The 142,875-nt window shown below is 41.7% G+C and overlaps 8 protein-coding genes across 18 annotated transcripts; 5 read left to right on the top strand and 3 right to left on the bottom strand.

The window, feature by feature from the left end:
• Positions 1-2,062: 2,062 nt before the first annotated feature.
• Positions 2,063-9,242, bottom strand: hpxa (hemopexin a). The gene is made up of 11 exons (XM_082507678.1): positions 9,153-9,242; positions 6,130-6,266; positions 5,523-5,557; positions 5,337-5,414; positions 4,711-4,868; positions 3,989-4,142; positions 3,640-3,852; positions 3,360-3,455; positions 3,075-3,202; positions 2,840-2,987; positions 2,063-2,611 (listed from the first exon to the last, which is right to left on the bottom strand). Exons 2-11 carry the CDS (start codon positions 6,183-6,185, stop codon positions 2,382-2,384), a joined length of 1,296 nt encoding a protein of 431 aa, XP_082363804.1. The 5' UTR covers positions 6,186-6,266; positions 9,153-9,242; the 3' UTR covers positions 2,063-2,381.
• Positions 9,243-9,510: 268 nt separating this feature from the next.
• LOC309691220 (uncharacterized protein) lies at positions 9,511-11,475 on the top strand (the record flags this gene model as incomplete). The annotated part of the gene is made up of 2 exons (XM_082508813.1): positions 9,511-11,008; positions 11,144-11,475. The coding sequence occupies 2 exons, from the start codon at positions 9,511-9,513 to the stop codon at positions 11,473-11,475; spliced, it is 1,830 nt and encodes a 609-aa protein (XP_082364939.1).
• A 10,847-nt stretch (positions 11,476-22,322) lies between these two features.
• ankrd50l (ankyrin repeat domain 50-like) lies at positions 22,323-37,677 on the top strand. 10 transcript variants are annotated; one of them, XR_014271833.1, is made up of 8 exons: positions 22,329-22,413; positions 22,524-22,767; positions 25,300-25,375; positions 26,479-27,133; positions 31,710-31,927; positions 32,810-36,374; positions 36,642-36,800; positions 36,897-37,677. XR_014271833.1 is itself a non-coding variant. In XM_082508423.1 (7 exons), the coding sequence occupies exons 4-6, from the start codon at positions 26,685-26,687 to the stop codon at positions 36,361-36,363; spliced, it is 4,221 nt and encodes a 1,406-aa protein (XP_082364549.1). In that variant the 5' UTR covers positions 22,329-22,413; positions 22,524-22,767; positions 25,300-25,375; positions 26,479-26,684; the 3' UTR covers positions 36,364-36,374; positions 36,897-37,677. The 10 variants fall into 10 exon arrangements, 8 of the variants coding, with proteins under 8 accessions (XP_082364551.1, XP_082364549.1, XP_082364553.1 ...); XR_014271834.1 differs by having other exon boundaries at positions 36,642-36,776; XM_082508423.1 differs by lacking the exon at positions 36,642-36,800.
• A 4,783-nt stretch (positions 37,678-42,460) lies between these two features.
• On the bottom strand, positions 42,461-57,920 carry LOC309691450 (uncharacterized protein). Of its 2 annotated transcripts, none has more exons than XM_082509097.1 (3): positions 57,878-57,920; positions 44,662-46,617; positions 42,461-44,563 (listed from the first exon to the last, which is right to left on the bottom strand). In XM_082509097.1, the coding sequence occupies exons 2-3, from the start codon at positions 46,576-46,578 to the stop codon at positions 43,820-43,822; spliced, it is 2,661 nt and encodes an 886-aa protein (XP_082365223.1). In that variant the 5' UTR covers positions 46,579-46,617; positions 57,878-57,920; the 3' UTR covers positions 42,461-43,819. The 2 variants fall into 2 exon arrangements, with proteins under 2 accessions (XP_082365223.1, XP_082365224.1); XM_082509098.1 differs by lacking the exon at positions 57,878-57,920 and adding an exon at positions 50,404-51,396.
• fhip1b (FHF complex subunit HOOK interacting protein 1B) lies at positions 53,402-80,904 on the bottom strand. The gene is made up of 12 exons (XM_082509095.1): positions 80,556-80,904; positions 69,381-69,846; positions 66,779-67,183; positions 65,684-65,914; positions 63,548-63,793; positions 63,208-63,375; positions 62,263-62,342; positions 61,626-61,795; positions 59,920-61,308; positions 59,372-59,550; positions 58,697-58,859; positions 53,402-58,185 (listed from the first exon to the last, which is right to left on the bottom strand). Exons 2-12 carry the CDS (start codon positions 69,507-69,509, stop codon positions 57,881-57,883), a joined length of 3,465 nt encoding a protein of 1,154 aa, XP_082365221.1. The 5' UTR covers positions 69,510-69,846; positions 80,556-80,904; the 3' UTR covers positions 53,402-57,880.
• Positions 80,905-81,766: 862 nt separating this feature from the next.
• On the top strand, positions 81,767-86,997 carry cnga4 (cyclic nucleotide gated channel subunit alpha 4; the record flags this gene model as incomplete). Its single annotated transcript, XM_082509099.1, is given in 8 exon segments — positions 81,767-81,918; positions 82,295-82,396; positions 82,501-82,607; positions 82,878-83,461; positions 83,576-83,821; positions 84,055-84,220; positions 86,129-86,881; positions 86,884-86,997. Coding segments are annotated over 8 exon segments (2,148 nt in total). The 3' UTR covers positions 86,922-86,997.
• A 601-nt stretch (positions 86,998-87,598) lies between these two features.
• On the top strand, positions 87,599-109,372 carry trappc10 (trafficking protein particle complex subunit 10). Its single transcript, XM_082508782.1, has 23 exons — positions 87,599-87,788; positions 92,492-92,573; positions 93,577-93,712; positions 97,201-97,400; positions 98,162-98,357; positions 98,479-98,590; positions 98,730-98,977; positions 99,088-99,234; positions 100,673-100,787; positions 101,094-101,170; positions 101,375-101,466; positions 101,965-102,105; positions 102,522-102,631; positions 102,739-103,271; positions 103,360-103,501; positions 103,837-103,995; positions 104,314-104,543; positions 104,981-105,085; positions 105,219-105,338; positions 105,686-105,850; positions 106,081-106,261; positions 106,732-106,926; positions 107,551-109,372. The coding sequence occupies exons 1-23, from the start codon at positions 87,728-87,730 to the stop codon at positions 107,796-107,798; spliced, it is 3,795 nt and encodes a 1,264-aa protein (XP_082364908.1). The 5' UTR covers positions 87,599-87,727; the 3' UTR covers positions 107,799-109,372.
• Positions 109,373-112,001: 2,629 nt separating this feature from the next.
• On the top strand, positions 112,002-114,416 carry LOC309690361 (protein DVR-1-like). Its single transcript, XM_082507406.1, has 2 exons — positions 112,002-112,526; positions 113,298-114,416. The coding sequence occupies exons 1-2, from the start codon at positions 112,250-112,252 to the stop codon at positions 114,149-114,151; spliced, it is 1,131 nt and encodes a 376-aa protein (XP_082363532.1). The 5' UTR covers positions 112,002-112,249; the 3' UTR covers positions 114,152-114,416.
• Positions 114,417-142,875: the final 28,459 nt, after the last annotated feature.

The raw sequence follows: 142,875 nt of genomic DNA on the forward strand, positions 1-142,875 counted from the left end.
AGACTCCAACCCCAGTCATGAACCTGACATCATCCCATTGCCTCAGTTTAGAGGTGTGTGATGCACAGGTCATTAAGGACGGGAGAAGCAACACCAAACTTCTAAGTGTATGTATAAATAATTCATGGTTCACACTCTAACTTTAGCTCTATGTCCTGTTTAATCAGTAAAGTGTTGTTGATGCTATTTTATGTGATTTGCAGAGTAAGAGCAATATTTGCTAGGATGATAGCTTACATGAGTCTTATACATGGGATGTTGCTTGTTGCAGCCTGTCTTTGCTGCCATCTTCAGCACTGATGTCATGATATGTCTGCACACATTGCAGCGGTGGATTGCTAGGGTAAAGTGGATATGACACTGGTGACAGGCCACCCACTGGCAGACACTCTGCTATACCGAGTAAGAAACTCAGCGTTCAAAATGTGGCCATCACATGTAAAGATATGCCTCACTTTTTAATGTGGGGCTGATACATATGATAGCTTTTAAAGAAAAAGCAAACTGAAGACTGATATTAGTAAATTCCCAAAATAATCACAAGTCACTGTGATGCCTTGATGTCATTCCTGATTCTCATCAGTGACAGCTCCACACTAACCTTGAACTCAAATGTTTTGTAGGCAAGCAAAAAGTAATTTTTTTGGAAAAAATGTAAATAAAGTTTTTTTTTATAGTGTGTTTTTTGTCACTTGACTATTATGACTTGGAAGAACCTTTTTTTCAAATGTGACATGTGACATATTGTGATGCCTACAATGAGGGTCACTATCAACGGAGACGTACCGTAGACCTTTTCTGGGGGGTTTTCGCTGCTGAATGTGCACAGTTACTTAAAATGAATAATTAGGTTTTGCTCTAACATATTATAACATTTTAGTCTTGTGCGGGGCCCTGAGGTGTACATGTGAACTGCTGCTACTTCCATAATAATAATATGTGATAATAGTATGCAGCCACACAGCTTTGATAGTATATCACAAGACAAATGTACTAAAAGTATATGTGTTTACAAAAGTTTTAGTTGTTTTTTTTAAATAGGTCAGCATTCACATATTTGAAAAACTCTAGTCTTTGTTTATATTTTAAATTGAACAGATCTGAAGAAATCCTGGCAGATTTGGTGTCGGGGCATTGAACACTGTAAAATGGAACCAGTTGCAGATACTTGAAAGTTAAAGGAATTTAGTTCTTACCATTTCGCAAAGACATGCACTGAATATTTTTACTGCTCACTGTTTATTCACCAGGTAGAAAACATCAGGTTTCTGTCAACCAAATGTTGTGTTTTTTTCCAGCTGCAGCTGGTTCGTGGGAGTTCACAAGCACAGGAACACCAAAGCTTCCTGTGGATAATTCACATCTCATCTATGTGTGCCTCACAGGAATAAGATGATTTAACACCTGCTCTGACTTATCTGTACTGCTCTGTTTGCAAGAAACAAAAGCAGAGTTACAGAAAAGGCAAAGACAGAAGTATTGTTCTCATTCTATCGTCATAAAGTAGCAGATCAACCAAGTGGAACTCTTCTGCCCTCTGCTGGTAAAAGGTCGGAAAGTCTCCTTGTTTTGCCTCTGGAAAAACTGTTCGCAAAACAGCTTCTCAGATGTATAAAAGCACTAATAAATATTATCTTTAGACTTCTTTCTCAGCCCCTTATCACTGAGTCTATGCCACCTGTCTATAGGGCAGGAGCAGGATGCACTCCAGACAGGTTGCCACTCCATTGCAATCAATCAGCATAGGCCCACTTGAAAAAAGTCTAGTTAAAATGTACTGTAGTAAGTTATAAAAGAAAATGCAGTTACATGTTATAAGTAACATGTAATTTCTTTTTAAATGCTACAGGTATAGTCTACTCATATTCATGGTATATGTGTTGTTTGTTTGTACTGTACAGAAAGTATTTTCTTTCTTGGATATTCAGAAAGTGAACTATGTAGGAAAAACTCTCTATCCTTGCAAGTGTAGTATCAGAGTACGTGGACCTGCCCGAGAAGCATCCTGGAAACTTATTAACACATCACAGAAATAAATCATCACTGTTTCACCTTCTTGGTTGTTGCCACTTTGCTTTATTCACAACAGCACTGTACAAAACGAATCACAGAAAAACATCTGCCTTCTTGGTAGCACACTTTGCGTGGAGGACCACAGAGCTTTAGCATGAAAAGTAACAACCCTCTAAATGAATTAAAGAAGGCTACTACTAAGACATGGAAGGGAAACAATGGGTATGAAATACTGCATCAGCTGTAAGTGCTCTTAGTCAAAAGCTTAGCAACTTGTCATGTGGCGCCTCTTGTCTGAAGTCGTTGGTGCTTTTGTTTCTCCATATTTCACTGTGTTGTATGCGATGTCCTGCACAACCCATTCAGTCCTAGTGATCACAGCCAAACAGCTCCAGAGACACTTTGTGCTGCTCAGGCAGGGACCTGGCAGTAGAAAGCAGTTTGGTGCTATCAAAGTGGTAGAAGTGATTTCCTATGATCACCTTAACTCCTCCGGGACCGCACATGGCAGTATCGACTCTCTTGAAGGGTCCGATTGGACGCTCGTTTCCTGCCTTACGTGGGGTGACTTTCAGTTCCACATCATGCATCTGATTACCTGATGGAAAAAAGGCAGAACGATATGGTAAGATATCTATCTAAAAGTCTTAGTTCTTTGTAAATATAATTGTGACCATTTTCAAGTAAGTGCTAAATGACTTATTGTGTCATCTAAGTGATCAAATAACACTACATGATGTAACTACATCATGTAGTTCAAAGCAGTCCTAGAAGTGATACAGGGATAATCAATACTTGCTTTCTGTATTTCTGCCTGTGTTTATACCTTTGATAATGTGAGCAATGTGATGGTCCTCACAGACGAATGCAGCATCAATGGGACCCTCAATGCCCAGCTCCTCCGTCACAGGTTTGGGGTAACCATCGAGGTGGATGTGGGGCTCACCGACTCGGTAAACATACAAATTGTTATTCTTGGGAGAAAAGAGAAACAGAAAACATGGTAAATATGGTGTGCAGAGTTAATGACAGGATCAGAAATGTGCTTCCAGGTGCTTTACCTTGATCAAGTAAAGGTGATTTTCATAAGAGAAAGCGGCGTCCACCTCACTGTGCAGCTCCTTGAAATCATTCTCGATGGTGTCAGAGGTCAGTGTGTCATTGTCATCTTTACGGAGGTAATGGTGGCCTGTGACATAAGAGAATAAATCAAGCTCTGATGAACGCTGGGTGTACAGCCAAACCTCAGACCCAGCCCTGATCATAATGCCGTCACTTCAGTACAGTGATTTAGATGTTGGAACAACATATAAATGTATATGATGTGTTCTGATGTCAGATCTCACCTCTGAAGGCATAAATGTTTCCAGCGTCGTCTGATGTGATGGCATCCAGGTGAACACGGCTGCATCGCTCTCTCTCCACATGGTCGCTGTCAGGACCTGAACAAAAAAAAAATAACAACAACAAAAAAAGTGTATTTTTGTTAAAAATACAAAACATAACTTTGGTCTAGAAAATTACAGTCCCGGAACATCGACAGCACAGAAACGGTATTTAAATCTACAGCTGTGTCAAATTTGAAGTCATATCTGATCACATTGCTCACTTTGCTTTTTAACTTACTGAACTTGGAGCATCTCATGAAGTAGTCGCGGGCCTCTTTGGGGTATTTGCCGTGCACTTCGCCAGTCTTTGGATCAAATTTGGAGAACATGTGCCCGTGGAAGCAATAGTAGTGCTCCATGAAGCGGAAAGCCGATGTGCAGTTTGGCATGGACTTGAACTCTTTCTCTTCTACAGCCTTGCTTTTAAGATCGTAGTGGTAGATTTCGTCCCCTTCAGGGGAAAAAAAGACGCGTGTTTTAAAGTTTTTCCTCGGGTAGCTTTTTTTTTGGAAATAGTGAAAAATGTTCTTGGTCTCATAGGAATAATAACCACAGTTTTCTCACAGTCAGTGAAAACTTTTATTTACCTTTGAAGAAGATAACGGAGTCGTTGGCGCACTCTGGGTGAGGACATTCCACAGCAGCATCCAGATCGTTGGGGATTCCAGGGAAGACTTCAGAGATATCCTTGGGGTAGCCAGCCTCCAGCTTGTGCTTGTAAAAGCTGAACACCTTGTTGTCCTATGTTTAAAAAAAACACAAGTAAGATTCAACTGACAAGTTGTTAGGCTTTTGCAGTCAAATCAGGAGAATCTCACTTTGTATCGCTTTCAGAAAGCAGTAATGCAGACAAAATTTATTTTGCAAAGGCTTCACATTTACAGCAGTTTTCAACCCCAAAGTTTGGGCAGTTGTGGAATGTTGATAAATTTTAATCATCATCACACTTGAACAGCTATAATTACTCATGAGAATGCAAAAAGAAACTGAGAAAGGTATTTGTGGTGCACACCAGTCCAGACATGTCAGATGGCATGATGGAGACTATTTTGCACAGATATGAGTGCAGGTGTGCTTTGCACACAAAATGTTTGAAAGCCACTGGCCTACATCATACCTGTTTTCTAGTCACACTATTCTGCCAGCTCAACTGCAAGGACAGCTGTTGTCTCCCTCTCTCCACTCTAGTCTTGCTATCCATCTTGCTTTGTGTTGTAATTCCTATTGGATTATTTAAACTGTTTCCTTCTCTGGATGTTTGCCTGTTGCCAAACTCTGTTATGATCAATAACACAATAAAAAGCCATACCAAGAAGAAGAACATGCGGTCGTGGTCGTCGGGGTTGTCTTCAAAGTGCATGTGGAAAGCAGCGTCCACATGGCCCAGGTGATGATGGTCGTCCAACTCAGCGAAACTCTCATTGGAGAGCTCGGCAAGGCCGTGGAAGCCCTTGTATAAATGGTCACCTGACAGAACATATACGGGACACAGTCATTAAATAGAGCCAATCACACTTTTTATGCATGCTGCAGTTCATACTCCATTAGAGCTCTATGATGATCAAACACATTTTAAAAGTATGACATATTCCCAGGTCATAACTTTCCCTCATGCAGTAAATGGCCTGTATTTGTATAGCGCTTTACTTAGTCCCCAAGGACCCCAAAGCACTTTACACATCCAGTCATCCACACACTGGTGATGGCAGCTACATTGTAGCCACAGCCACCCTGGGGCGCACTGACAGAGGCGAGGCTGCCGGACACTGGTGCCACCAGTAAGTAACGGGTGAAGAGTCTTGCCCAAGGACACAACGACCGAGACTGTCGGAACTCGAACCGGCAACCTTGCGATTACAAGACGAATTGCCAACTCTTGAGCCACGATCGCTCAGTGTCAAAATGCCTGCTCATGACTCCTCTATAGATTCTTACCCTTGAAAAAGTATGGGATTCCCTCTTCATTCACTGCAACAGCATCCATCTCAAGACCTTTACAGCGGTCAAGGTCATCTGCAGAATATCAGGTGAAAGTGAGAAGAAGGCTCATAATATAGAACATGACAGCAGTTGTGTTGAGAAATGTCTGTGAATTTAAAAGAATAAAATCTTTCAACTCACAATCATGTTCATGTGGTGGATGACCTCCTCCTTGCCTGGTTTTACCAGCAGAGAAAAGGCATGTTATCACTTTAAGCAATTTCACTCAAAACTTAGGCTCGGACTTTTAGTTTTACAAAATTGTTAAAGGGAAAACGCACGTGAGAGGAGTTTTCAGTCTTCATCTAGTTTTTTACTCAAGCTATACTGTATGAAGCCACAATGTCATGTTGTGTGATATCCAGAGAAAATAATGAGATCATGTGGGGTTAAAACAATTCAAATTGGTGTAGCATACTTACGAAAATATCACTACAATGCTTTTATTATCATAATTTCTTGTCTTATTTTTTCCTGTATCAACGCTGCTTAACTCAGGAAGTATAAAAAGTGACTTTAGCTAAATTAAAGTGTTGCTTTAGATCTGTAATCATGTCTGCATTTAGCACAAACAACAAAAAAAGTTATCTGGAAACATTTTAGATATGCAGCAAAGACACAACATGATGTCCCCTGTAACTCATTACATTAGTATTGAGTTTTAATGAAAAAAATTAAACAAGTGGCATTAAAAAACATTCAAACTGTCTGGGTTTTATCTCTTCATTAGAAGTGCAAGTCCACTTACGAGTGAGCCCATCCCAGGGCTAGGGTAAGCAACAGGATGCAGGAAAGCAGCTTCATGATGAGGATTCCTCTGAGACCAGATAGGCCTGGAGAGCTGAGCCAAAGGTACCCCTGCAACTGCTGCTGCGTTCTTTTATACTGTAGCCCAGTTTAAAAGGTCACATCACAATGGGTACCAGAGGAGGAGGGGACAATGTGCACAACCAGTAGCTTTATCAAAAGACGCCCACAATATTTGATGAGTCCCCAGAGCTGTGCCCCCACAGACCTCCACCTCTGACTTGTCTTTGTTCAAACCACCTACCAGGAAAAGTCCTGGTGCAACAGAGATTCATAGAATTTGATGGGTTACCCCTTTTATTTTTTGGGCACAGAAGTCTAATCACGTATATATCTTATGTCATCATGCTACAGCACTGAATAAAAAGCAGACTTGTGCAATCATCACTTTTGAGAATATGAATGTGGGTGAATATTCCACAGCATTAAAACCTACATGCACACCAGTGCATACCTAATGTCATATTTATGCAAGATTACTGTTTTCCAGAGAAAGGCTCGTCGATACCTGTAGATCATTTGATGTGACAAAAAGTGTACAAAAGCATCTCAATTTATTGATGTGCATAACTGAACCACTTTACTCATCACATGCAACAAATATCTTTTCAGAATATTCCAGAAGTCTGCCTGAGCTGGATCTGCAGGCCAGACCAGGTCCAGCTACCTGAGAGGTTACTAACCCACTACCCCCACTAAATTAAACAAAAACTGCTGACTGCAGTGTTTCACAATCCTTGGACTAAGTGTTGTATAATGTTTGTAAAGTGAACATTAACAGAAGAAGTAGGATGGCCTCAGTGTAGGTAATACTTATCAGTAAAAATTGTTCCCTTTGTGTGGGCTCTATGTACAGCACGTACATAGAGCCCACACAAAGGGAACAGGCAGCACGCCTTCTATTCCATTTTTAATAACTTGTCCTGTGCTTCCTATTTGTTGCAAATATGCTATTAAATGCACAAACAAAAGATTCACTAAAGCTCATGGGAGATGAAGTCAATAAATGCTGCCAAAGAAGTCACCGTAAGATTTTTAAAAAGGAAGATAATATCAGTCTCATTGTATATGATGTTATACTTTTTCAAATGTGCATTATGGTGTTTAAATGATGTATAAACAAAACCTAATTTAAGGTTATGAAATGTTAGTAATGCTGATTTTTTTCTACTGCAGGAGTGCTGTTTGTTTGTTTTTCATGTGATGGAAAATTTTCAGGTTTGAAGTGAGAAGAGAGAAGAGGATGCAAAGTTTCCATAAACCATGACCGTGAACGCTTTGGTGTTCTTTAACTTTTTTTTAGCTAAAGAGTTTTACACAGTTTTATCAGACTGCTGTTCTGAGTCTGTGTTATTCAGTGCTGAAAAGGTGACAGGAGACAGGTGTGTGAAACTCACTCTGCGCAGTTAAATTCCAACGATGACTGACAAACTTGTCTGTGAACATTGTTTCATTGCATCTACAAGTCAAGCCGTGGCAGATCAGCTTATCTCAGGGGCAGCCCTCATCAACTGACTGCTCTGCTGATGTCCTTCTGTACATCCAATTGGCACATTTCTGAGAACTGCCAGCCACTTTGCAACCCACTTATGCTTTCGCTCCTCCTTTCCTGCTGTTCTTCAGTGGCACATCTGTCGTCATGCATCCATGCTCTGTTTGCGTTGGTTTCTTGTTGCTGCTTTCTCTTATCATGTATGCAAATGGGAGGAAAGTAGTGCACAAGAAAAGAGCTAAACTGCCAAACACAAACCCCAAAACTGCAAGGATGTGTCAAATGTAAACAGAAAAACAGAATGCAATGGTTTACAAATCTCATAAAGCCATATTTTATTTATAGAAAATACCTTCAATCTTTAAAATGAATATGACAGAATCTGAAGAACTTGAATGTACCACAAAGTCGCATAACCTCTTCTGTTGTCAGCACTCCAGGGAACATCTGGGAACTAAGGATACCAGCTGCTGGACTTTTGGGAGATGATTGTCCCTTTTTCTGTCCTTACAGGACTCTAGCTGCTTAACATTTTCAGATCCTTCTTTGTCATGTTTTTCATTTCATGATGCTCCAAAATTTGGCCTTGTCCCTCATGCAGAGAGATCTCTAGACTCTCTCAATCTTTGATATTATGTATTGCAGATGAAGACACATTCAAAGTCTTTGCAATTTTAAGGTGAAAGATATTTTTTCTGAAATTGTGCAACAGGTTTGAAATGCAGTGCTTTGCAAGTCTGTGAACCTCTGCCCACCTTTGCTTCTGAGAAACTCTGCCTGTCTAAGATGCTTCTCAAATAGACACACAGACAATGCAGACCTCTTGCCTGTTATTAAAAAAATTTGAATGATAGAAAAAAAAATCACTTGTGTGATATATTGCTTGGGTTTGCATGGATTCCAATCAGTATGATGAGAATTAAAAAGTACCGTAACCTAGATGCACACATCACCTCAGAAACCTGAACTTGTGGGCCTATGTGTGGCCCTCACACGCAAAGATAAGCTTTGTCATCCCACATCTTCTATTTGTTTAGGAATGTCAATAAGAATAAAGGCCGATGATCCGAGCGCAGTCGAGTTTAGTCATCAACAGAAATATCACAAATACACCAGATACACAATCCCTACACTTAAGGAGTAAAAAACAAACAAAAAACATCCTCTTTGTCACGGTTCTGGGTCCGTCGGACCCAGTAGTTTGAGTTTTATTATGTTTTGGTTTTAGTTTGCATCAGGGATTGTTTTCTTGTTCTCTTGTAGTGTTGATTATGATGATGTTTATTATTTGAGTTTCATGTTTCTGTGGTGTTTAGGATTTGTTCTTCAGTTGTGTCTGCTTAGTATTTGTCTAGCTCCATGTGCCATTTTCTGTCTGTCTCTCTATGTCGAGTTTGTGTCTTAGTGTGATGGTTGCTTGTTCCTGTTTTATTGTGATGGTCTGCGTCTCATGTGAGTGTGTTCAGTTTTACCTTTGTCTCGTCTTGTTGATTATTCCCAGCTGTGTCTACCACCTGTGTGTAATTCCCCTGTGATTCTCTGTGTATTTAAGTCATGTCTGCCGTCATTGTAGTTGCTGGTCCGTCTGTGTATTCCACCCTGTGTCATCTGTGTGTTTCCCTGCTGTCAACCGCTAAGTGTTTCTGCTCATGTTCAGGTTCGTGTTCTGTAGTTAGTTTGTTCCCAGTCTAGTTAGTCATAGCTCCCTTTGCCGTTTGTATTTACTTTCATGCTCAATAAACCACCTTCACGACTGCCTGCGTTTGGATCCTCCTTCATTGCCTCCACACGGCTCACCTCACTCGCCGTGACAGTACGGACCAGCCAGATATGGATCCAGCGGCATTCACCCCACCCACGGAGCTTCGGGACCTCATCACGAACTCCGCTTCACAAATAATCAACCTGTGGCTAGAGCATGAGGGAGAAGCATTCCTCCACGTTCTGGAAGCCAGACTGCAACAGCTGCTCACGGATTATCCCTGGCTATTGGACTCACTACACCCACTCGCGCAAGACTTCATCCTTCACGAACTTCACCTACACCCACCAGCCGCTATCGCTTCCCAACCCAGCCGGACGCCGGAGGTTTTGCCCGGCCCGCCGGAGGTTTTGCCCGGCCCGCCGGAGGTTTTGCCCGGCCCGCCGGAGGTTTTGCCCGGCCCGCCGGAGGTTTTGCCCGGCCCGCCGGAGGTTTTGCCCGGGAGGAAGCGACGATCGCGCCGTTGGCGCGTCGCCCCACAGCTGGAGAATAGGACTTCAGAACTGCCGGCTGTGGTGAGTGGAAAAGACGCTCTGTCTGTTTCACCAGTTCATATGACTGTTTATACCGGGGCTGTGTTCGTTGAGTCAGCTGCTCAGCCGGTAGCTCGGTTAGCTTCCCAGCAGTCGCTAACTCAGTCAGCCACTCACTCATCACCTCCATCACAGTCACAGTCAGACCCAGTAGACACCATGTTACAGTCCATAGCCCAGTCAATAGCTCAGTTGGCAAGAGAGTCATCAGCCTTATCAGTTCAGCCAGCCACTCCACCACCTGTTACTACTTTGCTACCTGTAGCTCAGTTGCCACCAGTTCAGCAGCCTGTCCACTCATTTACCCAGCCTTTATCCTCACAGCCTCATTACAAGCAGGGAACACACTCCACACAAACTTTTGCTGGTTCATTTAAGCTGGCCATCTCAGAGGCAGTTGCTCCCTCTAGGGCCTCCCCAGAGGCTGGGTGTCAGTCACCAGCCAACTCTGGACCCCTAGAGGTCAAGACACCAGCACCAGCAGCCTCACCGGAGAACTCACCTGAACAGTCTCGGCTCTCAGCACCCCCTGAGAGCTCAAGTGAGTTCACCCGTCCGCCTCAGTCCTCTGCTGAGTGTATTGGGGAACACTTCCAGCCCTCTGAGGACTGTATCCCACTGTTGCTGCCTGAGTCTAGCCACGGTGCTGCTCAGTCCCAGCCAGTGTCCACACTGGCAGAGGTCTCCGTACCTGCTGCTTCAGAGACTGCTTTCCCTGGAGGGCCTGAGGAGCCCGTCCAGCCTCAAGTGTCGTCTGCTGGGGGTTTAGGAGAACCCAGCCAGCCTCAAGTGTCGTCTGCTGGGGGTTTAGGAGAACCCAGCCAGCCTCAAGTGTCGTCTGCTGGGGGTTTAGGAGAACCCAGCCAGCCTCAAGTGTCGTCTGCTGGGGGTTTAGGAGAACCCAGCCAGCCTCAAGCCTCGTCTGCTGGAGGGCCCGTGGAGCCCACCCAGCACATCCTCACATCTGCTGGTGGTCCTGGAGGACCCAGCCAGCACATCTCCACATCACCTTCTGCAGCATCACCGCCGTCAGGTTCCGCAGCCGTCCCGCTGCCGTCAGGTTCCGCAGCCGTCCCGCTGCCGTCAGGTTCCGCAGCCGTCCCGCTGCCGTCAGGTTCCGCAGCCGTCCCGCTGCCGTCAGGTTCCGCAGCCGTCCCGCTGCCGTCAGGTTCCGCAGCCGTCCCGCTGCCGTCTTCATCATCTTCGCCTGGTCCAGCCTCTGCTTCGTCCTCGCCTGGTCCAGCCTCTGCTTCGTCCTCGCCTGGTCCTGCCTCTGCTTCGTCCTGCCTCTGCTTCGTCCTGCCTCTGCTTCGTCCTGCCTCTGCTTCGTCCTGCCTCTGCTTCGTCCTGCCTCTGCTTCGTCCTGCCTCTGCTTCGTCCTGCCTCTGCTTCGTCCTGCCTCTGCTTCGTCCTCGTCTGGTCCTGCCGTTGCCACGCCGCCGTCGGTGCCAGCTCAACCCGTTCCGCCTCGCCTCTGCCGGCCGTTTTCCGGGCCTCTGAGATGGCATCATGGCCTTCGGGGACGGCCTCCGGAAGGTGTTCGTCGCCGCCGCTGGCATCGCGGCCGTCCTCCGGACCTGCTCGGTGGCCGCCACTGCCTTCCACGTGATCGGCCTCCGGAACTGTTTGCCCGTCGCCGCCATTGCCGTGTGCACGGTCGGCCTCCTGAACTGTTTGCCTGTCGTCGCCGTTGCTGTGTGCAGGGTCGGCCCCCTGAACTGTTTCGGCTCTTGTGTTGTCGGCCCCCGGACTTTACTGTGGACTCGTGAATGGTCTTGTTTTGTGTTGGCCTGTTTTTGGTTTATTCTGGTCTCTTGTGCTCCTTGTTTTTTTTTTTGTTTCGGACCCTCCTTCCTGGACCCCCTCCGCCCGCCCTGGCTTGGTGCTTTGTGCTTTTTTTTGTTTGGGGCTGTCGGGAGCCAGCCCTTAGAGGGGGGAGTACTGTCACGGTTCTGGGTCCGTCGGACCCAGTAGTTTGAGTTTTATTATGTTTTGGTTTTAGTTTGCATCAGGGATTGTTTTCTTGTTCTCTTGTAGTGTTGATTATGATGATGTTTATTATTTGAGTTTCATGTTTCTGTGGTGTTTAGGATTTGTTCTTCAGTTGTGTCTGCTTAGTATTTGTCTAGCTCCATGTGCCATTTTCTGTCTGTCTCTCTATGTCGAGTTTGTGTCTTAGTGTGATGGTTGCTTGTTCCTGTTTTATTGTGATGGTCTGCGTCTCATGTGAGTGTGTTCAGTTTTACCTTTGTCTCGTCTTGTTGATTATTCCCAGCTGTGTCTACCACCTGTGTGTAATTCCCCTGTGATTCTGTGTATTTAAGTCATGTCTGCCGTCATTGTAGTTGCTGGTCCGTCTGTGTATTCCACCCTGCGTCATCTGTGTGTTTCCCTGCTGTCAACCGCTAAGTGTTTCTGCTCATGTTCAGGTTCGTGTTCTGTAGTTTGTTCCCAGTCTAGTTAGTCATAGCTCCCTTTGCCGTTTGTATTTACTTTCATGCTCAATAAACCACCTTCACGACTGCCTGCGTTTGGATCCTCCTTCATTGCCTCCACACGGCTCACCTCACTCGCCGTGACACTCTTAGAGTCTGATTGGAGAATCTCCTTTAATCTGATCCTCTTTCATTAGAATTCTGGCTCAGCCAGAACAACATTTATATCAGTCTAGGGAGACATCCGGTACATATGTAAAACCCAAACAATATCATAAATGTTAATGTTATTGTCGTTTTAAAAAATTATGAGATACCAGGGGTTTGAATATGCTGAAATATTCTGTTGATCACTGAAAAGGAAAGCTGTTTGCCTTCATCTTGGCGTTTATTCCTAACTTGCTTTTTTTTTTTCTTGTTATTTTCCATGTAAATAACTTTCTGCACATTTGCAGGATTTGTAAACTCTAATTCTAACAAAGGTTTTGCCCGTTTAACTTTTCAAAATTTGAATTTAAGACCAACTACCTTTAATCACTTGCTGACAGAGTTCATTTTGTTTCCTTGTTATGATCTTTAGTCGATCACTTCTCCCGCAAATAGAAACTCTCAATTACTTCAATCAATCATTTGAATATTTTGAAGCCTTATAATTTGAAGTGTTTTTACAATGTAAAATACTCAGATGATTCATTAAAAAACTCAAATGAATCCATCCACTGTTTTGCAAACTGAAAGTGCTGACGCACGGGGGCACACTGCTACTGATTTTGCAGCACAGATTGGTTTGAAGCTGTGTGCCTAAACATCAAATGAATGATCATTTTCAGTTCTTGTTTTCAATGACCCTGTTTATCTCTTTAATCTGAGGGCGAAAGAGCACAAACCTCAAACATGCTGTGCAACACGTATTCTACAGTGAACTTCCATCATGTCAGCAATACAGAGGAAGACAGCGCTGATTTTTATTGAAAATCAGCTTGCAAACATTTGCTTTGTACTACGTGCACAACGTGACAGACTTGGAGCATTGTATGCCTCAGTCAAGGTTAAGGCCTTGTCAATCATTTGTTTAAAGTACTTCGCAATTAGGCACTCATTCTGTTTGTGAGGTTCTTTGTCACTATCACAGCCATATCCATTAATAACAGCTAGAGGTAAAAAAAACAAAACAAAAAAAAAAAACGACTTTCATTTTCTGTTAAGGTCAAAGGTTTTGCAGCTCTTTTCTACGCATATATATTACACTGATTTTTTTCTGTGTATTTCTGTATTATAAACACATCTTCTCACACTAATGGATACCATGCCAACATGGGAAACAATAACAGCTCTCAATTTAAATGTTTTAAGTCTTTGAGGGAAAATAACAGGAAAACACTGACATATAAATCTGTAAAGAGAGTGGAAAGATTCAATTTGCTAACGGCAAAGAGATGAGTGGCTGTCATAGAGGCGGAGGAGGGAAATGATTAGTATTAGGGAGGGAATTAAGGAAATCAGTGGGAGCAGACGTGGAATAGTGTGGAGAGATAGAGAGAAAGTTAAGCGAGCTGTTTAAATTTCCGCACAACTGCTGCCACAGACTGGCCAATATACAAATACAAAATACAGTTTTAATATCAAAAGAACTTCCCAGTCTAAGGCATTTCACAGAAACAATACAAAATAAAAGTTAATCTAAATCAAGTGGGTTCCATTCAGAGTCTTTGTTTGTCTGTTTATATTTGCAGAATAGCCACAAATCCAACTCTAAAAAAGCTGACTTGCTGTGTAAAATGCAAACAAGCCGATATTTTATTCAGACCATAAAAAGCATATTAGATGTAAAGGTTGTAAAGATTGAGACATAGCATTATTTTACTATTACTGCCTTCATCATGCTGATGGGGATCTTCTCAGACTTGATGTTGGGGACATTGCTGGAGTGGATTGCGCCTTGCTCATGCAACACATGAAAAGGAGACCTAAAACTGCTACTAACAAGTCTTATTCTGAGCTGCACCTCCCAGGAGTGAGTAAAACTCCACCTGCTGACGGTCCAGTGCTCAGCAGGGAGATCTACTTGAAAAAGGTGTTACCTTTGCTCCTGGATCACAGAGAGGGGGTGGAAACTGTATGCTCCTCCTGTCACATGCCAGCGTGCCCTGAACATTGTACGAGGCAAACTAGGTGCAATATGTGCACCCAGTAGTGTGTTTAGTGTTAGTTGGTTTTAGTTGTTTCTGGTCCCTGCACAACCATAGTGAGAGATTGGTTCATACTGCCAGCAGCTAAGTGAAATAGGGAAACAAGTATCAGCACTAGTATCAGCAATACTGGCACTTTTTTTAACTGGTATTAGATCGATACCAAAATTTGCTATCGCACAACACTAGTGGAGGACTTTAAATATCTCAGGGTCTTGTTCATGAGTGACGGGAGAGTGGAGCAGGAAACTGAGAGATCGATGTGGCATCTGCAGTAATGGGGTGACGAGAGAGCTGACCCTGAAGCTGTCAATTTATAGGTTGATCTACGTTCTGCCCCTCATGCTCTCTGGGTGGTGTAAGGAGAGATGAGATTGTGATACAAGGAGAAATGTGCTTCCTCTGAAGCATGTTTGGCCTCTCCTTTAGAGACAGAGTAAGGAGGCATTTGGGAGTGCTATATATATATATTATGATTACTATGATTACTTGTACAGTAAAATTATTCTTGGCTCAAGTTAGTACCCCATGTACTATATGTTAAATATGTTGTTAGGTGAGGAATAAGATGGACTCATACCCTCCTTGTTTCTGTGTGGGGGTAAATTGCTACATTATTATGTTACATTTGGTTTTAAAAAATGTATTTCTGACTCAAAAGGCCGCACTGGTTCAGTCTAAAGTGCACGACACAATTCAACAGCAAAAACCAAGCATAGAACAGGCAGGTTGGTCTTTATGTAGTAAGTGAATCATTATACATGTTCATTACTATTATACTGACTTATGATTTCCATTGGAAATACTCTTAAACAATAAACCAAGGTTTCATGTTTAAATGCAATCCTTTAAGTTATTGCACTTTTACAGTGTGTTAAATGGGTAAAACCTTTATGTTGCCACTGACACTGACACTAGCTAAATATTGCATTCGCTTCTAAATGAAGACCTCTGACTCATCTGTTACAAAGCAGTGGCACAGTGCTGCGTATTTGCTCATGAGGACATATTGTTGTTGTTCTGTTTGGAGAAAATTCTTTCCACATACAGAAGCCCCGTTGCATCACTAGTCTATCTTTGGCACAAAGATTGTTGTTGTAGTGAAGCTGACAAATACTGGCCCTGAATGTGTTTTCCGTCTGCAGTGTCATTGTTGAGCAATCCATTACGTAGTGTGTAACCTGTTTTGTACATTTGAATTTAAACAAGATGTCATTGTCGTGGGTCTGTGACCCATTGTTTATGCATTTAGACTTTTTGTGTTCTGCTTTATGTAACCCTTGTGGTGTCCTCGGATCAAAAATGGTCCCTAGGTGAATGCCAAACAAGCATATGGGAATCCCGAGGAATGGTTTGTTTTGTTTTTCAGGTTTAGTGTTTTTCGTTGTTGTCAGTTTTGGCCGGCGGTCATAGGTTCTGTCTAATAACATGACGCGAGACTGGAGTAAAATACATCCATGGATTGGCATTTTATTAAAGAAGGCACATGTTAACAGCACAAAAAAAACCCCACTAACTAAACAAAATGACTTCCTTTTATACTCTACCTTTTCAGGTGAGCAAGTAACCAACATGAAAACATAACCCTCCACACAAACAAACATACAATAACATTAAAGCACATCACAAACATATACATATTTCCAACACGTACTATAAACAAACCAATAACATAAGCTTCACCCATTTTTATCTAAATTAAAACCCTCTTTAACCATACTCCCTAACCTGGCACACTAAACTGCTCCAGGAGCTCTTAAGCAGGTGATTGAGCCACTTTCACTCTTTTGCTCCACATCCTGCAAGAAGCAACCAGGACAGGTGAGTACCTTTACAAGTTCTCATTTCACATATATTTAGTGTAACAGGTGAGACCTGAGTCTGGGAACCGCCCCTGGTGGGCGGAGCTGGTCTTTGCTCCTTTCATAAGCTCAGGTGTGGGCAATTAGGCATTCCTCAGCAAACCTGAAGCTGCGAGTGCTTGGTCCAAGTTGGTGTTTTTAAATTTCTTTCAATGAAAGCTTGATGCGGGTCCCCCTAAACTTCTGTTAGAACGGTATGTTACACTAAATGTACCACTTGAGCTCTGGCCGTTGGCAGAGATTTACAGTTATTTGCACCCTTGTAGGTAGGAAACATTGCGTTCCTTCACTTCACCGCCACTGACCCACATTTATTAAGGTGTGACGCGAACTTGTGGACAGGTAATGAAAACGATACAGTTGAGGAATATTTCTGTGTTTTACTGTCCAGCGTAAGTCATCTCCTGCCTTTTATTTACAGAGTACCGAGCTGCTGCTTTGCCAAGTGGATTTCTGCTTTATAAGTTCAATAAAGTTTGGAGAAAAAAAAAAAAACCTCTTCGGCTGCTCCCTTCTGCCATATTTTGCAGCAAAATTATCCACGGCCACGCTATGAATTATGGGATATATGGGACCACGATGCGTGCACCGGACCACGCTTGATATTTGGGGAAATCGACGGCGCATTTGGAGTATGCATTTGAAGTACACTTCGAATTGGGACAGCCATCGTCGCGTGGCGGTGACGTAACCGCACTTGAAATGCGTACTTCAAGTGTGCAGACCCTGAATTGGGACACAGCCACAGACCGGTAAGGGTCTGTTGCCTGGGGTTTGGGGACCGCTGATCTAGTCTGTGTTAGTTCCTGTTTTATTTTGATAGTCTACGGCTGCATCCCAATTCAGGGTCTGCAGCCTTAAAGTACGCATTTCAAGGCCGATTACGTCACATCGGCGCGCCAAAGGCTGTCCCAATTCAAAGGCTGCTCGAAATGCGGCCCTGAAATGAGTCCTTCATTTCCCTGAATTTTAAGGCTGTGGCAGTGTAGACTTCGTGGCCCAACATATCCCAGAATGCATAGCGCGGCGGTGGGTGTGGATAACTTTGCCGAAAAAAAAACGGCGGATGAGGGGCGCCTGAAGAGTAAACTTTAAGTACTGAATATTATGTCACTTATTTATGTGCAAATGTTTAATAACGAAGAACATTAAAACGTTACTGTTGGCCACATGTCGGCAAAGTTATGTGACATTAGTGACGTTTGTACTAACTTGGTTTTAAAGCCTTTACTTTAAAATATACGCCGTTCAATAGCTGAGCTTAATCCTACAGAGAATGATCAAAGCTCATGTAGAAACAAACAAACAAATGAACAAAAGATTTTCTCCTTTATTTCTGTCAAACAAAGCTGTATGACACGTTTCCAGCTGTTAGTATCATGGTTGCTAGGCAACCTGGGCAGCGCAACGGAGGCTAGACCGTCCCATTTCACAAGCCTCGCACTTCCGGCCTTAGCGGTCTTTGAGTACGCGGCCCTTGAGGATCGTTGAGGCTGCGTACTTTAAGGCTGCAGACCCTGAATTGGGATACAGCCTACATCTCGTGTGTATTATGTTCAGTTTTGCTTCTCCTGTCTCGTCAGTGTGATTAGCGTCAGCTGTGTTCCCACCTGTGTCCTGTTCCTCGTTATCGTGTGTGTGTGTGTGTGTGTGTGTATTATCTGCGGTTCCCTCTGTTCTCTGTCATGTTCTTACTAATTGTAGAAAGTGGCTCTGTCTGCTTTCCTGCCTGTCACTGAGTCAGTTTTTGAAGTTGTCACTGTTTAGTTTAGTCTTTTGCCTTTTGTTGTGTGTTTTTAGTTCATCCTGCGTTTTCGGGTCCACAAATCTGTCTGCCGCACACCTACACCTGCATATACGATGCAAAGTATAAATCTTTATTGATTTTAAAGTGTGTGGGTTATTAACAAGTTATTTGTGGATATTTGTGATCCTCTGAAATTTTGATGCAGATATGAAAAATTTGTTTTCTAATTAGGCCTAAAGGATGTCCAGGTCAGGTAAGTCATCCTGCAGTTCTACAGATTAATACAGTTTGCATTTGTACAGATATGGGAATATTGTGTTTGCAAGATATTTAAGACAGTTTTAAGATGGATATTGTGATTATTAGCATGTGCACTGTAAAATATCACACAGGATTTATATTATAAGACAAATATAACATGATTCCAAACCAAAATGCTAAAAAAAAATGAAGACAAAGTCATTACAGTTGACAAAGATAAGTTTTTTGCTGCTTTCTAGCAAAGAAAAGTGACACTGAAGTTAATAGGGAGCCAGTTTGTTTATACACTTGTATTTAATTATTTGTTATTATTAATCTCTGGCTCTCTTTCACAGTATGTCTTTGTCCTGTCTCATTCACTTACACCCAAACAGTCATGGAAGATGGCCGCGCCCTCCCTGAGCCTGGTTCTGCTGGAGGTTTCCACCTGTTAAAGGGAAGATTTTCCTTCCTGCTGTCGCCAAAGTGCTTGCTCATAAGGGGTCATATGATTGTGGCTTAAAAGTGATATCTCACTGAATGTCATCTGGGTAGCAGTGATAAGAAACGTAGTTAAAAATTTGCTGAAGAAGAACCTACAGTGGGGCAAAAAAGTATTTAGTCAGCCACCGATTGTGCAAGTTCCCCCACTTAAAATGATGACAGAGGTCAGTAATTTGCACCAGAGGTACACTTCAACTGTGAGAGACAGAATGTGAAAAAAAAATCCATGAATCCACATGGTAGGATTTGTAAAGAATTTATTCGTAAATTAGGGTGGAAAATAAGTATTTGGTCAATAACAAAAATACAACTCAATACTTTGTAACATAACCTTTGTTGGCAATAACAGAGGTCAAACGTTTACTATAGGTCTTTACCAGGTTTGCACACACAGTAGCTGGTATTTTGGCCCATTCCTCCATGCAGATCTTCTCGAGAGCAGTGATGTTTTGGGGCTGTCGCCGAGCAACACGGACTTTCAACTCCCGCCACAGATTTTCTATGGGGTTGAGGTCTGGAGACTGGCTAGGCCACTCCAGGACTTTCAAATGCTTCTTACGGAGCCACTCCTTTGTTGCCCGGGCGGTGTGTTTTGGATCATTGTCATGTTGGAAGACCCAGCCTCGTTTCATCTTCAAAGTTCTCACTGATGGAAGGAGGTTTTGGCTCAAAATCTCACGATACATGGCCCCATTCATTCTGTCCTTAACACGGATCAGTCGTCCTGACCCCTTGGCAGAAAAACAGCCCCATAGCATGATGTTTCCACCCCCATGCTTCACAGTAGGTATGGTGTTCTTGGGATGCAACTCAGTATTCTTCGTCCTCCAAACACGACGAGTTGAGTTTATACCAAAAAGTTCTACTTTGGTTTCATCTGACCACATGACATTCTCCCAATCCTCTGCTGTATCATCCATGTGCTCTCTGGCAAACTTCAGACGGGCCTGGACATGCACTGGCTTCAGCAGCGGAACACGTCTGGCACTGCGGGATTTGATTCCCTGCCGTTGTAGTGTGTTACTGATGGTGACCTTTGTTACTTTGGTCCCAGCTCTCTGCAGGTCATTCACCAGGTCCCCCCGTGTGGTTCTGGGATCTTTGCTCACCGTTCTCATGATCATTTTGACCCCACGGGATGAGATCTTGCGTGGAGCCCCAGATCGAGGGAGATTATCAGTGGTCTTGTATGTCTTCCATTTTCTGATGATTGCTCCCACAGTTGATTTTTTCACACCAAGCTGCTTGCCTATTGTAGATTCACTCTTCCCAGTCTGGTGCAGGTCTACAATACTTTTCCTGGTGTCCTTCGAAAGCTCTTTGGTCTTGGCCATGGCGGAGTTTGGAGTCTGACTGTTTGAGGCTGTGGACAGGTGTCTTTTATACAGATGATGAGTTCAAACAGGTGCCATTCATACAGGTAACGAGTGGGGGACAGAAAAGCTTCTTACAGAAGACGTTACAGGTCTGTGAGAGCCAGAGATTTTCCTTGTTTGAGGTGACCAAATACTTATTTTCCACCCTGATTTACGAATAAATTCTTTACAAATCCTACCATGTGGATTTATGGATTTATTTTTTTTTACATTCTGTCTCTCACAGTTGAAGTGTACCTCTGGTGCAAATTACTGACCTCTGTCATCATTTTAAGTGGGGGAACTTGCACAATCGGTGGCTGACTAAATACTTTTTTGCCCCACTGTATATAACAGAAATTGCAAAGGCCCCAAAACAGCACCTTGTGGCACACCATATTCAGAACAGCCACAGAAAAGAAATAATCCAAAGTAGACTCCAGTATGACCAGTGAGTATGTCAGTCAGCTGCCTCATACAGATTGCAGATGCCAGCACACTCTGTAATATGAATGTAGGGAAAGCAGGTGGTCCAGGTGCTGTTCCAGGATGAGGAATTCATAATGAATGAATGCACTGTCCACACCTCCTGTAAGACATCCACTAGTGTTGTTCTCAAACAGTCTGTGATAACATGTTTGGTGACAACATGCCAGTTGCTCAAACAGCAAAAATCATGAAATGTCTGGAGGGACTGGTCCTCAGAGACTTTATGGATTCTCTCCAACCTACTGTGGACTCACATCAGTAGTTATACAAAACTGATGATATCATTTGCATCACCCTCCATGCTCTTTAGCACCACCCAGACAGCAAGGAACAAACGCGTGTCTATTTTTTGTGTGGATTACAGCTCAGCATTCAACACAGTCATCCAAAACACGACTGTTTGGTCTGCACACAATCTGCAACACACATTTTTCATTTATTATTCTATTGTAAGACTTTCTCAGACAAATGTAATATTTTGTAAGAGTACTAACACTCACACAAAGCGTTGCTCCATCCCATTTTAACGTCATTTAAGCTTACCTGATTGAAACTGTGTGCGAACCTGTTTCTGTGAGTGAGTAAGTGTGTTCCTTTCGAGGTAGTGGACACAATTTTATTTTATTAGTCGATGACGATAAAGGAATTCTGAATTCTAAATTTCGAAGACGAGATAACAAACGGTGTCATGGTGACGCTGTGTTGTCATCATGTAATTACAACAAATAGCCACCAGGGGTCTGTAGAACTCAGGAATGAAAGGGATAAAAATATTTCTTCTTTACAGTCCTGAAGTGAATTCAAATTAGGAGGTCACATACAACTACAACAACACCACCACCAACAACAACAACAACAACAACAACAACAATGATGATGATGATGCATTTTTACTGAATAAGTCTTTGGTGTCTTTTTCATAGCTCTTTCACATATTTTATCTATATGTGTGTGGACTCTATGTTTAAACATAATTATGTGCATTATATTTCATTTTGCAAACTTGCTAAATCTTTTTTTGAAAATGATTTTTGGTATTTAATTTTATTATTATACGTATATATTAGAATGTGAACAATCGGCTAACAAGGTCACTTCTCATCTCACTGTGAGTTCAACTGTGATTATGGGACCGTTTACCGGATCTCGTGGCTTAAAGCAGAGTCTGTTTGCTTTGGTGCAAACACGTCACTCACAGGTCACTTTAAAAACCAGCTCCTCTTATTGCAAGAAAGATGTTTTTTAAAATGAAAGGCCCAGTATCTATTATTGTCAGTGAATGTGCAGTTTCAGCAAAATAAAATAAGCAATCAAATTCGACGGTTTACGCTTTCTTTGCTTTATCTTTAGATTTTTTTTATTTCTCTTAACTATATTTAGCATAAGTAGTAAAATCTGTTGTCCAGTCTAAATGTGTGCCCTCAAAACACACTGTTTAAGGAGTAAGGAAGGAATGACTGTCCTTTAAATGTAATTCCCAGTAGGATTAAGTTCACCTTTAAGGTGATGGTATGAAGAATTGTTGGAGACACGTGATTAAAATCCGGTGAAGTGCTGTGGGGCTGTGGGAGTGTGAGCCTCTGAGCGGCAGACGGAGAAGAGCAGCGTTCGTGGCAGGTAAGATCACGCTGTGTGCATTTACAAGTCAGATGCGGTGTCCTGCTGCACAGGAGGGAGATTTTTTTTTCTCTGTGAGCTTTGACTAAAAACAGCCTTTCCGCGAACAGATTTGTGCTCATATTTTGAATGGCGACGCCTAATGAAGCAGTTTGACACATTATCACGGGATATCTTTGGTCACACCTGTGGGAGAATCGTCCAGCATTTGGTGTGGGAGCAGGCACGCTGACAACCTGTGGATTCCAGCAGCGAGACAAACGCGTCCAGAGTGCTTGCAGCTGATCTGCTGTGTGCCGTGCACGCTGGGTAATTGTGGGAATTTGTGATCCGGTGATAAAGAATCGTCTGAAGGTATTTGCAGATAATGACCTTGTGACGTTGATTAACATGAGCTAATAATCATTTTCAAGAAAAAATTACATTTTTTGTTCGATTAATTGGTGACTGTAAATTGGCTATGCACACGCGAAGTGCTTGAAGTGTATAGAATAAAACACTGCATGAATTTATAGTTTTTGTGAAAATGTGGCTTGTACGACCAGAAAAAAGGCGCTGTGTAAATGCATGTGCATCACAGTTGCAGCAAACTCTGCTTTTTGCGTCTTTTGTTAAGAAATGTGGAAGGAGCGAAAGAACCGCTTCAGGAAACAGCCTTCAGCTGCCGGGAAATGGATGTCATTTATCCATCTCTCTTTTTGTGAACCCTATAGTAGCACCGATATGCACCAGTATAGTCTAATGTTCCACTGGAACTCTACTGGAGGGGCGAAAAATCATTCTGGAGAAAAATGATTCCCTCAGCTGATGTTTTGATGATGCTAAGTCTGAAGCTTTGTCCACATATCAAGGGAATTGCTTGCGGTGTGTGGATTTTTTTGAAGGGGATGCTGGTTGCTGTGGTGGACGTTGTAGGCACTTCTGCACAGATGATCATCTTGCATATTTCCCACTCAGTCTTCTGCTCTTAACTTGGTCCCCACCGCAGTTATTTCACCTGTGATCTCTTTAAGTCACTTTCATGCTCTGTCTTTTCTGCATAACCTCTAGTCTCATCCTGTATGTGCACCGCTTAACAGTAAACAGCAACATTAGAATCACATCTTACTCAATCAGCCATTTGTGTAGGCCTAGTGTGCATGTAGATCCTGTCATCATGGAAGAGAACACTTAAAAGTGCTCATAATGGCACAACAGAGCTACTGGTTTGCCTCACTGTTGGTTTAAGGGTTTTCCTTTAATGTACAGTTAAAATGTTATAAAATGAGTGTTTGTCTCAACCCCAAAAATCCAGTATCGATCGGTCTGACTCCGCTTTTTAATTTCTGGTACAGCAGGTAGAGTTGGGCTGTCTTTTCTTTGCCCTGTTTTAGTCATAACACAAAGCACAGCAGCTTGCTTCAATTCTGTGCTGAACCTTCAGCTCCAGAGCAAATAATCACATTGCTCAGACTTCCAAACAAATGCTGTAAGTTGTACGCACACATTTTTTTTCAGTTTTCTTGTGGGAGTCAGAGGGTGTAAGAAAAGGGAAAAAAATCTTAATGGAATGGTGTGCAACCTCTTTGCTGGTTGCCTAGCAACTTCATTCAGTGCATTCACATGCACTTTAGGTTCACACTGCATGAGAAACCGGGTTACTGTAATTGGAGCATGGAGTTAGAGGTACCTTATTTTCTGGGTGTCTGCTTCTGGTGCCTGAAAAGTCATCTTCAGTAGTGACAGATGATTGTATTCCTAAATAATTCCAACCTTACAGTCTGAATAACTTTTGATTCCGTCAATGTTTAACTTTTTCTAACTGAATACATAAATGAATAAATTAGGCATGGTAGGGAGTCTGGCTTTATTTGACTTTACTTAGACAGCTTGCTATTGAAGGCTTCAGCTTTGGGTTCTGCACCAGTATCTGCTCAGGCTGCATAGCAGGTCCAAAGGGCTTTGTTAGTAACCACAAGTAATGACAAGAATGTAGACAACTTCTCTGCTTGGTGCCAAGTTTGCTCATTACTGTCATCAGTGTGCTGCTAAAACAGCACATCTCTCATTCTCTAGTTGATTTTCAGTATTTGGCACTTGTCAGCCGACGGTGCAGCATATGTGTCATCCACCTATAGGAGGGTATTCCTTGCCTGAGAAAGCATACAGACTAAAAGTTGCACAGGTTGGGAACGTCGGCTGGTGGCTCTTGGCTTCCTTTGCTCTTTGAATTACGCTGTCAGCAGGCTGGCGTGCTGTCGATGATATGCACAGCAGCAGGGTCTTTCAAGTGTTAAATCACAGTCTCATCCGTCAGATTCAGCTTCCTGTAGCTGATGCTTGATTAGTCACTGACTTGAAATGAAGAACAGCGTGCACGCTCATCAACATCGTCACCACGCCGAGTTTATCTCAGAGGCCCGTTGCATTCTTTGTCCGAATTCTTCAAAGATCTTCATGAGAACCAGACTCGTCTTTTTACTGCCTTTTCGTGATACTATACACTTTTTTGTCCAATCAGAAGAACTTAAAGTATGTATTGGCAGTTTGCATGTAGAAGCTTTTTTTTTTTCTTCTCTTCATTGTCTCATATGTGAAAAATGGATATGTGTGACATGTGCTTGGTATCATATAGGCTCAAAAACCCAACCATTCAGCTTTTCAGTGTTTGCCTCACAGCAGGAAAAAATGTGGAATGTTGTGGGACGGCTTTTAAAAACAGCAGATAACATAATCATACATACAGGAGCTCTCAAAAGGTGCTTTTAATTGCACAGAAAATAAAGAGGTTAGTGTTCCTCCAGCATATTTTTTTTTCTCCCGGTTTGTCCATCATGATTGGCTACCACAAAATAGAAACTAAAAACTTGATTTGCTGATCCTCTTTTTTGTTTGTTTTAAATGTAGGGTGTAACGCTGGTCCAGGAAATGCCAGAGTGTGTTTGACCGAAGAAGATGCCGCCCCTCTTTAAGGAAAGTACAGGTAGGAGAAGTGAGCTCCTAAACGTGTAATAATTCAGAAAGGTTCAGAGGACTCTGTTTGATTTGTTTATGTTTTCCAGTTTGCATGCGCCCTCATCACACTTTAATTAAAAACTAGGTTTTAATCAGCAAAGTGGAAGTCAGAAAGAGAATAGTCAAATTAGCGGTGTTATGATTGGTGTTACTGCTGAAACGCTTCCCATAAATAACAGAAAACAAAGGATATGTCATTATATTTTCTCAGTGAGTGAGCTGTTTTGCTCTAGATCAGCAGTCAAAATATCAAACACATTCGCTTTATAATGATATAAGGAGGATAAAATGTTTGGCACTTTCGCCTAGTAAATGATTTATGACTAATTAATTAACTCAAAGTGAATCAGAACAAAAGAAAGTGAAATTCGAGGCTCGTGTTTTGATGCCAGCAACACAACTTACCTTCTTGACACAAAACTTTAGTGCTGTAGTCTGGCAGATACCTTTCCTACAGCTGACGGAGTGTCCTGCGATTGAACCTTGACCCCAGGTAACTCCTCCCACCTGTCAGCTGTAGAGTGGCTTATGATCACATGAGTCCTCCCCCTCACCACTCCTCTACCTTGATCACCCGTGCATGCCCGGACATGCTGTGAAACACTGAGAGAGGGTGGAGACAAAAAAAACAAAACAAGAAAAACCGGAAGGCATGAGAGAGAGCGAGAGAGAGATGGGGGGGTTGAGGGAAGGCAAAGATCGTGGGTGTGGGAAAGGGGAAAAAAATGTCATGCTACAGCTGCAGTTTTGGGTCGATTCTCAAAAAAGAAGCAGGACAGAAAGTGAGAGAAGAGGGGAAACTGTGGCTGTAATTGGAGCACACGGAGGGCGACTCAGACAGGGGAGGGGGTGAGATACATGCTGTCATTGACTCATTCCTCATTTCCTTCTCCCTCTTTCTTGATATCTGACAGAGCAGCTCCATGATCCCCCACGAGAAGCATGGTGAACTGTAGCATTTCAGACTCGGCGACACAAAGATCAAGACGTTGAGAGAGAATGAAGAGGTGCACCTTTCCTGACTTAACCTTTTTCTGACTTTTTTTTTTTTTTTTTTTTTTTTTTTGTCAGCCTTACACCTTGGGACCTACGGGAGAAAGACAACTAGCGATAATAATCGCCTGATGCAACACTTTCAGAAACTGACAAGCTAAAGAAATATCCAGTTATTGCCTAGAGCTGTCACACACACACCGGCTGCAGCTGTACCACAAAGAGGAGTGGAGTTAGTCACCGAGTATGGGATGTGACATTCACAGTGCTAAGTTGTCCCCTGGATGTCAGGACCCCAGGAACAAATGAGCAGCAGTGGATTTGGCAGCAGCTCCAGCTTGCTTCGGGGCCGGCGTTTTTATTGCCGGGAATGGGCCCTGGACAAGCTGCGTCGCTGCCTGGATGCCCGCTCGGGGCCCGGGCAAGCTCCCGGGATCCTGGTAACGGGGGGACCTGGTGCCGGGAAGACAGCTCTGTGCACCGAGGTGGTGTCCCCCACCTCAAAGGCAGGGCTGGCAGTTGGGTTGGCACAGCGTTGCCTTGCGGCCCACTTCTGCCAGAGGGAGGAACAGACGAGTATAGTGCTGTGGAGGTTTGTCCTGGGCTTGGTGGAACAGCTGAGGGCCTCTCCTCTCCTCTCTCCAGGGTACGAAGAGCTCCTTAACAGCCCATCGGTATCCTCTGCCCTGGAGCCTCTCATGTGTCAAAGAGACCCTAATGAGACCTTCAAGAGGTTTGTACCATGTTTATTTTGTTTGGTTTTTTTTTTTCTTTGTTTTGGTGTCCTACAAAAAGTCAGCGCTTCCATCTTTTGAGATCAGTTTTGTTGAAACACATCAGTGGGAAATTTCCCACTTCTTCTAAATGAAAGGGAAAAGAAAGTTGCCTGAAACAAATCCAGGTGCTCAGCGTGTATGTGCACGTTCAAGGGTATGGCTCATGCCCAGCTCATCACAGCAGAATTTATGTGGGGGTCTGTAAATCATGACGCTGATGATGAAAGCCGGAGCAAAGTTCCGACTTCGTGCGTGGGGAAAAGCAGTTTATCAGATTCCAAAATCAATGAAAACAGGCCGACGGAGTCCTGGCACTGCAGCTCGGTGCTGTTGTATAAGTGGCCTGTTTGAGTATTTAGTTTTAAATGTAGCTGTTAACAGATCGTGTATTTACAATGATGTTATCTGTTTACTGTCAACCTGCTGATGACCCATTTTGTGTTTTGTTAACATGATGATCTTAACTTTATGCAACACAGAAGCTATGAAATTCAATCCGTGACCATCCGGTTATTTGACAGCATCTAGGATTAGGGCTGTTATTGTTTGAATCCAGTTCCATGCATTGAAATCTATATAACTTTTTTGGTTTTGTGGCAGAAAGTCTGAAATTTTATTCATTTTATTGCATGAAAGATTAAAGTAGTAAGCTAAACGTCATTTCCAACACTTGCTGAGTTGCCAGAGTTGGTATGAGCTCCTGTAATTGGGGGAAGGACTAGCAGAGTTAGTTGTGGACATCTCACAAAGCCACCTTACCTTCGACCTTTTTACTTGGATGGACTCGGCTTGGGTTTGAATTCACGGGTTTCCAGTGTTAACACATTTTGCGAAGCTCCCTTTTCATTGTTTGCAGTTCGGTGAAGCTGAAGTTTTTCCCACATCTCCACTTAAGATCACTGAGCTCAAAAACAGTAGTGCTGTCTGGTCTGCCTTCTGAGAGAGGACCACCCTAAATACCATGATCCAGTAGATAAAAAGTGAGCTGAATAAAGGCTGCTGTCATGAAGTAATGTGCATGTAAAGAGTGAAGCTGCCTCACTCTCAAAACAAAAACAGAGTAAAGCACGAGCAGCTGTTCATGTTGTGGGAAAATGCTCCAGCAGAGCTTAAAGGTTATCTTTGTTTTTGTCTAAATAAAGGTGGCTTTCTGCAGGTGTTTAGACTCTCAAGCAGGCAGTTAACTGCCTCACAGTCTGTACATGTAAAAGCTGCAGTGAGCGGCAAACAGAAGCCGGGACAGTCGCAGGAAAAGTGTGCAGCAGCCATTCTTCCTCGTCTTATATTTATGTCTCCCCCTCATAATGCCGCCCATTCACAACACACAATGGGGCCTCCAGTGAATGAACGCTGCAGTGTTATTTACAACATAACATCCTTTCAGAGACTGAGGGGGACAAAGAGGTGAAAAAATGCCTCCGGCTCCCCGGTGACCGTCTCGGCACCGGTCAGCGAGGTCACTCTCCTCTCTGAGACTTTGACACGTTGCCGGTGTGTTTGCTTTGCGGTGAGTCGGAGCGCTTCTGCACTCCTCCTCTGTTTGCTCTCCTCTGGTGTGAAGTGCTGAGCTGAATTGCACATTCCCCTCAGACTGGCTCGCAGCCAGCAGCTGTTTGTGTTGGGGGGGCTCTTTTGAGAGAAGGTGGCTGCGGGTGAAGCTCCACTGTGTCAGGACACCCATGGACAAATTGAAGAAACGTGGATTTGAATTGGCAGTGAAAGAGAAGGAAAATAAGCCTGTGTGTAGTGCAGTGCTCCCTCTGTCTGGGTCTGTTCGCTAAACTGGTGTCTTATATTGATTTTAATCCGAGCCATAGAAACAACTGTTCAATACTGGGTCGTGCCCTTTTTGGTGTTCGCGCTAACCTAAGTGCCAAGCTGGGAAAATGTATCATTTCAGACACACGAGCTGACTGTTCACCCAGTCACTGCCTCACTGGACACTTGTGGCTATGCTAGCTTCTTGGGAGACACATAATCTGATGACAAAGTGCTACAAACTGCCGCTGGACTTCCCATGACAGCAGTAATGACAGTCAACAGCAGGACAAATGGGCGGCTTGTAGTGAAGCTCTTTCTAAGTAAGCTCAGTAATAGGTAGTGAATTGTGTTGAACATCTTTCATATCAGTTCGAGTAAAGCCACCATACTTTAAAGTGCACATAGCATTGGCTGCAATGTCCTGTGTGTGTGTAAGAAAATATATTAAAAGTATACAATACAAATACAGTTGTCTCTACAGGATTTATCCAACTAGATCACCCATGTTAAATGACTGTGTCACCTGAATGAAAGAATTACCCTTCCTCCTCCTCACATCAGAGTGTTAGCCCGCTGAGGGAGTGTTGTTTTAATCAGATAACTAAAAGCGCGCAGTGCTATGATAAGCTTGTCATAACCTCGCTGAAATCATCACTCAGAGCAGGATGTCGCTCTTCTTTTTACTGCGTAATATACTTGATAATAAAGGTCGAGTCTATTATCTGGTTAGCTAAGTCTTGAAATATTAGTGACCTCAAGACATTGCAAAAGACCTTTTGTAAGCAGCTTTGATGATTCATCAAATAAAGCCACAATCTCACAAAACTACCAGTGGCCGCTCCCAGCCTATCAAATCTGAGGATTTGCTTCCTTTTATTAATTCAAACCCTACTCACGAAAAGCTATTTAATTTCAAAATAACAGATACATTAACTGATCATATAAACTTGGGAACTGTTTGGGGTGGGGCCATTTGTTTCAGAACATGCATATAATCCTGTTTGTTTTAGTGTCTCATCCATGCATGAGATAACTATTAGGCCTAAAGTATAATCGTTATAGAGATGACTAATTTTTTTTATATATATTTAAAGTGGTGAAACTTCTCCTCCCACTCCTTATTATGTACATATGAATCCAGAGCTGATTAATTCTTGACCCCTGAGTGTAAGCAGTTAGTGACCCAGCTTACTTTAGATTGTTTAAGTCTGAGTGAAACTCTTTTGAGGTAGTTTTTTTTTTTTTTTTTTTTTTTTTTTTTTTTTTTAAATATAATGTTGAATATGTGACATTATTTTGAGATTAAAGTTTCTCTCCTCTTGACTTTTTACTTCTAAAACAAACAAACAAAAAGACAACAACTGTTAAATCCATTAGATGAAAACCTGTTTGGCCTCTAATGGTACCTGGACCTTGTGGTCATTTTTAAACACAGACATTAACACTAATGACAGCTCACATGCAAACCCACACCCTGTGTTTGTTGCAGGATAAGGCATTTTTGCCAGCTGTAAAGCTCTTCTGAAAACTAGCGCTGTGCAATACTACACATCGTGGCATCGATTGGATACCAAGTAATTCCAAGTAGTGTTGTCGATAATAGCGCTGATACTTTAAATTTATAAAGCCAGCTTATGTATGTATAAGGCCATCTGCTGCGACCCCAACCGGTCGCAGCAGATGGCCGCCCCTCCCTGAGCCTGGTTCTGCCGGAGGTTTCTTCCTGTTAAAAGGGAGTTTTTCCTTCCCACTGTCGCCAAAGTGCTTGCTCATAGGGGGTCATATGATTGTTGGGTTTTTCTCTGTATCTATGAAGCGCCTTGAGGCGACTTTTGTTGTGATTTGGCGCTATATAAATAAAATTGAATTGAAGAGCAGTGTGTCATGACCTATGAGGTGAATTTTAAGCACCTTTAGGCAACTGTTGTTGTGATTTGGTGCTATAAAAAGAAAACTGAATTGAATAATCATATATTTGCAAATTCTGAACAAATTTTATAACGACTAAATCACCGGACTACATGCTGAACCAGGGTGGAGCTGTAAATTCACATGTTCCATTAACCTGAGTCACCATCAGATCACAGCAGGGTGTGGGTGCTGACCGCAGTGATTAAAAGGCAGTGACGCCGCTATTTTAGCTTTAGCCAAGTTTGTAATTGTTTTATGGTTTTGCAGCTTGTTCCGGTGTTTAATGAAAGTGTGGGGTGTGGGGCTAAATTGCTGTTTAGTTCTCTTGATTACAGTTTGATATCTGTGTTAACAGGTTAACATGAGAGTCGGCTTTAATTTTACTGCAGAAGCATCTGATAGCAGTTGTCCTGGTTGACTCTTGTTTACCCACTTGTAGTTTGGATTTGACCTAAATTACTGTGAAAGTGTAAATGGAATTGCTTAGTTTGCCTGACATTTGCTTACTTTTTTTATTGAGTTCTTTTTCAATGGCTGAATGAAACTGATTATGACTCCAGTATTACTGAAGATTCAACATATGGAAAACAATGAAAAAACTTCCATAAAATACAGTAAAAAATTAAACTCCACACTTTAAATAAAGATGCCTGAAGTCGCAGCAAAGTCTGACTGTCACTCCCAGTGACTCACACTGACAATGTGCGAAAGATCTAATCTGCTTTGTTGGCACAAACGAGTGTTCGCAATGTTACTTTTCTTTTTCAACTCTATTATCAACCCACGAATCCTGCTGTTATTACATTGTCTTAAGTGTAATGTCTTGCACTGTGTGTCTGCCTCTTCCTCGCATGTCCTTAGAGCAGTGTTGGAACCCCTGTCGGACCTTCCTCCTCCTGCCCAGACTCTGATGATGGTTATAGACTCTCTGGACGTAGAATATGGACCAAGGGAAGGAGTTAGGAAGAGTGGCTCCATTGCAGAGCTTTTAGCCTGCAGTCAACACCTGCTGCCCAGCTGGTTGCTGCTCGTCTGTTCGGTCCGCCGCCAAAATAAGGCCCTGTGCAAGATGTTCTCAAGTATGTACATACTTCTCTTATAAGATTATGCAATATATTACAAAATAAATAAATGCGATCAGTTACATGTGAACACAAGATGACATATGGGTTGGTTAGGGTGTGGCCATGATTGTGCAGTGAAATCACTATTTTTGTCATCTAAAAATGCACTGACAAACACTGACCAAGTAGTTTAATTGGCTGTTCACTGCAATACAGTAAACAAACAAGAATTTTCAAAATTTCTATTGAGATGCTACTTCGGTCTGTGAAGGTTCTCAGTCATCCAGCTCATCGTAGAAGCTCGGAAAGAAAAGCCTCTGGACTCTTTTAAGTTGCTTGAAGATGTTTCACCTCTCATCCGAGAAGCTTCTTCAGTTCTAGGGTCAAACGGTGGAGAGTCCCAGATTTAAGTCCTGTGGGAGTGTCCCCCCCCCCCCAATGCTCCTCTACCTAATCACACGAGCCAAGGTGTGAAGACAGGTGTCGGTCACAATCAGGTGAAACGTGAAACGTCTTCAGCAACTTAAAGAAGTCCAGACGCTTTTCTTTCCAAGCTCCTTAGACCAGGTGCTACTTAGGGTGTTGCCTGAGGTGCTAAGCTAACGTGGTTTTATTTCTACACCTGCTAAGCACATTCTCCATTTTGCCACATTAAAAGTGGAACTTTATACCAAATCATCCAGGACTTAGATAAATTGTTAGCTGGAGGTCTACCATTACACTAGAACAAGCTGGCATAGAGTTTTCAAAATAAGAAGCAAAAAAAACAAAGCATCACATAAGACTGAAAAAATTTAAAACCTAAAAAAAAACTGTAGATAGAATCCATGAGGAATATAAAAAACTTTATTGAAGATTTAAAACAAACAAACAAACAACTGTCCTATCTGTTTGTAGGTTTTCGTAAACTCTGTCTGGATGATCTGCGGAAGCCTCCAGCAGTCCGTGACGTACAGCAGTACATCCTCTGTCGTCTGGATGAAGAAGCAGCGCTTCGTCGACAGCTCACCCCTGATACCGCTGATATGCTGAATCTTCTGCACATCAAAAGTGGCGGCTGCTTTCTTTTTCTTCAGCGTGTTCTGGACGGTGTGGCAGCTTCGCTGGTGGGTCTGCGAGAGATCCGGGACATCCCCGGGACTCTCAACGGACTCTACCTTTGGCTGTGCCAGAGATTGTTCCCCCGAGGGCGCTTCATCTACGTAAGGCCTCTCCTCAATGCCCTCTTGGCTGCCCCGAGGCCCCTAACACCCCAGCAGCTATTCATGGCAGTCTGGACTCAGGACACCTTATTAAGTCTTCAGGACTTTGAGAACAATCTCGAAACCCTCTCTGCGCTCCTAATCGATGGAACCGGAGGCACCAAATTAATTTTTCATGCAAGCTTTACAGAGTGGCTGACAGATGTTAAGTACTGCACACAGAAATATCTGTGTAGCAGAACAGAAGGTCATAGCATGCTTGCATCATCTCTGACTCTACAGGGACCTAACCTTGACGTTGAGGAAACTTGCCAGCTAGCCACACACTTAATTTGCTCAGGGCACCATAAAGATAAACCTGCATTTTTGGCACTGTGGATGCTGTGGGCAGGTGTACGTGCTCTTAACCCCACCTGCAGTAAAGCACTTGCCACATCCTTAGCTCAGCTTCCTGTTTCAGTGAGTCAGGATGTTGCTCAATTGCTGATGAGAAGTGGACTAGTCTCTCGAACCTTTTTTTCTGGAGCAGACTCAAGTGATGCAATGCATAGTGTAGGTAAAGAAGGAATTGATGTGCAACAGACACTTGAAAGGGAGACGTATATAAAGGACCTGCTTGCCAGTGGCATGTCTGTAAACCAGCCTGGTTCTACAGATGGACAGACTCTGCTTGCTAGTGCAGCCCACGAGGGTTCTGCAAATTTAGCTAAACTTCTCCTTTCACATGGCTCTGATCCACTGATCAGTGATCATCAGGGTCAGACGCCACTGACTTTAGCCTCCAGGCAGGGTCACGTCAAAGTGTTGTCTGAACTCCTGGAATGGGCCAAGAGCCAGGACCAAAAAACTGCAGTACAGATGATGGAGCATGTTGACAATGAAGGATGGACAGCGTTGCGCTCTGCAGCTTGGGGTGGACACGCTGAGGCTGTCCATCTACTGCTGGATGCAGGAGCAGATGTAGATGGATGTGACAGCGAGGGCCGAACTGCTCTCAGAGCTGCTGCATGGGGCGGTCATGATGAAATTGTTCTCACACTACTGGACTATGGGGCTCAAGTTGACAAAGCTGATAGCAAGGACCGCACGCCACTTATCGCAGCTGCCTATATGGGACATCATGAAGCAGTGGCAATATTGTTGGACCACAATGCACGTGTTGATTTGGCTGATGGAGATGGACGCACTGCTCTGTCAGTTGCAGCTGTCTGTGTCCCTACAGCAGCAGGGGTCAAAGGTTTTGGAGAGGTAGCAAGTCTGTTACTGGAGCGTGGAGCAGATCCAGGGCACAGAGACCATGATGGAATGACACCGCTTCTTCTTGCATCCTATGAGGGCCATGAAGATGTAGTCGAGCTTTTGTTAGAAGCTGGTGCTGACGTAGATGAAACTGCTGGACCTGACGGCAGTGTGCCTGCTGCTGCTGCTGTTACTCCCCTCCTGGCAGCAGCAGCAATGGGACACATGAAGACCGTGTCACGGCTGCTTTTCTGGGGAGCGGCTGTGGATGCCATTGATTGTGAAGGCAGGACGGCACTATGTCTAGCAGCAGCCAGAGGGAGCGTAGAGGTTGTTCGTACATTGCTGGACCGAGGCCTGGATGAGAACCATAAAGATGATCTTGGCTGGACTCCATTGCATGCTGCTGCGTGTGAAGGACATCGTGCAGTTTGTGCCATTTTGACAGAAGAAGGCAGCATGGCACGAGTTGGAGAGATGGACATCGAGGGACGCACTCCCCTTATACTAGCTGCCCAAGAAGGCCATTGGAGCACTGCCAAACTTCTATTAGACAGACGGTCTCCCATTGACCACAGGGCCTATGATGGGCATTCTGCCTTGAGTGCTGCACTCCTGGAGGGCAATGCTGATGTTGCAGAGCTGCTTATGAAACGAGGGGCTGATACTGATGTCCGGGATGCCGAAGGGCGTCCTTTGCTCTACCTCCTAGTATTGGAGGGTCGCCTTGATATGGCTACTCTCCTAATTGAGAAAGGGGGTGTTCCTCTGGAGTCCAGAGACTCTGAGGGCCGTACAGCGCTTCATGTGGCTTCCTGGCAAGGATTTGTAGAGATTGTAGACCTACTTTTAAGACACGGGGCGAATCCCAATGCACAAGATGCAGAGGGGAGACCACCAATACATTCAGTGGCTTGGACAGGACACGCTAAAGTAGGACATCGCCTCCTAGAAGCCAGTGGCATCAATATAAACCTTGCTTGCCATCAGGGGGCAACAGCTCTGAGCATCGCTGCCCAGGAGGGACATGCTAACATCGTTGCAATGCTTCTAGAAAGAGGCTCAAATCCCAATCACATGGATAAATATGGCCGCAGTCCGGTCAAAGTGGCTGGGAAACATGGACACTATAACATTGTCAGGATGTTGGAGAGCTATGGAGCCAAGCCATATCTAGGTGTGTTGCCTAACTCTAGTACTGTATCCCCTTCAAAATCCAACATGATCTCATCTTTAGGAATCTCAGAAAGTAGTGGAGGTGAAGTAACTGCTGCAACCTCATCGTCCTCGGTTTCTTCTCCAGGATCCACTGCAGAACGATTCCACTCCATGCAGAGCTCCCAAACCTCATCGACCTGCCACTCACTGGCCACGGTGCAGACGGTGCCAGCTGACAGCCTCAGCTTTATACAGCAGATCCAACAGCACTCACTGCCCCGCAGTCGTAGCCGTAATTCCACCCTCCCTCCACCAGGGGGCTCGGGCATAGGTAGTCTCCACGGAAGCAGTAAGAGGCAACCCAAAGGCAGCCCTCCCCCTACTGTGTGCACAGTCACTGCCATGGTGCATAATTACGAATTGCCTCAGAAAGGCCTATCATCTGGACTTGAATATCATGACAAAATAAACAAACAAAGCTCAAATTTAATAAAAACAGAGAGGACTAATTACACAGGTGGCAAATGGAACTCTGTAATGGCTTCACTTGGGATAATGCCAGGACAGGACCAACCGCTAGGTGCTAAAAACCGAGAGAACGCTCCTCTCGGATACCCGTACAGGCTTCAGAACCCACTTCAAGAGGAAGCTTGGGATTCTAAACCCCAGAAGAACATTTTGTCACCGGTTTGCTACAGCTTTTCCCCCGTCCCACCCTGTAGTGCCTTGCCAGATGATGTAATGGTCACTATGACAACCACAGACCCACAGCTTAATCTCAAACGGGCCATCAAACTGCAGTTTGAGGGTCCCACCAGTGTAGCCTTACACAAGAGAGAGACGCCTCTGTGACTGGTACTCAAGTAAGTTGCCTAAGTTAGCACTGACTAGACTTTCTTCACAACCTTTTTACTGTACTGTGGCTCAGTGATGTAAATAATTCAATAATTCAACTGTCAGCAGCAAAAATGCAAACATAGTAACTGTCAAACCAAATTCATTTTAGTTCAAGGGTGTCCAGTGAGAATAAAATTGACAGGATCAAGTCTTTGATAGGTGACTTGGTTAATTAGATGGTGAGACTGTTATTTTGAAGTCCATTTATCAATCTGTGTTCTTATTTAATTCAGGATTGTAGGGGTCCTGGAGCCTATCCCAGCTGTTACTGGGCGGGAGGTCGAGCACACCCGGGACAGTTTAACAGTTGATCACTGAGCTAACAGACAGCCAGAGACAGACAGCCATTCATACCCAGATTCAAAAGAGTAAAAATTACTAATTGATCTAAAGTAATTAAGTGGAGAGAACCACACACTTACACTGCACAGCACTTATTTCCCCTTTCTTTTTTTATTCAAATGCTAATGATTTTATCTTTCTTTTAGGTGGAGTGGGACATTTTATGTTCAAGGAGATGGCAGTTTTTTTTGGCAGTGATTCACTGGGTTCAAATGAGAGGAAATCATTCCTTGTTTCAGCATCCTTTCAGAAAACCAGAGGAAGAAGAGACTGAATGACATTAAAGCATTTGTTTCTTTTTTGTTTTACCTGTTGTGTGGGAGGAGCAGAGCACATCCTTATAGACTAAATCATGCTGATATATTTAGTGTAAAGCATGACTTGGATGTTATTTTTCTATGATAGCATACTTTTGATCGGCACTGGTCTGACAAAAATACCTTTTTACTATTTTATTTTTATTTATTTTACCCCGTAGAGCCATTATAGAGTAATGGTTGAGGTTTTTTTTGTTTGTTTTTAAACAGTCATGTTCAAGAGCTTTAAGCTTGTGGCCTTGACCTTTTAGGGAAGCCTTTGGTATTTGCTATAAACTGGCCTACATCCCCCATAGTTGTTCCATAGCTGTCAACCAAAAATAATTTTCAGAAAAACAAGCCTACCAGAGCCTGACCTACTGCTGGTTTATGATACAGTGCTAACCCTAAAACGCCGCCAAGTTTGCAGAATGCGACTTGGCTCACTGACAGTGTGTCTGTGAGCAGGCAGGAAGGAAAATGAAAACTGGACAATAAAAACTGAGGGTGGATGTGGGAGGGCTGTTAATTCCAAACGTGTATGTGGCCTAAAATGTTTTGTTTTTATTCATTTTTTTTCATCAATATTTAATTACATAAATTAAAATGGCAAGTGATGCTATAAAACGTTCTGTGTGGTTCTTCGTGTGTTTTATACTTTTACTGTAGCTGCATTTCAAGCACTTTTGCAGCTAAATGTCACGGATGGCTTCTGATGTGGTTGCATCGTGCAGAGATGAAAGTCTGGCTGCGGGCTGATGCTGGCCACCTGGGGTTATGAAACCAAATGATTTTGGACACACTTGAAACTGTAGAAGGGACCAGACGCAGCTCATGGCGATTCTTGACTATGTTTTTTGAGGCGTAGCATCTGAAATCTGTAGCAACTGCAATATCAAATGTTTTGGAGTTTGGAGGCCAAGTCGATGCCTTGGGCTCTTTGGTTGGTTCCCTGAGCACTTACTGATGTGTGGTAGGGTGCGTCGAGCTGCTGCTGTGTATGGTTAGCTACAGTGTTTAGGTAGGTGGTACATGAAAATGTAAGATCCACTTAAATGCCGGGAGCCAAGTTTTCCCAGCAGGCTCTAATTAACATTCATCATCACAGTTGATTTGTATTTCTGTGTATTAACCCCTTTGTAACATGACATGCACCTCTTTAGAAGTATAAATGCTGCTAGCTGTGTACTACATCGGAGGCTCTACATAGATTCAATACAGAAGCACAATTCAGGCGTGAGTCCTAACAATCGCCTCATGTTAGCTCCTTTATGATAAGAAGCTTGTGTTCACCACTTTTATTAGATGCCTATTTAATGTTCCCATCTGATTGTTTTATGAAGATTGGAGGGAAGAGCTACATGTTGTTTGGAACAAAACTTATTCCTGTCTTTCTAAAGCCAAGAACAAAATGTCACACTGTCTGAATTCTTAACTATGTCGAAAACAACCGATGCACTGTGAGAGCAGTCTTTGCAGGGCTAATTATTTTTCCCTCATCTGCATTTGTTTCCACTCTTAAGAGGATTTTGAAAAGTTATTTCTTGGTGTGAAGTGTCAGCCTTAAAAAGCGCTACGAGCAAAACGTTTATTTTAATGCAAGAGTCGACACTATCTACAAGCTGGCTGACGAAGAAAATGGAACAGCTTGAAAACATTGCGCGTTTCCATAGAGAAGCCGTACTGCTCCTGCTGCTTTACAGAGAAGCTGGAACAGTTAGCACGCTGCTTTTCCAACAAAGGCATATAAAGTCAGCACAAAAGCAAACAATGTGATTTTTTTTTTTTCCCAGGGTGTAACATTTAGGAAAAGGATCAAATGCATATACAGGATTAAAAGCATTGTGGGTCACTAAAAACTTGTGCGCTGCATGTGAAGTATTTTAATGAAACTGTGAGGCACACGGAATAATGATTTCCAGAACCTTAAAGCTACTTGAGGGCAAAATGTAAATTATGAACGGAAGCTTGAATAACACACTAATACTGAGAATTTCTCCAAGACCATAAGAAAGAGACACTGTGAGCTTTTTATATTTTACAAATGCTCTCACTAATCTGTTAATCTTCTATTGTTTTATGCTATTTTGTGTGTAGGAACTGGCTCATTTCCATAATTCCTCCACAGCTGCATAACAACATCCTTGCAGACTATACAGCGAGCACAAGGTTACCATACCCTCATATAAATGAATTGATGTGCATTTAAAACACTGTTCGAACTTACAGGTTTAAAATTTATTTACTTCCTTGATTTTATAATTTAACATGCTCACTAAGAGTGTTGCAGGTTTGGCAGGTCATGGAGTTTCATTAACGCATTGTAAAAAATGTAACTGACAAAATTCTGGGGCAAGTGAACTGGGAAATGGGGTGCATCAAATGAGGAACAGGAAAGCTGGATGACAGGATAGCCAGCTGGCTGGAAACAAGGAAGCTCGCTGAGTGAAGAACAATGGATGAACAGGATAGTTGATTGGCTAGGAAACAGCTCGTGGGAAACAGGTGGAGCTACAGAGACGGAAACAGGAAGATTCGTTCTGAAGAGCTCGCGTTGCAGTTAACAGAGAGGAGAGGAAATGGTATGTCTGCAGATAAAATCCATGGCATGTCTTTAAAGTTACCCCATTAATCAACCAAGTCCCTTTAGTAACATCTAGTGGCAGGTAAAGGCCACTGACTTCCATGCAAATGTGTATTTAATTTGAATGTTGGATTTGGCTGCTATCTTTGAGAGATGTAGAGTAATTTTGCGTCTCTACGCTATCACAGTGGAGTTCAAGTGTCAGCTTTAATTTGTGGAGCTTTACAAAAGTGTTGTATTTACCATTTAGAAACCGAAATGCTCTTTTCTTTGATGAGGTCAGTAAAGGACCAAAATTCAGGAAACACTACCAAAGAAAATAAGAGGTTACTTAGTGGCTGTAAGAAAGAAGCAGTCTAACAGGACATGAAAACCGGTGCTGGAGGATGGTGTCACACAAATACAAACTTCATTTGACACTGAGCTTCTGAAAGGACTACACACCCTACATTTACTGTGTATGAGCAATTACTGTGGAATCAACCTTTCAACAAATGCTTGACATCATTGTGCCATTTTTTCCCCTTGTATGACACGATGACCACACTGCACCGCTGGCTGTCTAACAGACCCTGAAAGTGATTTTCACTCTGTACGAAATGTCCAGAATGTGTGCAGAGAGCATGTGTCATTCTCTGCGAAGCAATCACGACATTTTCGAGAGAGACGAGTACTGATAAACAGCTGGGGAGGAGTGAGGGGGAGTTTGATCTGTGGAGAGGTTGGCATGAGTATCTCAGATGTGCAGGAAATTGACTTAAAATGCAAACAGAGCCCTCATGTTATTCTTCACTTGGCAACGGATACAAATAGGTGGGCGTTAGACACGAGAGGATCCTCCTTCACTTCTTTCTGTGTGCAAGTTCATTCTATTAATTTTCACCACAAATAAAATCATAATTGTAGTGGGTGTACAGCTGAATTTTACTGAGCTCTTGTGTAAAAATCCACAGTCTATATTGGTTTTTAAATTCACAAAAAGACACAAACCCCATATTTATTCATGGTGTGGAAGATCTAGTTTACGCTATTGTGAACCAAACACTGTGTTTATGTCAACTTTTAATATTGTAGACAACCTTAAGGTAATACAAGATATTAGCAGGACTCAATAGACGACTGAAGCCCAATGAAGATCACACAACTTTTCCTTCTTACATTTTATTATCATTAACATGGAAAATCATCAAAACTAGAGAGATCCAAAGACATGAAGTTAAAAAAAGATGACAGATGAAACCTTTTTGTACCTTTTAATGTATTAAATCTGTCTTGACATTTCATGGCTTAATCTAAATGCTCAGACACACTAGAGAGAAAAACAGGATTTAAAACCTTGTGATTAGGAAAGGAAAAAAAAAAAATCAGTGATTGCAGTGAAATTATTTTCTGTCCATTGCTTCCTCCAAGTTCTGGTTGTTCAGAGGTTTAGTGTTCAAAACTCTCAACCTCTGGGCAACTGCTTTCAATCACATGGTGACTGCACCAGTCTGACTTTCAAAGAGCATACAAGTTGACCAAGTTTCCCAAATATAGCAGTCCAGTTGATTAAAGCAGACAGCATATTACCATCAATCTCAGGCCGTCTGTGCTGATCCATGCAACTCGTCTGCACGTGTCTCAAGATGCTCAAGGTTCCTGAGCATCTATGTTATTTTGCCATAAGGCAGCAAGTACATCAGTATTTGTGGAGCCTCTAGCTGGAGTCTGAATCGAACTAGTTATGCACGTAGACAGCAACAAACAGCACTTTTACTTATTTAGTTCATAGGCCCATTCAATCACAAACTCTGAGGCAATAGGACTGAGCAGGCTGACTCAGGCTTATTGCCATTTTATCAGCACAACAAAGTCATTGTGAAGACGGCAGCTCTGGTCCCCGTCTTCAAAGAAACCACTTCAAAGGCAGATTGCAGGTCTAACAATCTGCACAGAGTTGCAGTAATTTGGTCATGCCATGTTCTCCAACCTCTCTGTTCCCTAGTGACTGTATCATGACAGAAAGGCTTGGAACATTTTAGACATGTTCAAGAGGTAGAAAAAAATTCCAGGTAAATTCAGTAAAAGCAGCAACTCAACAACAAAACGAGTGTTGATTTATTAACAATTATTAAGAACAAATGTAAAAATGATGTAAACATGCACTGAAATAAGAACAGTGATGGTGAAAATGGTATTAGCCTTAGTGTTGAATTAAGGACGTATATACATCCCAGTAGTGTTAAAACCAGCAGAATGTCATATTGCTGCCATCAGGGGGTAGAAAAAAGAAACTTAAATCTTAAAGCTAAGCGGCTTTTGTTTGACATTTTTAAATAAATGCTGTTTGAGACACAATTTTTACAGAACTTAGTTTAGAATTTTTAAGTTTTGGTGCAATGATTCACACTAATTCTCCACCCATTTTTCTTTCCTTTAACTTGTAAGGTTCTAAATGGCAGAAGATTGCATCCTTTGCAGATACATCTATCCAGCAAGCTCAGCCTTTGGACAATATTTAGGTTAAAGCTATCAGTTCCAATCGATATGGGTCTTCGATTGATCAGGGCCAAACTGTGATGGCTAGACAACTGAGCTCTTCGGGGTGTTCCTGGTCTGCAGTGGTAAGTATATGTCAAAAATGGTCCAGGAAAGGAAATGGTGAATCAGTGAAAGGGTCACGTGTGAGGAGGGAAGGCTGGCCCATGTGGTCTGAACCCAAAGACAAGTTACTGTAGCTCAAATTGCCGAAAACGTGAATTCTGGTTCTGATAGAAAGGTGTCAGAATTCACAGAGCATTACAGTTTGTTGTGTGTGGCAGTGCATAGCCGCAAACCAGTCAGGATGTCCACTACTGAAAATAACACAATGGGCATGTGAGCAGAACTTGAACACAGAGCAATGGAAGATGGTGGCCTGATCTGATGAATCATGTTTTCTTTTACATCACGTGGATGACCGGATGCCTGTGTGTCACTTATCAGGGGAACACCTGGCACCAGCAGATGCTATGGGAAGAAGGTGAGCTGACAGAAGCAGTGTGATGCTTTGGGCAATGTTCTGCTGGGAAACCTTGGGTGCTCCCATCCATGTGGATGTTACTTTGCTTAGGTGGGTGGTATGTGTCAATGTTGCAGACTATGTAACCCCCCAAAATGTTTCAGGAACTGTTTAAGAAGCACAACAGTTGGTTTAAGGTGTTGACTTGGCCTCTAAATTCCCCAGATCTCAATCCAAACTTCCCATCTGTGTGATGTGCTGGACAAACAAGTCCGAAGTCATAATGTTATGCCTAACCTTTATATGTCATACATATGTCCACAGGGTGCTGCAAAAGAAAATCTCTCAGCTCTAAAAAGCAAATGCAAATGTTCTTAATAATTTCACGCTTTCGCCCTATCCCAAACGGACAGTCGTCTGCCGAATGAAACATCTGCTACAAACAGCCACATCTCACAAAAGAAAACTTGGCTGACAGTCGGGTTCCACTGCTGACAGATGCTGCTGTGCAAGAAGGGAGTGGGTGGACTGAAAAAGAGCCACAGAGCTTAACTCGTTGTCAGTAAAAATCAGTGACAGCATGAAAAATTGTAGAATTTGCAGGAATCACCGAATCCAATTGTGACGAGATGTATTTGAAACACAGACACCCTGCTCTTTGTATCACTTGAAAATAAAAATGCCACATTGGAGAAAGTACAAACTCTCTACTTTTTAAAAATTGCAATAATATTATGTTAATGAATGCGAGTCCATTCATATTTGTGCAGGATTGGATAGCTTTATTAAATTTATGCATGAGTAAATACTAGCCTGTGCTCATGCCTGCGGGTTATCAGCTTTGGTAGAAAACTGAGCAGCACACAGATCAACACAGACATTGTGCAGACTGTGACTAAACTCTAATCTACAAACAACAGACACCAAACAAACAGCAATTCTACTTGACCCTGAACACTTCAAAGCAGCTAAACAACAACAAGCTAAAAATGACATGAGGAACACTCACTGCCTAGTGCAACACCAGCTTTTCTTTCCTTTCTCTTTGTAGCTTAGCTTCATAGTCCTTGCTTTTATCATGGATGTAGCCTTTGGCCTACAAATCCAGGCAGACATGTGACTCATAGGTGCAGCTGGGCCGAATACTAATGCATCATTTATCAGTGCTGTACTTTAGGGTTTTTTTTTCTTAATATCAGCACACTTTTCCTAGTCCTGGGATGATTTGTACTGGTATATCTTGATGCAATGATGCATGCTATCTGACACTGCAAGTTGGCCATCAGGTAGCAAGGATAGGCCACGTGGACTACTCAAACCCTGGTTTATTATGGGCCAACCTACTCCCTGTGCTGGGTATAAAAGGATTCTGTGCTGCTCCCCCCAATCTGCTACCAAAACATTACCATCTGTATCTATACAGATACCCCAGGGACAGGTCAGGACAGGTCCCATTCCTGCACATACACCCAAAACTCTAACTGTGTTCCAGCCTGGCTCCAGAACTTTGACGCAAGGTACACGACCAGTTTCATTGCCCCTCTCGGATACAGCCACCATGCCTGAGCTTAAGCAAGCTGCCACTAAGTAGGGTCGGTGGAATCCAGTTACCACTGTGCGTTCAAGACGGGAGCCTGTCTTAGGGTCAAGCTTTAGGGCAATGAGGGTACCTTTTCGAATATCAGCTACCAGGAATTCATCGAGCCTGGTTACAGTCACACCCCTGGGAGCTTCCAGTTCATCTTTTGCAGAGCCGAACCCAGACCCTCCAAAGGTCTGAAGCAGTCGGCCGTGCCTGCTGAACACAAGAAGAGCTCTTTCTGCTGCACAGCTTACTGCAATCAGACCCTTAGCATTGACCGCAATGTCAAAGTAGTTCCTACACCGTCTGTCAGAGCCACCAGCAGTTGGAGAGGTCACTTGTTGGAGGACATTTCCACGAGCGTCAGTCACCTGTTTCAAAGTTGAAATTCAATTATAACCTCATTGACAGTTTCATTTCCCACACTGAAAAAAATTTTCTGTACATGTTTGAGTTGTATAACACCTACCTGAATTCGTGCATTTCCACAGTCCACTATAAAGAGCTGACCCTGTGGTGTGGCATGGATACCACTTGGCAGGGTAAGATCAGCTCGACCTGAACCTTGCTTTCCAAATTGTCCAATGAGATGGACACCTTTGGGTTTAAATTCTGTGGAAGTCAAGTCACACTCCTCCTCTAACTCCACCAGTGCTTGCTGCCTTCTTTGTCCTCTGCCCCACTTTTTTGCCTCAAGTTCTGTTGTACAGGAACCATCTATAACAGACAGGGATAAAGACCTAGCCACAGGAGGTTGTGTTGATCCAGCAGCTGTAGCCTGTTTCTGTGGCTGGTATAAAATATTTTGACCTCTATAGGAAGGCGACGAGAAAGTATGCCCCATGTCAGAGGCTTTCAATTTCCTTCTGAGAGTCGGCGAGGTTGAGGTGAAGCTCGTCTTGAAGTTGCTGCCCCTAATCCCCCACACTCCTTGCTCAATTGGCCCACTAGTAATCAATGGGCGCGTCTTGTGAGTCAAGTCCACTGCAGACTTTGATAAGCGGCAACTGTAATTCAAAGAGCCTCTGTTCATACTGTAGTCATGAGATGGGCTAACAATGAAAGTATAGCTAGAATCAAGGCTGTCTGTTGGGGATGGTGCTCGGCCAGAGTCACCGAGCGTCCCTAGAGAGTGTTCATCAGAAGACTGGCTGAGGCAAGAGGGGGGTCGACCCCTGGATGTGAGGTCTAGGCAGCTTTGGCTGGCTGAAGGTTCTCTTTGAGATGTTAGGGAACTGTTGCAGTATCTTAAAAGTCTATAATTGGAATCTTGACCTACTCTTCCCTTATCTCCATTTTGACCGTCTAAACTTAAGCACTGACTAAGCTTTATATGCTGCTGTTTTTGTTCAGGTAAAAGGTTTGGCTTCCTGCTGGAGGCCACAGTTAGCCATTTCCTCTTGTTCCTTGGTGAGTAAGGTTTCCCATTCTTGTTTATCTTGTCCTCGTCTTCCATGTCCAATTTTTTAAGAACTGTAGGTACAGCCAAAAATACATCCTCACCTTGTGGCTGGAAGGAAACTGATTCTACCTCATCTTCCTGAGATGATTCCCAGTCAGCCTGTTCGCAGTGACATATCTTTGCAGAAGAGTGCTTTTTTTCCTCCTCTGATTCTAGGTCACCCCGGTTAGAAAGGCTGATCTTTCTAACAACCCTGCCGGTTGGTGAAATAAATCCCTGTCCTTGGGTGCTCTTCTCTTTTCCAGAACCTTGATAGTTTGTGTCTTCACAGAGCATCTCTTGTGAATGAAGAGCACATGGCTGTCCTTGTGGCCCACAACCTCCAGCATGCAGGCAAAGGCTTTGTTCTTGAACACGAATATCTCCAAAGTTGACAGCATTCGGTTGTGAGCTTGGTTTGAAGTTCACTTTCTTTAGAGAAACTGAGATTTCCCAAGGTTGTAGGAACTCTGAAATCTCCTTCAGCAGTGGGTTCTGGCTTGGCCCACTGTCCTTTACAACTGATTGACCCAATTCCTGAATCTGCTTTTTCAGTTCTGCCAGTTTACAAAGCCGCTGGTCCAACAGGGACTGGCTGACCCGGGCTGCTGCCACGTTCTCCCGCTGGATCTGGTCTAGACGCTGCTGAGTGTCCCGATGGTCCTGCTCCACCCTCTCCAGCAGGCGCTGCTCTTCTCTGCGTGCTCCCAGGATAGCTCGCTCTACACCACGCTTTACAGATTCAGTCTCAGTTTCATGATGCTCCTGCAGTCTGCGCAGCTCTGCCTCTGCCTGGGCAAGGTCACACTGTGCCTGGGTTACCCAGCATGGAGGGTACTGATGCAGGAGAACAACAGAGAAAGGACCATCTGACTGGCAATCAGGGCTTGGACAGTGGCCTGGGATAGGAGAGGTGGGAGTGCTGCCCAAAGATGTTCCCAACATTATGGATGGATGGATTTGTACTTCTCCAGTATTTAGTTCCTTCAGAATGACGGAGAGATAAATACAGAAAAAAAGAGAAGATCAGCTTCACTCGGGGCACAACACCACTGTAAAGTTCTGGTGCATACATTTCCGAAGCATTTATCAAAACCAACCGATTTACTTCAGCAGCAGGAGTGAGTCATAAGTTTTTGTACATACTTCAAAGTTTTCTTTTCAATGTTGGGATTTTATTTTGAACCTATGTAGTCTAAAATTAAGCGCTGGTCATCTACACTGAAAAAATGGGAATTGGGAGGCTTTTGAATTTGCACAAATGAATTTAGTTAATGCTACACAAGCCTTTCATGTTTCTCTTATTTACATGATTAAATAAAGTACTATTTACTTGATTATAAACAATACTGAGACTACTCATTTTTCTTGCATTGATTTAAAGTGACTAAATTAGAATACTAAAACCATTGTAATCATGTTTGACCACAACCGGAAATGATGCAATATATTCAAAGACAACAACTAAATATGATTGGATAATAAGACCTAGAGTCTTATCCAATAAGACAACAACATAATTTAAGGAGAGCGCAATTGACCGCCAGATTCTGGAAGACTGTTCAGCCACATGCAACCTTTGGCACTGAGTCAGGCATACTGAGAAGGTAAGTAATTTAAATACATTTGTTTTAGTTGGGTACGTTTTCACAGAATTGTTGTAGTGCATGCATGCTATATAAAAAGTAGTCTGTAATGCATCTACATGTTGTTTTTACAGTGCTAGCTAACAGTGCTGTTTATTCATAAAAGCGTGTTGCTTTTTTTCAGGTAGTCTTAATTTAGTTTACATTTTCAATTGTGTAATTAATACAAATGTTATATGTAAGAGATGACAGGATCATCTATAAGCACTTTCTTTTATTTGCTGCTAAGGTCAGTTTTTTGTGAAACATTTGCAAATATATTCTCAAACTAACTTTTTCTTTTAGTTATTTCTGCAGGCCATCTTTAAAAATGTGTTAACAAGTTTATATGGATGCGATTTTGGACTTGTTCATGGCAGAATTGCTGCTTTCACTGCTGTTACAGTTTAATAAAGGTGTATTGTTCAGTAGCACTCAGTCTTTGCCTTTTTTGTCAATAATGATCAGTTAATATTTCAATTGAAAAAATTAAGTAGGATTTAAAGCCATAATTTGTCTTGCAAGAACATAATTGCAATGTGTTTACATTACGTAATATCATTGCGTACCACTGGCAAATAAAAATAAGTTGGTGTTAAATATTAAAATATATTGACATTATGCAATACATTGATATTATGATAATAGATTAATATTAGTACATCAAACATGATTTTTTAAAGTAATCTGATGGAAATAAAATACTTTGATGTGACAAGCATTAATTACTTGAGGGAAAGTGGAAAATTAAGTCAGTCATACTTATTCATATTATGTGGGACCGATGTACACAATAAAATCAAGTAAATTGAAAGAACTTTTTTTTTCAGTGTACTGCATTGAGTTTATGCACAATTTTATACTCTTTTAAAAGTAGCTTAAAATATTAGTCCTGTGACTTAAATAATACCTGTAACAAGTATGATTGCAATCTAATAAACTGCCATGCTAAGAATAGCTAAGTATAATTTCAAATGAGATTTGAAACTCTTGTGTTTTAACGAGTTTTGTTGTATTGGAGCAGCAACATGCAGCATATTCAGTCATCCATCTGCACTAAAATTGGGATAATGGCATCCAGTTACAAAACACCTCACTCCCATGAAATTATCTGTCATTAGGCATGATTTCCGTAATGCGTAAGTGTATGACAGACCAAAATCATGAATCAGTCACACACCAATTTAGTCTGGCAGAGGTGCATGCTTGCTTGTGAAGTGCTTCTGAGTAAACAGCTGCTTATGGAAAGGTGATACAGATATGAAGAGAGGCCATAAGAGAGCTGAGGCTGTGGGTAGAAAGAACTAGCTAAGGCAAGGAAGAAAAGTTTTGAGTTCAGTGTCGAGAAATCTATTAGCATTTCAAATAGCAGCAGACAGCCAGAAGCATCCAGAGTGAGGGCGAGAGTGGGAGGTAAGGAGACAGCCAGTGTGTCAACACAACAGTACTTCTCAACTCCCCAGTCCCTGCGAATTGATCTTGTTTTGATATTTTATTCATGAGCTGTACAAAGCGATGTAGAGAAGCAGCAGTGAAAGATGTCGATCCTCTGTGTGCTGTATTGTGATAACCACGGTGAGCCATCACAAAATCAACAGAAGCACTTATGCAGGGTAAACATTAAGAAATTTATATCCCACCTTTCTGTCAGATGTGGAAACAACTTGAGATACTTAACAACAGTCACAATTCAACAAGTAGCTTCAACAAGATATTCTACTTCAAACTTTCTCCTCAAAAGTTTTTGAAGTGTACTTTTGACTTTAAGCTTATGAAGCATGAAATAGACAGTGACTGTTGTTTTTAGGCCTATTTGATGTTACAGTAAAAGTAAATTACTGTGCTATACTGCATGTTCTGTTCAGTGAGATCATGTATATTATTGAAAATAAGGAAAAGAATTGAAAGTAGTTTATTGCATTACCCACAATATGTCAAATGTTCAATTATGATAATACTTCAGAAGTCACCTAAATTCGATTCAGTACAAAATAAATACAAAGTGTTTTTAGCTACAGCTAGGAAACTAGCTTTAGCTTGATACGAGCACCGTGATACCCTACTTAATGTGAGTTACGTGCAGTTTTATTTCAAACCTCACTCCATATCTCACTATGGGAAGTGCCTCTTGGTGAGAGCAATTGAGTACCGGGTAATATTTCCAGAGAACTACAGTTACTCTAACCAAATGCTTCATTTGTGGGCAGGTAGTAGTTTAACATTGGTGGGAAAAATTAATTACCATAGCAAAGGTCATAGAAGTGAATGAAGCTCGTCTTTACTAGTTATGGGCAATCTAACGTCCTATAACTTCCTTTTACCTAAACTGAAGCCGAGCTCCCAAAAGTTGTACACAAATCATAAGTAAAGCAAGCTCTATGGTTATGCTTTTGCTTGGGTATGTAGAGAAAAGGATTTGGGGTATTCAACCAACACAGATCCATAAAAAACAGTCGAGAGAAATATATTTATTGCTGACTGCATTTATTTTACTTTTTGTATTAGCCTGTGGCATTTGTATCAGCTGTACGAATTAAGTATTTCAGTAACAAGTCTGCTGTCTGCAGTTTACATTTTTTTAATATTAACAATTAAAAATAATGAAATCCACAGCACTTACAATTGGTTACTTTAATACTTCAAAACATTGTAAGGAGCAAAACGAATCACTGAACCCAAACTTTAACCTGGACATAGTCCTTCAAAAACAAGCAATGAATGTTTCCACCATCATTGCCAGTAACTTTATCTATGTTGGGGATAAGTGACAGGAGGAACTGTGGTAGTCCCATCTCTGGTAGGACTGGCACAAGTCGCCAAAGGTTGTGCTCACATTACCAAAGTAAATTATAGATGAGGGAGTCCAGTTGCTCATGTTTTGAATGTCAGGCCATGTAAGGAAAAGTCAATAGGAAACCTTGTAGTATTATTAAAATAACAAAAACATAAAAACAAAATTAAAAACTGAACTTTACATGTAATCAAAGGATTCATGATATGTCAAAAAAGTGAATAATGTAAATTAACACCCACACTTTCAAATAAAATAAACTAACAAAACATTGAAATTGTACTAGAAAATAGGTATATGAAATACATCTGTAGGGGAAGAAAACAAAAAACATCAAACCCTGCAATGTCTTACCTGTAGTCAGGTACCGGCTCTGCTCCACCGCTCCACTCTTCTCTACTACATCCCTGTACTCCTCATACAATCAGCCTCCAGCCCTCCCTCTGTGCCATTTTCCCTCTTGTTTGCTGTTGCTAGGACACAGCCAAGCCAACTCCAGTTCCCTCTTTGTGCAGACTTCAAATTGTGTGGATCCACATTTGACATTTGTCTTGGTGTTCAGACTGTGTACTTTATACTTTACTTGAACCGAAGATGTGTGTTTTAGAAAATGCAGCGAGTCAGAGTAAATCTATTAACTCAAACCACACAGTACGTTGCTTCAGGGACCACCACATATTTATGTCATGTAGCTTTATGATGAAAACCCATGGAAGTTTTCAAGCTATCGTTAATGCTAGAGATTTACTTATCTACATGAAACATTGATTTCTAGGGTCAGTGAGTCCCCACCCCCCGAAACATGAGCCATTTATATTCTCTGTGGTGATTGGGGACAAATATTATTATTAGTTGATCAATCAAGTTCAAACACTGTGCTGTAATGTCTCCAAATGTCTTTTCTGACCAGTGGAAGAAGGCTAACCTAGCACAGGGACAACACAATGAAACACATCTCTACATACACACCAGTTAACCCGACAGTCATGTCTTTGGACTGTGGGAGGAAGCCCGATTACCCGGAGTTGTCCACATGGGCACAGGAAGAACATGACCAGGAGGTTCAAACCAGAAACCACCTTACTGTGAGGTAACAGTGTTACATACAGTTATTCAAGTTAATTCAAATTCAACTCACATTCCTGAAATTCACATTTTTACTTTAGTTATTCAAGAAATTCAGATATAAATTCTTCAAAGTTAGGGCTGCGTGGTACATTTATATAGTGACGACTGCAGAATGCTCATTTTGTCTGACCAGAAGGGCAAATCCAATATATCTAAATTTTACAAAGAGAGAAAAGCAAAACATCCTTAGATTAAAGCAGGAACACAGAATGCTTTTCTTCATTTCTATCCCATATTTTATACTTGTGTAATAAAAACATTATTGTTAGAACTTGTTAAAAGTCTATCTCAAATCATTTATAATAACTCAACAGAGCTCTAAACTCTACCAACAGAGCAGGTAAGACTTTGACACAGAGATATCCAATCTTAAAACATATAGTTAAAAAATAAACAGTATTTGTGCAGTGTGGAAATGCCTGCTAGTCATTAGGTGGCTCGGTCTCAATGTATCCCGACAGAATTTTAAGGAAATGCCAAATAGTTACTTACTTTAGCTAATTTTTAACTTATGTAGTTTTTCCTCATGAAAAAATGAGTGTTGGTGTTACTGGTTACTGGAACATTGGATGAGCAAAAAAAGGACAATTAGAACCAATGTTCTAAGAACATTCACACAGATGAACAGGAAATGCAGTGAGCAAAATGGCCATTTTAGGCAAATAATTACTGTGAGTCAGCCTGAAAAACAAAAGTTTCCATCACATTTTTTGTTAAGCTGCGGGGGGCTTCTAGTAGCTGCCTCCTCCTTTCACCAAATTACAATACTGTGCAAAAGTCTTGAGTCACCCTTCAGTTCTTTATATTGTGCTTCCAAAGAAGTCAGCGTTTGTTGCAGTTTTTATGTTCACACCAAACTCGTACCTGACAATTTTCAGAGGAGCGCTTTTTTTTTCTTTGTGTTTGTTTTTTTATTATAAAGTCACTGACCTATGATTCATTCACGCTTAACTCAAGGGATGAACCACTGCTGTGTCTTCTCATAACAGACAATGAACCAATTTTAAAATTGTATCTTTAGGCAATTTTTTCCTGGCAGCTTGTCACAAAACATCATTTGTTCCCATTTTTACAAATAATAAAAAAATAAAAATGCCAGAAACACAGTTTGACAGCCATTAATTAGTATTTTGAATCAACATGGTCCTTTCCAAAGAGCTACTAGATAAAAAAAATTGGGAAATCTTGCCATAGTGTGCAGTGTGTCCTTAAAAAAAAAAGTAAGAAAACAGAGCATGTGGGGGTCAAAAGAAGACGTGTCAAGCCTGGAAACTATCTGCAGATGAACAGTAAATTGGGGGGCACATAAAAAAAATAAATGGTAAAAACCTAACAAAGGACCTAAGAGCTACATCTGGCCCTTCAGTTGATCCACTTACTAAGCATTCATCGGGTTTGGAGGAGCGATGAATCTCAGTGTCAAATCTTTCGTTTAAATTGTCATCAATATGTACAGAGGAGGTCAGGAGGTCGGCAGACAGTGAGTTTCTGCAGCTGTCTAAAACACACTGGAGGCTCGGTCATTGGTTTGGGGCTCCATCTGAGCCAGTGGTGTTGGAGATCTTGTCAGAATAGATGAATTATAAACACAGAACAGTACTGATTTTGATCCAATGTTAAGAGCTTTCCAAATAGCATCATTTTCAGCATGATCCCAAACACACTGCCAGTGCAGTAAAAACATACCTGAGAAAAAAGAAAGAAAAAGAATTGTACAAATGGGTTTTTCCTCATCTACTATATGTACGTTTCAATAAATCGTTGCCCCCATTTCCCTTACAAAAGATAAAGAAAAGAGGGGTGGCTTGAGACTTTTGCAGAGTAGAGTGCCATACCAAGGCATCAGATTTAACACTGATATTTCATTCTACTTTTATGACATGAATGTCTCATCTCACACAATTTTTATTTGAAGGGGTTGTCTCAGGCACAGTATGCCCATGAATTCATCTGCATGTTTCCACAAGTACGGATGGATTTTAAAAGGACAGGAAGTGATGTTACTTTGTATGTTTATAGTTTTTGAACTCATTACTCAAGCAGAAAGATGAGCTGGTGCCCACAAGTACTGGGTGCTGCCTCTTCTGGAGCACGAGCCAACATCTTATGTGATTCAACAGGAGTATGAGAAAACGAGGATATTTTTAAACTGAAAATCTCCTCTACTGGAGTCCCTTTTCCAAGACGTTCAAAGAAACCCAAAGAAAAGACACCAGGACAAGTGTTGTATTGCTAGGCAAAAAAATTTATAAATTAATAAAAACATTCCCTTTGTAGTGTTCTTCTGACAGCTTTTCCCACTTTGCAAGTTGTGTCCTCTTTTTCTCTAATGATTTCAAAATATAGAAAAATATTTCTGACAACATTCATCATGACATGATTTTCAGATGATTTTCATTCTGTAGCGTTAATCATTTCACATTCGTCTCCCACTTGCTTATCGTTGTTTTTTTTGTTTATATATATATTTAAATATATATATATATATAAACAGTATTTACACATCAAAATCAATCCATACCATCTCTCAGCTTCAACCCAGAGACACCAGAGCATGTTTTGCATAGATCACAGAGGGGAAAATGTCAGAGGTGAAAGGTCAAAGCCTTTGAAAGAAACAAGATCATAACAAAAGATATCAATATCAAACATGGCACAGATTGGACATTTTGAAGCGGCAAATGAGTCCTTGAGATGTTTACTGTCCCACCCCTCCACTTTCTCCAGGTGGCGCTGCAGCTCGCAATGTAAAAACAGGAGTGGCAGTTCAACATTTTGGATTGCTGTTTGCGTTCACAAAAAAAAACAAACAAAAAACCCCCCAAAAGACATTACACGCTCAAAATTAAGCAAAAACACAGGAAAATTTTCAAAGAACAATTTTAGTGAAATTTATTTTAAAAGTTATTTTTTACTTAATTGTCAGATCAATTTTAGTGTTCAAGAAAATGTTTAAAACACAGCAGAAAAAAAAAAGTAAAAACAAACAAAAACTGCCAAACATAATCTTCCGGAGCTTAGCTTTGGGTTTACAACAACTCCTTTTTTTATTTGTCAGTTAACAGAGTCTGAAAACAACAATAGCAGGCCAAGGAAGCAGGTTTGGAGTCTGAGCAGAGCTGAGACGCTGCAGCTCACACTGGCTGAGATGCTCGTTCATAAAGAGCTCACACGTTTTGGAAGGCCATCGTTCATTGTGCTAAACAAATTAAGCAGGAACTTTTTTTTTCAGATTTGTTACAGCATGATTACTCCGTGGCCACTAGAGGAACAAAAACATCTTGTGCATCCAGCCGTGGTAGCTGCTGAAAGCAGAAAGCGTCAAAATCAATTTCCCAAAATGAAAAAGAATAAGAGGGAAAAAAAGGCCTGTGCCCCCGTCCATGACCCCTGTTATGTGAACGATTGGAGTGCTCATGTATATATATTTTTTTCTTTAAAAACCAGCAGAGTATGAAAAGCAACTTCCATAAAGCTAAGTAAATCCATCACAGTCACCATGAAGCCTTGATTCTATTTGCCAGACTCCCTTTCATTTACCTGTGTGCAACGTGTGTTTTTACATATAATCACTGCTCTAAATAAACTTCTGCTTACAGTCTTTCAAGGAAGACGTCAAAGGCCCTGGTAGGAAACAATCCCCTTATAAAAACGCCACATTACAAACTTCATCACATTGGTTTTTGTATACTTGCAAATGAACTAAAAAAAGATCAAATAAAATTAAAAGATTAACCGCGAGTACAGACTGCAATCCCTAATTAGACAGATTTATTAATGCCACGTTCTTACTGAGAAGCTCCCTTTTCGTTAATTAGGCTGAGCCTTAAAAATTTAAAATTATTAAAAAACAAAAACTAACTGGCACCGTTTTGTGGGCGTGAAACGTTGACTAAAGAAGCGCGATTCGTGGATAAGGTTCATTACAGTGTTCAGACCGTGTACCATCAAACTGTCTACGATTGCTTAAACAGACATTGTGAGTTTCAGGTATCAGCGATTGTCTTTGGTGTACCATGAACACTAATGACTGTAACTGTGACTGGAAGTGACATTAAGAAACAGAGCAAGTACCATCAATCTTTATCAGAGCTGTTTGTAAAAAATAGTTTTGTTAGAAAACACAATCTTGAGTGTAAAAGACATGGAACCTGATGAGGAATGAGGCCCTCTGTTCTCGTTTTTTTGTTTCCTCTCCCTCGCTCTTTAGATCACACATGTACAGCAGACTGGGTGATATGCGGATGGACGGATGGCAGTGTGTAAAGTACAAGAGAGATTTCTCTACCCAGAGCAAACGTTCAGCGTGAAACCTCGCTGTCATCGCCGAGCTCTGCAGGTGCACGACTCACTAACCACTAAACCCTACTGCATGGAAGCTAATTTAAGCTCAGTACTATTGCACAAACCAAACACTACTTAACTGTTAGTTTATCATAAAACCTCGCCTTATCTGACATGCAGAAACTATTTACCTATTAATAAAAAACCAGAAACAAACTATGGGTCATTACGAAATGCATCTAAGAAATTCTGTAGAAAAGTGACTCACAGCCGGGACGAAATCCCACATGTACGAGCACGACGAACGCGGCTATGGCTTCGATGAGCTGAGGACGTCTCAGCTTGTTGCAGAAAGTGAAAGTGGTGTAATGGGAAAGAAATGTTAGACGTTTTGCAGGGTGGCAGGCAGTTTCTCTACTGCTAAGAGTTGAGAGAGAATGGCTAGTATGTGCAAATATGTTACTTGGAAAGCTGGGTCACAGGTAGATGATTTAACAAAGCACTCCTAAGAATAATGCACATTTTTACAGTTTTTACAGTTTCTGGTAGCATTACAGAAAACTGCTACAGATATTACAGAGCTGTAAAATGACTACTTACCATTTTATAAAAAAACAAAACAAAAAAAACCCCAAAAACAAATTAGCAACACATTACAAAGGAAAACAGTGAATATCAAGTCTTGGCAAAAGCTTTTAACACTGTGTGGCTGCAACTTCATTCAACCTCAAAACACAATAAATTAAAGAAAAGCTGATCACAACTTGCATCAGCACCTCCACGTGCACATTTATACTTGGTACCCAATGAAATAAAAAGATAGAGTAGCTATTTCACCATTAAAATGGGTGTTAGTGTTTCAAAAAAAAAAAAAAGTAGCAGCATATTATTTTCCCAGATGTGCTGTGTGTTCGGTTTGGCCTGTCTCACCAAGAAAACAAAATCTTTTTCAAGAAAAGTCATGAACGCCTCATGAGATTCTGGGTCATCAAATTCAAAATAAGGGAAATAATGTCAACGCACAGGTGGAATTAAAAAAAAATAAAAAATCGTGCAGAATTTCGGGTCTTTCAAAAACACTGAATGACACACAAAGGATGCGACACGTACAAGTACGGAAGAGGATCAGGGTCACTGGGGTACAAAAAGTGGGCACATCTTTTTTTTTTCTTCTTTTCCAGAATTCTGAGAAAAAAAATTTCTTTGACTTTAATGTCAGGATTCGGACTTTTTTCTCAGAATTCTGAGATTAAAGTCAGAATTATGGGAAAAAAGTAATTCTGATGAAAAAGTCTGAATTCTGGAAAATAAGAAGAAGAAAAAAAAAAGATGTGCCCACTTTTTCCCCCAGTGGCCATGATCCTCTTGCCGGCTTCGTGATTCCTCCGCTTAATTTTTTTTTTTTTTTTTTTTTAAATGGCGAACAGTGAATGGTTAGCTAATGGCCTGAACAGTTGGCGTCACCTTTTTGGAAAGGAGTGATTCATTCAAATAAACTCTCATACACAATGGCAGACACATCTGCTCCCACATGTTGCTGATATGTCTATAAAACGGTGCAAATTCAGAAGACAAATGTTTAAAACGTTAAAAGAAAAAGGCAATAATTACCCAAGTTTCTCAGTACAATTATGGTAGTCGTGCTGATTCACAGGAGACAAAGTGGCGCTCTCCCACACGGAGGTTTTTCCAGTTTTCATCTCATTCAGTGATGACTAGCATTTAGTGCAGCCTTTTTAAAATAAACCTAAAAGAGCTCCCACGTTTTTTGGGAATGCTTCTGTTTTTTAAAGTGAACTTTTTCTCTTAGTCCGTCCTTGACAAAAGCTCTGATGAAAGCAAACATGAGCCAGCTGCACGGAGATGACCAAACTGATGGGATTACTTTGTAAGTGGCTGACTCGCACACGCTTTCAATCTTTTCCTGCCAAACAATTTTTGGTGTTTTTTTCTGTTGTTGTTGAAGAGGAAACCTTCTTTGTGCCAGCCTGAAAGCACCCTTTCAAAACAAAAGATAACAAGTATTGACTAGCACCAATATGTGCACCTACTTCTTTAATCTGTGGCTTTACTGTGTCGTATTATACCATGAAATGGCATGTGTATATACAAGCTCCCGAATCTCAAGTATTTACCGAGATTTTCTGTATACAGGATGTGAATATAATACACGATATGCACAATATCATAAGTGTACAGATGAGGAAAATGATTCCAGTCCTATAGGTATCCTATAATAATTTTAGTAATAAAAAAATCCCAGTTTTCCTCTTTTGTCTGCTTCGTTGCAGACGATCCATTTCAGTGACAGAAAAGTCTCACATGTGTCCTGATGGGAGAATCCTATATCAATCTCTTCTTTGTGTACAGCCTAAATCAACAGATGTGAAGCTAAGTTTGAGGAGTCTGAGTTTACCTTCTACTCCTCTGCTTCCTGGCTGTGCGGGAAGGGCAAAGAGACGGCGTGCTCCTGCGTGAGGGCAGCCAGCTCCTTGAGGAACTCGCAGAAGATAACGGCGCAGTAGACGGCGTTCTTTACTCGCAGCGCTTCAGCTTGCTTCTCAAGGCCAGACGCACCTCCGCTGCCCCGGAACAGAGCGCTGTGCAGTGATTGGCCGCCATCCCGTACGTGTGCAAGGGCGAGCTGAGCGGCGTGCCGAGCCCGTGTTGGACTGTTTGTGTGACGAAGAATCAGGTCTCCGAGAGATGGCTTTCGACTCTTCACTGGAAGAGAAGGGCACGGTTTCACAACAGGGAAATAAAACTGTGACGCGAGACTGCTCTGACATCTCTGCGATTCCCCGGCGTTTTCAAAGATAGAAAAGAAGTCACCAAGTGGGCCTATAGTTCTGATTATCTCCTTTAATGTGGAGTTTGGTAACAAATCACTGCACAGCAAAAAACAAAAAACCCTCAAAAACCTCTAAACCTGAAGCAAATCGGTTAGGTATGTTTGTTTTTTTACAAAGTACTAATGGTAAGATGTTACGGCACCAATAAATTGCTTCTGCTTTCTAACAGTTTTGTCTTTTTTTTTTTAATTTATCCTAAAGTTTTCCAATTCAAATGTACTTTTATTGGAATTTCGTAGTGTGTTTAAAATATTTTTAAACGTCTTTGTTAATTGGATTTTGGTAAATTATCTTTGATTAACACTTCTCACTAAATTTATGACCAAAGTCATCAAAGCCACGCCTGTATGTGTAAATGTAGCTCTTCCTATTTCTATACTCACCAAGGGAATCAGAGCGGCGCAAAGTAGGAACCGCTGCCGGCGAGTCGCTCCAGTCCACTTTGCTTCGGGCCACCAAGTACTGCTGGGCTTTCCTCAGCATGGCAGGAAAGTCCTCGTGAGATGCGGCAAATGCCTCGATGCGGTTCTTCACAGAACCTAAAACCTGAGGAGAGTTGTGGAAACAAACTTTTAAACTTTTTGATCACCTTTGCTTGGTGTTGTTAACCCCTCTCGCAGGCTTGTCATCCCTCAAGACTAAAATTCACATGAACTTAACAATTTAACTTAACAGTTAAATTGTTAAGTTCATCCATCCACACCCACGCTCGCTGGGTGTGGATGGATCACTCGACTGAAACTGCAGTTATATTTATTCATTTATTGTATTTTTTTATGTCCACTGCAGCAGTGAATTCAAGTATCTGAAAATAAAGAAAATGAATGTGGAAAGAAACTGGATGCAAATATCACTGTGGGCCTGATGCTTTTGGAACCAGAGCGTGCACAGAAGTAAGGTGGGCTGGAAGTGGACAACTATGCCTAAAGGCAGACACCCAAAAACTGTAATCCTTTCAAAGACAAAAAGAAACTATTCGCTTTCTCTACTATTTTCAGAACAAGGGGAAAGAGGGCACCAAAAACCATTATAAACAACTTCTGCATAGTGCAGCGTACCTGGATTAGGGACTTGACACTGGGCTGGAAGACCATGTTGGTGTTGAGCAGGAAGGAGCGTAGGAGGGGCTGAGGATAGCAGGCCAGCTGGGCCACAATGCCAGTGAGCAGGATGTTGACGTATAACGAGTTTTGGAGCATGTTCTCCAGCTTGGCAAACAGAACTGTCATGAATGGACCTGCACGGAGGAAGAGCGGTGGATCATTGAATAGAAAGATAGAATGCTCAACTCTTGTCAGCAGGAAAGAGTAACTGCTTCTCAGAAGTGGGTTTTAACTGCTTGTGATTATATGGTTGCAAATCCTTTCACCATCCTTAAAATATAGTCAAGAAGAGTTCCTAAGTTTGAGGTGGTAATTACACCATCAACCACATAACTTCAACAGCTGTGCTGTTAGCAATTATCAAAAGCAAGAGCTCAGTGATACAATTCCTGTTACACATCCAACCACTTATTTGATACAGCAGTGTGAGCATGAAAATATGATGACAGCAATAGACGTATCCACAAACTGATGCAACAGTGAAAGAAATCCGTGAGTCTCACCTGTGTATGGCTGGGACACAGGTTGGTTCAGTGGTCTGGCAGGACTACAGATGCCCACCGCAGACCCGTCTGCCTTCACGTCACCTGTCAGCTTCCCCTCCAGTGCTGATGACAGCTGCTGTTCTTCTTCCTGGCGCTCAGTGGACAGACTCTCTCTGGCGATTTCCTCCAGCTGACAGGCTGCTTTGCAGCGCTCTTTCACCCGGTCCTCCAGTTCTCTCAGCTCCTGTGTGAACGCCTCAATGCTAATGCCCTGACCGTTGGCATCGCCAGGCAGCTGTGGGTCTCCCGGCGCCTGCTCCAGCAGCTCCTCAATAAGACTCTCTACAGACTGCTGACTGGCTTCTGGAAGATCTGAGGATGCATCATGTGGGTTTAAGGTTTCACTTGACAGCAGTTTGGTATCAGATGCTGACTGGTTAATGGGGGTCTGAGTAAAAATCTTGCTAGGACAAAGAGATTGTGCATCACTGATGTCACTGTTGCTAAAAATAGACTTTGGGAGAGCAGTGCAGCTTTGCGAGGGGCAGTTAACAAGGGAACCATTTTGGTTGGCGTTTTCATCCAAATACTGCTGATCATCCAAGTCCCTCTTCACTTTCTTCACCTCCAGTCCTCTATCACGACTGTCTGAGCACCCGTCTCCCTGCACCATTGTTCCATTATACATAGCCTGGTAGCTAACAGTGATGGCAGATGAGGGGATGTGAGGAGCTGGGGAGGAGATGGGATGAGAAGTGGATAAAGCGGTTGCTGAAGACGAAGAAGGTACAAGAGGAGGTACAGGCTTGGGAGGCAGCTCCTCTCTCTGAAGGCTGCGTTTCTTGGAGCGAGGCGTTAGGCTGATGCAGCTGTTTTTGCCAATCGTAACATCCCACTCTCCGCTGTCCCGCTCAGAGCTACTCCATTCAGACCGCGCTGCTGCCACAATGGCCGCCCTTTGCTGACCGGGAGAAGAGTTATGACTTCCTCCCTGCTGGAAAGAGAAGTGCTCAGGGAACATAGTCATTGGGACATTGGAGGTAGGGGGAAGTGGGGGTGGCGGGGCTGTGTTTGGGGATGGGTTTTCGCCATCATATGGTGCCGACCAGTCACGACAAGCCCAAGAGCAAAACTCAATGCTCCTCCGAGCGTCCTTAAGATACTCCAGATAACCTGAATCCCAGTCCAGACAATCTGTGTGGGTCTGCTGATGGTGCATCGGGCTGTCAGGAGACATCTGGTGGGAGCTTGAAGAACTGGACTGCAGTGGATCCATGCTAGAGGAGGTAGGAGCACCTCCACCTCCTGATCCACCTCCACTGCTCTGCTGTCTCATGAAGAAGGACAGGCGGGATGGAGTGCTGGGTCTGGGTGGGGCGGGAGATTCTGTGCTGGGACTATTCAGTACTGCAGGATGACAATATACGGGCAAACAGGAAAACCATGAGTAGAGCCAGGATCTGCTATCCCAATTAATACAGACACTGTATGCAAACAATCAACTTACATACAATAACATTCCTAACACCAAGAGTTTTCCATGCAAATTCACTCTGGCTCTACAACTAAAGGTCTTAAGTAAAGTAAGTGACTAGAGTAGCTGCACAACTATTGTGTACAGTGTATTCCACTCAGTAAAAGATTGTATTTCAAGTGCAGATCATATCATTTACAACCACAACTATTAGTGTCAACTGCTCACTTTCCACAAGTGTGTAGCTCACCTTTGCCCCAAAATGGATTTTCCTCATCTCTCTCAGAGGAGGCAGCTGCGTTGAACCGGCAGCACTCTGGGATTAATGACAGGAACTTGTCCGCTGACTTTCCGTATAGGTCAGTCTCCCTGATAGCACGACGCTGACTCAGCATTACGTGAGTACATGGCAGGAGATACCTGAGAGCGAGAGAACACACAGAAGCAACTTCAGTAATTTTAGATAAGTTAATCCACATGCACAGGATATAGGTTACTATTCAGGAAGCTTAAACTGTGTTGTCATTTTTAATTCTACATTTCCATTCTTAATATTTGCCATATTTATCTTGCTGTGACAAATCACCTTAAAACACAGACAGTATGCCCTAATCACAGCCTGCAGGTAATGTGTTAACGGGTGGGGGGGTGGGGGGGGTCACTGGCAGCTTCTGACAGTAGTATGGGAAATGGGAGAAACAGCCATTGGTAGTTCATAAAATTTTTGTAAAAATGGGCAGAAATAACCTTGTCTGTATCGTCTCGTGGTAACTGCTGACAGATGGTGACTTTGCGTCATAACCTTTACTTAATCTAAATGACTAGATGTGTGAAGAAGCCCTTTGGAAGTATAACATTTGGCAAAATGCTCTGAAGCGCACACAAACCTGAGTACAAGCTGTAGCATGACGTCTTCACAATTCAAGGACAGGAGAGTCCTGAAGAGGCTTAACGATACCATGCAGAGCTGCAAAACAAGCAGAAAGAAACTGGTTAGAAAACAACCATTTTCTGAGGAGGACATACACATACGTAGGACACTGTGATGATTCATAAAAAATATTTTTTTGAATCCCCCCCCCTCCAAAAAAAGCCTCAGAATAAATTTCAGAACCCAAACGATATAGGATTTTTAAGCTCAATGCCAATTTTTGGCAATTTAAAAATGTGATATATCGGTTGATATTGTTTGTTTTCTGTTTTTTTGGATTACCTTTCTACGCTTTTTTGCTCCACTTGGAAAAGTTGGTATTTGTGTCCCTTTGGTAAACACACTACGCAACATCAACACTCATAACGTGGTTGAAATGTACATTTTGATACCATATGTTGGAAGCTAATATTGGTTAGACTCCAATAAAATTCTATAACAGCAAAATTTACTATTTTCTTAGCAGTGAACACCAGTAATTTTAGTCAGCAGTGCTGATGTTTTAACGCTATTCCTTTTTAACTCCTATTTGGGGGTAACCATCGTTTCTCTTTTTTCCGTCATACTTCAGGTGAATTAATAGATTTTTTTTCCTAACACCACTGCTGTTCCAAAAAGACTGATATTTATGCATTTGGAGGGAATTTAAGATAATGTTGAAACATTTTGCTGAGGCTTATTTAACCACTTATAAATAACTGGTAACACAATCCTCAATTGTTGCAGCAGACATGAAGAGATTCAGTTTCCATGTTTATTCTGTATCCTACTCAGTTTCTGCTTTAAACCCACTCACCACCCACTCAGTCGAGTTCAAATGAGGGCCTCAGGGCTCCTTTACAAATATGCACGCACGCACGCACGCACGCACACACACACACACACACACACATATACGGACCCTTGAATTGCTGCTAATGCGCGTGAGCAGCGTGTCCAGGATGGTGTCATTGTCATGGCGATGCAGCAGGATGAAGCGCAGGAAAGTTTTGAGGAGGGAAGTTTCCGTTATACTGCGCAGAAAAAGATCAAGGTAGGCTGTGCTGGCGATCATCTCATCCACCGATGACTGCAAACACACACAATTAAAGGTGTCTCAAAACTGCCAAAAATATGCAATATGATAATAGTTATGTGTGCACAGTTAAAAGCAACATTAAGGGAATTTGTTCACCCCCTCTCCCCAACTCGGCTGTTAAAGAAACTGCAGCCTTTCTAACAAAAACAGTCCCCTTTGCTACCTTATGCAGGGCGGGGCCGATGACAGGTACAAGGAAGCCGTTGTGAAGGTAATCCAAAAGCTGTGAGCGGACCAGGGGATGGGCGACCTGCACCACGGCGTTGCAGAACTCGAGCGAGTTCATGAAGAGCACGAGCGACGACACGCCCATCCAGTCCTCCCGCCGAAGGGCATGCCAGTCATCTCCTCGAACTTCTATCTTCCTCGGCAGAGAGGAATAAAGAGCGCTGAGGCCTGTCGCCAACACCTGAGGAGAGGCAGAGAGGTCACAGACGTTGCTGACTGAGTCACCTCTAGGAAGTCAGCAGGTGGCACCTCTCAAATAGGAGTCTATTTTTAAAGTTCTGACTTTTGGAAGTAACAAACAAGAGCTACAAACTACACCAAATTAATGATGGAGAAAATAAGCAGCATTTTCATACAAATATCACCAAGTCACAGCCCATCCAACCCCTTCCATTAAGACTGTGCTGACTAACGGCTATTATTACTGTCTGCTGCAAATCTCAACTGCTTAAATGAACAGTTTTAAAATATTTTCATCATAATTCAAATAATTGCAGCATGATGGTCCGTACTCTGAGTCCTACTGTTGTTACCAAAAAAAGGTTTAAACGAGTGCCTTCCCAGCACATGCAGACACAGTGGATTCACAGTCTAGCTCAAAGCCCGTCATGTATCTTAGCCTTTTAATAACAGCTGATGACTTTTATGAAAATCCAATATTTATTGCTGCTGCCGTGCACATATAGGATGGAGAAACCTGAACCCGTTAGGCTGACAAAACAGATGCAAACTTCCTCAAAAAGAGCTGTGCACGGACACCGAGGGACAGGGAGCAAAGACGGGATGTTCTCTGTACTCTGCTTACAACGTGAGAAAGACTACAATTGTTCCTGTTGTCTAAGAATGTTGAACTAGATCCAAAACTGTCAAAGCAAAGCTGATTATGATACGTGTGAGTATGCACAGACAGGAAATAGCCAGACTCGGGCAGAGAGGAGCAATTGGTCATTAACGCCACATCCACTGGATCTTTCAGCTGTAACTAGGTCAGACTGAAGCTGCTGGAAGGAAGATGAGCAGAAAATAGCTGAGTTAGCACCAGAGTATAGAGACCTGAGAGGGAGGGGGGCGGGGGTAGACTACTGACCACAGTGCTGTATGCAGACATCACGCAACACTCGCTCTTATAATGCAGTATGAAAGCTTAAACATTGCTCTGGGACCAGATTCAGTTAAAATCCTGACCAATTCTTGTTCATACATTCAAATGTATGCAGACACATGTTCCCATTGCAGAACTGTTAAGCAAATTAAACTAATAGCTTTAAATATGCACCTCAGACTGCATTAAGTATAACATGGCTCTTTAATTACATCTAGTGGCAGCTAAAAGAAATGACAAAAACAAGGCAGACAGGTTTTACTTCAAAGCGGAATAAACTTTCCACCTTCAAGTTATGATTGTGTTTCCAAACAGAAAAAAGAAATCACAGTTCAAAAATGATAAAATATCCTTCCTTTGTTTTCATCTTTCTTTTAGGTCTCCTGCTTAAAGAACAAACAGTTATTACTAAAGAGTGCTTCTAAACTCACTGGGGGAGAACTGCATCAGTAAGGAAAGTGCATTTCACACAAGTTTTCTTAAGCTGTCTTCTTTATCACTAAACAATAAAGTTTCTCCTAAAAACTGCAAACATGTGATGTTGGGTGAGTTTCTGGGTTTTTTTAAATAGGAAGCCTCGAGTTGAGACACAGTTGATAGGATGTAGATAAGGATGAACGGTCTGTCAGAGTGCATAGTCATCTCCTTCTCCTTCCATTATCGCACACCATCACTAATGCATCAGAATTAGACAGCCTGCGCGCGCGCGCACACACACACACCTCTCTTTCTTAGAAGCAGTGAGGGAAACTAAGTCAAGATCCAACTCTTATAATCTGTCCTTAACCATCACATCAATAAAGAATAGGTCATATTCACCATATACTATACGGTTTTTAGACTCAGAGGTTTTAATTTGAGTCTGGCTTTGACCATACTTCTATCAATCACAAGCCAAATGAGCATCATTATGGGAAAACTGTCTGAAAAAAGAGAGAATGAAGAGTGACTCAAAAGCTCCTCACTCACCGGACAAAAGTAGGAGTTCTCAGCGATGTATCGTGCAACAGCCTCGTGACTGGCTGACGCCGCCATAACCAGCAGTAGTGCATCTCGCGCCTGCTGTCCAATGGCTCCATCTCGGTGGATGAATGGCACAAGCAGGGAAAAGATCAGCAGGTTGGTTGAGCCCTGCTGGGCTGGTGCAGCCCGGAACAACATCTCTAGAACCACCGGCTGTCGGGCCATTGACACGCAGATCTGATGGAGGGAAAAAGAATCCCATTAAAGAACAAGAGTCATGAAACGCTGTTGAAAAATCTACTTTGGAGGTTAGTTATTATTCCAACTTTAGCACAGAAATGAATCACTAATCACTACAAAGGTTTCCTTTTATATGAAAAGAGCAGGTCAGTGCCCCTTTCTGGGGAGTTAAAAACATTTCAGGGAACACCATCAATTATATTACTATTTATTTATGCACCAAATTCACCTGGCTTTTGAAGTGGAACCCCTGCAATTAAATGGTACGTCTTCTGACCAATCAGTAACCTGAGCTGGACTATATTCAACTAACTTTATTGTTTGGGGGAGAAAAACGCCACAGCATGTGATGCTCTCATTTGTTGGTTTCTCAATCAATTGCTGCCGGGCATTCTCATGAAAAAGATATCAAGTTACATTTTAAGATAAAAAAAACCTAGCAAACAGCATGCAAACAGTAAATGCAGCAGAAGCAACAGCAAATGAAAAACTACTATAACTTCTATCTTCCTCGGCAGAGAGGAATAAAGAGCGCTGAGGCCTGTCGCCAACACCTGAGGACAGGCAGAGGTCACAGACGATGCTGACTGAGTCCCCTCCAGGAAGCCAACAGCAAATGAAAAATTACTATAATTCAAATTGTCAGGTTTCATGAAGAGCCACAGCTCAGCTAAGGTTTTTAAATACAACAGCCAATTTTTCCAGCCTTCAATTCTCAGTCATCTCACATCCGTTCAATTTTAACACAAAAAATAAAACAAAACTTGTTTGTCATTTGTGGGATGTCTACTACCGGTGAAATATATTTTGTTTATAGTGACTGCATACACACACTGGAAAAGACTGTAGGTTTGTATGTACCTGGTTAAGCAACAATACCAGGCTGTTCTCCAGAGCTGAAGGACAGCCGAGTTCTGGGTCAGCACAAGCTCCCAGGAGCCTAAGAAGGGGGTGGAGAATGGCTGTGTGCTGGAGCAGGGGCTGCTGGGACTGACCGATAAGCATCTCAAACAGTTTGAGCAGTGCACCCTGGCTGTCTGGGTCCAAGCCACGGCGAAGGTGCCACTGAACCAGCCTCTCCAGGATATTCTCTGTGACCACAAGCTCCAGTATGGGCCCCATAGGTGGCACGCTGGTGCCGCTCTCTGAGCTCTCAGCAGGACGCTCCTCTGCCAGCAAACATAACATCTGGTCGGTGTTGTTTCTCACTGCCGTAAGGTCATCGCTGGAGGATGAAGTCTCATGCTGCTCCAACACCCAAGATATCTGAGAAAAGGAAGTAAGGAGTGTGTTGTTGCTTTATCCAGTGGGCTTAAGTGATGAAGTGTTTGAGGTCCATGCTAACGGGACCAGGACAAACACTAGAACTGTAATGGCACATGTGGGTATTTGTTTATGTAACACAATACATAGAACTGAATGTTATTCCACATTACAATGTTTCCTCAAGTCAATCAATTCTGCTTCCATGTAACTGGTTCATCCTTTAGTCCAAGAGGAAGAAATTCCCTTAAGGCTCTCCCAAGATATCGAGTCCATTAGCACAAACAGACAGGCAACCCTTAAACTTAATATCTCCAGCCATGGCTATTACTGACAAAGAGGCATACAGGCAGATAATACTCAAAACAGGTTAAAATACAACAGTGCAACACAACTCAATTATTTTGCAAGATATAAAACGGCCTGTATTTGTATAGCGCTTCACGGTGAGAGTATGTGGTCAAAAGTGTGTGAGAGCAAAATGATAAGCAGAAGTTTAATTGGTCAGCATGACTACAGCAAGAATGAATTTGCAGATCTGGGCCCATGTTGAACAGATAAGAGCTGCATGTTAGATACTGGATAACAAGTCACGAACTACATTTAGGTGCACTTCTGTGGCTCTGTTGCAATGCATTTGCAACATATTCACTTATGGCTGGTGTCTGCTTCTTCTACAGTGGATTATAAATGCATTTCTCCATTATGACAACCGATCCTTTCAAAGAAAAACTCACTGACAGGATCGGACCTGTATATAGCTTTAGTAAGTCTCGCCAAAGAAGGAGCGGGTTTGCAAAGTGTGCACGCCCTGCAATCCCTGGGAAAAACAGAAAATAGATCATTTCTCAGACATCTTTTGTTGCCTCAGATTAGTTCCAACCGTCAGGCAGTGACAGACCTCTGTAACCTATAAACGTTCAGTAGGTAACTGGACATCAGCCAGCTAGTTTACTTCTCTCACTGACACTGACACAGTGAACTTTCACACATTGTGTGAACACATAATCATTCACTAGAACAAAGACAAAGCCTTCAAATCACACAAAAAGAAAAAAGATTAAAAGTAGAAAATTTGAACTGTCACAATAAATTGGATTTATTATGATTAACTCACCTGTGAGAGAGAGAATGTTACTTAGGCGCTGAAGAAAATTTAAAAAAGCAGTTTTTAACTTTGATTCTGTTTTGTGACTGACAAAATTATTGTTTCATTTTGAGTTCAGCTTTTCTTGAGTTTTCACTCTGGGTAGGAAAAATAATTTGCCTCAAATTGTGAAAACGGGACAGTCTTTGTGCAAAATTAACTTTTGTGTGTTAGTTCAAACATTGATGCTGTAACATCAAGATAACATTTTTAATTAAAAAAAAAAATCTGTACCAATGTAGACCACTGTGGGCAGGGCAGGAACATCGAGCAATTTTTATTATTTATTATTTTGAAGCCACAAAAAGTCCATCACACCATTTCCTGTGACGAGCACACACAGCTGCACTAAGTAAGGCTGCTCAAATATAGCAAAAATCATCATCTCAATCCCCAATATAGTTTCGTCTCAAGTACTTAACATGGTTATTAACTAACTTTAAAAAAATGTCCTTTTAAAGGATATTTATTTGGAATTTAAATACAATTGATAATAAACACATGTCGAGGAGCGTGTCAGGCTACATTTCACCGTGTGTTATACTTGTATAACTATGCATGTGACAAATAAAGAACCTTGAACCTTGAATGGTTATTAACTAACTTTAAAAAAATGTCCTTTTAAAAGATATTTATTTGGAATTTAAATACAATTGATAATAAACACAAATTGGTGAGTAACACAGGGTCATCTGGTAAAGCGTTAAGCAGAGGTATTTTTGACTGCAAAGCCCATCTTGCAAGAGCAACTGGTGCATTGCCTCCACTTTGATATCTCTCCAGAGGCAGACGGGCAAAAACAGCCCCAGGGTCATTTGGGGACCTGCAATGCAGCCACGGCTCAAGCAGCGGAGAGCTAAAGACAGCGTTTGCCAACTTTTAGTAATTCTTCCATGGGTTACATGTGCCTTTTACTTTTTTAAGATGGATTGTTGATCAAGAGATGGGTCCAAGGGAGGGGTAAAAACATACCAGTATAAAGGAAAGACAAGAAACAAGAGCTTTGGAAAGAAAAGAAACAGAAAAAAAAAACTGTGTGTGTCTTAAGCTCACCTGTCTCCAGTGGTTTTCAAACACCATGAGACAGGTCTCTGGGTCTGCAGTGCAGGGGCTGGAGGGGGCGGCACTCCGGCTCGACCGACTCCCAGAAGCCCGTGGGTTTAACCTGCTCAGCCAGCTCATAGTGAAACCAGCTTAAAGCAGACCAAAGATCACTAAAACTCAATGACGTTGAGTCTAACAGAAGGCAAAGGAAATTATATGGGAAAACAAGAAGTGGGAGAGAGGAAAAGAGAAGTGCAAAAAGAAGGGCAGAAAGGGAAGGGAAAGTGTATCACAACAGAGAAGAGGAGAAAGAGGTCGGCTGTGCAGGCTGTCAATCCCGCTCAGTGTACATCTAGGAAAAGCCTGCTGCTGCTGCTGCTGCTACAGAAACTTTGTGACCCTGTCCTCCTCGTAGACCCTGTCATCCAGTCTGAAGCCAACACCACTCCATAGCCGGTCAGGACTGGCAGTCTCTCTGTGTGAACAAAAAAACCCCCCAAAAACAAAACAACATTAACATCATATAAACCTGGAATAATAACAGCTTCATTCACAAACTTGCTATTACTAAAAGATCTCATTGCATTTCTCTTAATGTGGACTTGAAACATGACAGAATAACCACTAGATTAGAGTGGGAAGAATGTATGTAAGGCAACATGGATACAAGATTCCATGCCTCACTCGCTGTGGCTCGGGAGGCAGGGTCCATGGCAGTAAGCTACCCCAGGACCCCACAGAGCTTTCAAGAAAGAAAGATTTATAAATGACATTATGCATATGGCAAAAACTACAAATCACCTTTCAATGGGATCACATCAGCCACGATGTCATTGAGTGTTCAGACCACACATATTACTCTTAAATAAGAATAAATAAAAGCACAGCAATTATCTGAAATGTCATTAATGATTTTGCCCAGTTACACTGAGGTTGAACAGGTGAGTAGCTCATGGTTGGTGCCAAGCTGTTGCATGTGAAGCGTGTAACATTTTGTGGATACGTTTAGAAAATTATTGCAATGGAAGAAAAGATAAAAGTAGAAAGAGCCACGGTAAAAGAATTAACAGTTTCAGAAAACAAGTTTTAACTACACACCATTTCTATCAGTAACATTTCTGCAGTATTATACTGAAAACGTTGATGTTTTATCACAAGTCTAATCCTCATAACACCTGCATGGACTGAGCTCATGAAGGAAGGGAAAAGAAATGTTTTTGCTTTCCTTCATTTTCTATTACATCAAAATGCTTTTAAAAAGGTCCATGTTATGAAAGGACTGTGCAGTATCAGTAGCTGCTGTGTCCATTTGTCGTCAGTATTTATATCACTGGCTGAACACTGCACTCAAGAACATCTAATGCGATTATATACATATACTATATTCCCAAAAGTATTTTGTCATCTGTCTTCACACCCATATGAACTTGAGTGAAAACCCATTCTTAATCGACAGGTGTTAATATGTCATCTGCCCACCATTTACAGCTATGACAGCTTCAACTCTTGTTGAAGCTGTTGATATGTTACAGTGGTGAAAAACCCAGGATTGGGGCATGGCGGAACCGCGACCGGGCCAGCCAGGGGAGGTGCTGACCCAAATGGTGGCCGAGTTCGTGCCTACCTCTAAACCCGTACCCACTTCTTGGGTGGGAGCGCCTGCACCTGTTCCTGTTCCACGGAGGAGGGCGGATGAGCAACCTCCACTTACACCACCTGCTCATGCATCTTCTCGGCCTGAGCCGATGGACAGCGTGGACAGCATGCGGGGGACAGCGTGCTCACCCAGAGCCGGAGGCTGGCACCAAGGAGAGAGCTGCTCAGCTGGGGCCAGAAGCCAGCATGTGGTCTGGACCTGCCTCGTTTTTACCAGAAGCCAGCGTCTCTATTAGAAGCGAGTGTGAAAACGACAACTGTAATAAAATCCGCTGATATGTGGTCGGGTCTGCTATACATATGCTACAGTGTGCTTATTTGACCATTCTTCCAGAATAAAAGTTGTGAGGTCAGACACTGATGTTGGACAATAGGGCCTGGCTCACAGTCTCTGCTCTAATTCATCCCAAAGGTGTTCTTTTGGGTTGAGTTCAGGTTTTTGTGCAGATCAGTCAAGTTCTTCCACACTCACACTTCCACACCGCTCATTTAATTCTTTATCGACCTTGCTTTGTGCACTGCGATGCAGTCATGTAGGAACAGGAAGGACCCATCCCCAAATGTTCCAAAGTTGGGAGCATGAAATTGTCCAAAATGTCTTGGTATGCAAAACAACAGGAGTTCCTTTTACTGGAAGTAAAGGGGGTGAAAAACATCCCCACGCCATAATGCCCCCGTCCGCCAAACTATACATTTGACACAAAGCAGTCAGACAAGTACCGTATTATTCGGGCTATAAGGCGCATTTAACATTCTTTAATTTTCTCAAAAATCCACAGTGCGCCTTATAATCCGATGCGCCTTATGTATTAATTCTGGTTGTGCTTACTAGCCTTGAACCGATTTTATGTGCTCAAATTAAGTTTAACATCCAGGCATCCATGAAAACAGAATTTATTAAATTTAATGGAGTTAGAAGTTAGGTGGAAACTAGCAAGCTAAGCATGATATAGCATGTTCTGACAGATTTCTGAAACAAATTCAAATGTACCTGAATTTGAAATTTCCACTGAAGTCACGAGTAAGAGGCAAGTGGAACCAAGATCGAGGCCATTTGCTTTTTGAAGTTTGCAAAGACTGCTAAATTGTGCCACTGGTAGTTCACTCTTTGCAACATAGTACGCTGTTCTAAACAGATTTTTTTTCAGGTTTATTTTTAGTATGTTATTTGCAATTGGTGTTTGTTCTGGGAAAGATATTGCAGACTGAGCAATAATGCATTTCTTGCATTTCTCATGGGTTCTAATGGGGGCCTTTCTTAAAATGACTGGTACCAGTAACAAAGGCACTTGTCGACTCAGAAATCGAGGGAAAACCAACAACACACCCGGCAGAACATTATGTTATTTACACGGGTGCACATAAGTGGTCCGCATGTGCGCATTCGCTGTCAAAATAAAAGATGCGCACCAGATAAGAAGTTGCAACGTGCGTTTGCGTACATATAAAAAGCACTGTTTTTGTCTGCTAGAGTGGGATTTTCACGGCACATTCTGCACCACATCTCTGTGCGTGCATCATTTGTTTGAAGCCAGCTCACCTCCTGCAAATACTTTTCCGAGAATACGCGCTTCTTTTGTGGTTCGGACTCCTTCTGACATTTCTTTGGAGGTGGAGGAACATCACAGTAATTGCTTAAAGGAGCTTCTTCGACATCTTTAAGAGTTCTAAACAAATGTCTGTCCTCCTCCAGAAATCTTATGTACGCAAACACGCGTTACAACTTCTTATCTTGTGTGCGTTTTTTATTTTGACAGCGAATGCGCACCTGCGGACCACTTATGTGCAGCCCTGGTTATTTAGCTCGTCATATTGCAGCCACAGAAATTATTTTGTCCATGAAACCATAAAGCTGCACTTTCTTTTTGCCTTATAGTCTGATTTGTCATAGCTTTTCCGTTTTGTGGTAAGCTTTTCTTTGGCTGTCACTTCTTCACCCTGACCTGTTTTATTTGGCTCAGCAGAACTGAAATATAAATCCTGCTGCTTTTACACACGCACTCACATAACGCTCAGCGATTCTCTGCGCGATCAACCTCTCACATGTTTAAGCTGCGGGAGATTTCACTTGTCATGTTTGCATAGTAAGCTAACGATTGATAAGATGATGTGCGGAAATTATCGTCACTCACCAATCAGTGCTGTCGCTCTCTATACACAGTTCGCGCGATTGCAAAGTGAAAGCAAAAAGCAAGCACAAATTCAAATGCAATTTCAATATGTCACATATTGACAGTGGCTCACTGATGTCAATGACATAATTCCCCAGCTACATTTCTGAAAGAATGCAAAAGCATTGACATATATTTTTCCTCCCTACGATAGCCCGACGGGCAGGGCAGAGATAGATTTTGGTAGCCCGACTGGAAAAATCGTTAGCCCCGGGACGTCAGGCTAGCGATTTTGCGAGCTCTGATGTTAGCATGACATTAGCACAGTGAAGCTGGAGGATGAACTAACTTTTTTCCGCTTGATAAAAGTTAACGTGAGGGTTCCCGATGGTTAGGGACAAATGCAATCACATGGCAGGATGCTGTAAACGGACCAAACCTCAGTCAGGAGAACAACTGAGATAATTCACAAGGTTAGTCATTCATATACTGCAACAACATGGGAATAGAGCAGCTGAAAGAGAATTCAACACTAATGAATCAATAGTACGGAAGTGGAGGAAGGAAGACGAATGAGTTGAGTAAAGTTTGACTTATCTGTTTTGTTTCGCTTAATGCACCTTATAATCCGGTGCACCTTATGTATGAAAACAGACCCATTCATCGACGGTGCACCTTATAATGTGGTGCACCTTATGGTCTGAAAAATACGGTACCGTTTTCCTGGCAACCACCAAACTCACTCATCCACTAGATTGCCAGATGGAGAAGCATGATTCGTCACGCCATTTTCTTTTCTCTGTGGTAGCAATTCTGCTTAATTTGTTAAATCCCTTATCAATATCCTTAATCTAAATGTCATTCTGCTGTCTTAAGTCATCCAAAGACAGAAACCCTTTCTGTGCTTTTGCGTGCATGCAAGTAATCGGGTTGTGCTGTATTCCTCAACTGGTTAAGAACAAGAGGTTGAATGGTATAAAATGCACTCCGCCAGTAAGTGGGATATTTGATATTTTCCTTCAGCACCATCAGAATTTAATAGCTCCAAAAATATCTGCCAGGAAGTAGTGCACTTAGTGAGTTATTGTAAGGATTAGTGAGAAATAACTGAACAGATGGTTAATGATGGATTTTGCTGCTGGAAAGGAGGGGGGAGGGGGATGTTTGTTCTTTTACTGTTGTGCAAACCTACAGTGCAGAACTTTTGGCTCTTAGACTTAAAGTGTAAATATCAACCCTATTGACTCTTGCATATACAGCGCTGTGCAAATGACTTGACCCACCCCTCATTTCTTTCCATGTGGCTTAGAAAATGATTTATTGAAAGATCTAAACATACATGGATAATACAATATATAAAGCAAAAAGAGTTTACAGAATTGTAAGAAGCTTGAAAGATAGTGTTTGGCATTACAACCTTTATTCGTCAACATAGCCTGAACCCTCCTGGGCAACTCTTGCATGATTTCTTCAAGTTATCTTCAGCAATAGTCTTCCAGGCTTCTAGAAGTGCATTCAAGCTTTTCTTTGAGTGCCTTTTAATTAGATCTCTGTCAAGATGATCCCACATTGCTTGAGAGATGTTGAGGGACTCTGGAGGGGTCAGTCCATGACTGATAGTTTTCCATTGTGCGTTTTTCTATCCAGGTATGCTTTTACTGCATTAGCATTGTGTTCGGGATCACTGTCATGCTGAAAAACAAGTCATTGCCAATCACACACAGTCCCAAACCATGCCAGAGCCTCCACAGTGTTTTACAGATGTCTGTAGACCATTACTACGGATTCATGCTAATATTTATGCTTATGATAGTATCAATATAAGGACTCCCAAATGTCAGCATCCTAGCAACTGCAATCACCATTAAAAATTTTCTGGTTTTTGTTTTGTTTTTATTATATATGTGAGCAAAAATATCGCTGTTGCAAATTTCCTTGAAAAATTGTTATATAATATTGAGACTACATTGAGCACCCCTAACAACAATTTGACCAAAACCTCCAAATTTGGATTCATCGCTGTTGCCATGCATTTTCAGTCCAGTTCTTGTGTAATTGATATACCTTAGTGTTCTCTCCCCCTTTCCCTTCCTTAGGAATAACTTCTTGACAGCCACCCTTCCACTGAGACCATTTCTGATGAGGCTTCAGGAAACAGTAGACGTATCAACTGAAGTGCCAGATGCATCGCTCAGGTCCTGTTTTAGGTCTTTGGATGCCCCCACCCCCTCCACCACCATTTTTAATGAATTACTGTTCATTTTCTGCAGATAGTTAAGCTGTTCCTCCAGATGTCCAGTGCATTTGACACATTTACCAAGCCGACATACGCTAAGTTTTCAACCAATAGCTCTTCTGAAATCTCCTTGTTGGTTCAAAACATGCTATACCTGTTGAACTGTGTTATCATTGGCACTTTTCATAGATTCAAAGAAATAAAGAAATGGGAACAGATTATGTGTTTATGTGACAAGCTGCTAGTAATCAAGTGCCTAAAGACTAGAGATGGCACGATACCACTTTTTAATGTCCGATACCGATATCAGAAATTTGGATATCTGCCGATACCGATATGAATCCGGTAAAGCGTATTTTGTAATCAATAAAACTGTTTTTTTTTTATAAATATCTTGCTGCATTTTGTATAAGTTCATACCTAAGTTTTAAAAAAAAAACAAGCGACCGAAGCTATTCTGTTATACCTGTATGCAAAAAAATACACTCCACCCAAAACATTTTAAAGTTCAGCAACACTGATCGGTCTAATAAATTTAAACCTACACCATCCTCCCTATTCTGGTATTTTAAAGAGTACTTAGTAGAAATATTAAGCAACCTAACTAATAGGGTTGCCAACTCCCAGCAAAAATATTAGGGCGGGGGGTGGTTCCCTTGTGGTGGAACCACATACCTCATAGCGGCTCAGCTATGAGGTATGAGGCCAATCACCGTGGTGTCATCGCCCTTAATCGATGTAATCAACTTTAATTTAATGCAAGTGTAAAACAAATGCACAGAAATCAATTATTTTTCTACAATAATTAAATAGATTCAACATCTTTCTTCAACAGAATTGCAGACTGCACAGATAGTACCTTCCCAAAGGAAAAAGTACTATAGCTTATTAGGGTGTATATTAGACTTATTAGTTACTATATACAATAATGGATTTCTATACATTTAATCGGATGACCACTTTTGTTGCAAGATTCAGATAATTATTTATTCAAAGTTTTTAAATGACATAACAAAGAAAAGTATTTCTTTGTGCCCCCCTCTCCCTGTTAATGCCCTACCTGGCCACCGACAAAACTTTGCTAGACCTGCCCCTGCACAGTTACCAGCTGTCAGCTACTTAGAAAAGGATCCTGGTGTTATTTGTCTCTCAGAAACAGTTCATAACTTCCCTTCAACTCATTCATGTCACCTAAAAGGTAAACCTGTTTCTCCATCACCTGTTCAGCTCTGATGATTCAGTAAGGACATCTCCTGGTTTCATCTTGATGTTTCCCTCTCACCACATATCCAAACCATATCATGACCAACAGCATTTACAGCCATGGCTCCAGCAAACCTCAGCTGATACTAGAAATTAATATTAAATAAATTTTAACAACAGCTTATCACGCTTAAACGTGCTGCTGTTGTTTATCCGCTGGTCTCCTCTTTCTAGCGCAAAGTGGGCGATAAACAAACAAGAAAGGCGGGACTTGTGGCAGAAAAGCCGATCAGCTGATCATTGATCAGTTTCATGTTTGAAGTAATAACAGGAGAGGAAGGGGGAGTGAATGAGAGAAGTAGATGCAACTGCGCAGCAACGACAGAATAACTCCAGCTTTGTGTCTATTTTTTAATTCTAGCTGGAGTACGGGACAAATCGCTTCCTTTTCACCTCAATATGGAACTCCGATGGCCAGTCCAGCTGTGGCTCAATATATTAGTTGTTAAGCTTAACGTGGAAATACTCTGCAAACATTCAGGGATGAACTTACACACTTGCTTTACTTCTCTGGGATAGTTTTTGCCAAGATGAAATGCTGCGGTTAGGAAGCATGTAGCGAGGCTCCAAATGCTCCAACAGACCGCCGACAGGTCTCGCAGACAACAGCCACTCTATCATGTGACACATACTGCTCCAATGCGCCGAGCTGGGTTACGCCAAGTAGCGCGTTTTGTGAGATGATTGTGTGATACTTCGGATCGAATTACATTTTTTATTTCTCTCCAATATCCGATCCAGTAATTTAAGTCAGTATCGGACCGATGCAGATACGTAATATCGGATCTGTCCATCTCTACTAAAGACACAATTTTATCCCCCCCCATTGTTTTTGATGTGTAACACTAGTTTATCCTTTGAGTTAAGTGCTTTGTTTAATCCTTGAATGGTCTGGACTGAAAAAAGGTGAAAAAGCAGCCAAAGTCCAAAGAAAGACTTCAAAAGATCTTAAGAAACTCTGACTCCTTGGAAGCAAAATGTAAAGAAATGAATCCTGGCTCAAGACGTTTGCACAGTGTTGTATGTATTTCCTATGGATAACATCCCTTAGGCTTGATAAGTTAGTAAGTTCACTTTAACTGAGATACATAAATGTTAAAGTAGATTTCAAACCTTTGTTATTGTGGCCACATGATGTGGAACAACATCACATGAACTGGACTTGGATCACACGCAAGAGGTCTACCAACGTCATGCTCAACTTCCCTAAATCAATAAGGCTCAAATGCTTCTTTTTTTTTTCCTTCGCTCCCCTGATAGAGAGTATTTACACACAAACAACAAAGGAAAAGATGGGTTACTATAGTCCACACTTTTTAATGACTCACTGTTCCTTAACATCTGATTCAAACTTAATGACACTGCTTGAAAACTGCTTCAAATGCATAAATTCATAACGAGGATAAAAATAAGATGATTATCTTACCCTAAATGAAGTTTAAGGTAACTGCTGATGCAGCTACTGTGCACCAGCATTTTAAAACTTTCTGACCCCGATGTGCAGGAAGTAGAAAATACAGTATATGGCCATTCAGCTTTAGTTTTATTTCAGGTCACACTGAATCATAAAATGTTTCAAAGTTCAACTAGACATTCCACTGGAGGGAGGCTGCCTTCATAAAGAGAAGTATTTGCCAAAGCTTAGTCATGAAGAACACCAAAGCAGTCTTGACTGCTACAGTCTCATAATGCAAAGTCTAAAGGTCAAGACCTATTTTATACTAACTAAAAGTATTTATGTGAAAAACTTAGAGCCACTCCTGCCTTAACCAGAAATTCTCCACGTCCACTCATATCCACGAGGACTGATGATAGTTACTGATAACATCTGTGACTCAAGTAGTGAGCAATCATAGACAAGACATGAGGACTTAAGGGTGTCAGCGGCTACACAACAGTGCTTTTTGTTGGCTTAAGTACCAGTGGTTCTGTAGGTGGTGTATGTGCCAAGACAGCAATTCATCTGGAACTGAAAAGGGTGGCATACACCTACAAGTGTTTTTCTCTATCCTTACATGTTGAAGAAGAAGAGGAAGGCTGTCAAAGAGTCATAAACAATATAAAAGATGGATGTAGCTTCCATGTAGCCAAAATTAAGCCAATATGGGAGGCCTTAAAAATGAATTCTATCTGAAGGCCACCAGATGGCGATAGCTGTGGTTGAACAAAAGACTTCCAGTCCCGTAAAAGACTACACGAAACGGCTTTCGGTCTCAATCTCTGTAAACACTTTGCTGATGAGTTTATGGGGTCAGGTACACATTTAGGGTAAAGTCTTGGTCATACCGTATTTCAAAGAGGGAGGCCTGTACATGCCACAAAACTGCACACTCACTAGCTAATGACTTGTGACTGACAAGTTGTTAGCCACACAATTTCACAGTCAGACCAGCCTTTCCTCATCATCTGGGTTTTTTGGGTTTTTTTGTCTTTTTGCAACCAAGGTGGCAATGGCAGAAACACTCATCTTGAATCTTTAAAACAAACACTGAGGTTATGTTGTAGTAGCTGTGATGATTGACTTGCATACGGTTGTAATAAACTTGAGTGACATGACATCTGGAACAGGGTTTTATTGAACAAAAAAGAAAATGATTAGTGATTGTTTATCAACTTTCCCTGCAGTCTACTAACTAGTTAACAACTTACAATTAAACCACTGCTTGACTCTTCCTCATCAGCGGCTCAGCTATGATGCACACTCGTGCCTCTGCCACTGCCTACTGCTTTTTCTGCATCAATGCATATCAGAAAAACATATATCCTATATCTTTAACTGTGACAGGCAAATATTATTAAAGCAATACATGAATCAGGCTGTAGAAACAAAAGAATACTTTCAGTCTGCAACCACCATCATTTTTTCTGTATAAGAAAATAATATATGAATGTGATTTTCCTTTGCATAATCCAAAGCTATTCTAACAGTGCAGACGTGAACTAATAAGACACCTGGAGGAACGTGTGCTTATTTTCTAATACCGATTCATCTGGTTTTTTAATCACATATTTCCTGCCCCAATGTGGCACACTTATATTGACTCCTCTCTAGATCAAATTTAAATAATCATCCAACACTGAAGCCATAGCACCGGTAAATGTTCACATCTAGGAAGCTGAATTGAGCAGAATCTGGTACATTTTTCTTGAAAATGACCCAAAATGCTAAAAACTGAAGTCGTTACAGATGCTCTTCTCTTCATCTGAAAACCGCAATTTTATTCTTACTCTTGTAAGGCTGAAAGATGTGTCTGAAAATAGTTACACGTTAACTTTCTGTTAAGATGGTGAAATTATTATCTAAACCCAGTGAATAAAGATAAGCAAGAGTGTACGTTCTCAAACAGACAAATTTAAGCGATTAATAAACAAGGCTTTTCTATTCAACCATGATTTAATCTGTTGATGTGATATGCATATATGTGGCTTATTCGAGATGGGGGGATCTACTAGTTATTCTGGGCACAGAAGTGACAGATTATTAGAGTTGTGTAGTTATAATTCCAAAGTCCAACCCAGTCCACAGATCTAATTCAAAGTTCACAGGTAAGATCACAACATAAATCATCAATCACTGCAGTATTTGGGGGTCATGTGTCCCGTTCAATCTGACAGACTGCTAGAGCACATACAGTGCACACAGCAAATACTACGCCCTTTCCCCTAAACCGGTTGGTTTGTCATGACTTAGCAGCACTTGAGCTTTTCTGCACTACATCTCACTTCAGCCAAGCGAGGCTCCTTACGCTGTGGTTCGACAGAAAACAACAATGTATTTCAAATGCAAGACGGAGGACCAAGCTAATTGACACTGCAAATATAATCAGCTACCTTAGAAATGCCAGCAACGCATATAGTTAATTTATCTAGTTGTCATGCTGTTGAACTTCACTATGAGGTCATCGAGAATCTCCCTACCTTGTGTGAGTCTCAACAGTTGTTGCGAGGTGGTGTTTTCCTTGGGCAGCTACCTGCTAGCTGGTTGCTAGTAAGTTAGCGCTGGTATGCTGCTAGCGACTAGCTGCTGATGAATTCCACAATGTCAGAGCAGTAAGCGATTACAAGATAGGAGGCGACCAAAAGACAACCGGCAAGACAGACCACAGTGAGTCAGGGACGCTAAGAAATCAACCACTCCTTCACTGAGGCTGCTGTGCATCCTGTTAGCAACAGATAAACATCCCATTTGATGGTTTCTCAAACACTCTTCGCTTTCCCGCAGCCATCTTACTTTAACTCCGCCCACACGTCTTCTCTGACTCACAGCGACGCTGCTTCGCACAGCTGTATGAGGGCTTTAAAGTGCCCAGATTATATACACTGCGTGCTAAACACAATGCACAAAGCTGAAACTTGTGAAAAATTGCTTGGCACCATGTCTGACTTTGGAGTTAGTTTGCAGTCCTCACCTCTTAGTCGGATAATTGTTTTTTATCAGTGGACCTGAAAGCTCCAGTTACTCCACCTTCAGAAAAGCCATGCAAATAAACTAAGCACAGGCAAATAAGGAGAGCTTATCTAAACGTAAAGACCCGCAGCAGTCAAATAAAACAGCGTAGCTTAAACATGGAAACATGGAAAGCAAATCCACATAGCGAATCCAGAAATGTATGGAAGTTTTTACCACTGGGGAAAAAGAAAAGCCATTTATAAGTGTTAATTTTGTATTATTATGTCAACATTTTAAGTTGAGTATTTCAAAATTTATTTTACACCAACTATATTGTAGGCTAAAGACTTTACAATATTACAAGAAGATGACAAAAATTAAACAATCTCAATAATCAAGTCAAATTTAAGGTATATTAAAAAAAAAATCCATACCCTATTAATTTATAGACACACAGTGACATCCTCTCTGTAGTTTGGGCTCTATAATCCTGTCAGTGTTTGCTGTGTCTGAATTTTAAAGAGATAGCCTGCCCTTGTTTTCCGAGAGAGTTAAGAATTCCCAGAAGACACATGACATCTGTTATGGTTTCCCTCCATAGAGACCAGCATCACCAGGCAGTGATCAGGTAGACCTGGGTTGTTGTTAGGTGGACTCTACAGTGGTGCCTGTGTGTTCCTCTTCATCATGAGCAGTACTTGCCTAAAAAATACGTTCATTTAAGACCGATGTTTGGAAAATGGATATAACAGGTGATGTTAGTATCAGAGGGAACCGATGGCAGAGGCTGTTTAGGCGGCAACAGGGGCAGAAAGCCAGTGGGGAAGGACACGATGGTGTCAAGGATAAGGGAAAACATAACACTTTCCTGGGCAGAATTTTGAAATTTAAGTAAGTATTATTGATTAAGCTGAATCTTTTTGGAAAAAGAAAAGTGCAGCTGTGATACAACAACAACAAGGCTGTTATTCAATTAGGCAGCTTGTAGAATGACAACATGTTTCTAATTATTAAGATTTAAAACATTTGACCTGTTTGAGATAATTAACACAAATTAGATCAGATATAATATCATTTATTCATGACAAGAGTCTTTCATCGTTTTGTTTGGGCTCCTGTTTTGGCAAATATTTCACAGTGAAAAATCCTAATACATTTTCCTGTCACAAGCAATGCTTTGGTTAATAATTTGACTATGACAAGTCTCGAATCATAATATTTATGTGACTCTGTTCTTCTCTTCTTTCCCTTCTTCAACATTTCTCAGCTGGAACGAGTTCATTGTTGATCCAGCTGAGCAGTTTTATTATGTCTGGATTCAGGTCATGACACTACCCATCGTTTACAACTGGGTAATCATCATTTTGAGGTAAAGTAGTGCAGTGTGGTATGTTTGCAAATGGTAATCATTCCTAAGCATATAACAACAGTGCGTGATAGGACATTTTCTGAAGCAATGCTTGTGTTTTTCAGGACTTGTTTCACTATGATAGCACTGAGCTACCTCCCTGTGTGGCTTACTCTGGACTATGTGTCAGACCTCATGTATATGATTGATATGATCATCACTCTTCACACTGGTAATTGTGTCGGTTTACAGTGGGAGTTCAAATTCCAACTTACTTTTGTCACGTGCAAGTTTTACATAACCCTTTATCATATTAAATATGACAGTCTTTTTTCCCTAGCTGCTTCTATTCATGTGGCCGCTGTAGCTATGGCTATAGCTATAATGAGGAAAAGTCATTTGGATGCTTTCTAACAGTTAGAGCCAACCTGTGTATTGATAAATTACATCACTGTATGATGAGTATTCTGGGCTTCATTAAACACTGTTTTTGCCTCTTCAGGTTACTTGGATCAGGGCATCCTGGTCAAAGACCTGATTCAGTTGAGGAAGCGCTACCTGCACTCTAAACATTTCCTCTGGGACCTGGCTTCCATTCTTCCTTTCGACTTCCTGTATTTTGCATTCGGCATCCAAACTCCTCTGGTCAGAATCAACCGCCTTTTGCGTATCCCACGACTCAACGAGGCCTTGGACCGCATGGAGACAAGAACCTCCTACCCCAACACCTTCCGCATTGCCAAGCTCATGATCTACATCTTTGTGCTTATCCACTGGAATACCTGTCTGTACTTTGCGCTGTCCAGCAGCCTCGGCTTTGGAAGTGATCCTTGGGTTTACCCTAATATCACCAACACAGAGTTTGGCTCCATGCGACGTCAGTACTTTTACTGTTTCTGGTTTTCCGCTCAGATTTTAACCACAGTGGGAGACGTCCCCCAGCCAGAAAGGGAAGAGGAGTTCTTGTTTATGATCGCAGACTTGCTCATTGCTGTGTTGGTGTTTGCGTCAATTGTTGGCAATATCGGCAATGTCATCACAAGCCTAAGAGATCGCGATAATGTCTTCTTCCCTAACCATGAGCTGGTAAGCTGATGGAAGAGCCAAGCTTATTGAAAAGACTTTTAATAATGAAGATTGTGTGATAGCTTTCTTTAGCTAACATTTATAGAAAATCAAGTTTTTCTTTCCTTCTTTCAGGTAAAGGCATACCTGCGTAGTCATCACATCAGCAAGGAGCTTCGAGAGCGTATCAACAACTGGTACCAGCATCTTTACATCAACAAGAAGATCATGCGAGAAAATGAAATCCTGCAGCAGCTGCCTCTGCATATGAGGACAGAGATCACGGTCAGCGTTCATCTTCGCACACTCTCCAAAGTCACCATCTTCCAGAACTGCGACAGAAGTCTGCTGGAGGAGCTGGTTCTCAAACTAACTCCTCAGGTCAGAAAGCTGGCAAAGCTGTGTTTGTAACTTATAGTCACTAATTTGTTTATAGAGCACACAACTAAAGTGAATGGCACCTGCTCTCTGTGGAATGTGGTTCAGTAGCTTACTGTTATCTTGCAGATCCAAATTTAACACTGTTGTTGGTTTACCTTGACAGTGCTTTTGGAATATAACAATCCTTTGAGGCTGATGAAGTCTCACCTGCTCTTTATCTTTTCATCTTGTAGGTGTTCAGTCCAGGAGAGTACGTCTGCAGGAAAGGAGATGTGGGCCATGAAATGTACATCATCAAAGAAGGAAAATTGGCAGTTGTGGCAGATGATGGGGTTACAGAATTTGCTGTGCTGAGTGATGGGAATTTCTTTGGGGAAATTAGTATCCTTAACATCAAAGGTATGTTAAGTGATTTGGGCATGCTCTTACAAGTGAATTTGTTTAGCTGGTGAAGAGACACATGGACAAGAAGCAGGCCAGCTCTTTTTCTTCAGTTGTCTAAAAAATAAAACCGAGAGTCTCAACAATGGTAAAAGTATTCTTCCAGACTATTAGAGATGCTTGAAATAGACAAGTATTCTCTATAAAAGGAGGGAACGTGATTTCTGCACATTTAAAGTGAAGAATTATGACTAAAATACAAATTATACTAAGAGTTTTTTAATTGTAGTACAGCTGAAATTCAAGGTGGAGCCTATAATTCTGTTCACAGTTTTCACAAGAAGATGACTCAGATGAAAGAAAATTGCTTCTGAAGGCATCTAAAAGTGTATAATTGGAATCGGGAATGTTGGTGTATGAAGAAAGCAAACAAGTTTACTTTCAAGTGGTTGTGCTGAATTACAGTTTTTACAGATTTGCAAAAAATCTCTAGAAATGTCCACAACACCATAACATACATACAACCACAGGTCCAAAAAAGTTGGGACATGGTGTAAAATTTAATGTAAATCTCACAACCCCATATTGCATATTGAATAGAATATAGAGAATGTATCCTGTTTAACCTGAGAAAATGCAACATTTTAAGAAAGACTTTAGCTCATTTTGAATGTGATAGCAGCAATACATCTATAAAGTTGGGACAGGGCCGTGTTTGACTCTCTGTAACATCCCTCTTCTGTTAACAACAGTCTATAAACATCTAGGAACTGAGGAGACCAGATATAGATGATAAGATTTTCAAAGGGTCCACAATTTTATGCTAACATTATTTTGAAATGCTATTGTTAATAGAATATTGGTTTATAAGATTTACAAATTATTATATTCAGTTTTTTATTTACAGTTTAAACTTTTTTGGTAAGTCCAAAGGTATTTTTGGGAGCCTCTATAATTCCTACTCTATTGGTTTAGTTGAAGCTGTCAGTTGGATTTTTCTTTTTTTCACATTCAAAATATTATGGATGATTATTACTACTTTCTTTTACTATTTTTCTTTATTTGTTTCCTTGACATACTACTACACACTGATGGCAGTTAAAAAACAGCCACCTGTATATCAGGTGGCTGTTTTTTAACTGCAATCAATTGGAATTTGCTTTGAGGGCTGGTGTCCAGTCACGTAGGAACAGGAAGGACCCATCCCCAAAATATTCCCACAGAGTTGGGAGCATGAAATTGCTGCAAAATATTTTTGTATGCTGAAGCATTAAGAGTTTCTTTCACGCGAGCTAAGGGGCTGAGTCCAACTCCTGAAAAACAACTCAACACCACAATCCCCACTCCACTAAACTTTACACTTGGAACAGTGCACTCAGACAAGTACTGTTCCCCTGGCAACATTCCCGAAAACAGATGGAAAAGCATAATACGCCACTTTATAGAACACATCTTCACTGCTCTGGGATCTAGTGGTGCATGTTTTACCCCACTGCATCCAAGACTTTATACTGTGCTTGGTGATGTATGGTTTGGATGCAGCAGCTCGGCCATAGAACCCCATTCCACATTGCATCTACATCTACATTGCATTGAGGAAATTTCAGAACTGGACTTGTTGCACTGGTGGTATCCTATCACGGGCCCATGCTGGAATTCACTGAGCTGCTGAGAGCAACAAATTCTTTCACAAATGTTTGTAGACGCATTCTGCATGCCTAAGTGTTTGATATTATACATCTGAATTCAATGATTTGCATGGATTGCAATATAGTGTATATAGTGTATATTCAATTAATTTAAGACCAAAACAAGAATGATTGGCTGGTTTTAAAAGTCTTGAATAAACCAACAAATGTTGGTAACATCCTTAAAATTTTTAGGTTTGTCAGGTTTTTACAGAAATACTATTCTCTTTTATTACAGGTAACAAGTCAGGCAACCGCAGGACTGCCAACATCCGAAGCAATGGGTACTCTGATCTCTTCAGCTTGTCCAAAGAAGACCTGACAGATGTATTATCGGAGTTCCCTGCAGCCAAACGTCACCTGGAGGAGAAAGGCCGACAGATCCTCACTAAAATGGGCATGTTGGAGGAGAGTGGGGAGAAAGAGGAAGGGGAGGGAGAGAAAGTGGAAACCAAGATACAAAGACTAGAGAGCAACTTGGAGGTTCTGCAAACTAAATTAGCTCGACTAATGATGGAATTGGAATCGAGCAACCGCAAAATGCAGGCCAGGGTGGCGCAGCTGGAGCTGGAAGTTTCAGAACTGGAGACTCAGCTGTCAGAAGATGATGGAGAGAGAGACAGAACATTGGGAAGAGGGCAAGGTGTGGGTAGGGAGGCTGAATGGGAGCGAGAGGAGGCAGAGGGAGAGGAGGAGGAGGAAGAAGAAGGCTCATATATGAAGGGGGAAAAACAGGGACATGGAGATGATAGTAATGATGTCACCAAAGAGGGAGATGGTGAGAGCACTAAAAGTACAAAGGAAGATGCTGAAAAGGTGGTAGAGGGAGATAAATGTAGGCCAAAAAACCCAGATAATCAAGGAGATAAAAGTGAAGATGATGGAGAGAAGATCCAAGGAGATGACAGACCTGGGAAAGGAGATGGAGCTGAGATTGAACCTGAAAATGGGAAAGAAGCGAAAAGTGGAAAGAGAGAATCTGAGGAAGGGAAAAGGAGGAAAAGGATAAGGGAAAGAAAGCTGAAAGGTAGAAGAAATGAACGAAAAACTAAGAAAAAATGAAAAGAAATGTGAACTGTGTTTTTCCCATATGCGTTTTCAGGAAACGCTGCAGTGGATATTTGTTCCCCTAGATGGCAGCATTGCATTCCTCCCTTCTAAGTCATCGTCAAGAAAATCAATGTATTAACCCCTCCCCTCTCCCTTTAGTATATTTATACAGTTTTCAATAAAATAGTCTTATTAGTTTGGTTTCTTTGCTTGTTTCTTTTTAATTCATTAATTTGCAATATACATGACATGTTGTAAAAGTTGTGTTCACTTTGATTCTTTTAATATGTATTGGTTACTGACAGCAGATTCCAATATTTTAAATAAAACATTTAACCAGCAATTACAGACGTTTTCTTGCATCCCTTTAATGTATTGTCCCTATGACTAAATTGCGTCTGTTAACACCATCTATCAAAGTGCAGCTGTAGTGTAGCGTGGTGAGATCCTTGCTCTAAACTACGCCCGAATGAAAAACAAAGAAGAGGACCAGAAACCGCAACGGAGTTTTCCAATCCTCATCCTCATAATTTTAGAACACACGCACATCTTTAAATTGGTGCACAGCACACCACAGAAAAATGCTGGCTTCCTGACAAACCTGTCATTTATATCCCCCATGCGAAAAGCGCCTGCTGGCCCTTTAATTACGCACGGCTTACGTACTTCCCGGAAGCGCAGTGGGGACACAGGCCCCATCGATTCAACACAACTGCATACATAAGCACTTACTAATAATAAAGCACTGTTTGTATGTCATTTTCATGGAGTGCTATCGCTAACACATATGGCGGGTCAAGAGGAAAAGCCAATCATCTATACCATGGAAAACAAGCCGATTGTAACATGTGAGTGTTTGTTAAACGGAGACGTTCACTCTTTTATTTTTTATGGTCTTGACAGCTAGCCCTGCTAGCTGCATTCATTAGCTTATTTTGGCTAAGCTAGCTGTCACCCTTACAATAACCAATTTGTAGTCGCTGCTTATGTGTATAGCAATTGGGGATGGCTTATTTCCAAACTGTTAGGCTGTAATATTTTTAGACGTGCATACTGCGCCGTGTTCGTGTTAAATGTTCTCAGGAAAGACGGTCTCTTAGCTAGCTGCACTGATTAACAGGCCCAGCTAACGATAGAACGTCACGGACAGGTGCTGCAGTTTTAGTGGGGTATCATATTGTTCCTTGCTATACAGCCACAGTTTTCCCTGTCGGGACCTCGAAAAGTAGCTGCCACAATGAAGAGTGAGAGCTGGGCTCGGTTTGCCATTCATAAATCCCGTGGAGTGTGGTAGAAGCTTCATTGGTGGGGTTATTATTTTAGGGAGCGACAATGGTGGTGGGTGCCAGCTTCATCTGATTTCGCAGTATGTATGTTTCGCAAGTATAAGAGTAGATAGAGGCTCTAGGAAATGGGACTATGAATGAAAATCATTGGTGGCACACTTTGACGTTCAGACATTGGGGTTCACAAGCGAAATCGCAGGTAGATCTCAGAGTGTGGATATAGGGGTCCCTTGTCGTTCCATACGGGTTATCGTGTGTCCTACACTAGACGGTTGCATTCTGTAGTAATAGGTCCTTTTACAGATATAAAATATGAAGTTAAGGCCTTAGAGATTGTAATGCTCTTAACAGTAAATGTAATATGAAATGAAAATGACACCCTACTGTTGCAGGATTTATTGTCAGGGTTTCTGTGTAAATTACTTACTGTCTCAAGTTGGATACTGAAAACGCAGTTTGTGTGTCGTGTGTGTGATTGTAATTGTGCATAAGTGGAGACCTCGGGTTACACTCTGGTTTACTCTGGCCGTGTGATCATTGATTTACACAGAGCTTATGCCACTCAAATAGTGTGTGGTTGTGTTCTTGATGATAGCAGAATTAACATATGATGAAACATTGATTCGCTCAGCAACATTTAGCGATGAGGAGGGATACATCAGAGTATGTCTATGTAGTAGATGAGCAGCAATGTGCCAAGTGTGTGAGAGCAGCTAACCCAATGCAAGGATCATCAGTTTGCTTTGCAGCTTCAATAGCAGCTTTTGTGAACATCCAAAGTTCATTATTGTTTGCATTGCACTGGGTATATCAAGAACTGTTGAGCTAACACAAACAACTGCAGTATCCCAGTGTGGGTGATAAAATGCTGAACTTCAACAGTTAAATATGGCGCTTTCAGATTAGAACAACAAATCTGAATTGTTTGTGCTAAATTGACCAAATTACAGAGTATACAGGAAGACATGAACTGTTAGAATGACCAGTTCACATTTTGTCACTGTGATGACGGTACAGGCACATTATTGAAGTCGTACAGATTTTAGTATTTGATACAATAGTTAGGTTAACCTCTTTGTGTCCTCAGTGCTTTGAATTTTGTTTTTCACTTGGTATTTATTTTGGTTTTATTTGGGCAGAGGCAACAAAACCTTTTTAGTTAGTTTTAATGACTGAAACTGTTTGATAAAGCTTAGGAAAAGATCTAAAAGAAAAAAAATATTAACGCTGGATGTGGAAAAGTGAAGTTTAAATAGTGTGTTTAAAAGCGATTTAAGGAGTGCTTTTGCAAATGTACCTCACTCAGTGTATTAGGCACTGATGCAAAGGAAACGGCAGAATTGACTGATATTTGTGGCACTGTTAGGGTGAACAAGATCCACATGCATATGTTCTGGTGTGGTCAGAATGTGGAGGGTATGGTGATACATGAACCAGTTCTCCACCTGCTGCCAGTGGTGGTTAGACTGGTCCTCCTGTTCACACCCCGCAGAAAAAGCAGTAACTATTATCCCCATCTCTAGTCTGATGGACAACTGCTGGCGACATCGAGGACTGCCACAAAAGAGTCAAATTGACCTGACGTTGAGGTTGAAGTGCTGACCTTTTGGGATATTTGGTTACATTTTGTTTCATAAACCATGTGGTTTCCTTTTACTTTTCAAGTGTATTCAAAGAAAACATGGTTTCACACTGGTTCACTGGCTGTGGCCTGTTTGCAGTGTAGCTTTAAACAAGTGCTAGTCACTGTTCATCAAAACCCACACATCTACCTTGAATGACAGCTTGATAATTTCTAAAATTGGACACCATTGTTCTGCAGGAGTGGTGACTCTACCAGTCCGCGCTGGTAAAAGTGGATTCACGGAGTGTAGGAGGCATATGGAAGGAGGAGCCTTAAATTAAAAGCTGCATGTCTGAACCATTATGTCATAGTCACAGTCACAACTCTTTTTGTAGTTTTCTACCCTGGTCTGTATCAAAGCAGTATCAGCAGGAGTGAGAGGGACTCTTTTATTTATTTATTTATTTTTTGTAATCGCAGGTGGGGCGTGAACAACGAGTCATGTAGCAAAAGAAATCAGATGTTTGTTTTTCCAATAGCAATGGCTGATTCTGACTCTGTGTAGAGCAGTGCACTGTGATAACAGGTGCTGATGCATGCGTGTTTTTGCACTTTTATTTTTGCATTGCTGATCATGTGCTCTATTATAGCAACTGGCACTGCATAGAAAAATAGACTGTTTAACTCAAATCCCTGGCTTTAGGTATGTGCTTTCTTTACTACCAGTGATTGATCTGTAGTTTTTTCTGCTTTCTGTCAGTTGAATCTTTTACGGATGTTGAGCCATGTGTGGGAATATAATGACTGCGACTGTGAAGGCTAGTCCAGACTGTATTTACAGATGACACCGTGATGAAAGAAAGGATTGACAGTGTTAAACTTTGGTTGTGTAAATATCTTAGCTTGAGTAGCTCTGTCTTTAGAATAAAAGTGAATGTGCTTTGTAATGAATTCTTTTTTCTTTTACTTTTTGTTTAATGATAAGCTGTAGATGGCTAGAAATCTCTGTCACAACAGTAGCACTTGTGCTAGGACATAGCAATCAGTTACAATACAAGGGTATTTCTATTGCTTTTTGGAAGCATGCGTTTGCTGTGCAGAAAAGAGAGAAGTAGGGGTTTAAAAAAATCTATTTGTGCTCCTAATATTGTGTAGTTTAATAGTCTAGTCTGGAGCTGTGTACAGTTGCCTCCTGGACAGCTTTAAATATAAAAAAAGAAGTAGAAATCCCAAGAATGATGTTGTGGAAGCAGAGGAGGCTTTATTCTGGAAACCTTGACATCATTTAGACCCAGAGGGCTGTTAAACAGGAGGCAGCAGATATAGAAGAAGAGTGCAGTGCAGGAGGTTGATGCTGCCAGACTAGCCCGACGAAAACTTTGACAACATTTTCCCTAAATTAAAGTGTCATCACAGCTTGACTGTCTTTGCATCTGGTGAGGTTTTATTGCAGATTCTGAAGGTGTTTAGAGTTAAAAACCATTTGTCACATTGTGCAGTGATTGTTTACTCCATTTCTGATATTTTCATACAAAAAAGAATTCACTTTGCATTTTGTTCCCAATTCTTATTTTTTTCGGTCAATGTTGTGTGTTCACATCAAAGTGGCGTTGGCAGCATCTGACAAGGAGGTGTTTGATGAATCATGTGACTTTTCTACCACCCAGAATGATCCCTATGACAGGTACAACAGAAATGTTATCAAGTTGTTCAGAACAGAAATATAACAGTAAAATGCAAGACTGTTGTAAAAAAGGAAGAAAAGATGAAATCCAGATTTTAGTTCCAGTTAATAAGTTTATCCTTAAGCGCGCTCTCAGCGCTGCTGTTGGTGGCTGCATATTAGAGCGCTGAAACTTTAAACTGGACCAGTTTAAACATTAAAGATTACAGGCTGATAAAGGAGACGTGGAAATCACTTCAGTTTGTCGGAGATCAAAGTGAAATTAAGTTGATTTATTGAGCAGGTGTTCTTGATGTGTGTTCCGTGTTCTAGTAACTGCATTTAGTTTTTATTCTCAGATGCAGAGTCTGTGCTGTTTAAGGGTTTGAGAGTAAAGGTTAAACACAGAGACAGAATTCAGACTTTATACAAGCACATTTGATACGGGCGGCAAGCACAGTGTAGGTGTCCTGTTTTAGGATCAGATATTAATGCTTGTTGTACACTGATTATTGTAAAATTGTTTGCTGCCAACAGAAAACAAGAATCAAAGAATAAAGCATCTAAACATCTATATTATTGATTATTGATTCTAATCAGGGAAACATAAAGATATTACACCCTTGTACTGTTCCCACCCAGGGAGCATCCAGGAATAGTGACGCTATTTTCTGCGGAGAAGGTTGGTTGATTTCATACTTGTTGATCTCTAATCTGGAACCCAACCTGCTCTGGAGCAGGTTGGGTCACATCATAGGTTACCTTGGCCATTTACCCTAATAAGAAGTGAATCATCTTCGTAGAACAGAAAATGAAAGGTTAACCCTGAAGTTACCTGGATAAGGCCTCTGCTCGCTCTGTTTTAACTCAGGTGTGACATCCTTTTATGCTGGTCGGGGAAACTGTTATTGTCAAGAAGACATGAGAAAAAATTTTTTTTTAACAACAATATTCCATTACCACCCCTTGAACTATTGCATTTTTTTTTTTGCGATGACCTAATTTTTAACCCACCTTGTCTTCCTGTTTTTGTCTCAGGTGCTGGAGATCAGGCCTTGTTTACTTCTCTTTATACCTCATTGGCTCAACAGCTTCCCAGAGAGCCAATGGAGTGGAGGAGGTGAGTTTGTTTTTCTTCTTCTTCTTTCAAATTTCACAGGTCAGTGTTTCACCAACAACACAATACATTTGTATTACATTTATTGATCACACAGAAAAACCTCAGGAGCAGAGCACAATGAGAGACGTTCTAGAGGAAGCAAAGGTGTAAAGAATTAAAAGAGGAAGTAGGAGGTCCGTTCATCACAAACCATAAATGACATTTACAGGTGCAGCTAAACTGCAGTAAAGACAAAAACTGGTTGATTTGGCTGAGCATGAAGTGTAGCAACAGAAAAACACAAGGTTAGACATTAACGTGATCTCAGAGGTGTACTTAGTAATATTGGATGGTTTATTATTAATCGCCAGAGTTGCCTTAATGACTGGAATACTGATAATGTAATTCTCTCTGAGACATGATGTTTCATTTGAAAGCAAAGTGAATATTGTTGTGTATTAAAAATATTATGAGCTGGCATAGCAAGCAGAGCTTCTGATGGTCTTTTCTGAGCTGTTATCTGCACTGCGTGGATATAACACTTCAGGGTTTTGTTATCGTTATGACTTCGGCCAGAATCAGTTTATCCATCTGTTTGTGGTGACGGTAACCACATTGAGTGAAGATGGGCGGCTTTTTACATCCTTGATCTAATTTTCCCATTTTGTTATAACAGGAAGTTAACAAACCAGCATTTATCTTCATCCAACAGAAAACACATCGACAATTCTGAGGACAAAATGGAAACTTGCGTGTAGTAATACCATTTCTAAGATACTGCTTCTGTTTCCTCCTGATATATTTGAAAAGACAGTGTGAGGTACATATTACATCAGTAAGACAGATTCTACTGGTGATACAGTTAAAGATATGATGCTCTGTCTTCATGGATATTTTAGAGTTTATTAGGTTGGGTTTATGGCAAAAGAATCCATTCGATAGAAAGATGACATTTTGTGCTATAAACTGTAGTCATTGTAAACTTGTGTTTGTATACTGATGCTCTGCTTTCATTTTTGTGCAGGACTTATGGCCGTGCACCAAAAATGATCCTCCTTGAAGCTAATTTTGTCCAGTTTAAAGAGGAGTTGCTCCCAAAGGAGGGCAACAAGGCTCTTCTCACCTTCCCCTTCCTCCACATCTACTGGACTGACTGCTGTGTGAGTACAAAGCACACACAGATACACAATCTTATTTCGCTCTGCTTGTCAGATCAGGTTGAGCATGTATTCTCTAGCCTGTCTTTGGGGCGGTCCTTAGGTTGATTCAAAGCTCCATAAACTCGCCTTTATCAAATAGCTGTCTGACAGAGAGATAAAGACTTGGTGCTGTTCAAGCGAAATTTGGAAAGGTGTTGGCACATTTTGTACAGGAAGTGAGAGTAGTCGAGTCGTAATAAAGCAGAGTTTGTTTAATCCATGCGTGTTTAAAGATGGATGTGACTGCCTGGATGAGTGTTGTGTTTATACTTTTATGCTCACTGTTCATCCCCTTTCGCATGATGCTGTGCAACAAAACTGATGTTGCATCTTCTGGCATAAGCTGCTGCTTTTGTGTTGCTTCTGCCGGTCACGCACATCACTATTTTTATAACGTAGCGTACTGTTCTACTGCACTTGAGTTGTGTTGAAGACGTGAGCATACAATTGTGTATCAGTACAGAAGTTAGACCGACATGACACTTGGTCTTATGTCTTTGCTTCTGGTTTTCACTTATTGTCTTCGTATGTCAGTGCTGATGTGGCGGTATTCCACACCTGTCGTTCAGGTGAATATTGCAGCTCTGGGTCTTAACTGCGAGTTAAAATAGAAGTGGCTATGTGATCACGTTACCAGCAGTTTGTGAAGAAACCAATGCAGTGGGAACACTTTCAAAGGTGGGTCTTTTTAAAAGAGGTGAAAGGTGGCTGAGTGCAAGATATGGAAATGTGACGTCCATCAAGGCTGACAGGCACATGTATGTTGTTTTCCATATAAACACAAAGCTTTGAACAACCCATCATCAAGTGTATCTCGTTTGCAGAGCCTTTCTCAGCAATTATCTGTTATTACACGGATGGCTTTTGCTCATCCGCAGCCAGGCTAAACTGAACTTGGCAAAAGCAGATGGGAGAAAAACAAGAGAAGCAGGAACCTGCTGCTGGTGCTGACTGAGCAGTTGGTTAGTTTAAGGAAGTGCAGTCATCAGCTCATGACTCATGACATTTCCTAAGGACTGTGGGTGTAGTATACCTGCGTTAAAGACTGCCTTTGTAAAACCTGAATGCTTTCTTATTTGTAAAAGCAAGCAAACCAATGCCTCCTTGACAAACAGCTTTGCAAAGTGTGTGTGAGTTTAGTCCCATCTTTATTCAAGAGCAAGGTCTTTTGATTTGAGAGCATTTCTTAATTCCGTGTCCCAGAACTGTAGTGGTTTTCCTCAAAGCGTCATGCTTGCAAAGGTGCTCAGCTCTTAATGAAAAGTTGAATAATGTATGTGATATTCAACTTGCTGCTGTCCAAGCACACGCACACACCACATGAATGGAATTGCTTAATTTGTTTAAGTAAAGAAACAAAGGCTTTTTAAACCCCAAGGTGCTTCTTTTGCAGTTTCCTTGAGTCACTTTGTCACTATTAGTACAGAAACCAAACACAGAAGCAGTACACTTTCAAAAGCTTATTTTGTTTGCTTGTTTGTTTGTTTGAAAGAAGAACTAAGTTCTAACAAGTGAAACAAAGCTGAATATGGAGGTAATGAGGATGCTGGCTAAGTACTGCGTGTCCTCCTGCACATTAGACATCTGCATTTTGTAAGCGAGTAATGTAAAATGCAGGCTTTACTTTGCGGCTTAAATAAAATTGTTCACACTCAGCTTGTGGGATGACAAAACTGCCAAGCAATTAGCCGACTGTTGGAGGCAGTGCCATTCTTGTCTAGTGAGGTCAGCCTCTTCAGTCACAGGACTGTCAGGCTGAAGTAATCTGCCGCTATAATTGAAAAGGGAATATATGGGAATCCCATAGCTACATTTTAAAAGAAAGAAAACCTTTTTTATTTATTTATAAATGAATAAAACATCATAAAGGCTAGATGAAGTTATTTTCTGGTAACTTGTGTCACTTTAGGACAAATAGGTCCTGACTGACTAAAAGTTAACTTCCAAAACATTGTGTAATACCAGGACTTCAGTTTTTTCTTTCTGGCGGGTGACTGTTATATAATAACTGACTAATCATATTATAGCCCACCTCTTCTCATTTCCAGCCAATTTAAAACAAACACCACCCTCGAGTGGGATTCATTTAGAGCAAGCCACTTGGCAAATCCCAGTCACAACACCACATCAGTACCCCACAGATACAGAGGTTTAGTTATTGTCAATATAAACTCGCTGGCCAGCATTCTTTCTGTAGTTTCAGTTTCCTGATATGCTTTGATGTTGAAATATTCTCACTGGGTACAAAATGCTCTTAAAGAGGAAGCATGTTTTTCTTCATTTGCTCTTTAGTTACAATCTGATGAGTTAAAATTTTATTGATCCTGATTATGTAAAGTACAGCTGTAATAAAATTAATATGTTTGTACTGCTGTGGTGTGGTGTTGGCAAAAAATTGGCCAACGTCTAGGATGGAATAAACCGCAGGTATATAGTGCACTGTGATGATACTCAAGCCAAAACATGTGCAAAGAAATGAGCTATTTGCAGTTGTGTGGATGTTGTATATTTCCCAGGTACACCTTGCTAATACTCTGGAATATTGGCATGATAGTGTCACACAGTTGCTGCAGATTTGTTGGCTGCCGTGATGCGAATCTCCCGTTCCATCCACATCCCAAAGGTGCTCTATTGGATTGAGATCTGGTGACTGTGGAGTGAACAAATTGTAAAGTTCCAAAACCAGTTCAAGTTTTGTGACCTGGTGTGCTATCCTGTTGCAAGCATCAGAAGACTGTACAGTGTGCTTACATAGGGATAGAGATGGTTGGCAACAATACTCAGGCAGCCTGTGGCATTTACACAATGATTAGGGGCCCAAAGTGTTTCAGAAGACACCCCCCACACCGTTATACCATTACCAGCCTAAACAAAGCAGGACGGATCTGTGTTTTTGTGTTGTTGCCACAGACTAGTATCTGAATCTTGGCAACAATCGAGACTCAGCAGACCAGGCAGCATTTTTCCAGTCGTCTATTTTCTAGTCTCTCTAAGCAAACTGCTTTCCATACCATGATTTTAATAAGTGGTTATTTGAGTTACTCTGTGGCTATTCTATTCAGCCCTCTAGCATCAACCAGAGAGCCCACTTTCACTAGGTTCACTACCATGCCTCATTCAACATCACTGAAGTCACCTTTCTTCCCTATTGTGATGCTTCAGCAGGTTGTCTTGACCGTGTCTAAATGTATTGAGTTGCTGCCATGTGATTGGCTGAGTAGTTATTTCCATTAACAAGCAGTTGAACAGGCATATGTGCATATATACCACTATGCAAAAAGGTAATTAATTGCATTATAAAAATGAAATAACTTGAACTAAATCACATCAATGTCTGGGTTGATGATTAATTGTTTTTAAACCAGCACCAGTTTTCTTTCATATTTTGGCAGCCAGTACTAAGTCTTCATAAAATGCCTGACTAAGCAAAATGATGTGCTTTATTGTAGGATACAGAAATGTATAAGAGCTCCGTGAAGGAGGACATGATGCGCTGGCAGAACAGCCTGAGGACCCACGGCTCATCAGACTGGGTCATCATTGTGGTGGAGACCAATGATACCAAGAAGAAGAACAAGACAAACATCCTGCCTCGCTCATCCATTGTGGACAAGATCCGCAGTGACTTCTGCAACAAGCAGAGTGACAGGTTAGCAGGCTCCTCCTGTCTAAACAAACTCATTTGGATGAAATTAGAAAGACGTGACGATGTGTAACACACTGACTCCCTTTACAATGCTTTATTAGTCCCAAGTTTCTTCTTTTTCTGGAGTAACTGTCAAAGGTAATTGTTCTACAGAGTAATTTGAAATGTGATGTGTAAGTCTGAAATGATTATTTGATTTTTGTAACGATTGTTTGATGTTATGTTTCTGAAAAACGTCATGAGAGCCTTTCTTTTTATCCCAAAACACACAGTTTGTGAATCTCTAGCGGTGGGTAGTGATGAATGCAGAGCGTGATGCAGTCTAGGGAGAGAAAGTGTACTATAAGTTATTTCTACACTTACAATGTACAAAACAGATGTAAATGTGCTCGATGTTAGAATTTAGAGACATTCTCTGAAAGTCTATCGTAGAGGTTCTCTAGATGCTGCAGTTTACTGATTTCCAAAGGGATGACATGAAAAAGAGTCTGAGTTTAAATTTTAACTTTTACAAATGCCAATTTTAGCTGAACTATTAGGATGATTTTCACAATTAGAAACCCACAGACTGCTTTATGTTTTAATTATTTTATTCACTTAATTTAAAAACATTTTCACTTTTATTTAAAAAAGTGAAATAATAGTAATTCATTGCTTTCTTTCACATGTTGTCTCAAAGCAGTTTCTGTAATCAGTGCTTGCTAAATCTAAGCTGCCTTGTGGATTGAATCTTCCTTATGAAAGACTTTTGTCTTTTCATCCAGGTGTGTAGTTCTGTCTGATCCTCTGAAGGACTCATCTCGATCTCAGGAATCCTGGAATTCCTTGCTGCTAAAGCTGCGAACTCTCCTCCTCATGTCCTTCACCAAGAACCTGGGCCGCTTCGAAGATGAAATGCGCACACTACGAGAGAAGCGCACCCAGCCGGGCTGGAGCTTCTGTGAATACTTCATGGTCCAGGTACATGGAAAGAAGCGCCAGAATGTAGGCCTGTGTGTTATCCTGTCCTTGAACTCTGTCCTAGAAGGTTACAGGAACCAAGTGTTGATTTCCAGTTTTGTCTTATGTGTGTGTCGTGCAGGAGGAGCTGGCCTTTGTTTTTGAAATGCTGCAGCAGTTTGAGGATGCCTTGGTCCAGTATGATGAGCTGGATGCTCTTTTTACCCAGTATGTCCTTAACTTTGGAGCAGGAGGTACGTAATCACCTCATTATTATGCTTTGTTTCAGTTTGTCTCTGTTAATTAAAAGAAACACTGTTTGCATTTTTGTTTCCATTTTCAAAGGTACGCGCTAGTTTTGTTTTTGGTCATGCTAATCCGTTTCTTTCACAGATACTGCTAACTGGCTCGGCTCCTTCTGCGCCCCAGTGCGTAACTGGAGTGGCTTGTTGCTTCGGCGACCCATTGACATGGAGAAGAGGGACAGCATCCAGCGTGGAGAGGCCAGTCTCTTAGACCTGAGAAGCTACCTGTTCTCTCGTCAGTGCACTTTACTAATCTTCCTCCAGAGACCCTGGGAGGTCACGCAGAGAGCGCTGGAGCTGCTCCACAACTGTGTACAGGAGCTCCGCCTGCTGGAGGTAATAAACACAGATCGTACCATTTCTAATGGTACGAGTGGCCTTTCATCCTCTCTTTCTACAAAATGTACTTCATTACTTATCTTAAAATGCTTTCTTATGTTACTCAGGTGCAGGTCCTTGAGGGAGCCCTGGACTGTTGGGTGTTTCTCAGCTGCTTGGAGGTTCTGCACAGGATCGAGGGCTGCTGTGATCCAGCCCAGTTAGCTGCAAACTGCTCCCATACTGTTGGTCTCTGGGCGTATGCTACAGACAAGGTACCACACACAAAATAAAAAAAAAAACAAAAGTCTTGCTTTTTTTAAGCTTGGGCTTTAATAACTTAAGGAACCCATTAGCAGCACCTTTAAGCTTCCAACAGATCTGTTGGACCTTACCCCTCAGCCCTAAAAAAGGCTGAAGGGGTAAGGTCGCCAGCCTACGGGGCAGCAGGTTTTTAAATGCAGTAGCTCACAAATGCTTCAAATAGATACCATAGGTGTATCTGCTAGGAGGCTGAGGTAGGGCTGCCACAAACAATTATTTTGATAGTCGACTAGTCACCGATTATTTTTGCGATTAGTCGACTAATCAGATCATCATCCACTGGACGTAAAACGTACAGCTTATTGCACCAGCATGCATCTGCTCTTATATAACTATCATTAGCTTACAGCTTTAAGTGTTTAAGGTCTGTGCTAACTAAAAATAAAGACAAGATGATAGTTTATTCAATTTTAATGAAATTTGCAGATTGTTTCGGTGAAGTTTAATAAACTCCTTGCTATCTAAAATATAACAGGACACCGGAGTATATTCTCGAGCATCTCACACTTCTGATAATCAGCTGTCTGCTTGACTTTATTCAGCTGTGTAAAAACTATAACTTTAATCTCAGCCAAACCGATTTACTCAGGAACAAATAAAACACTAAAAAAGCCAAACAATAACATTTTTAAATTATCTAAGTGACTCATATTTCGTGTTTAACCTGAGTCGCGAAAGACGGCGGTGGGTTTGAAAATGATTTGCCGGGAGTCCGGTGTTCTCACGGCGCTAGTGACCTAGCCCCCGGCTAACTATCGAGCTAGTGGGTAACAAACGTCTCTGAAAACGTCGGAGCGCTTTTGAAAATATGTGATGTCTTGATAAACTGAGCAGATATTTGAGGTTTACACAGCTACATTCTCACCTGAAAATATGTTAAACGTTTATTTTGTGACCCAGAAAGAACAATAAGAGTAACATTAAAACTAACTAGCTGCCACCATTGTTGGAAACTGAGCAGGGCGCTATGGATTCTGGGACACAGCTACTTCTTCTTCGGGGTTTAACGGCAGCTGGCATCCTTGTACATGCAGTGCTGCCATCTTCTGTTCTTATTCCTGCGTCTTTTGGGATCTTACAAAGCCTCAAACAACGCATCGAATATTTAAATTAGTCGTCGACGTAATCGTGACTAGTCGACTAATCGTGGCAGCCCTAGTAGGAGGCCATCGCCCCTGCCAATACTTTAATAAGTTTCTACATACAAGAGCACTAAAAAGGTTACTTGTCTGTATTTTTCCAAAACATCTTTGCCAATGCTTTGCAGTCCATTTCTGTCGAATGAAGAAATGTGCTTAACCTTTTATGTAATAATTTAAACACCAAGAAGTAGGTATTATGAACATAAAATGGCCTTTTTCCAATGAGTGTTCTCTCTGCGTTCTGCAGCTGAAGTCTCTGGGGGAACTCTGTGGCTTAGTGTCAAAAAATGGACCCAATTCTGAGGACCTGAACAGGACTGTAGATCTGCTGGCTGGGCTCGGGGACGAGAGGCCTGAGACTGGTAAGTTTTCACATTCTACCTTTGCTGGGCAGTAATGACCACCTGATTTATTTATTTATTTTTTCAGTTTGTCACTTTTTTTTAGATTAAAAGTACAGGCTGTTCCCAAAAACATGGCTATTAGTTGTAGTCTCTGCAGTGCAGCACACACAGGCACAGTGCCTCTTTGATCTATGGCAGCTCTCTTAAGTCACCATGGTGTGCCTGAACCCTCAGGGTTAGACTTTACTCTTCACTGCCTCTCTTATTTGAAAGGGAATAAATAACCACATGTGTTTTTAAAATCTCCTTTGTCTTCCTCCACAGTCAACAGTTTGCAGAGCCCGTACAAAAAGCTGAAAGAAGCTTTGTCGTCTGTCGAAGCTTTTGAAAGGCACTATCTTGTAAGCCACACATATTGCCACAGTTTGATATTTTATTTCATTGGTTTACTAAGAAGGAAGTTAAGACGCATTCTTTCAACTGTTATCCAATTTTTTTTTTAATCATCATTTTTTTAATGATGTAATGTCCTGAAAGCTTCAGCAGCAACAGCTCATTTGATGATCTTTCTCTTCTACCACCTTGTTGGCTCCTTCTTGCATCAGGAACTTTCTCATGCTGCTATGGAAATGTACCAGGCCATCGGCCGGCTTCGGTCTGCCAGACTGGTGGGAAAAAGTCTGGCTGAGTTCTACATGTAAGGAAGAGTTAAGCTGTTGGTTTAATTAGGGTATAGGCAGGTCTGTTTGAGTTTTTCAGGTTGATTAGGCTTCTACTATAGAACTGTTTCCCAATTAGAGCCTATAAATACCCACACAGGACTGAAGATAATTGAGAGGAATTAAGTGACATTAATTATATTGAGCATAACTATATGAGGTCTAACTTAATAGTCAAAAACCACATACTTATGATGCCAGAAATAGGCTGTCCATCTGCTACTGGCTCATATTTGATGTCATGCCAGCCAATAGAGAATAAGTGAGTGGGCAGTATTTGCATGCAATTTCATACATTATAACCTGCAAAATAACTTTATCAGTGTACAAAAGGAAAAAAAGAAAAGAATTTCTTCACAAATATATAAAAATCTATGATGATGACAATAATAATAATGATGATGATGATCTCTATCATTTTCTATAATGAAGAGGAACAAGATGATTTGTTTATATGTCTTTTTTATGTAACACAGGAGGAAGGGAGATCCTGAGCGGGCGGAAACCTTCTTACAGGAAGCTCTGAAGTCATACGTGTCAGAGGGGTGGAGCCTCCCTGTGACTCACACCAGGAGACAGGTTGCTGAGTGTCAGAAGCTGCTGAGCAAAACTGAAGAGTATCCTTCAGAGCCATGAGACTAATTAATGGGCAAATATTAAAACATCACAGTGGTGCCAAGATTTAACATTACTTCACAGTACTAAACACTGAAGCACATTTATTACTTTCCTACTTTCCTATTCATAAAAATGGTTGCACTGGTCAAAGTTAGTACTTTAAAAATATGTCCTTTAGTTTCTTTATAATATAAAGTCGGTTGTTATGGCATCAAAATATTTACATGACCTTCTATAAGTTAGTCTAGTATTGTCATCAGTCAGGGTTAAAATAGGCTGAGCCGCTGATGATGTGAAACCTTGTCTGGTTCGGTTTGGCCTTGAAGGTAAAGTAGGGGTTCCTGCTTTGTTCTTCCAAAAGTTGTTTTTGAAGTAGTGAAATGAATTATTTGGTTTCCTTTACAACCCCCCACAGCTACTTACAAACCAGTGCTTTGTTGGCTGGTGATGTAAATCTGACGACGGACGAGAGGAAACACTTTTGTCAGGAAATTCTGAGCTTTACTGGCAAGTCTGGAGACCAGTGTAAGCACTTCTGTTTAACTCCCAATCAGCTGGAATCCACGTTGTATTTATAATTTACAAAAATGTGCACATCATTAACGTGTTTTTTTTCTACTTCTTGCTCTCAGCTCACAAAGTTACCCTCAGCATGGGCGTGTTTGCACAGCTCACGCAGTTAAAGTTCCATCCAGCAGCAGCCTCGGTGCACTCTGGAGCTGTCCTGCAGGTGGAGCTCACTCTGCGGTGCTTGATGCCCGTGTCGGTGCGCATCCAGCAACTAGTCGCCAGCATTCACTTTGAGGTGGATCATGGAGGGACTCATGGGAGGTCAAAGGGAGCTCAGAGACGAACGCACCCAGGGACAGTAGTGTTTAGACAGAGTAACTCATCAGCGGGTCCTCCATCCTCCGCAGGCGTCGGGCCTTCATTAGAGCTGGATGAGATTCAGGACAGGAGTCCTTCGGACAATTCTCTCAACTCTACAGGAGTGATATGTAAAAACACTCACCTGCTCATGCGTCGTCATGACAGCAACTCACCCCCAGACACGCCTAACTGTATCAGCCCCCCTACTGTTGGAATTAAGGAAGGAGCCCAAATGCTGAAGGTGCAGGATGTAACATTAGAGCCTGGGAACAACAGCATCACGTTCACGGCACCAGTAAGATGCGACCTTCCTTCGGTCATAAAATGTCTCTTTAACTTTTCCCCCCTCACACTCTCATTTGTCCCTCTGGTTTACATTGTAGAGTGGACAGCCAGGTACTTACACACTTCGTCAGCTGTGTGCCACAGTCGGTGAGGTGCAGTTTATCCTGCCTCATATCTACCCGTCGGCCCAATATGAAGTCTATTCTCAGGAGCCCCAGCTCACCGTGGAGCCTCTCTCAGGTCTGAATACTTTTTTTGATTAAAATCAGATTCTTCATGTCTGGGGCTGTTGTGTTTGTTACACTTGGAGTTTATTTGCAGCTTTATTAGCTTAAATTCTCTAATAGTTTTCTGTAATTATGACCATATAAGCATAAAGAGTTTGAGGTTGATAAATTCTAATAAATGATTAGTTCAGAAAAATACTTTAACTTTTAATTTTAACAGCTCAATAGCTTAAAAAAAGTTAAATAAGTTTTACCAGCTCGTTTGAGCTGATCAGACTATAAATATTCCACTTACCCATAAGCCAGCGCAGCATGTGTGCGTCACTGTAGTTGTGTCTGTGTTTTCAGAGCCACTGTTAGCTGGTCTGCCTCAGAAGGTGAAGTTTACTCTGCTGACGGGTCACTACACTGTGAAGAAAGGAGATGCCCTGCAGCTCAGCAACACAGAAACAATGCCCATCCTGCCCTCCACCAGCTGCACCGCCCGAATCAGTAGCCCTACTTCTGGTCAGTAACTACACTGAATATAAGAAATGATTCTTTTAAGATAGTCATTTGGAGCAGTGATCTTTCCTGACAGTCCACTTTACTGCTGTCATTCTTTCCATGCCAAACTGCTTAGATTATCTCACCTGTTATTTGAGTAATGTCGTCTGAACTATATGGATCTCCACTGTGCTGCTGTGTGGGTGGGTGGGGTTTGCACAGAATCTTGGTGTTCATGTTTCGGTTCAGAACTGAGTTGTGCCCATAAACAAACAAACTCATAGATACGGAGCTCTAAGCTTCACGCGGCCATCTTTTCTGTCCCCCTCTTGTGTTCAGAGTTGGTGGGTGAAAGCACTTTGTCCATTCAGTCGTCTGAAAAGGTGACGAGCATCAGCCTTCCTCCGGCCCCTCCCTACCACACTCTGGAGTTTCAGCTGGAGGTTTTGTGCATAATCCCGTCCGGGGCTGACCGGCCCGCCAATGAGAGGCTGACTAATGGGGAGGTCCGCCATCGACCACGGAGCTACAGTCATCCCGACACACCGATGACCGCCATCGATCAGAGGGTGAGACACAAGACATGTTTCTGTGGGGGAGATGTGAGTGACGAAGCATGCTACATATCACTGGTTTTCAAGCTGTGGGTGGTACCTGTGTATAGTGTGGATTATGTTTTCTAGTGATCAATCGATCAGTTGTCCATAAGATGATTAATGACTAATATTCTAATAAATGTTTTAAGTTATCGTGAGGGTTTGCTACTTTAATGCTTTCACATTAGAATTGATGTTTTTGTGTGGTGAAGGTTTTATACTTGATATTTGATGACCTCACTTTGGGCCCAGAGATATTGTAGTTTTGTTTTTCTTTCTTTTTTAAGATAAACAATTGACTATTTTAAATAGTTAGCTGACATAAATTGTAAAGAATATGATTGTTAGTCATCAACCAAATACATATTTGCCAGATAGTCTGAGAAACGTAAACTTGTGTGTGTACACAGATGTCTATCGACTGTCCGTGGTCGATCTACTCCACACTGCTTGCCCTTACCTTCTACATCCCTTTCAAGACCAAACACTCTTTGCTTTCTGCTGGTAACAGGCAAGTCTCTTCCTCTTTTTAATTCGTTTTTATTGTTGGGAAAGATGAAAGTTTAGATTTAACTTATTAACAGTCTTTACCACTACCTTTCCAAACCTGTCTGACCTGTGACCTGTTGGACGTGATCCCACAGGAAGTACATCCAGGTGTGTGTGCAGAATGTGTCAGATGTTAATTTTGCGCTGGCAGAAGTGAAGCTGACAGAGAAGCAGCACGCATCGCTGGAGCTCCAGTCTCTTAACACTAAAACACAACAGGTGAGCAGAAAGGGGTAAAAAGCCTAACAAACCTCTTCCTTTATTTTAAATAATGACACCAGTTTTAAAATATGGTGAATGCCTTCTGTAATATTTTGGGTTAAAGATGGCTTTATAGGCTGTGTGCACTGTTTTGCTTATTTTATTCTTGATTTTGCATTTTGGTGTTAATTTGTCTGGAAACCTCTTGTCATTGTGGACGGAGCCCCAGAGTGTTTTCAGATTCCTTTTACATCAGGATAGACAATGTCATAATACATTTTCCATCTTAGATGTCGATTAGAAACATCAGAGCTACATCATCCATGGACTCGCACTGATGTCTGGTGTGTATTTTGTGTGTCTAGCTTCTGTGCTGTAAGCACAGTGTGTTCTGCTTGTGGGAGGTGAGGTGGAAGGACGACCTGCCCTCCTGTCTCCAGTGTGTTTTCTCTGCCAACTTTTCTCCGCTCAGCCAAGACATTTCTGCCTACAAACCTTTCCACTACCAGTTCCAGCTTGAGAGAGTCACTGTAAGTCCACTTAAACTCCAGATTTAGGTCCTTTTCATCTAAATGCGTAAGTGAAGCAGTGATTGTGTTGTCAGAACGTTAAATATCAAGACTTTTAAAACATCTGAGCAAATTCTGTTTGCAAGTGGCTACTTTGTATGGATGGCTCATTGTAGGAGTTTAGTTGCAGTTAAGTTAGCCATTATCATTAACTCTCCCACCCACTGATAACCTCTAATTCATGTCATCAGACATTGTACAGCGTGAAAGCAGAAATCTTCCCTCCTGCTGGTGATCAGCGCTGCCGCTCTGGCGTCCTCTGTGGACTTGAGGTGTGTATAACACGACTGACTGAACCAGCAGAGGGAGAGATTGCAGAGGACAGCAAGACTGAGACCGATGGCCCCAAAACCACCAAGCTCATGTATGAAGGTATGCTATCAGCTCCCCTTTCTGTCTTTTTTTTTTCTTCTTTTAATTAAATCAGATTTTTAGTTGACCGGTCAGTTATTTGAGAGGAATATTTGGCTGAAGAATATAAAAATGGCATTAATTTCACACAACACTCAACGTAGAAATGCTGGTGCCTAAAATCAGCTGCTTGCCAAAAACTGTAGTTCTGTAAGAGTTAATATCACTTTTCACAAATACCAAGATATTAGCTGAAGCGGTGGATTTATCACTTTATAGATCGACTTGCTTTTGTTCAGATGTGCATATGTATAAGAGCCAGGCACTCCAAGCAAAACCATCTCTTCAAACTATTCTTCAGACTCCTTTTTGCACATGGCCAGACACAAACAAGGCAAAATAATTTAAGGCAACAAATAGTCTGTTTGATTTTGTTTGATTTCGATAATGTGAAACAAGTTTAATAGTTGTGTTTGCATGCATGTCCACAGTGGCTGACAGCAGCAGTAACTGGGCGGTGTGTGGGAAGAGTTCAGGGATGGTGCTCATGCCAATGACGGCCAACGCCACCCACAAAGTCCAGATCGAGGTGATGCCTCTGTTTGCTGGACACCTTCCCTTCCCCAAGATCAAAGTGCTGAAGTACCTGCCTCACACTGCAGCAGTGGCCATTCAGCCAGACCCCGGTGAGACCTGCTAAACCTTCAAGCCTTTGTAGATGTTTATTCATAAGGGAAGTTCAGAGTGTGCAGCAGCACAGCTTATTAGTTACTCAGCCTCACTAGTTAGGAGTTGCTTTGTTTGTTCCATGCAGTTGCTCAGGTTGTGCTTTATTTACCTTAGAATTACCTTTGTGTTGTGTGACGCCACAATGCAGAACATTGTGTGGATTGGTGACGCCCTCTGGTGATTCCTGTGGGGTTTTTCAGAAGGTGCTCCTAAGTTTGAATATGACAGTCCATGCCGCCTTGTATTTGACCACCGTTAGTGTGTCACCACTCACACCAGTGTCATTAGCATAGTTTCATCATTTTAACATAAAAGCAGCATCACATTAAAATGTAGCAAATGATTGCAGTGGAACCGTGTTTTCATTCACACTGAAAAGGAGAGGATTTATTTTTTTCATTTTTATTTTTTTTTATTTATTTTTAATAGATTTGTGTTTTACACACTCTGTTTGATCTGCTGGCCTGTTAGCAGTTCATCCCCAGATCTTAGAAATAACGTTCCGGTACAAAATGCTTTTCTTCTTCTTCTTCTTTGTCATTTGGACAATCAGTAACTTGTTTATTCCTTGGCGCTTTCAGACAGTTGCGTGGAGAACGACAGCCTATCCCTGCTGGACAAGACGCTGGATGATCAGGGAGACACAGCAAGCATCCGCAGCCGGGGTAGCGTCCACTCTGTGGGCAGCGGCGACCAGCAGCAGAAAGGCGTGGCCATGCCACGACTCGAGCCTTTCAGCCCTGGACAGGTGTTCAACCACAGCCATGCATGCCAGGTCCTGGTGCTGCCAGCTACTGACGACCACATCATGGAGGTCAATGCCACATGACCCTGGTGACAGCGTCACCAACAACCTTCACGTAGGACTGAACCTGTGGCCTGGATGGACTCTACTGAGATTGTTTTAAATCTGGGACGACTCGGGTCCATGAGTCCATTTCTGCGGCTGCAGGTTGTCGGTATGGACTCACTCCTAAGCATGAAACCCACTGCAGACGTTATGGACTAGCCAGTGAAGAGCCAATGACATCTGCTGATTAAGTTTAAATAAAGATTTTTCTTTGCCATACTTTGTACATAGCTCATTGAATGGATTTATAGGTATAAATATATATATATAAATAAATAAATATATATATATATATACGGACTGATCAGTGAGATCGGTGCCTGTCGTACTATTTCGAACTGAAGAAGGAAAAAAACACTCCTGATTGTCCCGTGATGCACCAAAGCCCTAGATGTGTGTACGCCTTGACCATCTACTCAAGTACTGTAACAACTGAGTGTGTCCAGCTGTTGTGTGCCTCTTCAGTAGTCATCTTTTTTTTTTTTTTATATATTTGAGATTTTTGCTTGTTTTTGAGTCATTGAACTCTGATGTGTCTTTGGAGACGTATCTTATAATCCCAACAGACTCCTTTGTCCTAGTACTGAGGTAAATAATAATAATCTCCCAAGTTTACTACATGATTTCAGCATGATAAAGGTCAGTCCAGCACACATGAGGCACCAAAAATGAAAGTGTAGAGCTATTATTGAAAATGACCAACGCACCATCTGTGCTGATGCAAAGAAGTAGTAAAAAACAAATCGAATCTAAAATAACCCGGGTTACCTGTTCAAATGTCTGAACGTGTTGCTCTTCTTTCCATAGTATAGATTAAATGTGCTGCACAGGATTCTAAGTACAGGCTTTAGTATTTCTACTCTTGGGTATAAAGATCTTTAAAATGTTCACGTCTCCAAAAATGCACATAGATGTGCTAAAGAACTTCTATTTATTTTTAACAAAGACAAAGCCTTATGTTTTCTGACTCAAACGAAAACATAAGAATGAAACTCTCAAATATAAACCCGGCAATGACACGAAAGGCTCCGATTGTAGTGGTGTGTGTGTGTGTGTGTGTGCGTGTGTGTTGCATTTCTGTTCCGCTGTAGCTCTGTGTCCATGGACGTGATCAGATGAGACTTTTACACGAGGATCAGCCAGTGCACATTGTCAGTGCATTGTTTATATACTGGGTGTGTATATTTATTGTGTGCGTGCGTGTGTGTGTGCGTGCCAAATCCATGTCCGAGCTATGCACACATACCGGTGATGTCGAATGGATGAGTGAAATAAGCCGCTGTTAGATTTATTCATACATTTGTTTGAAAGGATGAACTCTAGCTACTTCTACCCCCGCCCTCCTCCACCCTTGTCCTCCTCTGTGGTGCATGCGCACACAGCGCAACTACAGCCTCCTGCTCCTCTTTGACCACTGTACATACTTATGTGTAAATAATGATTCAAAGGAAAATCATCTTTGATTGCCAACTATATTAAAAAAACACTGGGATCTCCTTGGATGTCTGTTTTCTATAATATCATGTTAGCAAGAAAATGGGTTGAAAGATTGACGAGGCAACTGATTGACTTGTGTTGATATTTGTGCAGCATGAAAAACACAACAGGGTTTCTTATGGCCTGGTATGAACAGGGAATCCTCACTTGCTGACCTCGGTGTAAGAAATGATTCACAATGTATCAGTTTACAAGTCAAAAATATGCTTTTCCCAAATGTTCCATGTTGACTGTTGTTATTAATCAAGTGATTTTTGTGGAGGGAAAAAAGTTTGTTTTTGGTTTCTTACTAAGAATTTATTGAAAGTACAAAAAGATGCAAAATGAGTTTTAGTAAAAGTAAGAATGGAATGGAGGGAGGTGTAACAGTGAAGCTGTAAGGAGCAGAGGCAGTGAAAGTGGATGAGTTTAAATACCCCAGGTCAACTATCGGAAGCAATGGACAATGAAGAGAGTCCTGGCCGGGTGGAGGGGGACGGTGGAGCGACTGAAGATGGAGGTGGCTGAGTTGAAGATGTTCAGATTTTCGTCATTTGTGACCAAAATGGGCAAAGACTGAGAATGAGTACATGAGAGGGGATGACTCTGATTGAGCAGATTGAAGACAAATTTAAAGACGAGGTGGATAGTAGATTTACCAGGGGGATGTAGACCAGCGGTCCCCAACCCCCGGGCCACGGGCCGGTTTGGTACCGCGCCGCAAGAGTTGAGGCTAGGGTGTGAAAATTTTTTTTTTATCGGTTTTTAGCGTTATTTTTATTAAATAATTTTTACTGTTAACTCTGTTTCCCTGGGTCTTTTCCCACATGTTATGAATACATTTTCTTTTTTTTTTTCTTTTTTTTGGTACTGGTTTTATTTTGTTGAATTTATCCGCAACACCTTAAAGGCCGGTCTGTGAAAATTTTGCTGGAAATAAACCAGTCCGAGGTGCAAAAAAGGTTGGGGACCACTGATGAAGAGGGTAAACGAGGACATGCAGATGGTTTCTGCGACAGAAGAGGTTGCTGGGGTTAAAGTGACAGGTGATCAGCTGTGTAACCTCTAAAAGCAGTTGCTGTATGAAGATGATCCATGTCCCACCAGCCGTGCCTCTGCTTTGAGTCCTGCTCTGCAGTTTGAGAACCGTTTATTTAAGGGCAACACTGGCCTGCAAACACTGAGCCGGATACTTTAAACATGGCCAAAGTTTCAATTAATAATATAAATATATTAAAAGTACTGATTGTGAGCCAAAGGTTTACAGAGAATACACTGATCACTTGAATACCAAAGTGATTTTCTGCTTTTATTACAAGCTGATGTCAATGAGGACATGGACAAGTGGAGGACAAAAAGAGTGGCAGACCTAAAAAAATATCCACAGCAGATTAATAGGACCTGAAAGCCACATCCTTAGGAATTCAGAAACAATCCAGCAAAGGAAACGGGAGAAGAAGCTGGGGTATCCCAAATAACACAAGAACTGGGGTGAAAATCCGTGACAATAGGTACAGAGGAGTTCAGGAGAGAGGTGCAACTGTGAGTGTCTGCAGCCAAATGTAAAACACGGTGGCGGCTCAGTCATGGTTTGGGGCTGCATTTCCACCAGTGGTGTTGAAATCTTGTCAAAATTTATGAAATTACAAATGCAGAAATACGAAGTACCATTAGGTTTGGATCCACCATGCAAAACTATCTGACTGGGACTGGCTTCAGTTTTCAGCATGTTACTGATCCCTGAGCTGCAACATTACTGAAGCAGTGTGGAATCATCTTGACAGAGAACAGGACAAAAGGCAGCCAACATCAAGAAGCCTGGAGAACTATTCCTGAAGATGCTTAAAAAAACACTGACGTATGAGACCTCAGGAAGTCTAAGAATAAAGGTGATCATACCAAATATTGACGTTCAAACTCCATTTCTGTATTTCCATTCATGTATGTGTACATTTCAATAAAATCACTGCATCTGTTTCGTCTTTTCATAGCAGATTAATAAGAAGAACCACTCTGAGGGTTCACAGAGGGAACATAATATATTTAAAATGAGAATATGTTGGAATGTTTTCTTCTCATGAACAATTTTATCACTTCAGTTCTGTAAGAAGTCTTTATATGAAGCAGAAGTCAGTCGCATTATGAGAGATCATAAGAAGTTCATACCCTCAACGGGCGCTAGATGGCGCGATCGTCTCACCCTTTGAGCACAATTCAGCTTAAACGCTGTTGAATAAACTGGCCTGTTACTGCTGTGCCTTCTTATCTGGCAGACACATCCCGGTGTTACCAGTGTTTTCACTGAGATAAAGCCTCTGTTTGACATCACCGCACTGGCGCAGTAAAAGACCTCTCACAGGGTGGCCGGGTCATCCTCCAAGAGAGTCCCCTGGGGGCCCAGAATTCATTGTTGAGCTTATATTGACCTCCGTTTACAGTGAGGTTCGACTCACAGATCATATAAAACAAGACACACACATCAAGACTTTTAAAACTCGGTTTTTAAAAGAGACCAACAATGACAGAAGAGGGGACTTGAGGATTGAGATGATCATGTTTCTGGAAGCTTCTGCATTCAACATGTATTGGTGTTTAAAAAAACAATCACCTGTAAGTCGAATTACCTGGTGAATTTGACTCAGGGAGAAAGTGAGTCTGAGCCTATAAACAGGATGGAGGATATAATAAAAGCTGATTTTACAGTGTAAACAGCGCGATGTTTCCAGACTGCTTGGTGACTTCATTCAGGAATGTCATTGTTATTTCAAGGGACCTGTCCTGAGCTCAGCCCTCCTCCCCCGAGCTCAGCCCCCCCCCCCCCCCGCTTATCTTCGCCCGCTTCTCATTAACATGATTACGCAGCTGCGCGCCGGGATCTCTGTGAGGTTAAACTAAAGGTTACAGGTGAAGAAGCTCTGGAGCTGCCGAGTCCAAAATCAACCGAAAGTCCGGGCATGGCTCCTGTGTTGCTGCTGGCGGTGTGTTTTCTCGGCGCGTGTGCCCTTTCACCCGTGGAGGACACAAACAGGCAGGAGCAGCTCCTCCTGAGGTCCCTAGGGCTCTCCGAGAGGCCGAGGCCTGCAGGGAGCCTCCAGCCCCGACGCCATGTCCCCTCCGCTCTCTGGGGGATGTTCCGGAGGGCCGAGAAGCTCCAGGCTCTGGAGAGCCAGCCCTGCACGGTGTCCGAGTATGGAGTCCGCGGCAACATCGTCAGATACGTCCAAGACCAAGGTAGCTACTTGGAGAAGCTGATGTTAGTCAAAACATAGGATGCTGGAGCTGAAGCACTAGAACTATCGATACGAACGCTGGTATTGGTTGATCGATACTTTGTTTTAAGTTTATTATGTAGCCCACTGACACTATGAAAAATGTCTGAAACCTTTGTGTTGACTGTCACGTGTAATTGATTTAAAGCCTATTAAGAGATTTAATATCGAACATCGTCCATGGCTGTCAGCCTGTCAGTGTGCAGTATGCTGCCAGAGGAGGATGCAGTGCTGCTGATGGCTGAGATCACAACAGTGTTTGTGTGAGTGTCAGGGATAGTTATGTTTACCCCAAAGACTCAGCGGTGGCACGAACTCGTTATTTAGATTTACATTTTGAAAGAAAAATGATGAAAAAACCGATGGAAATATTGATTTGCTCTGATATAATTTACTAACATTCCTTCCAGGTTTGCTTTCAGAACTCCCCCCCTATTTAAGCCTTAAAAAAGCATATCTGGCCTTTTAATAGCCAATAGCCAAGCTATATTTCATGTCTCTGCAAAGCTAGGCACATATTTATTCATTAAAGCTGATTCAGATACAAAAGGTGAAATAGTTACAAGCATTTCATGCTGGTAAGAGACAGAAGCTGTAATTTATTGAAGCGAAGACTGAGCTCTGTTGCATAAACAAAATGCACATTCTTTGCTCTGACTTGTACTCTTCTCTTGACTCCTGGAAAAACTGTAAGTTCCTTGTTAATCTTGCTGTCCTGGCGGATGTTTTGCAGGCAGGATGGTGTCTGGCTGGAGCAGCAGCTGTCAGGCTTGCCTGGAGAAGCATCTTTTCTTCAACATGTCCATCCTGCAGCCTGTGGAGATGCTATCTCTGGCTCAGCTGGAAATCAAGCTCCACTGGAAGCCCCTCAGTCCCGTGCAGCTGCTGCAAGGGTCCCAGGCCATTAGTGCCTCTCTTTATAAAGTGATCCGATCGACTTTGAAGGGAACTAATCCTAAGGCGAACCGCAGACTCCTGCTGTCCCAGTCGGTCCAGCTGCAGCCCGAGTCCACCTCCATCACCATGGATCTCACAGCGGTGGCAGAGAGCTGGCGCAAACCGGGGTCTAACTACGGCTTAAATTTAGAGTTGCTCCCTCTCGGACCAGACCCGGAAGAGTTCTTTCCGTTTTACCCCGGTAACTCCCTGCCGCTGGAAAAAGACTTCACCTTCCCGTTGGTTCAGGCCTCACTAGTGGCTGTGTCCCTCAACCCAAATCGGTGTCGGTCCAGACAGAGGAGAAGCGCCATCCACATCCCCGTGACACCCAGCAATGTGTGTAAAGCTCGCCGCCTCTACATCAGTTTTAAAGATGTCGGCTGGCAGGACTGGGTCATCGCCCCGCAGGGCTTCATGGCCAACTACTGCCACGGGGAGTGTCCGTTCCCGCTCAGTGAGAGCCTGAACGGCACCAACCATGCCATCCTGCAGACCCTGGTGCATTCCTTGGATCCAGAGAACACGCCACAGCCCTGCTGCGTCCCCATCCGTCTCTCCTCGATCTCCATGCTCTACTACGACAACAATGACAATGTGGTGCTTCAGCATTACCAGGACATGGTGGTGGATGAATGCGGGTGTCGCTGAAGATGCTGGACACTTCTGATTGGCCTCCGGTCAGCAGATATTATCCTCTGATTCATTCAGCTGCTTTGTCCAGTGATGCGAGTCTAGAATTGTTGTTACTGCAATTTTTTAAAATGATTGTTTTTCAATATGTAATGGAATATGTTTGCAGACAGTAATTTTTAAAGAATTTAACCTATTTGCTCTTATTGAAAGCTCTTGTTTGTCTTTTGTTTGAAGTCTAATGAAATAAAATTAGGAATTTAGTGTTTTTCAGTTTTAACAATGGCTTAAGTGGTCTGTTACACATCGCTTGCAATACTGGGCGGCATCGATCCAACAGCATTTTCTGAGTCCAAGACCTAAAAGTGAGTTAAGTTTGCTGATTTTGAAGTTACAATCTCAAGTTTTGTTTAACTAAAAGCAGATTTTAAGAACTATTTTGCTTTTAATTAGGTGTATTTGATTTAAAATGACAAAAATCAAGATCTTAGTGCTAAATCTTTGGCAGAAATATAAATGATAAACAACAACAACAAAAAAAAATCAGACAACTACACTGATGTTCAAAGAGCAGCTCAGTCCTTACACATCTTTAGAGCTTCCCTGTGGTTTAAATGTTTGCAAAGATCATCCACTCCTTTATCTGCTTCAATGGGAAATAAACTCTTATCTCACCTTCTTGCCTGATAACAGCACCCCCCCCCCCCCCCCCCCCCTCCCTCAACCAGGGAGCCAAACCGCTGGGGTTGCCATGACGACAGCCAGGAGAGGCTGACGGGTTGGAGTAATTAGTGAGAGATACAGAGAGTTTGTGGTGTGAAGAAGAAGCCTGGCGAGCAGATTCTGTCTTCCAGAATGTTCTTCCAGATGCTCTCACTGGGTTTTGGTAATGTTTCTTTTATACAGCAGGTTTTCTTCAAATCTTTAAAAGGCTTGAAGACTTTTTTTTTCCCCCCCTCTTCCAGTGTTCCCGTGTAACGAATCAATGAAAGCACTAGAATATTATACCAACAACAATACATTAAAGGATGATATAAAAGAGGCTACACATATGTGACTAATGCAGTTCTGTTGTAAGAAGAAAATATTTAGTTTTCATGTTACCAAATGAGAAACCCTCCAAAACAACAGGAAAAAATACAATAAAATTCACCTGATTATGTGTAAGTACTCACTGTATGACTCAAGTACTTAAATGTCCAGATCTAAAAACGAGAGGGAGGTATTTATGTGGGTGAACATTACCTCCATCAGGAATTTGGATATCTGTCGTAGGAGAGACAGAAGACAAATCACTCACATTCAGGCAAATTTAGAGTTGTGAGTTAATCTAACATGGACGTCTTGGACTGTTGGAGGAAGTTGCAGTACCCAGAGAGAGCCCATGCAAACTCAGTCTGCAGGTGGATTAAAACTCTGGACTTTCTTTTTTTGAGGTGATGGTGAAAACCACTGAATCCCCATGCCATCCTAAACTATGCATTAAAGCATCCACAGCAGCCACTTCTTCAGCTTTTTCCTGTTTTATCTGGAATGTTTTTTTCTTCGGTACATTTTTTGTGCACTGTGGCGAGCCCTTTTGTTACTCTGTTTCCTGTTCAGACCAACCAGATACCACCTGGCTTACACACAGGTTACAGAAAACTGCATGCAACCATGTCAGTCTAGGTTGCATACCATTAATCACTGCTTGTGTAGCTGAAAGCTAACGCAAATGAATGAAAAAGCATTGCCAGAAATGCCACATAAGCATTCCAGGGTAACAGAAGAAGAACGCCACCTCATCTTCTTGCTAGTGTGGAAAGGAAACTATAAACCTTCTTAATGGCAACTTCTCCAACATGTTGGAGCCCACACCTGTTCTCAAATATGACACAAACATCTGCAAATATTACACTCAGCAGTTGTTTTATGTGCGACGTAACTGAGTTTTTCAATCACAAGGTGCATGCAGTGCCCCCACAATGCACCTCTGAACATCTGAAGATGAGATTGCAGACAGTAGCAGAAATGATCTGCTGTCTTCAAATTTACTAACATAGCATGTAAAATGTTATTCAGCTTCAGTCCACATGACTGAGTAGCATGTCCCTGTACTGTTGGTCAGGGTTATATGCTTGAGTGTATGAAATATCTTTACCATTTAAGTTCTTTTGCAATCTATTGCAAAATCTGTGCAGGTGCATTGACATTGTGACATTGTGGTTTGACTTTGTGACTATGCTGTGCCTGGAATTTCATGACGAGCTAACAGTTGCTACTTTATATAGAGCATACTGTGTCTAACCTATAGTTACTGAACTCAGTGACTAGGCCCAGCTTGGGTTGGGCAGGCCGTGTCTCCACTTTAGACAAGAGTCTTTGGTTTCCTTGCTCTTCAGCCACCACAACCACTTCCCAACATCCTCATAAGGCCTCTGCCATATAGTCAACATACTCAGTGTGTCAGCTGGGTGCTTATTGTGTTCTCCCTTGTGCTTAAGTTTAGGATCTGTTGTCTCCCAGAGTTGAAAGGCAACATTTCAACATTTGCTCACCTATTCCAGTTGAGTTGGTCCTTCCTGCTGGAAAATAGCCCTCATAACCAGTGACACTTCCCAGTAAAATCCATTGCTGTTTGCCAAGTATGTCAAACCATTCATAGTTAAATTATTCTCTTGATCAGATCTGTACCATCCCTCCACATTAAACCCACCTGAACTAACTCCATTCCTCTGTCCTTTGGCTGGCTGTGTATCCCAAATCATAACCTGTTTTTTTTATTCCCTTTTCCGAACTACTTTGCATCAGTAAACCAGTTTCAGTGTAATACAGTCTGTCCACTTTAATCTACCCCCACCATTGGCATAGAGAAAGCCCACAGCCCAAGAAAGGACAGGAAATGGAGTTTGATGAAAGGAAAGAGTTATTGTGAGCAGAGGAAGAAGAAGAAGCCACTTAAACCCACGTCTTTCATGAGTCTGTCTTCAGAGACCTGAAGTCAAACAACTAGAATAAACACACACAGACACACACCGAAACTGTTGTATTTTTCTGATATTGCTGTGAATTGTTTAGTTTGCAATATCTCAACAGAAAAACTCCTTAAAACTAAAACTACATCCCTAAACAACAGACGTACTTTGTTCTTAGTTTTCACTCTACCATTTGTGCAGTTAAAGACACACAATAGGCTTTTCATTGTGATTAAAACTTTTAAAGAAGGAGGAGTGGGGGGAAAAGCATTTATTGTTTTGATAATTTCCATAATCATATTGCAGCAGTATTGTTTCCTTCCTTGAAACATCACTGAACAGACAGAAGATGAATGAAAGTGAGAGCAGAGCAGCAGAGGGAGACAGGAAAAGGAAGGAGCCTCGGGCGCTTCAACAGCTCTTTTCTGTCAAAGACAAAGCCATTTCTACTTCACCCTCTGGGACCAGCAATACACACTCTACAGTCAGACTCACAGAACTGTTTTGCTTCCTGTGTCGAAAACTGAAGCACGCGCTCTCCCCTTTCCCATAAATCTCCCCTCAGTGATAGATGAGCCACAGAGCAGAATTATCTTTATTAAGCTTTGCATCTGCGATTCTTTTGCTGGAGCTTGGTGGGAAAGCACTGTTGGAAAATGAGAGACAAAGTTAAACTGTATGCTATCAGATATGTCACAGATAGATATGATTAACTGATCACATGTTAGTGATTTTTATGAAGCCCGCACCAGCTTTTCCTCTCATGCCATCATGAAGTTGATCTTTTTTGGTTTTGAGCGGAATATCTCAACAAGTGTTGAAACGATTGCCATGAAATCTCTCACATTCCCTTCAGGATAAATTATGGTAACTATAGATGGGATATTTTTTCACGTCTAGCTTCTTTAGATGGTTTTGCTTTCAGTAACCAAACACCAGTAAAATCATCCGCACGCCCATTAGCTGAATTAGCAAATGTTAGCATGCTATTGGATAGAAGGCAAATGGTGAAGCGCTGTTCCTGCCAAATATGTTAGCATACTAATATAAGCTCAAGGGACACCTGAACTACAGGCTCTACTGGTCACATGTTTGCATGTAAAGAAGGCTAATGCAAAACTGAGGGATACTTTGACATCTGTTGCACATCTCCAACCTATCAATGCCTGTTTTTGGGGGTGGTTTTGGAAATGTCTCCATCCAGATTGTTTGATTTTGGTCTATCAGATCGTTTAGGATAGAAAACTACATTCCCAGGGACCAAACCCAACAGCAACTCTGGAGAATTCATTACTTCAGCACATTCTTTAACTCTATTAATCAGTTTTACCTAGCTACCAAAGTTAAGACCTGGTTGATCAAGGAATTGGTTAACTAGGCCTTCACAACTAACAGAAATGAGCAATTTAGCTTGCTAAAATACATTTTCAATTTTCAGTTCAATTCAATTATATTTATGAACCACTAACTAATTACAGCAGTCACCTCAAAGTGTTCTAGATTGTAAGGTAAAGACACTAAAATAATACAGAGAAAACCCCCAAATTACACAACCCCTTATGAGCAGTACTTGGTGACAGTGGGAAGGAAAAACTCTCTTTTAATAGGAAGAAATCTCCAGCAGAACCAAGCTCAAGGAAGCGCAGCCATCTGTTCAATTTCACTGTTCATACCAAATGGCACAAAATGCTACAAACACCACATTTTGTTAAATGTTTCTTTCATTGCTTAATGTCATCATGTAATATGTTACTGCATCTAGGCCGGGAGAAAACTCTATGAAGAGACTTTCTGGCTCCTTTCTTCCTTCTTTGGTTTCAGTCTTCCACACATGCACAGTCCCTGAGAAATGAATCAATGCCAGTCAAGATGGAGCCTGTGGAGCTAATATGACTCAGCCATCCCGACTCTTCCGTCCATCTGTATCCTATAACCATTTAATGCTACTGGATACATTTTGACAATAGTATGCTGAGCCTTATCACTCCAGTGATTGCTGTATCTCAAAAGAAAAATATTTCCCTTCTCTTTTATATGAAACCTCGACCGACCTGCAGGGGGCAATGTGGCTTCAGCTGAAGATCCAGAGCTGCAAGCTCTCTCTCTCTCTCTGTGTATGAATGCTCTCAGCATGAGGTAGCTGGTTAGCAGTGGGTAGGTGCTGAGCCGACCATAGCAGTGAATCTCAGTGAGCACTGGATATCTGTAGGTAGGTGTGTGCGCGCACAGACATTTTAGGATTTCATCATTTTTGTGGAGTGGGTCAATAAAACAATAAAAACACATTCAATCATCATATTTATTGTAATAACTGCAATGCAAGTTTTTGTTGAATAATAGAAAATATCAGAGTGACACATTAGTGAAGTCATTGTACAATGATAAAGGGGAGGAGAAGAGAAACGATGTGGGAGAAAGAGAGAAAAAAAATAGGCCAACAAAGGCCACATTTTGCCAGATTGTCATTGGTTGTTCAGCCAAGCATCCCGGCCTTCGGTTTTCCAGCCCGTTTTTCACTTCCTTGCTCTATTTTCCATTGTACGGCCAGTATATGTGCTTATCTGCCATACTCTATCTAAGCTCAATAAACTACATGAAAGCACTGCCGTCTATTTTACGTAAAACTGGGGCCATAATTTACAAAATGAATATCACACCATGTTGAAGAAGACACAAAACTAATGACTGAGAGATAAACTCATTGGAACAGCGGTTACTCGGGTGATAGCTACTTTAAGGTTTATGTACAATCCACGTCGCCCCCTGTTGTTCTTTAGAAACAGTGCAGATATAAGCACTTCTAAATTGGTTTTACTTCTCAGACCCAGGGGCTACACTCATCTTTTATGTCTATTGATATTACACACGTTACTCTGCATTAGGCGAAACACTGTTGAGTGAATCTGACTACATGAGGAAAAAGGCTCATAAATACTCTAATACACTCTGGCATGCTCTCAGCAAATATATCCATTTTTCTTTTTGGGCTGATTTGCTGTTGGCAACAGCTCAAATCATCATGATACACTCATGTTTTTTAAAATAATGACTTTAAGTAATGAGCACTATCAAAAAAGAGAAATGTGGAAAAGAGAGAAATGTCAGTGTTGTTTTAACTCGTTCCAGCAGTCAGTAGATCTTACTCGAGTGAGACATATTAGTGCTCGCTCTTTAATGTGAGTAAATGCCTCTGTGAATTGCAAAGATGACAGCGAGGCACTTATTCTGTCTCGACCACAGACAGACTCATCATTCCATTGACCCCCACGGTGAGTGCAGTCTGTACGACAAGCACACTGAGTAACGTTCTGCAGCCACACACACACACACGACTCTTGGCTCCCATATTTTTAATCCTTTTACAGCGTGTGTCATACTAACATACATTTGGCACACACGCTCTGTCACCTAATCAGTGATAATGGAATGACGGTGTATCCTGCCTAGTAACACAGGCCTCTGCATCATTAACATGCTAACCTACACTTGGGTCGCACACTTACACGTCTGCATGTTGTAACGTGCACGTGCAGTCATCAGAACAATAACCTGATGTTAGGGAGCAGATCAGCCACCCAAAGCCACTGTGCTGCAAACAAACCCAGGGGACTGGGAGATCAATTTTAATGTTTAAAGTTATGCTAATTAAGATTTTTTTTTTTTTAAATCAAAACGAATTCATCAAATGACTGTAATTTGTAATGTACATGTGCACATGACGAGGACTGCATAATATGACGTGGATCTCATGACTGGTTCAGTCACAGCAGAGTGAAATAAGATGAAAACCTACTTGCTGTGGTATATTGTAATAAGCAGCAGCTATTACTACCTCCCACCAGTAGGTGGTACGGTGTTATTGTATGTGTTCTGAGCTTATGGAGTAAAAAGTCCGGACCTCCACCATAGCCTCGTCTCAGTCCTCTGTGCTTGGTCTAAAGTTATTGTTGACCACAACCCACGCTACACGGGCAGTTGGAGCAACACTGCATAAAGTTACAACATGGTGTCAGAAGTCGGCAAGACCGTGTGAACAGGGACCGCGACGTGAGTAAGCTAGCCGTAGATTAGCTAACAGTAGCCATTGCTAACGGCATGGAGCAATTCAAGCCACCATCACCGCTACTGCTCACAGGCAATTTATCTGAGACCTGGCGCAGATGGGAACAAAGATTCGGACTGTATATGACTGCTACGGGTGCGTTGGAGAAGGATGAAAAGGTTAAAATAGCCATTCTTCTCCACACTATCGGCGAAGAAGCGCTTGAAGTGTACAACACGCTCACAGTGACCCCGACCGGAGACGCACTGACAATGGCGGACATTTTGAAAACGTTTAAGGAATACTGTAGTCCATGAAAGAACGTTGTTTTTGAACGCCACAAGTTCTGGTCATACCCAATGTCGGCGGATATAACAGTGGACAGATATGTCACGGAACTCCGTCAGAGAAGTAAAAGTTGTGAATTTGGGATCAATGAGGACGACATGATCAGGGATAAATTGGTGTTCAGCATAAGTGACGCAAGACTAAAAGAGAGATTGCTTCGTGACAACGACCTCACACTGCGCAAGACGATAGAAATATGCAGATCAGCAGAAGTGGCCAAGTCACAGATTCAGGCCATGCAGTCAATAACTGCAGCCCAAGACACGTCAGTGGACGCATTAAGAAAAATGCCAGGATACATTAAATCAGGACACAGTAAAAACAAACTGAGCAACGACAAACAAACAGTTTGTCACAAATGCGGCAACAAACACGCATTCCGACAGTGTCCAGCCTATGGGGCAACATGTCACAAGTGTTGGAAAAATAACCACTTCTCAAAAGTGTGCAGAGCTAGCGCAGAGAAGAGTAGACACTTCAAGAAAACAAAAACTATTAACAACATTGAAACTGATGGCGATTCACTATACATCGGCATGGTATCCAGCGACAAGCACAAGACTGGCAAATGGCATGAAAGTGTGACAATCGGAGACGTACCACTCACCTTCAAGCTAGACACAGGTGCAGACGCAAATGTGCTCCCCAGATCAGTTTATGACGAGTTACCAGATATGCCTCGGTTACAGCCCACAAAGACTGTACTCATAGCTTTTGGTGGAGCCCGCATACGTGCAGATGGTGTGGTGTCTCTTGAGTGTGAAGCACGGAAGCACAAGGCTGTGTTTGACTTTCTTGTATCAAGCCATGCAGATAAACCGATCCTAGGTGGACAAGCTTGTGAAGAGCTCCATCTGGTGCAACGAGTTGAGACCCTTGCCATGACATCCTCTGTACCGAAATCAGCTAAACCACCTTCTACCTCGGAAGAACTTGTGGAGATGTACGCTGATGTGTTCACAGGCTTAGGTGAGTTCCCTGGAGTTCACCACATACATATTGACCCAAATGCAACACCTGTGATTCACGCATGCAGGAACGTGCCACTCTCCATAATGGATGCACTGAAGAAGACGCTACAGGACTTACAAAACAGAGATGTCATAATGCCCGTCAATGAGCCTACAGATTGGGTCAACAGTCTTGTCGCCACACAGAAGAAGAACGGAACACTAAGGGTGTGCTTGGACCCTTGTGATCTGAACCAAGCAGTTAAACGCCAGCACTACTCCATTCCCACACACGAGGACGTTCGCAGCAAGCTAGCAGGAAAATCCATCTTCACCATATTGGATGAAAAAGATGGATACTGGCAGATCAAGCTGGACGAGCCGTCATCAAAGCTCTGTACCTTCAATACACCTTGGGGCCGATATCGCTTCCTCCGACTCCCATTCGGGATCAAATCAGCCAGCGAGGTCTTTCAACAAAAGAATTGTGAGACTTTCGGCAACATTCCTGGTGTATTTATCATTGCAGATGATATGATAATTGCAGCTACATCAGAGCACGAACACGATGAAATCCTGCAGAAGGTCATGGAGAAAGCAAGAGCAGCTAACGTGAAGTTTAACAAGGACAAAATTCAGTTCAAAGTTGACACAGTGAAATACATGGGCCATATCATCACAGCAGCAGGGCAGAAAGCAGATGTTTCAAAGATCAAAGCTATTGTCGACATGCCGACTCCAGAAGACAAACAAAGCCTTCAGCGTCAGCTGGGAATGACGAAGTTTTTGGCACAGTACATCCAAAATGAAGCATCGCTCACAGCACCTTTGAGACAGCTACTCAAGAAGGACACAGTGTGGCAGTGGCAGCCACATCACACAGTAGCGTTACAGACGCTCAAGTCGACGCTCACACAAGCGCCAGTGTTGAGATTTTATGACCACAAGAAACCACTAACACTGCAGGCCGATTCTTCAAAAATGGGCTGGGTGCATGCCTATTACAAGAAGGGCAACCTGTGTGTTATGCGTCACGAGCACTCACAGACACAGAAAAAAGGTATGCACAAATAGAAAAAGAGTTGCTAGCCATTGTGTTTGCCGCTAAACGATTCCACCAGTATGTCTATGGAAGACCAGTGACAGTGCAATCTGATCATAAACCCCTGGAGGCGATAGTGCGCAAACCGCTATGCAAGGCACCGGCGAGGCTACAAGGAATGCTGCTACAACTACAGAGATATGATCTCACCGTCACGTACACCCCCGGCAAAGACATGTTCATAGCCGACGCACTCTCACGTGCCACAACTACCAGTGACGACGGAAACGTGAGTGAAAACGCAAATGATGAAAGAGTTGTGTATGCTCTGGAGGCCACAGCAGCATTGAGCGAGAAAACACTGTGTGACCTGAAAAAAGCAGTGGCAGCAGACAGCGTACTACAAGCCGTGCGCGAAAGACACTTCAACGGATGGCCGCCCAGAAGGAAGAGTTTAGACAAAACACTCCACAGCTACTGGCCTATGAGACACGATATCAGTTTCCACGATGACATTATTATGATCGGGGACAAGATCGTAATACCCCAAAGCTTCAGGCGTGTGATCCTGGAGAAGCTGCACCTTGCCCACCAAGGCGTGCAGCGCACAAAAGCCAAAGCAAGAAGAGTGCTGTACTGGCCTGGCATGTCACGCGACATAGAGACCATGCTTGAAAAGTGTGAACAATGCCAGCAAATGCAGCCAAAGAACCAGGCTGAACCGCTTATTCCACACCAGATTCCAGAGCTGCCATGGATGAAAATCGGAGCAGACATCTTCGAACTGAACGATCATCCATATCTTTTGTTAGTGGATTATTTATCAAAATATCCAGAAGTTCTTAACTTACCTGACAAAACGGCACACTCTGTGATTCAGAAGATGAAATCAGTCTTCGCAAGACACGGAATTCCCAAAGAGATAGTGAGCGATCATGTTCCATTCGCCAGCCACGAGATGAGATCGTTTGCAGCATCCTGGGAGATAAAGCTAACTTTCTCCAGTCCCGGCTTTCCTTCTTCGAATGGCATGGCGGAGCGAGCCATAAAGACTGTCAAACATGCACTTAAGAAAGCCGAACGGACTGGAACAGACCCACATCTAGTGCTGTTGTCTTTGAGGAACACTGCAGTCACAGGACTTAGTGTGTCACCTGCACAAATGTTGATGGGACGGGTTCTCCGCAGCACCCTGCCATGCACCAGTGCTGTGTTGAGGCAGTCAACCCCACAGAACATTCACAACGAAGTGCGCAGGTTGCAATCAAAGCGGAAACGCCACTATGATCAGCACGCAAGACCATTGCCTGTTCTGACCCCAGGCGAGACTGTGCACATGCAAACAAGGCGCGGTTGGGAGCCAGCTGTTGTAACTCATCGGCGAGAGGAACCACGCTCCTACACTGTGCAAACACCAGATGGTAAAGTGCTCAGGAGGAACAGGAGACATCTGAGGAAAATACACCCAAGTCTGTTCAAGGACACACCCATGGACCCAGATGAACTGTCCGTTCACACCCAAGAGCCAGTGGAGCCACCAGCAAATGACACCCCACAAAACTCTAGTCCTGCAAGTATGGACAACACACCCACATGTTACACACGCAGTGGCCGAGCAATAATACGCCCTGCCAGGTATAGAGACTAAGTGATTGGGAAACTTAAAGTCACTCTATCCTGTACCTGCGTTGTTCTGTACAAGCTAGATAACTGTCTTGTTGGAAAAGAGAGAAAATATGTCATGTTTCATATGTTCATTTTGACATGTCTTATCTAATCTGTCATGTGTTCATCTGTTTCAAAACACTACACTGATGTGTATTTGCATTGCTCAAGTGACAAGCAATCTGAGGTGTGCTTTACTTAATGTCTCAAGAATATAATATTGTTAATGTTCCTACGATTTAAAAGGTGCATTTATGTTACAAAATATTGGAGTTAAGAGGTAGTATCTTTATCTCGGAAAAGAGGGATGTGGTATATTGTAATAAGCAGCAGCTATTACTACCTCCCACCAGTAGGTGGTACGGTGTTATTGTATGTGTTCTGAGCTTATGGAGTAAAAAGTCCGGACCTCCACCATAGCCTCGTCTCAGTCCTCTGTGCTTGGTCTAAAGTTATTGTTGACCACAACCCACGCTACACGGGCAGTTGGAGCAACACTGCATAAAGTTACAACACTTGCAACCAGGAAAAATCGTTTGTTGCCCGTTGATTCAAGGCCACAGGTCACCCCGAGGGAGGAATCACTCACAAATGATGGTCTTGCAGCAACTACGTCACTATTTGTTTAGGAGTTTCTGAATTTATCTTTCAGATCTCTGAGATTCTGACTGGACTCCGACTGAAAGTACTTATTTTGAATTTCTGCGTATGTAGACTCCCACAGATTTGCAATTTTGCTGATTTATCTCAGTTAATTGACGTATTATCACAAACAGATTGCATTGTCAGTTAGATCCCGTTCAATTCCTACCTGACAGCAGACAGACTCCTTATATTGCCATTCCTTAGCTGTCTTGATGTACTCGGTGGTTGCAGACACGGTGTCTACCTTTGAAGTAACTGTTTAAAAGCAACAAGGTATTGCAGAGAACCACAACGATTTCAGTTGTGCCACAGTCTCCAACCACTTCAGTGTGACTGTCGTATAAAATTCATAGATGGTGTGGCATAGATGTTGGTATGGACTGCTGTCCGTCTATGCAGGACCACAGATCAGGGTTAATTCACTCCAAACGGAATCTGCAGAAATGTCCTTCTCTGTTGTTGCTTTATGAGTCAACAGTTTGTTACTTCTGGGAAACAAAAGCTCTGCACTGGTGAAATTACTTAAAAGGTTTGGTCTAACAAAGAAAAGGGTTAACGACTACAATAGAGTTTAGTATGAAGGGAAGAAACATAGGCTACGTTCACACTGCAGGCGAAAGCGCATCAAATCCGATTTTTTTGACCCTATGTATCTGATCATGGTGTGACAGTGTGAACGGCACAAATCCGATATTTTCAAATCCGATCTGGGTCACTTTTGTATGTGGTACTGAATCCGATACATATCCAATGTTTTACAAAAGTGACTGTTTAAACGGTCATGTCACTGACGGTCACTGACACAAGACAGACGCCAATTGTCAGCGCCTGAGAAGACATCACGGACGCTTCCTGGCCATCCAGCGTAGATGTCAGTGAAACTGTTGGGAAGACAACGTTGGAGAAACATGAACATTTTATTTGTCTCTGCAGATTCTGACAGAAATCTGCAGCTATCCTTTGAAGCAGCGCTCCTCTAAAACAGCAATAAGGATAATTATTAGATTATCTACATTATTATGTAAATAACAAAATAACTTAAAGCAAAAATTGGGAAACGTAAAGTCCGAAGTCTTTATATTAAGGGCCATCAGTCAAACAATACTGTTTGCTCTGGGTCTAAACAGAGTGCATTGTGTGTGACGTCTTCTTTTGCGCATTCGGCCGCTTTGAGGGTTCACACTAGAGCACGTTTGCTGTCGCATTTTATTTATAGTGTGGATTTGATCAAAAAATCTGAATTGAGCATTAAGACCTGCAGAGTGAACGTAGCCACAGTTTTATTCCATTTTGTATGTTTATTCACTTGCTGGGGTCCTCATGTGAGGTTTGACAGTGTTTTAGTAGATAAAGGTGAACGGCTTGGACATGAATTGTGCAGGGTTTTAGGGAAAGCTTCGAAGGGGACTGGCGGCGGCTCCTGGGCCTGGCAGATCCCCATGTACTAAACAGAAGTGAAGAAGTTAAAGAATTAAAAAGGAGAGGGAGGGTGGGGCACGTAAACGAGAACGAACAGCTTGTAGAACTGGGGGAACATATATAGATGAGAACCGGAAGGAGCGTGTTTGGAGGCGTGGTCTTAAAATTCAGATACCTTATTTCCAAAAAGACAAACAATGACACAAACACATACAAAAGTTCTCCACAATTCTGGATTTGAGTTGACGTCTTTTCCAATTTTTTTTTAAACTCAAACTGTTTAAGTCCAAATACTATTTCAGAAGTTAAACATTCAGAAAGTAGAAATCGTGCATCGGGATTATACATAAAATGCTTGCCTTTACTTTGTAATCGGACTTACAGGATGAGGACTTACAGAAGGAAAGGTATTCTTTTATTACGCTGTCCTCACAGTTCTCTCCATTCCTCAGTAAAAGTTGCTCCCAGCAGCTTTGTGAAAGGCTCTTAAAGAGTAAAAAGTCTTGGCTCAGAACTTTTTGGTGCCATTTAGAAAAACTCCTGGTGGTCAAATAAAATACTTGGTGAATTCAGCCCCTGGATGTCAGCGTGAGTTGTGGCTGGCGGTGTCCTGTAATGAGGTGACAGCAGGTTCCACTGACACACACACAGCAGACAGCAGTGGCAGCATTACCCTTGACCCTTCAGCTTACAGCTATGCGTGTGTCCAGGTGTGTATGTATGTGTGGTGGTGATGGTATTTAATTAAAACCATACGGCTGAGCTCCTCCTCACACTGATACAGTTCAGCGCATTCAAAATTAAGTCTTACCTAAATGGTATTTTAATGAGCAACTAACAACTCTATCAGATATTCAGACACACTCGCATCTTGTGGTCACTGACCCATGGCAGGTTAAGGTCCCGTATTAATGAAGAACATTTTTTGCTTTTATCGAGACAGCGCCACGTCATCTATTTGCTTAATTGCCACGGGATGAATCGACTTGGTTCCAATGAATTAGTTTTGTAAATCAGTGAAGGAAATGATCTGAGGTCATTTGCCTTTAATCTTACTGTAATATATTTCTTATAGCCATCCACTCTTTACTGTAGTAAGGTGAAGCCTTAGTAGAAAGTAGAAAACCTGTTGTTGTTACTTTTATTTTAAATGTATGTCCGGGGGGAAAATAGTCAAATGTTTCCTGCTTCTCTGGGAGAAGAAGCTGTCATAGACACAAATTAGTCACATAAGCTCATGTAAGTCTAAGTGGGCTCCAAAATAAAGCCTGTCCCAATAGACTCCAATTTTAAATGCTTAACTTTAGAGCCAAAGAAAAAAAGAAGAAACCATTTTGGTTTCCCCTTCATGTAGCTCTTTTTGGCTGCTCACTTATTCACTAGGGGTCACCACAGCGGGCAACTGAGAAGCAGTGAGGAAATTTGCACAGGGATATTATTATGAGTTTGGCAGCTTAAATTGCAGGCATGCTGACACAGGTAGCTACAGTATGCTAGGCTTCATATTAGCGATTGTGGCTTACTCGGTTGATCTTTTAACTGCTGGTACTGTCTGAGAAATAATATGAGCCGTTGAGTTGTTAATTGCACTGACAGACCATGCAAGAAGTGCATGCATGGGCATTTTTTCCGGTGTTAGCAAATATTCACCAGCAAACCTTGCTAGCGTTAGCTGATTGTGTGGCAAATAGCGCTACATTTTCTGCAAGGAAGGCTGACTTTTGAGAAATTGACCCCAGCACAATATATAGAAAGTAAAGTTTGTACTATGAATTAAAGATTCATAGTTGTATGAGAAAGTCTCATTTTGACAGGGTGAGCAAGATGGGAAATAGTCGCCTCTGACCAAAGGTAAGTTCCTTGAGGAAAATGTCATTTTAAGGAAATTTAATTATGTGAAATTATTTTTACTTGTATGCTACTTAGCGCTAATTAGCAGGTTAGCTAGCTGGACAGCTAAGACAGCTAGCATTAGCTGATGAACGTAGTTCTCCACTCCTAGATTTTAAATAATACTGTCCTTATGTGCATATTTATAATCATTTATACTCAATTGTACATTCAAAATCAATTTAATGATACTTTTTATAGTTAATATTTTGGTTCCTTGTGTTTCTGTTAACATGACATTTCTGTGTGTGTGTGTGTCTGTGTGTGTGCACGCTAGTGAACACAAAGCACTCTCAGATGGGCACAACTTAGCAGTATACAGTTAACTGCTGCGCATTAATTTAATTAGCATTTATTGTACAACTCATCCAGAATGCAGACAAATACATTATGATGACTTTCTACACACAAGCAAACAGAAGGTGTTTATGCCAACAAGTGCTGAAAAAGTAAGAAGATATTTTTTCTTAGAGAAATACAGTGGACTCAATAAGAATTAAAGTTTTTAAGACCATAAGATCCATCTTGTTTGTTGGTTGCTAAAACATGGCAGCAGGCGATGATCACCCTTCCACTCCCCGGGGAAGAAAATGTTTTCTTTCTTTGTAATTTGCCCAGGAAATATTGACAAAGCTGACACAGAAGGAACCTGCAGCATATTTATGCAGAAGGCTGGCTGGGCTTCTGCTAATGCTAGGATGCCTAAACACAACAAATACATAACTGCACTCACAAATACAAAAACTGTTTAGTGTTCACACTGAGAGATGACCTGACTTTCCTTTTGCCAGCAATTAGAAAACTTTCAACTTGACTGATTTGTGGAAAGATGCGTAATTAAGCAGAAAAACAAAGAGCTCCCCAGCCTGTTAGTACTGTTGATGTCCTTTGTCCTCTTTACTTTATTCAGTAAGTTCTCCTGTGAGAGAAAGGCTGACAATAAGTTACCATTTTGGTTTAATGTATCGTTACAGCTGCATGCATGTTTGAGGAGTCAAATAAGCCTGTATATCTGATCATAAGTAGTTTAGCTAATGTATATATTCCAAAGTCTTTAAGTGGTTGAGCTACAAAGATATACATATACACAGTGCACTGTGTTTAGTACTCATCGTTGTATTTGAGTATCTCAATTCTGACTGCCTGGAATTATCTACTACACACAGACCTTACACTACTAACAGAAAAGTAGTGTTCATGATCTCTGTGCCGCAGTGTAATGCGACTCTGCAGTTGGTTCATGGTTAGTAAGTGGCTGAATGATGACATTATTTCAGAAACAGCGTGATTGTGAGACTGCTGCATTACCTATCCCTGCCCTGTTTTGCTTCGATTGTTTCACTTCTGCCCCACCCAATCCACACAGCAGATACACTCAGCTTTCCCTCTGGTCTGAGTCACTTGACCAGAAGGTCGACCTCACCTGCCTCACGTGTCCCCCCGTGTATTTACGGCTGATGCTGATTTTCTGTCTTGAAATTTAACCACCTCAACTGTTTCTACTTGTTTCTATGTGCACATATGGGCCCTTACTCGAGCTCTTTTTCACTAACCCTGACAAAAGCATGACTAAAACATCTGATCAATCACCTAAAGCAAGTGTAACGTCAGAGTTCTGCAGGATCTTTCTTCCAGCATATGTGGCTTCCGTCTGTCTCATTTCTGACATTATCTGCGTGTGTCATGATGTCATGCATTGGAGTGTTTCATTCAGTTGCTCATTTTCTAGACTGCTTTTCTTATAATTTCCGAGACTACATGAAAGTTCAATCACTTTATGAAAAACCCCGCTCCTCTGGTACACCTGTCTGGCTTAAAATAAACACACTGATTGTTTGTGAATCCTTGGAAATCACGAGCCATGGAGAGCTACATGCTACCCCTTTTCTGCTTTTCTTGTTATGAGCATCTTAACTACAACGCTGACCATTTGTAAAGCCTTAAAATGGCACACGGAAAAGTTTTTATGATGACATGTCAACAAAAATGCTTTTGAAGTGATTTTTGAAATATAGAAAATTGTAAGATATCACGTTGATGTTTTTGTGCTCCTAAATTGTCATGAGTGTCAGTCAGTGTCATGTCAATGGATTCTATATAACGAGCATGATACTTATAGCAATGGTCCCCAACCTTTTATCGCCCCCCAGACCGCTTTAATGTCAGACAATATTTTCATGGACCGGCATTTAAAGTGTCGCGGATAAATACAACAAAGTAAAATGATATGACGAAGACAAAAAACTGTGGTATTTTGTAAATATAATAATAAAATATGTATTCGGCTTTAAAATAATAACAAAAACCTGAATTCACTGTGTAATTATGCAACTTTATTAGCAGCGTCCTCCTGAAATGCGCCAACAGCACTGAGAGTAACATCCTCCTCTCTGCCCCTTAATGCTCTCTGGTCGCTATGGTAATGCATAAATAATAACTACAACACGTGAAAAGACCAAGGGAAACCGAGTTAATGATAAAAAACCCTGAAAACCATAAATTTCACACCTGATCCTCAACTCTCGCGGCCCGGCACCAAACGACTCACGGTCCAGCCCAGGGGTTTGGGACCGCTGACTTATGGTATGCTACATTTAACAGGTCAAATGGCAAGTTTAGCACGATATGAGTCATCATTGGTCATGACAGCAACCCTAAAACCAACCCTGCACAATTCGATATTTAATCAGATTTTTGATTTTGGTTTATATCAAATTTTTTCCTGAGTACAGGGAACAAATGAAAAAATATTCATTCCGCTAAACACGTTTTTGCATCATTTCTAAATCTGATACAAAGGTTAGCACAAGGCTAGGTGCTTAAATGTCTAATATACTGACATCCCTACATTTTTAAAAATCTTAGTTAAATGAAAATCCAAGTGGCAATTTTGAGGGCTGAAAAAATTAAGTCAACTTCAGGAGTCAGTAGAGTTGTCTGCAGGGATAGAGCAGTAATATGTTTCCTTATAAATGAGTTTAATGCAAACAAAGTCACAAAAACACCAGCGCTGTACCCTCAGGCTAAATTTAGCCCATCTAGGGACCAACATAGCGGTGCATTGGTGCAATGCAGAGCTGCTTTGCAGACCTTTGTCTACATGTTGTAGCTGTTTACTGTCAGTAGGGGATACTGTCAAAAATATGTGGAACAACAGGCCTGTGGGCTCCCCTTGCTTCTGCTGGAGCTGTGGAGAAGACTCAAGTTACAACAACCAAACAGGTGAAGTGAAACAAAGTATATAAAAAACAAAACCAGACCATTTTTTCCTGATACTTTTTAAAAATATTGTCTTTGATGTCTTTTTGCATTTTTCCATCGGTGCTGAACTTCCCTGCCACTTTCTGTTGCTGTTTAGACCCAAATTTCCAACACTCAGCATTTGACCTACACATAGCACCATCCATAATGAGCCACACTTTTTGGGAAATGACTGCGCACAAACATACACAAACATAATATCACGAACCTCCCCCATGAGAGCAAAGGTAACAATAAGTATTGGACTACGAGCTGATTATTAAAGGTAATGCTTGATTTTTCAGATCCTGATCAATGAGCTACTGCACTGTGTTAAAGACTTCTGGAAAAAGGCCATCAGAGAGCTGATGTAATGACTTTAGGTCTTTTGCACTTATAGACTTTTACCATAATTGATGGCATGGGGGAATAAGAATCACCCGAGACAAAGTAAAGGTACTTTTGCCTTTACTTTGTTAAAGTAAATTTCTTTTTTGGGAATAAGAAGTCAGTGTTGGCAGATCTATTAATAATGTATCACTGTAGGCAGCGCTTCTGTTTTATGGATGTATATCGGGTATTGTTGAGTAATATCTCTGACTTATTCAGCACTTCAAATGGACCAGAACCGGTTTAAGATGCATGATACTTTAACAGCACCTGCCAGCCAAACACAAACAGCTCTAAAGGTTGCAGAATGGACTTGTCACTGTGTCTATAATGGTTTTATTTGCATGGAACATTTATTAGAGCTTTTCACCAGTGGGAGTAGTTGCATCTCTTAATGCGCAGACTGTGATGAAACTTGAATCTCTCCCTCTGCCTTCCTACGCCCTGCCTCCTCCATTTGCTGTTGTAAAATTTAAAGTAATGCAGTTATCACCATGGAGACTGCTTAGAGATTGACCCTCTCTGGACAATGTCAAGAATCTGAGATGCTCTCACTGTGGAGTGCAATCGAAGCTTGAGGGGTGCTTAGAATAAAAAACAAGGACATGTCTTAAACACCTACACTAGAATTGAAAAAGAAAATCAAAAAATCAAGGGCAGCTTTTTATTCTGCTTTGGTGACTTAAATAAAAAGGAGCATTGCTTGATACTAAGCTGTCATATTCAGCAGTGGCACTTTTATGAGATGACAAATTGTTGAGCTAAGCTGAGATCTGGGGCTGGCTGAAGAGGTCCCTGCTGCTCTGTCTCTAACTCCACTGCCTATATTTCATTGAATTTTGATGCATTGTGTCGTGTTGCCAAAATTGCTGCTGAGTTGCAAGCGTTGCTTCTAGAAGGACAAAATATGCACCTGCAGGACAGCTAACATTATCAAACCCATGGCAACAGTTGACACAGCTGAAACAGGGTTTTTTTGTTTTTAACATCTTTGTTTGGTACTTTGTGTTGCACAGATTAAAAATGTCATTAGCCTTATAATATTACACCAGTGTTGCGACTACACGACTGTTTTATTTCATTTCAAAAGCATCAGATGTGTTGAACTTTACACTGTTCCCCACATTTTGTGATGGGTTCCCCTGAACTTTGACTGCCACAAATGCATAGATGATGAAATCGTGTGCTTCAGAGATATTTCCAAGATACAGCATATTTATCTTTTCAGTCCCTTTGCGATGTCTTTGGACAAACTGGACCTGCCATTTAGTGGGTTAATTCAGACTATTTAAGACTTTTTTTTCAACATTAAATAACAAACAATTACCATTAAAATCAAGTTGATATCTGAAAAAAGTGGCAGACATGTAGCTAGCTAGCATCATCCTGTTTCAGTTGTTCTAACCTACAGTGTATCAAGACAAATTCATGAGACAGTTGTGTCAGTCCTAGTTTTCAGGGCCATTTGAGTCCCCGTTACAGAGATGAGTGTAGTTTGTACTTAACACTATTAACACCTCTTTACCATGTGGTCTCTATGCTAGCCTGTCGTGGATCACATGAGTAATAATGGCTGACAGGATGGACTTGGTACCTGGCAGACTGGTCATTGATATGCATCCTTTTGTTAGTCTTTAAAACATGACATCTGGGGATTCAACGAGTTTAATTAATTTTTAGGTGCGTTCAGATTATATACATTTTTCCATATTTTGGTATCAAAACCCCAAATGTGTCAGGTGGTAAGGGCGCCCATGTAAAGGAAGATTATTGAAACTATTTAAAATTGTGTTTAAGTGATAATGACAGTAAATTCAAAGCAGTTAAAAGATAATAGTCAAAAATACACATCATCATGCCACTTGGGGTCTTTATGGATATGAATACCTTAATTCAAACAGGAAACTGGTATAATTTCCATGTCCGGTGGTGTTACCAATGTAAAATGTTTGTTTACTGTTGTACAGTAGAAAGAAAAGTAGACAGTGCAGTCTGTGGACTGGGCTCTTAGCATCGGAATGCATTTACTGCACCGACAGCACAATATTATATATTTGGTAATGGATGGATGAGATTTAATTAATAACAGTGCCAGTTTTGGTTCTGCTTATAGATCAGAATATTTATTGACTATTGCCTATCCCAGCTGAGTGCACCCTAGCAAGGTTTCCCTACAGGGCTACAGAGAGAGAGAGAGACAAGCATCCATGCTCACTCATGTCTCTGGGCAATTTAGAAACACCAGTTAAGCTAATGCACATGTCTTTGAATTGTGTGGGGAAGCTGGAGTACCTGGAGAGAACCTAAACAAGCACCAGGAGAACATTAGTCTCTGTGGAGCGAAAGACCTCAACCAGCTGGTGGATTTGAACCCGAAACCACCTTGCTGTGAGGTCACAGCGCTAACTTGTGTCTCATTAGTTCCTATGTATGTCCTAACACCTCTTAAGTTACAGGATAAGCAGTTAACACTTACTCTTCACTACTCTTCAGAATCAGTGCAAATGATATCAAACGCCCGGTAACCCTAGCAACAGTGCATCACTGTCATTACAATCATTTTGACTATCCTTCATATTCTTCTTATTTTAGGTCACACGAGTGGTGATATTTGCTTAGATTTTTTTTTTTTTACTGGTTCAGCGCCTTATTCAAGTCTACTGTAATAAAGTACTATTAAATTAAATTATAATCTATTAATGGCACTCTATGAGATAATAGAGCTGGGAGTGTGGGCTGAAACATCTGTGAGCATGTTCTTGTTGCTCGGGGAGAACAGAGATGGAGACAGAGATTGAAAGAGAGAAGGGAATGAGAAGGAAATAAGGTCCAGTGTGTCCTAGAATAGAAAAAGAAAATCCATTTATTCTGAGAGGCCTGCAGGGCTGGAGGTAGCAGGAGTCCACTGTTACTGCACAACATGCGCACACACACACGCACACACACACAAAACCTCTCATCCCTCTGGAGAAAATGAATTCTCTTCCTCTTTTTCCTCTTTTCTCCCCCCTTTACCTTTTTGCCTCTGTCAGCGCAACTACCATAACTTCAACCTGAACACAAATCCCATCTCTCACACGCAAACATGCACGCGCACACATATGCACACACACACACACACACACACGCACGCACACACACAACGAGTCACTCACCTGGTCACCTGCCCGAGGGGTTGTGATGCTGTTTCACTCTTTGCAGGGGTCTCTGTTTCGTGTCCGCCTGGCCACCGAGAATACGAGGTCATCAATAATCCTGCTGAGAGGAGAGGAGAGAAGAAACGGGGAAATATCAAGTGGAAATAGGAAAGCGAGAAGAAAGGGGAACGGGGGAGGAAGAACTAATAGGAGAGGGGAAGCAAAGAGGAAAGAGAGGAGTGGAGAAAGGGCCACTGGAGGTAACTCCAACTGAAAATAGTCCCATATTACCATAACGCCTTTCTGCAGCACCTCCTGGTGCACTGACAGGTTACACAGTTTGTTGGAATGATAAACAAGCTTCACATTAATAATAAACCCAGCACTTTATGATTTTTTTAAACAAAAAGCAATCAGAGGCTTTTTATAAAGAAGTTATAAAGTCATCATCACCATTCTTCCAGCTGAGGGCTAGAAGTGGTCACATGCAGACACGCATGCACTCACACAGGAATTTAAAAATAAGGAGACAAAAGGTACATATCAGCTTTTTGCCCGTCTCTTCATTACGTTCCATGCTGAGCTGATTTTCCTCCCCATTTCATCTCAAATCCTCCACTACTCACGGTTCCATCTGCGTTTCTCACCCTAAACTACATTTTTCTTCTTTGCCCTTCCTCTTTTCCCATCCAGCTGTCTTTCTGTCCCCATCAACCTTTTTCCTTCTCCTCTAATCCAGCCAACCTTGAAGCCACCTCTACACCTTCCTCCAAAGTCCAAAAATACCCTGAAATATCACCTCTCACCGCTGAGACTCCCCTTACTACCTTAGAGTAGCACCAGAAAAGGTTTGTGTTTAAATTTCAAGACGAGCGTTTGGAAACTTTCATTCTCAGGCGTCGTTGGAATTCAAGAAAAACCTTTCACGGCAGTGGCGCGATCTCTTCAGTCAACTTTATTGGCCTACATGTTTCAAATCAGCTGGTGGGCAACCTTTTATTACTGACCGGACTGAAAGCCCAATCTGCCATTTGCCACATCCATAGTGTGACTCCAGCTCGAGACAGATCGTTTCATTTCTTTCTATTCCCTTCTGGCTTTTGCTTCTGATTGAGTATTTTTTAAGGGGCACTTTGGAAGTATGAAGCCATCTGAAAGGAGACGATAAATGGAGTCCTGCCCACCTCTGAAGATCAGACTGGCTGGATAAACGTGGGTTTAACCAAACTTTATATACAGACGATGGACACACTGGAAGGACTGAATGTTACAGACTGTATCAGCAAACCAAGACCGTTAGATACTTTAGATCTTCTTCCTCCATTTGTCTTTACTTTGTCAACATCTATAGCCATGACTATATATTAGCATTATAAAATATAAGAGAATGCTGTCATATGCTAAAGCATGATGCTGAGCTTGCCTCCGCTTCCATTTTCACCACGCCACACACAAAAGCCTGAAGACAACAGTGTGTAAATGTAAGTCTGACATTTTAGCTGTCAAATTGTATCTCAGTGTGGAGTAGCTTTTTCGTTTCCTTTTTTTTGATGACATGCAGCATGCAGACAGTTTTCTAGGAATCAAAATGAAAAGACAGTCAAAATTCAGAGAAACTAATTTCTTCATAGTCTTGCTGTGCTAGCTGAGCATATTGTATCCAGTGTCATATCTGTCCATTAGACGCAGTAGCCAGTTAGCTTAGCATGAATTGTAACACAAGACACGAAACAGCTCTGTACACAAATAACAGCAGCAATAAAGCTCAATAATGAACATGTTAGATCTTCTGTGCATAAAAATAGGAAGCTGTGATTTTAAGGTTGCATGGCCTTGTAAGTGTTGCCTCTCGCGGCCCCTTTCAGCCCTTTTGTCAGTGATATCCTGCAGACAACTGAACAATCTTCACCTGACCTGCGTGTGTTTATCCTGTTATTGAAACATTGCTAACTTCCAAGCCACTAGGCTCCTTTCATTAATTGTTGGCTACTTGTTAATTAACTAAGTAGTCCAATTAACTAGACATGAATCTGCAGGTCTCAAAAGTACAATAAAAGTCCTCACAAGAGAGCACAGCTATCATCAGTTGCACTTCATCAGCACCTTTATACAGAAGGGGAAAATGGGCAAGTAAAAGGCCTGACTCCAGCACTGGACCTCCAGGGCAGACAATATTTACTATGCTGGGGCAGAGAGTGAGCTGTTTTGGGGGGACTCAAGGTTCCAACAATGCCCCCTGTCTCGATATAATAATATATGACTGTGCTGGTGATTCTGTGGTGGAAATAGATTTGTACCAGTGGCTAACGCTGGAGGTAAATTTGGCTTTAGACCCGAAGGACGGCAGGCAAGTTTAATAAATCTCGATCTTGCTAGGAATGATAATAGCCTTTTAAAAATGGCTGAAGTTGTCCCTTTTATCATGCTGCTAGACTATAGCACTGATGCAATAATTTTCAGTAAGGATGACAGAGATAGATTCTTGAAAGAGCCATCATCTTAGACACACACACACACACACACAAATTCACACACACACACACGCACAAATTCACACACAGTGCTTTTGAATACCACCAGAGAAAGAAATGGTGATTAGGGAATAAAGTGAAATATATATGGGCAATTTGTCTTATTACATTAGTGGTATGAGGTAATATGAGATAGTGTTAGTAAAATTATTAACCATAAAACACAGAAGAGACCTAGCCTGGATTAGGCAGGGAGAGCGAGAGACTATCGTACGGCCACTATATTGTGGACCTACTGACACATTGGAGATGGGGAGGAATTAGGTCAGGGCTCGACTGTAGAAGGTAATAGATGGATACAGCAGAGATTTATGTGCAGCACCCTCTCTCTAGAGAGAAATAGAGGGGGAGAGACAGAGAGAGAAAGAGAGATGGGAGGTTGGTATTGGAACTAAATCAGACTGTCAGTTGGTGCTGAATTCTTCCTGAGGCGACAGAGAGGGGAGTAGAGAGAGAGGGAGGGAGAGCGATGGAGGGAAAGGAAAGCAGAGCAATGGAGAAGGAACTGGGACATGGAGAGGGAAAGAATAATTATGGAGGAAGCAAAGAGGCTGAAAGAAAGATCAGGGTGTTGGAGTTTCGTGGGGCAGAAAACAGCCAGCGAGGACACAGAGAACAGGAAGGCATTGGAGATGATGCAACGTAGGCTGGGATGGTAGAAGTTATTTCAGGATACGAGAGATCCAGAAGTAAGAAATGTTGGAAAAAATTAGGTGATAGGTGTGTTATCATTTGGTTTTACAGTCAAAGGTATGAGCATATTGCAAGGATATAGTCAGAAGTATTTTTTTATTATAAATTTGAAATCATCTGTTGCATTGCGTGTGCTAGGACAGGACCCTTCCTGTGTTGCTTTTCCAGAGGTTTCTTTGCATTTCTGCTCCATCAAATATGAGATGGGATTGTTTTTGTTGTTTGCTATTTACCTTGATCCAAATTTATACAAATTTAATTGACTTGACAATTTAAAATTTTGGATAGATGCTGGATTACTCCGTAAGTAATACCAGTTTTACACCATTTTTTTAAAATTACAAAAGGTTTTTGTACAACAACACTGCTACAAAACAGACTCGAATGGCTTTGAGATGTAGTTTTGCCAGCTTGCATTGACATACAAATCATATAGGCATTAAAAAGGCACCAAACTCAAACCAGTGTTGTGTGTGTACATAACAGAAAACAAAAGTACATCATGCGTCATCATGCATAATTTCTCCAGCTGAATCTGCAAAAATACCAAAGATAATACAGTTTCACAGTCATAAAATAGTATATTTGCACTAACAAAACAAGTTATTATCTGAACACCTGGCACATCCCTGCAACTATCTACAGTGAATGAAATGCCAGAAAGTCTTGTGTTCTGTGTATGATCTTAGGAAATAGGAAAAGTCCTGCAAAGACCTGACGCAGGACCTCAAAGATGCATCTGGCCCATCAATTGAACCACCTAAGTGTTGATGTATATTAAAAACTGTTAATCAATCAATCAATTTATTTAAAAGCAAATTTAAAAATGACACAGGTTGACCAAAAAAAAAGTGAAAAGTAGAACAAACACACACAAAGAACAAAACAAAAACTCATTTACCATTAAAAGCTATCCGGTTGTTCAGTGATGACGCGACGAATCCTACTTCCGGGCCTAAAGTAGTCTGCATATGGCTTTTGTGTTGTTAACATCTTTAATGTTATGTATTTTCTTCTATTTGATCTCAAAAAGCTCCTAAAACAGTCAGTGATCCCTATTGACCTCCCTCGGCTTTTATTACCACTAATCATTTATTTAAGCTCAGTTTTTAAAACCTTAGGATGTAACTACAGCCCAGCCCATGCAGCAGTATATGAATGACTAACCTCGTATTGTGGATGGATTATCTCAGTTGTTCTCCTGGCTGAAGTTTGGTCCTTTTACAGCATCCTGCCATGCGATTACATTTGTTCCTGACCACCGAGAACACTCACGTTAACTTTTATCGAGTGGAAAAAAAGTTAGCTTGTTTATATTATGCTAACATAGCTGTGTCGCTAGCGGTCACGTAGCACATCATTATATACCAGCTAGCCAAACTTCAGTAACCCTACAAACGTCACTGCTGTTTAGTTTTCTGTCTTCATTTATGCTGGAAGTGATAACAGAGCTGTACATTTTAATTTGTTTCCAAAACCCCGCAGTCAGGACATGCTATATTGTATTTAGATAGAAGCTAGCGAGCTAACTCCCTGCTAACTTCTAACTCCGTTAAATGTCATAAATTCCGTTTTCATGGATGCCTGGATGTTAAACTCAATTGTTACACCTGGTAGAGCAGAACGCTGATCATTTTATTAAAGATGAAAGACTTTAGACAGTTTTTCAACTCTCAGTAATGCCATAGTGATTGTTTGATATATGGACCTGCAGCGGAGTTTAGACCCAGACACGGCTAGTGACGTCAGACTGAACAATCGGATAGAGTAAAGATGAGTTTTCAGATGGGTTTTAAAGATGCTAAGTGTTGGAGAGATCCTAATATGAAGGCAGACTGTTCCAAAGTTCACAAAGGCCCGGTCTACTCTGCATTTAAGTCTGCTTCTAGGGAGAGTCAGAAACATCTTATCAGCTGACCTGAGAGTTCCAATTGGAGTATTTTTAATTGAAAGAACAGAGAGGTATGATGGAGCTAATCCATTTAGAGTCTTAAAAACAAGCAATGCAATCTTAAAATCAGTTCTAGAACGTACTGGAAGCCAGTGTAAATGAGCCAAGACTGGGGAAATATGGTCGTGTTTACGTGTGCCTGTCTAGAGTCGGACAGAGCCTGGCTCATACCAAAATAAAGACTATTACAGTAATCAAGCCTGGATGAAATGAATGCATGAATCACTTTCTCAAAGTCAGCAGATGACAAAATGATCTTTTTGCAAGGGCACAGAGCTGGAAGAAGCTGGCTTTTACAACAGAATTTATTTGTTTCTCTAATGAAAAACTGCTCTCTTGCACCATCTCAGATTTTTTGCAACAGGAGTTCTGGACGTTCCAGAGGGACAAGGTCACACTTAAGAGGAAAACCAGGGTCAGAAGGTCCAAATAAGTTTTTGATCATTTACATTCAAATAATTCAGTGCAAATGATGATTTCATTTCATCAAGGCAGTCTAACAAAACTTTTAGAGAGTCTGTAGAATTATTTTAAAGACGAAAGTAAGTTTGAGAATCATCGGCATAACAGTGACATGAGATTCAATTTTTTCTGAAAAGCATAATGGGAGCTGAGGATCTAACTTCTGTCAGTTAAATAAGATCTAAACCATTCAAGGACAGTTCCTTTATTACCCACACAGGTCTCCAGTCTTGACACTAGAACACCATGATCCACCATACCAAATGCAGCGCTCGGATCAATGCAGTTAAAATATACTGTGTAATAAATAGTACAAAAGTTTAAAAAAAATACGCCTTTAAAGTCAGCGCTAAACATGCTCTAAAAACTATTTTGTTCCACTACAGAACAAGACGTCATTTGGTTGGTTGTTGGGTGCTGATAATAGTCTTAGATTAGGTTATGTTAGCTAGCTAGTGACAGAAACAACAACAAACTCGGTGGAAAAGAAGGAAACTTTTTACTTTTACTCTCTCTCTTATGCAGTAAGTGGTTCTTCATTGTTCGCTAGCTCCACAAGCTAAAGTCTGTGGTGATTTTTCCTTCCAGGTGTAAAGAACAAGCAGTGCAATCAGCTGGCAAAGCGGATGTCCCTAAGATGCAATCAGCTCTATTTTATACAATTCTTTCCCCCAAGCTCATCCAACCAGTTTCCAACATAACAGGTTACTACATGTGCATCACATCACATGCATAACTAAGTTTCTTACCAAAGCAAAATCAGGAATCCTGACATACATCAGTACATCACAAAAAACATGGTCTTAAATCCAGCTTCACAGACTGAGAGTTCGACTTGTGTTGAAAAACAAAGGCGGTCGCAACTTTCAAGCTCAGTAGAATAGCACAAACTCTGCTGTTCTCTTCTCTATTGAATTTCCGCAAATGTTCACACATTTCAAAAAGTTGCTCCACTTATTGCTCATGCTCCTTGTGAAGTATAAAGAAATGAGATGTGGCTCCAGAAAGCAGTGTACATTACAATCAATATCAGTGGTGTTAGCAATATCAGTCAGCACCAATCAAATGTTCTAGCTAACTAGATAGAAGGGAGGAGAAGTTGTGGCTGATTTGCTATCTGCATCTCGCTGGACAGCTTGAGACTTGTGAATGAGTCATTGTGTGTAAAGCTACAAAGTAATGGGCATTATTTGTATTTTAATGGGGTTGTTGATCTTTTTATGATGAACATCATTACACACAGATAGTGTCAAGTGTTGGCTTGGTACTTTACACAGAGAATTTAATAATGCTAAAACATTAATGCATTGTTAGTGGAACCTGATAAAAATGTCACTGGATCAATGTAGGTCAAGGTCTTCCTTGTAAAACCACTTTGATATT

The sequence above is a fragment of the Aulonocara stuartgranti genome (assembly GCF_965226115.1).
Source record: "Aulonocara stuartgranti genome assembly, chromosome: 16".
NCBI classification, from domain to species: domain Eukaryota; kingdom Metazoa; phylum Chordata; class Actinopteri; order Cichliformes; family Cichlidae; genus Aulonocara; species Aulonocara stuartgranti.

What these genes read in the sequence shown, in the direction of transcription:
- hpxa (XM_082507678.1), bottom strand. Translation starts at nt 6,185, where the DNA reads ATGAAGCTGCTTTCCTGCATCCTGTTGCTTACCCTAGCCCTGGGATGG. An exon ending in ACCGCATGTTCTTCTTCTTG is followed by an intron (nt 4,143 to 4,710) that starts GTATGGCTTTTT and finishes TTTTAAACATAG; the next exon opens with GACAACAAGGTGTTCAGCTT. An exon ending in CATTGCTCACATTATCAAAG is followed by an intron (nt 2,612 to 2,839) that starts GTATAAACACAG and finishes TTTTTCCATCAG; the next exon opens with GTAATCAGATGCATGATGTG.
- ankrd50l (XM_082508425.1), top strand. Translation starts at nt 26,685, where the DNA reads ATGTCAGGACCCCAGGAACAAATGAGCAGCAGTGGATTTGGCAGCAGC. An exon ending in CCTAATGAGACCTTCAAGAG is followed by an intron (nt 27,134 to 31,709) that starts GTTTGTACCATG and finishes GCATGTCCTTAG; the next exon opens with AGCAGTGTTGGAACCCCTGT. An exon ending in CCTGTGCAAGATGTTCTCAA is followed by an intron (nt 31,928 to 32,809) that starts GTATGTACATAC and finishes ATCTGTTTGTAG; the next exon opens with GTTTTCGTAAACTCTGTCTG.
- LOC309691450 (XM_082509097.1), bottom strand. Translation starts at nt 46,578, where the DNA reads ATGTTGGGAACATCTTTGGGCAGCACTCCCACCTCTCCTATCCCAGGC. An exon ending in GTGGAAATGCACGAATTCAG is followed by an intron (nt 44,564 to 44,661) that starts GTAGGTGTTATA and finishes ACTTTGAAACAG; the next exon opens with GTGACTGACGCTCGTGGAAA.
- fhip1b (XM_082509095.1), bottom strand. Translation starts at nt 69,509, where the DNA reads ATGAGCTGGCTGAGCAGGTTAAACCCACGGGCTTCTGGGAGTCGGTCG. An exon ending in AGAACTCCTACTTTTGTCCG is followed by an intron (nt 63,794 to 65,683) that starts GTGAGTGAGGAG and finishes GCCTCTCCTCAG; the next exon opens with GTGTTGGCGACAGGCCTCAG. An exon ending in GCATTAGCAGCAATTCAAGG is followed by an intron (nt 62,343 to 63,207) that starts GTCCGTATATGT and finishes CTTGTTTTGCAG; the next exon opens with CTCTGCATGGTATCGTTAAG.
- trappc10 (XM_082508782.1), top strand. Translation starts at nt 87,728, where the DNA reads ATGGCGGGTCAAGAGGAAAAGCCAATCATCTATACCATGGAAAACAAG. An exon ending in TTAACACTAAAACACAACAG is followed by an intron (nt 105,339 to 105,685) that starts GTGAGCAGAAAG and finishes TTGTGTGTCTAG; the next exon opens with CTTCTGTGCTGTAAGCACAG. An exon ending in TCCAGCTTGAGAGAGTCACT is followed by an intron (nt 105,851 to 106,080) that starts GTAAGTCCACTT and finishes TCATGTCATCAG; the next exon opens with ACATTGTACAGCGTGAAAGC.
- LOC309690361 (XM_082507406.1), top strand. Translation starts at nt 112,250, where the DNA reads ATGGCTCCTGTGTTGCTGCTGGCGGTGTGTTTTCTCGGCGCGTGTGCC. An exon ending in CAGATACGTCCAAGACCAAG is followed by an intron (nt 112,527 to 113,297) that starts GTAGCTACTTGG and finishes GATGTTTTGCAG; the next exon opens with GCAGGATGGTGTCTGGCTGG.